The sequence below is a fragment of the Zootoca vivipara genome, chromosome 6 (genome assembly GCF_963506605.1).
Source record: "Zootoca vivipara chromosome 6, rZooViv1.1, whole genome shotgun sequence".
Taxonomy (NCBI): domain Eukaryota; kingdom Metazoa; phylum Chordata; class Lepidosauria; order Squamata; family Lacertidae; genus Zootoca; species Zootoca vivipara.
In genome coordinates, this window is record NC_083281.1 from 79,981,472 (window position 1) to 80,088,931 (window position 107,460).

At 41.9% G+C, this 107,460-nt stretch overlaps 1 protein-coding gene across 5 annotated transcripts; it reads left to right on the forward strand.

Annotated features, from left to right (window-relative positions):
* The first annotated feature begins 31,299 nt into the window (after positions 1 to 31,299).
* Positions 31,300 to 103,789, forward strand: GNB1 (G protein subunit beta 1). Of its 5 annotated transcripts, XM_035121158.2 has the most exons (12): positions 31,300 to 32,088; positions 49,539 to 49,574; positions 78,791 to 78,898; positions 84,215 to 84,253; positions 87,340 to 87,446; positions 88,944 to 89,007; positions 92,921 to 93,083; positions 95,706 to 95,772; positions 96,909 to 97,110; positions 97,721 to 97,937; positions 101,207 to 101,319; positions 101,789 to 103,789. In XM_035121158.2, exons 3-11 carry the CDS (start codon positions 78,842 to 78,844, stop codon positions 101,311 to 101,313), a joined length of 1,023 nt encoding a protein of 340 aa, XP_034977049.1. In that variant the 5' UTR covers positions 31,300 to 32,088; positions 49,539 to 49,574; positions 78,791 to 78,841; the 3' UTR covers positions 101,314 to 101,319; positions 101,789 to 103,789. The 5 variants fall into 5 exon arrangements, with proteins under 5 accessions (XP_034977049.1, XP_034977050.1, XP_034977048.1 ...); XM_035121159.2 differs by lacking the exon at positions 49,539 to 49,574 and having other exon boundaries at positions 101,784 to 103,789; XM_035121157.2 differs by lacking the exon at positions 49,539 to 49,574.
* The last annotated feature ends 3,671 nt before the right edge of the window (positions 103,790 to 107,460 follow it).

The window sequence follows — 107,460 nt, forward strand, 5'->3', positions numbered from 1 at the left end:
ACTTTTTAAAACTAGGGTCAGGATCGTGTCCTTTAACACTCCTCTCCACTTTCCTGTAGAAAAAAAACATCTGAGGGTATCGCCACTCCCGCTGATTTCAGCTCCCAGGTGGAAGACTGTGTACCTTGGCATCCCATGAATGAGTTTTTTTATTTCATTGAAGGCTGAGAAAACAGAAACTGTTTTGGAAAGGGAAGCGCTGAAGGTAATTGTTGCTACAGCAACACATCACCTGCGTGGTTTGCAACAATTATAATAAATATGATTGATTGTTCTTTAGAGAAAGGTGCATGGGATATCAGATCCCTGCTTGAGAAAGCACTAGGTTTATTAAAAAGAAATCCAGGCAGATATTAGTAATAATAGGCATACTCTTTCACTGCTATCAAGGGAACTTTGAAGTTCTGGATTTTGATTGGACTTTCCCCATTAACTGTAATCACCCAATGCTTTGAAAGCACTGCTGGCAAAAAGGAGGAGTTTAAATGAGGGTGGGCCTTTTTGGTGGTGGTGGGAATATAATCCTCTTTCAGTAATGGGATGCAAAATGGGCTGAATGGCTCATCCTTTCAGAATGAGCCAGATATCCAACCAGGCAACATTGCTGCCACTATGAATTGGCTTTGTGATGTCATTGCATGCCCAAATCTGATTGGCTACATAGCACCGTATCACATTTAATCCATCAGGGGGAGCCTTTGGCCTTCCAAATGTTGCCGAGCCGCCACTCCCATAATCATTGGCCAGGTTTGCTAGGGCTGATGGGAGTTGTAGTCGAACAATATCTGGAGGGCTAAAGGTTTCCCACACCTACACTATGCGATCTCTGATTGGTTGGGATCGCATTCTCAGGGGCAAGACAATCAACAGACCCAAGTTAGATCATGACCATTGATTTCAATGAGTCTACTCTTGGTAGCACTTAATTAGATACAACCACATGTTTTTGGACCCCATTCAATATTGAAGCCCGGAAGTTGAATATGAAGCTGCTACATGCACACCCACCCCTGAATAGCTGCACTGGTGAAAAGTCTTCTATCAGTCCCTCTGGTTGCAAACACAGTGCTCCCGTGCCAGCAGAAACAGTGCCAAATCTGTGCCACTAAGCATTAAAATAATAAGCAAAAAGCACACACACACACACACACACCCCAAACCCCACTCTCTCAAACAAGCAGTCCAGAAAGGAATAAGCATGCTTTGGGTCTTCAGCCATCTCAGAATGTTGGAGAGAATGAATTTGTCTCCTTGAGCCTCATACAGATTATATAGCACCCTGGAGAAGGAGGTGGATGGATGGACAGAAGAACTCTTGTTATGGGTGAAGATTTAGAGACCCTCCAGATGCCCTTTTTATGGTGGGTTCACGATGATTTGTAGTAATGGTGGTATCAAGGTGGTTATACAGTATCCTTGCTTCCAAAACACTGTGCGCCCGCCTGCCAAGTTTTTGGGTAGACATAGTGCTGCATTTCCAATCATGCTGTGTGACCTGTTGAAATCCTGTAACTTTTCATGCCACAAATGCTCCAGTTTATTTTTTAGTTTGTTGCTTGCTACAGTGCAATAATTGCCCCTGCAGACGGCAAACATTAGGGAAGTATCGCTAATAAGCGGGGGGAAGGGGGATGAGTGGCCCTGTATAAATCCACCACTAATACCTTATTGCTGCATAATACACCCTGCCCACCCCCACCCCAAAATCCCACCGTGTAAAACAGCAATACTTTGTTACTGGCCTGATTTGAGGAGAACATTTGAATAATATATAAAAAGTGTTGTTGTTGTTGTTGTTGTTTGTTGTTTTTGCTCCATCAAATTTTAAAATATCTATTTAGTCCTACATTTGGGAGATTTGCCTATACAGTACAGTAAAAGCAAATAATCAAAAGCTAGATAACTTCCTCTGAGAAGCTCAGGTTTTCTGGTGATGGTATCTAGAGGTCTACCACAGACGTTCCATTTAGCAAAGGCTGTCAAATAGACATTGAGAGACCTTTTACGTGAGCTTGGTTAACACTTAGATAGAACATCGAAAGGCATTAAAGGAAGGGGTCCTGTTCAACCCTCTAAAGATCTTTTGCTAACCTCCCTAAACGTACTGCAAAGTCCACTACTTTGGATGAACCCAAGTTGTGGGAAAGGAAGAGGGAAAATGTCCCTCTATCCCCATTTCACTTGTTCAGTGCAACAGGAAACCACCACTTAGGAACAGAAGAAGCTGCCTTATACTGTCAGAACATTCTATCCATTTAGCTCAGTATCAGTATTGCCTACACTGGCGAGCAGCAGCTCTTCAGGATTTCAGGCGGGAAGTCTCTCCCAATACTACCTGGAGACGCCAGGGGTTGAACCTGAGACCTTTTGCATGCCATGCGGATGCTCTACCACTGATGCTCTACCCACATAGGAAGCTGCCTTAAGCTGAATCAAACCATTGGTCCGTCTAACTCTGTACTGTCCACACTGACTGGCAGCATCCAGAGGACATTCCCAGCCCTATTTGAAGATGCTGGGAATTGAACCAGCATGCAGAGCAGGTGCTCTAACCACTGAGCCACAAACGCTCCCCAGTTCTGAAAGCATAATTCAAGTTCATTCAAAGTTGCAGTAATTCAAGGTAAAAGGAGACTCACCATTTTCTTGGTCTTTTCGAACTGCTTTGAGAAGATGAGTTTGCTGGTGGAGGAGCTGAGCAGGAGGACAGGGCATGAAGTCACTCCCTTTTACAGCTAGAGAAAAAGTGCTCAGCACTCAGGACCCAGGGGGATGAGCCTCTTGGCAACCTTTTATGGAAGTAAAGGTGGAGGGAGCCCTATTTCTGGAGGGATCTTCCCTCTCAACAGCACCTGCTGCTGCATCCCAGAGGCCCCTTGGCTACAAGGCAACTTCTATGGCTATTTTGTGTGGTCACAATGGCAAGAAAGAAAAGACCATTTTGTTCATTCAAAAATGTCTCCCCTGCTTCACATTCTCTCTCTCTCTCTCTGAGTTGTTTGTAAAAGCATTTATATGAATAATAAGGCAGAGGCGGGGTGTGTGTGTGTGTGTGTGTGTGTGTGTGTGTGTGTGTGTGTTTAGCTTTTGTTTTAACAAAGAGTGGTGGAAGGACTGCAACAGTTCCCTGCTCCCAATGAGCTTACAAATGTAAATTGGGTAGGAGGAAGAAGACTCAGAACAGTGGAACAGACTCTCTCTTTCCTTGAAGGATTTTAAGCAGAGGCTGGATGGCCATCTGGCATGGATGCTATAGTTGAGATTCCTGCATTGCAGGGGGTTGGACTAGATGACTCTTGGGGTCCCTTCCAGCTCTACGTGTCAATGATTTTATGCTATACTACTGTGTTCAAGAGTCATTCCCCAACTCTTCATATATGAGCTGTGTTTTGGATTGTGATGTTAAGCTGCAGTCCTCAGCGTGCTTACCTAGAAGTAAGCTCCATTGGACTCAACGGGAGTTTACATCTGAGCAGATTTCTCCAGGATTGCATTATTTGCTTCATAAAGTTTGCCCCCCTCCCAATGACATTCTGGCGACATGGAAATAAGTGAGTGGAAGCACTCTCACTGCTTCTAAAGGCTCTTTTTAGGACAAAGAGGGTTGTTGTTGTTTTTTAAAAAACCATACATTTCAAAGAATGGAGCAAGAAAATAGTTACAGCTGCAGGGGAATGAGAAAGAGAGCAAAAGGAGATCCTTTCCTTCCAATTTGTAATTATTTCCCTTCTGGACTTTTTTCACCAAAGCATTAAGCACTTTGCTCCTGATTGCAAAGTTTTATCTGGTGTGGTTACTTCTGAAAAACAGAACAAAACATATCTTAGTAGTGAGGCAAGGATGGGAAACCTTAGGCCTTGTGACTGTCCCCAGACAACCAGCCCTCCTCCATATCCTCCTTGCATGTTTTTGCCTGGCTGGAATGTGTCCTTGAACTCTGATCATGCCTCTTGCTTGCCTGGAAGGAGGACAGAGAGAGGGTTGTGAGTGTGTGTGCAGGAACCAGCCTACCATACCAAGTCCATCTAGGGCCACGTGGCTCTTGGAAGGTTGCCCACAAGGGAACATGGCCCTAGAGCTGAAAAAGCTCCCCCACTATTGCTATAAATGATTGCTTACAAGCCAAGGTGCAGGCAGCGAAGCAGTGTAGAACAAGGCATGCAAGTCCTGTCTGGGAAAGGTTTGTAGTCAAAGTCTAATGAATGAATATTGAGAAAGGGAGGAAAGAGCAGAGCTAATCTCCCCTTATGTGGGGCCAATGGCCTGGTCCAGTTGTGATGTACCTATTCCAGCCTCTAGTTGTGTGTTTCTGGCAGCAGCAGTGGTTTTCCAAGATGGGGTGCTCCTCCGATTGGGGTTCTCCACAGTGGTTGCTGGAATAGGGCAGGGTAAGGTGTGTGAGAACGTTGCACATAGCAGTTCCTAGAGTGCCAGGTTGTACACAATGATCACCAAACAAACTCCATTTGTATGTGATCAACACAGAGATCAACTGCATATTCTTTAAGGTGTGTTGAAAAACTGGTTTGACTCTGAGGCGCAATTCCCCCAGCCAGCCAGCCCGTCTGTCTCCCGACCCCTGTTTTTCCTCCCTCCAAGCAAAGTGTCCAGCCTCTGCTGGCACTCTTAATGAGTTATGCCCCTGGCGGCATTTCCCGTAAGGGAGCAAATAGCAGCTCTGATTAGCCAGAACAGAGCCTAGCATGATTGCCAGAGCGCATTAGAGAGTAATTGTACAAATGTGCCATAACATCTCTAATGCGGAGATTAAGAGAACGGTTTGGAGAGCAGAAGGCCATGAAGTAGCAGCGGCTGAGAAGGAGAGCAGAACTGCCGTAGAAATCGGGGCACTGGAAGAGCGGTTGGTTTGAGATTTCAGCATTTAGCAATGCCAAGTATTCCTAGATCCTGGAGAACATTTACAATAGCTTGCATCAATGTGTTTGTTTATTTTTATACCATATGCACCCCACTTTTCATTCCAAGATGGCACACACACTTCTCCCTCTCTCCATTTTATCCTCACAACAACCCTGTGAGGCTAATTCTTGTTTTGTCTCTGCCCTGCTGAGTGCTACAACACTGAGCCTGAGGAAGGTGTCAGCCAGGGCCACCCCTTGGGCAGCTTGCAAGAAAGAAGGCAGGCAGGCAGGTGGGAGCTGGCTCAGGGCTGAGGCCAATGCCCCCTTCACCCTATTCTGAAGCCATCAAGTTGGTGGCCATCACAGCCTCTCTTGGGTGTGAATTCATAGTTTAACTATATGCTGTCCCTGTATCTGTCCTGAATCTTCCAACATTCTGCTTTGCTGGATGACCCTGATTTCTAGTCCCTCCACAGCTTGCATAATCCTGCACACCTCTGCCATGTCCCCTCTTCCCCACCACAACTTTAAGCATGCAGATAACACCCTCTGACTGTGTGTGTGTGTTGATTGCCCTACATTTGTTGCAGAACCCAATAGGGGAAAGCATCTTTCTTGCAAGGAAATAGGATGATACGGTTGCAAGCAGAGCACCTGTTGTTGTCCCTAAAGGCTTTAATCAGCACCACCAGCACCATGCCAGGTGGACAGCAGTCCCAAGAGCAAAGGCTCTCCAAGTTGGGCATGCCATATAAGGGAGCGGTCAGAGGTCAAGCATATTTTGAACACTGTCAAAGGAACTGGAAGCTACTAGCTATGGAAAGCCACTACGTTTACTCCTGCTGCTGGGCCTGGGAGGGGAAATACTGCTGAGGAGGCCAACTTGGGTGGCGGGGGGGGGGGGGAGAGATGTTACCAGCTTCATGGGGTCACATTTGCTCAGAGGAACCTGGTGCCTTGGATCGGCTGATATTTTAAATGAAACTTCAGTCTCCACAGCCCTAAATGCTGCTGACTATGGAGTGAGACAAGTCTGTTTATTGAACATTTGTCACGATTCGTTAGAACAAAGTTTGAGATGAGGTTAGGTGGTGTTGGCTATCAATTGAGCATACATTCTAATCTAGAGCATCCCAGGCATCCTTTTCAGTTGTGCATTCATGACTATTTGTGCTCATGGTGGTGTTGGGGTGGTTATATGTGATCTGGCTTTCCGTAGTGTTTGCAAAAATTTCCAGGGTGCATGTTTTCCAATCGGTGCATATCCCATCATTTCTTGCTGAAGCCCTGTAATTTTAATTACCATAAATGTTCCATTTGTTGGGTTGTTTTGTCCTGCTTTTGTTGTGCTGAGTTGCCCCCAGACAGTGATGGCGCCGTAACATTGGGGTAGCATCACAGAATAATGCTTAATGGTGTGTGAATGGTCCAGCATAATTCCACCATTAATGCACTATTAGTGTGTGAACTGCACCTTGCATAATACAGCTGTTTAAAAGCACCAGTTTGTAGTGGGCCCTCTGATTTATGGGGAGGTTAAATTACATTGTGGGAAGCAAATGTTGCTCCCCCTTTTCCAAGCATTTCCCCATTGCTGTTATTATCCCAAAGAATTCAATTTGCAGATTGGCAGGTAGTGAGATTGTTGTGCAAGAGCTCCAAAATCATCTTTGATTGTGCTCCCTGATGCTGTTATGTCATTAAATCTGACCTCCGAAGCAGTGATAGTCTGGAAGCTCACATATAATATTTTCACTATGATATGCATTTTCAAGCAGTTTACCCTGCTTTTCAGGGGCATAAATTATATGTCAGGTTCAGACTGTGTGTGGACTACATAGAAATAAGCAAGATCTCAGTGTGCATTGAATGTAGAATATAATGTTGCGTGTATGCAGCTGTCTTTTTCAGAATGTGCTGGAAGCAGGTATTCCAGTGATCTAGGACCAAGGAATGATCTACCGTTTTATTTTTAAAAGGAATTCGAGAAAAACAGGGATGAGCCCAATCTGAGCCAGCCTCCTACTTTCCTGGTCTCACACACACATAGTCCATTTCTTCTGAGACACTGCAGTCACAACCCGGCCAGAGAACATGGAGTAACAGTGTGAAAGCTTTCCAACTATATTCTCTGATTCATTAGTCGCCTGCCTTGCAGTGATGCAAAAGCAAATAGGTTGCTCCCCCCCCCCTTTCTGCTAGAGCTGCACCTACCCATTAGCCAGAGAGGGATTTGCGGTGTGTGTGTGATTTGATTCAGCATGCATTTAAAGGCAAATCTACTCAATTCACATTTTCTGGAACAATCTGAAAATCGAAATGTAGCCATCCTTCGAAATCTAGGCTCCCCTGAATTTTGCAGGGCTGTTCTCCAACCACATGTCTGTGAAAATGCAGGGTAAAGTGTGTAGAAAAATGCATGCATTGGTGAAAATAAGATACACAACAACAACTACACTGTATTAAGGGTGATTGTGTTGCAAAATTGCGTATATATTAAAGGAAATGGCATAAGACAAAACAATGGATACACTTAGAGAGAGACACAATTGAGAATATCAGCACCACAGCATACCCATTCTTCCCAAACAAACTAAGAAGGATCCCCACAACACTTAATAGGTACACACAAACCATGTTCAAAGCATGGAAAACAGAAACGGACAAACTAACCCCAACCACATCCCCACTACTCCCCCTGGTCTACCATCCATTATTCCACCAGGCAGCACAAAACATCCAAACTAAAACTTGGCAAACCAAAGGCCTATATCGCCTAACAGACTTCTATAAAAATAACATACCTCTGACAACACGAGAAATACAGGATAAACTAGAAGACACCCAAATACCCTGGTTAGCACAACACCAATTACATGCCCTCTTAAACAAGCCAGTAATAAAATCAGCAGCAACAAGACCCCTGACACCTTTTGAAAACCTCCTTCTAACGACAAAGGGTCACGGCAAAGGGATGGTATCTGCAATATATAAAATACTGCACCAAAATTCCACAAACTCAGACGCAATAAAAAAACAATGGGAAGAAGATATAGGCTATGAAATCAACCCCACTCAATGGACCAGAATGTGGTCTAAACCCCCATTTAAATCCATATCAGCAAAAAGGAAAGAACTCACTCTGAAAACCATCTACAGGTGGTACCTAACACCACGAAAACTAGCACTAATACGCCCAGGAACCTCATCAAAATGCTGGAGAGGATGCACATCAACAGGCACATATTTCCACATGTGGTGGGAATGCCCCAAAGCCCAACAATTCTGGAGAACAACCGTAAGAGAAGTAGGTAAAATAACCCAACAAACATTAGAACTTACCCCAGAACTGGCCTTGCTAAACATCTTCCAGGACAATAATGCCCACCTACATCACAAAGAACTCATAACCCACTTACTCTCAGCTACCAGAAACACCATAACCAGACACTGGAAAGACCTGGCAGGAGTAAACATAGACCAATGGTACCAGACGGTATGGGAAATAGCCCTATTAGAAAAATTAACCAATAAGTTGAAATTGACACGGGGTCAAATAGAAGAAGACGGCTTCACCCCAGTATGGTTCCCCTTTATCACATACACAGCGCAACACGACAACGACAGAAATCCACCAACAGCATACAAATCAATATGGCTAACCTGACCCGCCCACCCTACTCACATAAAACAGACCACCACAGCCAACCACAAAAGAAAACTATATCCTAGGCCAACCCCAACAACTCTCACCATCAAAGGAAAACAAATGCACAACAAAGAACCTGCACAACCAATGCTGACAACCCCCCCCAACACACTTTAAGTAAACTAGAAACATTGTCACACTACCCCCACCCCCTTCCCTTATCTACCGTTCTCCCCCTTTTCCTCCCCAATGTCTCAACAATTGAAACTGATCTGTAAAAATGCTATGAGAGACACTGCCCATGTCTTTGTAAACTGAGAAAACCTTTAATAAAAATAAATTAAAAAAAAAAAAGAAATGGCATACAATGGGGAGCTTTGCATAAAAATGCTGGCAAATTTTCTTGATGGCTTTTGTCGTTGTTTAAAAGTTGGGGTTTCCAAAGCCATGCACTTTATTTACCATCTTTGGACTATATATGCAATCATAACCAGGCACTTGAGTTCACAGCTGGTAGTTCCTGCAACAGAGCTTTGCCGTGTGGTCCTGTTCTGACCAGTCAGCCTTGCCTTCCGCTAACATCCTCCAGTGTATTGCCCTTCTCACCTCCTAGTTGCAATGGCTATGTTTCTCTCCCTCCATTGTTGGTTGCAGTATGCCTCTGAATGCCAGATGCTGGGAATCACAGGTGGGGGAACAGTTGATGTTGCACTCAGGTCCTCCTTGTGGGTTTTCCTATGGAAATCTAGTTGGCTGCTGAGAGCAGGATGCTGGACTAGATTAGATGGGCCTTTGGCCTGATACAGCAGCCAGACTTTTCTTCTGTTTTTTCCCATCTCTCTTCCCAGCAGGCAGGCTATGCATGCACTTGGGACACCAAAATGAAAAAAATTGAGAATTTTTTGAAAGAATTTGATTTAAAAAAAAAAACACTGAAGTAGTCAACATGGGGGAAATTAGAACTTGGTTAGACTTCTTACATTCCACTCCAAACTCTCTCTCCCCGTTTTTGTTATTTATTTATTTATTTATTTATTTATTTATTTATTTATACCCTGCCCATCTGGCTGGGTTTCCCAGCCACTCTGGGTGGCTTCCAACAAATACCAAAATACATTAAAATATCACAGATTAAAAACTTCCCTAAACAGGGCTGCCTTTAGGTGTTTTCTAAATGTCAGGTAGTCGTTTATCTCCTTGACCTCTGATGTTTTTGTTCTTTTATTCCTTATCCCCACCAAAACCGTGTGTGTGTCTCCCTTACTAATGTAAATTGAAGTAATGCAAGGAAATCGGGTCTCGTCATGTGTTGTACATGACACACATGCATGCCCATTTCAGCATACATCTAAGTTTTGGTTTAGTACTACTTTTATTTTGAATTATACAGTATATTGGGGGGCTATCATAGGTGCCATCTCATGCTGAAGATTGTGGGTGCCTGCACCAAAGGGCTTCAACTTTGCCTATTGACTTTGGGGGGGGCAGCCCTCACAAATATATTATTGTGGGTGCTGAAGCACCCGTGACCCCCTGGAGTTGGCTCCAGTGGGGGCTATAATAGTTTCAGTGCCCAGGGACTGGAAAGGTCTTAATCAGCATTGAATATTAGAATCTGTGGCCTTCTCAGCTGAATCTCTTTCTCTTGCAACTAGCCTTTTAAGCAGAGATCTTTCCCAGCCTGCATCTTTTTAGATATTTAGATACTTATAAATTGTTCTAGTCATTGCTGCGTTTGCCACCCTGGGCTCCTTTGGGGAGGAAGGGCAGGATATAAATAAATAATGGTGGGTGGTGTTTTTAAATTGCAGTCAATTGTCCCACCCACTTGTGCTCCTCGCTTCGCCTAGTGCTGGCATGTGGCCCTTGGCAGGTTGTTAAGAAGGGCCAGTGGCCCATGGGATGAAACAGGCTCCCTCCCCACCCTGTTCTAGCTGAGGATGCCAGGGATTGAAACTGGAAGATTCTGTATGCAAAGGGCAGGCTCTGCCAATGAGCTGCTGCTGCTCCCAAGTCGTGCATTAGCATTTCCTTGTGTGCATTTAGAAGTACATGCAAGAGAGACCTCTTGGTCCCTCCCCATTAAAATGGATCTCTCGGAGACCTGCAGGAGAAGGTTGAAAGCTGAGTGCTACTCTCAATTCATTATTTTTGGAAAGATAATGCCCTATATCTCACCCAAGAGATAAAATAGGATCAGTGATTTGGCTGAGACAGAGTCACATAAGAATGCAAGTAGAGCTTAGTTGCTGAAACAAGCCAAAAACCTCCTTGTAGGCTAACATCATCTGAAGAGATCTACAGCAAACCTTTTTAGAACTAAAATATCCACCTGATGAAGTTAAACAACAGATCAACAGAGCCAGACAGATACCTAGAGAGAACCTGCTGCAAGACAGACCCAAAAAAGAAAATAACAGAACACCACTAGTCATCACATACAGCTCCCAAGCTAAAACAGTACAACGCATCATCAGAGATCTACAGCCTCTCCTGGACAATGACAGCTCCCTTTCTCAAGCTCTGGGAGGAAGACCTTTCATTGCCTACAGACAGCCACCCAATCTTAAACAACTCCTCACCCACAATAATACAACCACCAGACTTAACATGGACACTGGTACCAGAGCCTGCAATAAACCCAGATGCCAACTTTGCTGCCACATACACCCAGACAACACCATTACTGGCCCCAACAACATCCAACATACCATCTCAGGACTATTTAATTGCTCATCCTCTAACATTGTGTATGCCATCAAATGCCAACAGTGCCCTTCAGCTCTCTATATTGGACAAACAGGCCAAACCCTACGCCAAAGGATAAATGGACATAAATCTGACATCAGGAACCAGAAGACAGAAAAACCAGTAGGAGAACACTTCAATCTCCCAGGACATTCTATACAAGATCTCAAAGTAGCTGTCTTACTACAAAAGAATTTCAGAAATAGACTGGAAAGAGAAGTTGCTGAATTGCAACTTATCACCAAGCTCAAAACCATGGAGGGACCTGGTTTGAACAGAGATATCGGATTCTTATCTCATTATACATGATAAGCGATCTTCAGCCATCTCAACCCTTGCTTTTTCATGCAATCCATTTGCAGTCGTTTGCAGTCATCAACAGCTATCAGTCAGTCAATCACCCATTTCCACCACCCTTCTGAGTGATCCCCCCCTCCCCATCCCCACCCCTCCCCACCCCTTCTCTACATAAGTGCCTGGAAACTTCCATTTCACTGTATCTGAAGAAGTGTGCATGCACACGAAAGCTCATACCAAAATAAAAACTTAGTTGGTCTTTAAGGTGCTACTGAAGGAATTTTTTTTATTTTACTTCGATCCAGACCAACACGGCTACCTACCTGTAACCATCATCTGAAGGGCCACAGGTTCCCTGGTTCACTGTCTAGGGAGATATGCCAGCCTGCAGTTGTGCTGTACTCCACACAGGACAGGCTAGTATAAGTGAGGATGGGTCCTACTTTTAGCCTCAGCAGATCCCGACAGATGCTCAGAAAGCATGCAAGAGATATTTCCTTTCCACTTACCCCACACTGCTCATATCTTTCCCCCCAGAAATGTGAGAGCCAGGTAGAGGCAAGTGCAAACAGTTTGTAAGAAAACAAAAAGAGGCTGTCTGCTGCATCAGGCTGAATGCCCATTGTGTCCAACAACTGGCTCTCCCAGTGGCCGATCAGATGTCCCAATGATAAGTCCACAAGCAGGACCTGAGCACAAAAGCAGCTCCCCCTGTCTGTGACTGCCAGTGACCTAGTATTCAGAGGCATATTGCTTCTGACAGTGGAGGGAGAAAACCTAGCCATTGTGGCTAGTAGCCAATGATAGCCTTCTCCTATATGAATTTGCCTGGCCCTCATTTAAAGTCATTGAAGAGGCAGCACCAGTCCTGAGAAACGGGACTATCCTTGGAAAATTCAAATGACCCTTGAGGCACATACATCTCCTGCCCTTTCCTTTCCCAAAATTTGGTGGGGTTTTTTTTTGGGGGGGGGGTTGTTTGTGCTTGGCAACATACATGAACATTCCTTTAAATTATCTTGAACCAAGGAGGAATACCATTATTGCTTTTCAGTATGATGTCAGAAATAGAAACTGCTAAGCACTGGAGTGTGTTTGTGTGTGTGTGTGTGTGAGAGAGAGAGAGCACTTGCCCACTCTTGGTCTGGTTTGTTGCATTACATTTGCTCTTGTGAGCTGGTGTTATTTGGCTCCTGCAGTTTATTTTAATTGCTTTGGAGACCCAGCCTCCGGCTCAGCTCTCTAGCTGCCTGCTGCTAGCAAACGCTCCTCCAAACCCCAAGCATCCCCCAGCTGTACTTTCGCTTGCCAAGAGAGGTGTCTGAATAAAATTGTGTTGTGTGCGGAGAAGTGGGTGATGCGTGTACACACAGAAATGCACGCCCCCTACTCGCTGGCTGGCTAAAAATAGCTCTCTCTTGCACATAGATTTTCTGCTGCTCTAGGTTCCACTCCTCTCTCCTGGTTTCAGCTAGTTGGAGATGTGGGCGCTCGTAAGGGCTTTTTAAGAAGGATTGAGATGCAAGCGCTTTCCAAATGCACTGGAGAAGCACCGTCCCCTCCCCAAATGTGCTGCCGCATCTCCAGGTGTGTTATGTGTCTTATAACAAGAAAAAAATCTGAATCACATAGGAGGTTGCCTGACAAAGTCAGACAATTGCTCCATCTAGCATTGTTTTGTCTACATGGACTGGCAACGGCTTTCCAGAGTTTTTCAGAAGGGGGACATTCCCAGCCCTGCTAGGGATTGAACCCGGAACCTTCTGCATGCCAAGCACATGCTCTACCACAGTGCTACAGGCCTTCGCCTTAACACATGAAGATGTCTTGTACTGAGCTGGTCCATTGGTCCAGTATTGTCTGCACTGAGTGGCAGGGTTTTTCAGGCAGAGGGCATTCCCAGCCCTGCCCGGAGATTCCAGGAATTGTACCTGGGACTTCCTGCATGCAAGGCAGATGCTCTACCAACTATAGCCCTTCCCAGAACTAATTCCCTAGCACAGGGTGGTGGGCTCCCCAATCACTGGAGTTCTTCACACACAGCCTAGGAATTCATCTGTTTCCTGCATCAAGCCAGGGTTTGCTTTACCCATTTTTGTTCTGCTTGTTTGTTGTGTTGTACTTTTGGTTGTTGGTTTTAGTCTTCTCTATGTGACCTTTTGTTTCCCTTTTTACCTTGAAGGGTGGGATATGCATAACCATCCAATTGTGCAAACAAATCCTTTACGTGCTACTCTTGCTGTGTCGTTAATCTTCCACAAGATGGCACCCAGAGGTACCGAGTTTACCACCCTGGATTTAATGAAGGATGTAAATTCCAACTACAACAGAGAATGTTCCGTCTCCAGATGATGCTCATTCCCTTCTCCAACTTGAGGAAATCAATGTGATAGGATGACTAGGACTTCTATAACCCAGATAGCTAGTATTCTAATAATTAGATCACTTAACCAGGTGAGTCTCTCAGCACCTCAAAATTTATTGTTCATTGGATAGACCTCTCTGAGAGGAGAGGAAATTCCCTTCCCCCAGATTCTGAACTGGGAGCAGCGGCTCAGACCTTTTTTGAGAGAAAGAAGGCTAAATCGGCTCACAAATCACTCTTTTCTTGATATTTCCTTGCAGTTTGTGCAATCCAAGGCCATTCAATGGTGCCACAGTGCCTGGCTGTTTAAATTATTTGCACTCTCATCAGAGAGGTGGGCTCTCCTGGTGAGAGTCACCAGGCCGTTCTTGGAGATATAAAGGCTCGGTTAAAAATTTGGCCTTATTAGAACAACTTCTGCCTTCCCTAGGAGCTCTCCTAACTCCTGAAGAGCTGGCCCTCTGTTACTGGTATTCTGCTACTTGATGAGTTCTGCTTTTTAAAGCTTTGTACTGTTTCAAACGCCAGTATATACTAATACTGGGTTGTATCAAAGGTTAATTCTACTCAGATTGAAAGTGGTGGACATGTTTAACTTAGGTTTATTAATTTCTATGGATATACTTTGACTAGAACCTAGTTGGGGTACAACCCACTGTTATTTCTTGCTGTTGTGCCCAGGGGCATCTAGCTGGCCACTGTGAGAAGGGAATGCTGGACTAGATGCAGCAGCCAAGATATTCTTATGAGTAATAGAGAGGGAGGGTTGTTGCCTTCATGCCCTGCCTGTAGTCTTCCTGCAGCCATCTGATTGGCCACTGTGAGGACAGGAGTCTGGACTTGGTGGGACTTTGGTCCCAGCGGCTTTTTAACATCTATATGCAGCCGCTGGGAGAGATCATCAGGGGGTTTGGCCTGCGTGTCCATCAGTATGCTGATGATACCCAGCTCTACCTCTCTTTTAAATCAGAACCAGTGAAGGTGGTGAAGGTCCTGTGTGAGTGCTTGGAGGCGGTTGGAGGATGGATGGCGGCTAACAGATTGAGATTGAATCCTGACAAGAAAGAAGTACTGTTTGTGGGGGACAGGAGGCAGGCGGGTGTGGAGGACTCCCTGGTCCTGAATGGGGTAACTGTGCCCCTGAAAGACCAGGTGCGCAGCCTGGGAGTCATTTTAGACTCACAGCTGTCCATGGAGGTATAAATAATATATTATTATTATTATTATTATTATTATTATTATTATTATTATTATTATTATCCTGCAGACCCCTATGGCTGCGAATGTATCTTGTCCGGAATTCTGGGGAGTCACTGTCAGCCAGTGTAGACAATACTGAGAAGGATGGAGCAATAGCCTGAGTCAGTGCAGGTCTGCTTGCTATGTTACTAAAGTGCCCTGTGGCATAATGGTGCCACTCCTGGAGATTTTAAAATCTTGCACAAAGCTTCCTTTTCCCCTTTGCTGGCTTGAAAGGGATCTTTATGTTGCTATGTCTCTGCTAGCTTTTAGGGGGACTTCTCTTATGCTTGTTTTATATTTGCTTATAACTGGTTTTATTGTTTTAAATTTATTGTATTAAAATATATATGTATTAGTGAGCCACCCAGGTGTATATAAATGCAAGAAATAAATAAATGCAAGAAATAAACAACCCTCTGTAACGTAAACAACACCTTTGGGAATCCTTCCTATCCCATCTTTGGGTCTGATGCAGTTGGGGGGGGGACGACCACATTTGCGCAGAGTGCAGCAGAATAATATAAGACTGCCATGTGCAGCCGCCTCCAGGGAATGTGGCATTGAGGGAGGGGGGAATAATAAATCATACTGTTTATTTTTAGAAATGCTGCTGGTAAGCTGTTGGGCATTGCTGCCTATGCAGGATTTCCTATGCACTCACACATCCCTCCATTGCACCACTTAGTTCATCATTGCGTCATCTTGCAACAGTCATTCTTTGGCATGCCCGAGTATTAAGTGATGCTGGCTGGGTGTGCTTGCTTGCTCAGGTCCCTGTGGTGGGAGAACTGGCTAGAAGAAGCTGGCAAGAGGAGGCAGTGGCGCATGGGGTGTGTGTCTGTGAGTGTACACGGCAGGAGCAAAAGACGCAACTTTAGCTCTCCTCTTAATTCCAAAAAAGCTAAAATAAAATCAGAATCAAATGGATAGATCCTGCATGAGATGTGCTACAGGGGCAAGCCCCGTGTCTTATGGTCACCTTCTATTGCATTTAACTTTGCTGTAAAGATTTATTCAGCGTTGTGTCTTTTATCATGTTCCTCTGCTAGTGCATGTCCGAGAAACTAAAGTGAGGGATGGTGGTCCTGTTAGGTGATTTTTAGACTTTGGGTGTAACAGTCTTCTGGGGGGGCTTTTGGGATGGCAATGTGTCATACTTCTGAATTTAATGATCTAACGGAGACTTCCTCTTTACATGGTAATGTATATTCCTTCACTCCATCCAAAAAAGCCAGCCCACTCATTCTGTTGAGTAGACCCCTGGATAACTGCTCCAAAGACCGGTCTTGACAGTGCAGCTTGCAAGGAAGGTGGAATTCACAGGGAGGGGAGGGTGTAACACCTCTACCCACTTGTTATTCCCGTAAAAAACCAAGCTGCTTCCCATCAGCTGGTGTTATAAGCACATGTTTGCAGCTTCTGATGGAGGAAATTGCAGCAGGTGGAGAAGAGTTTAAGGACGCATCCTCAAGAGATCAAATTGTGTTGACACATAAAGAAAGCCCTGAACAACTTGAAACGAGGATACCTTGAGGACTACCTGTTTCCTTATATCCCAGGTTGATCAATGAGAGCACCTGGATGGGCACCATTTGCTGCAGAAACCTGACTAGCCCCAACCAGTTGGTGGTGCCAGATCCATGCTTTAACTTTCAGGGATCTCTTGAAGACTTTGTTATGCCAACAAGTTTCTGCAGTTGTTTAGAATTTTCTTGAGTATCCAATCCAGCCATTTTAATTATATATATATATATATATATATATATATATATATATATATATGTTTTAAAAAATGTTTTTATAGTGTTGTCCACTGCCCTGATGTTTTATGAGAGGGTGGCATATAAATAGTGTTAATAAAAATAAATGGTGGCATCTGTGGGGAGTCTAGCTCTCAATCCAATAGGGCCAGAGGTGAATAACACAGTCTAGGGCAGGCAAGACTTGGGGTTATAGCCAAACCTATTCCTACTAAGAATTAATATTGACAGGCATGACTAACTTGGGTCAACAGGTCTACTCTGAGAAGGACTTAGTTGGAGACAACCCTGAAATTCCACATGCAAGAAGCTACAGGCTTATGGGATCTTCTTTCCTTTCCTCTGGCACAGGCACAGGCATAGGCATAGGCAAACTCGGCCCTCCAGATGTTTTGGGACTACAATTCCCACCATCCCTGACCACTGGTCCTGTTAGCTAGGGATCATGGGAGTTGTAGGCCAAAAACATCTGGAGGGCCGAGTTTGCCTATGCCTGCTCTAGCATCTCAAGGTCCACTAACCCATAGGTCTTCAATCAGTGGGTCACGAGGCTACACCAGGTGGGTTGCAAGGTCACACCAGATGGGTCTCAGCAAAGTTAGCATGTGCAACTTTTATGTAAACCCTGTGCCCTTTCTGGTCATTTTCCTCATCTGGTGATGCATTTCCTCCTGTGTGGTGATGCATAAGTGGACACCCGATGCACATTTCCTGCCCAAAGACATCTTTTCCAGCTGCTTCTCCTTCTAGAGCCTGAGTCTCTCCACTTAATTCCATTAAGCTTTCCCCTCTTTTTAATGATAAACTCCTAAGAAAAAAACCACCAATATTTACAACCCTTAATTCTTTACAATCTCCTCCCACGTGGCCAGGTGCTTGTTTATATTTGTGGGATTTATACCCCACCAACCATACCTGCAGCCATACCTGCCTATGCCCCCTATTGAACCCTTCAAAGGAGTGTGTTGAGGTCAGGATCAGAGACAACCTATGTTCACTCAGTGACTCCTCCACTAAGCCATAAGAACCTACTGGATCAGGCCAAAGGCCCATTTGGTCCTGCAATCTCATCTCACAGTGGCCAACCAGATGACTCAATGGGAAATTCACAAGCAGGACCTGAGTGCAACAGCAACTCTCCCCACTTGTTATCCACAGCAAACTGGTATTTGGAGACATCCTGCCTCCAACAGTAGAGGTAGAACATAACTATTGGGCTGTCTCCAGTGTTAGTCATACTCAGAGTAAACCCATTGAAAGTGATAGGCAGGACTCACTTAGTACCATTAGTTTCAATGGGTTTAGTCTAAGACTTAGTTGCAAGCAGCCCACCATAGCTTAGTAGCCGCAGCAATGCTTCCAAACACCAGTTGCTGGAGACCACAGGAGGGGAGCGTGCCTGGTGCTCAGATCCTCCTTGAGTTTCCTACAGGCATCTGGTTGTCCATTGTGAGAACATGATGTTGGATTAGATGGGCCATTGGCTTGATCCAGCAGGGCTCTTCTTATGTTCTTGGCCATAGGTGGTCTCAATCGATGGTTGCCTCCAACTAAGTTTCACCCAGAGTAGACCCATGGAAGTTAATGGACCTAAGTTAGCAATGTCCATTAATTTCAATGGCTCTACTTTCTGTAGAACTAACACTGTATACAACCCAGAGTTTTTTATGCTGGTATTCGGTACCCAAAACCACATCAATGCATTTATCACTGCTGGATATAACAGAATGACTAACATCTAATGAGCACATTTATGGACATCTGTTCTCCAAATTCATAAAATGAAGGAAACTGGCCAGCTATTTTTAAAATGCAATGGTGGAAGGGGTTGCAAGTATGCGAATTAATGTAACCAAGAAACCACAGTGAGATCCACAGGGTAGCAGATCCTTGATCTCCATTTCTTTTTCTTTCCTAAATTGGGTTGAAAGCAATGAAAAGCATTAGGAAGGAGATGAAAGCTTTTACGGGACTACTTAACACATAGAATTTAAAAACAAATAAACAATAAATAAGGGGGGAGGGGGAAAGCATGTCTTCCGCCCTTGCCATTTATGCATCCATGCCACCCACTCACGCAAAGAGACATAATAAATCACACACCTGCATGCGCAAGGCCCCACTGAGCATGCTCCTGCTGCTAGGGCCTACTAAATAATAAATAGTGTGACACAAGCGATAGCAAATGTCAGGGAGCTCTGCCGTGCCTCGGCACAGATCTGCCAGCTACTGCTTCTTGGCGGTTGGGAGATGCACAACAGGACAGGCCCCACTTCTGTGGGATCACCATAAATATGTCCCACAGAATACTTGGACAGGCAGAAAGGCAAATTCCTGGATTTTCAGCTGTCTACAGATAACATAACATCAGGAGAGCCTCCTGGATCAAGCCAAAGGCCCATCTAGTCCAGCATCCCATAAGGAAATGGCCAACAGTGTTGCCTACAGGAAACTCATAAGTAGGACCTGAGTGCAACAACAACTCTCTCCAACTACAATTCCCAGCAACCAGCATTCAGAGTCCAACAACATCCGGAGGTCCAAACCTTCCCCACTGTTGCAGGGTAACAATTTTTGGCTGGCCCACAGCCCTCCAGCTAGGAGCCGTTTGGCCCCAACAAATGGCTACTAACACTGGTGGCTATCTTCTACCTTCACTGTTGGCAACAGTAATGCTTCTGAATACCCGTTGCTGGAAACTGCAGGAAGGGAGAGTGCTGTTGCACTCAAGCCATGCTTGAGTGGCCACCTGATTCACTTATTTTGATGTTGCATTTTTATCCTGTAACCCACCTTGGAACCTTGTGGTGAATGGCACACAAGAAATCTTATAAGAGGAAATATGTCTCTGAATGTCAGTTGTTGGGAATCACAAGTGGGCTGAGTGCTCAGGTCCTGCTTTTGGGCTTTCTCTAATAGGCATCTGGTTGGCCACTGTGAGAACAGGATGCCAGATGACATGGGCCTTTGACTTGAAGGTGCCACAGGGTTCTGTCTTGGGCCCAGTCTTATTCAACATCTTTATCAATGACTCTGATGATGGGCTTGAGGGCATCCTGAGCAAGTTTGCAGATGACACCTAATTGGGAGGGGTGGCTAATACCCCAGAGGACAGGATCACACTTCAAAATGACCTTAACAGATTAGACAACTGGGCCAAAGCAAACAAGATTAATTTTAATAAGGAGAAATGTAAAATACTACACTTGGGCAAAAACTAATAATGAAAGGCACAAATACAGGATGGGAGACACCTGACTTGAGAGCAGTACATGTGAAAAGGATCTAGGAGTCTTGTTAGACCACAAACTTGACATGAGTCAGCAGTGTGATGCAGCAGCTAAAAAAGCCACTGCAATTCTGGGCTGCATCAATAGGAGTATAGCATCTAGATCAAGGGAAGTAATAGTACCACTGTATTCTGCTCTGGTCAGACCTCACCTGGAGTACTGTGTCCAGTTCTGGTCACCACAGTTCAAGAAGGATACTGACAAGCTGGAACGTGTCCAGAAGAAGGCAACCAAAATGGTCAAAGGCCTGGAAACAATGCCTTATGAGGAACAGCTTAGGGAGCTGGGTAAGAGAAGGTTAAGGGGTGATATGATATGATGTTCAAATATATAAAAGGGTATCATATAGAGGAGGGAGAAAGGTTGTTTTCTGCTGCTCCAGAGAAGCGGACACGGAGCAATGGATTCAAACTACAAGAAAGAAGATTCCACCTAAACATTAGGAAGAAATTCTTGACAGTAAGAGCTGTTTGGCAGTGGAATTTGCTACCAAGGAGTATGGTGGAGTCTCCTTCTTTAAGCAGAGGCTTGACAGGCATATGTCAAGAATGCTTTGATGGTGTCTCCTGCTTGACAGGGGGTTGGACTGGATGGCCCTTGTGGTCTCTTCCAACTCTATGATTCTATGATCCAGTAAGGCTCTCCTTATGTTCTTAGGTTTGCACTACTGAAAATGCCTCCTGTCTGAAATCCTACAGAGTCAGCGCAAGTCAGTGTGGACAATACTTGGTGGACCACTGGTTTGGCTCAGTATAGGGCATCTTTCTGTGTTCAGGATCTAGTAAGCTCCTCTGCTTAGAAATGACAACATTTCAATTCTTTCTTGTGCTTTCCCCATAATTAGTAGTAAATGAACAGTAAGCAATAGTGATACCAGTAGAATAATAATTGAAATTTGGTGCTGGTACTACTAAAAGAGTATGTAGCTATGAGGCATGCAAATGGCAGAGGCCAACAATCCACTGAGTTGTGTTTGCTGATGTGATATTAATGGAATGCAAATCCTGCTGCCTGGCACCAGCACTGGGGGGGGGGGGGAACTACCAAAGACACAATAAGTCTCTATGTTCTCCTTGATTTGCATGATGCACAGCCAGTCATGCTTCTAAATGGCTTGGTCTAATGCTACTGGGGCAACATGTTAGCTCAGTCATTGCACTTTTTAACACCTGAATCATGGGATAGCCCACCTGATTCACACTAGTGCAAGTAGATAAATAGGTACTGCTGTGGCAGGAAGGTAAACAGTGTTTCCATGTGCTCTGGTTTCCGTCACAGTGTTCCGTTGCACCAGAAGTGGTTTAGTTATGCTGGCCACATGACCCGGAAAGCTGTCTGTGGACAAACACCGGCTCCCTTGGCCTGAAAGCAAGATGAGCGCCACAACCCCATAGTTGCCTTTGACTGGACTTAACTGTCCAGGGGTCCTTTACCTTTTACCTTTTTTATGATATGCATTAAAGCTCTTCATTTGCAAGTTTTGCCCATCTGTCTAATAAGGGTGGCCACCGCTACACTGATGTAGTAAGCTATCCAGAAAGGTTTTGTTATGAGGTGGCATATAAATAAAGTAAATTAGCTGTACAAGATATGGTCTCCTTCACCACCATATTTGCTTGAGGAAAAAATCATAGGGTGGGTGGGTGCTTTTAAGAAGATGCCTTTACACAAGGACCAGACACTATATAGGCTTACTTGCAAATGATATTGTTTCAGGATTGCAACGAACAATGTGCAGTTGGGAATTAACAAATCTGTCCATTTCAGTTTCTCAATGCCCCAGTATTAAATTCAGTTATTCAGGTCTTTGCAGCAAACCCCAAAAAATCCTCATGAAAATTCATCAACATCCTAGTGTGAAATTCTCAACAAATATACACATTTGGGTACAAAGCTGTGACACTTTTGCAAGCAACATTCCCTAATACAATGCACAGAAGTTGCAAATCAAATTTATTCACCTTTATATCCAATTGTTTTTATATTTTATATTTTCACTTGTACTGTGTTTTGATGCATCTCCCTCGCCCATGCTGTGCACACTGCCTTTCTTGGACAGTAAGATGATAAAAAACGAAGGATCAGAGCTGGCCTGATCCTCTGTGAACAAAGTGAAAATATTGGCTGAGCAATAAATAGCAAGGAGAATGTGTAATTAACTTCAGGAGATGGGTTGATAAAACATGCTCATTGCTCTTTCTCAGAAAATGGCGTGCCTTCCTAAGGAGGACCCTGTGAAGTAGGTTAGGCAGTGGCTTAACTAAGGTCATCCAGTGTGCTTCATAGCTGAATAGGGACATGGGTGGCACTGTGGTCTAAACCACTACCAAGCCTCTTGGGCTTGCCAATCGAAAGGTCGTCAGTTCCAATCCCTGCAACGGAGTGAGCTCCCGTTGTTCTGTCCCAGCTCCTGCCAACCTAGCAGTTTGAAAACACGCCAGTGCAAGTAGATATAGGTACTGTTGTGGCAGGAAGGTAAGCGGCGTTTCCGTGCGCTCTGGTTTCCATCACAGTGTTCTGTTGTGCCAGAAGCGTTCTGTTGTGCCAGAAGCTGGCCACATGACCCAGAAAGCTGTCTGTGGACAAACACTGGCTCCTTTGGCCTGAAAGCAAGATGACCGCCACAACCCCAGTCACCTTTGACTGGCCTTAACTGTCCAGGGGTCCTTTACCTTTACCTCATAGCTGAGTGGAGATTTGAAGAATCCTTCTAAAGTCCACCACTAGCCACCACATAATTCTGTACATGCATTTTAGCGTATGTGCAAGTTTGCTTTTTTTTTTTACTAGGTCCAAAGCAAATAAATTAGGGTGTTTTAAAAGCCAAAAACATTCATCCATAGGCATCTGTGTATAATAGCCATCATTATCTTAGAAGGGCTTTTTTGTGTGTGTATGAGGAAAAGGATAGTGCTTGGCATCTGCTTTATTTATGTTGCGAGGCATCTGCTTTATTTATGTTGCAGAGCAAGTTTTGATCTTAGTATAATGACACCTGAATTAATGCGATAAAGGGTAAAATCTATGAGACTGAAGAAGTGAAGAATTTGAAAAATAGGATGTTTTAAAGACAGCCGATTTTTAAAGCAGGGCTGTGTGTGCAAAAAAGAGATTTGCCTCATGGTATAAGACATTAAAATAGACAAGAGGCAGTTCATAAGAACATAGGAAGCTGCCTAACATTGTGTCAGACCATTGGTCCATCTAGCTCAGCATTGTCTACACTGACTGGCAGTAGCTCTCTGGGGTTTCAAATGGGTCTTTTCCAGTCCTACCTGAAGATGCAAGGGGATGAACCTGAGACCTTCTGCATTCCAAGTAACCAGTGAGCTATGGCCTGTTGGATCAGACCAAAGTCCTATCTATTCTAGTGTCCTGTTTTCACTGTGGCCAACCAGCTGCCCCAATGGGAAGCCTGAAAGCAGGACCTGAGTGTAGCAGTGCTCTTCCCATTTGTGACTTCCAACAACTGGAGTTCAGGGGCCTAAGGCATCGGACAGTAGACAGAGAGAAAACAGGCATCCTGGCTAGAAGCCACTGATGGCTATATCCATATTTATTTGTCCAACCCCCTTTTAAAGCCATCCAAGTTGATGGTCATTGCTACATCTTGCAGTAGTGAATTCCATAGGTTAATCATGTGTGGTGTGAAGAAATACTTTCTTTACTCTTTCAACATTTCTGTTTCGTTTGGTTAATCAGATTTTTAGTACTATGAGGTTGTGGGGGTTTCTTTTGGTGGGGGGATCTCTCTATTCACTTTTTCCATGCATGATTTTATAACCATGATGTCCCTACCCACCTTCTAAAAGCCATCTCAGCTAAGTGGGCCCCATGTATAATTTAATGGCAAAACTCTGCATCTCTGCTATTTAAAGGTTACTCCTCTCCAAAGTGGAGAATAGCTACCCCAATACATGAACTATTTGTTTAACTTCTTAAAAAAAAACATACAACACTTTTACATTTGGTGCCTCAATCTAAACGTTCCTCTCCCCTAATAAGTGATCGTTTTAATGACTCCCACAGGAGTCTTGCTCAAGCTTTTTGGCTAATGATCTTGCTTCACCATGCAGCTGTTTCGTTGCCTGATCCATGGAGTGGAAGCTTAGAAGAAGTTTTTGCTCCATGTATGCTCTGTTGCATGGAAACATCCATTTTACAAGTTCATTTGTGAAGTAACAGGTGCTGACTCGAGAGGCTGAACAGGGTTCCCTTGTTGACGAGAAGCTGGGCCTGTGCTGTAATTGGATCCTGGAGGACGAGGAGAGTGTGCAGAACATCTCATGCTGTTTGGGAGCATGGCCAGGGTGTGTATGTGTATGTGTGGAGACACGCTCCCTTGAACAAAAACAAAGCTGAAACAAAGGTGTCACAGGCTGCTGCTGGAATAGCCTCAAAATATACAATATACTTTTAAAGGATATTTCTGAGGAGAGTTGGGAAAGGTTCAGGAAAGGGCAACAAAAATTATCAAGGTGATGTAGCAATACCCCTATGGGGAAAGGTTGCAGCCTTTGTGATTTTTTTTTAGTTTAAAAGCAAGCAAGTAAGAAGTGACATAATAGAAGTATATAACGTTATGCATGGCAAGGGGTAGGTAGATAGAAAAAAGTTTTCCTTTCTCTCTCCTAACACTATAACTTTGGAGATCCAGTGAAGCTGAAGGCTGGAAGCTTCAGGACAGATAAAATAAAGGACTCTGTCACACAACACATACCGGTAGTCAAATTATGGGACTCATTCCCACAGGAGACAGTGATGGCCACAAAGTTGGATTGCTTTAAAATATAATTAGACAAATTCATGGAGGATAAGGGTATCAATAGTTAATAACCTTGATTACCAGGTTTTACTGCTACAGTCAGAGGCGAGTGTTTCTTAATACCAGTTGCTGGAAACCACAGGAGGGGACAGTGCTCTTTTGCTTGAATCCTGCTTGAGGGTTTCCCATAGGCCTCTGGTTGCCACTATGGGAACAGGATATTGGACTCGATAGTCCATTGGCCTGATCCAGCAGACTCTTCTTAGGCACTTACGCATACTCAGTTCAGTAACAGCACAGCAGCAGTTTCATGCAAAGGCTTTTAAGTTGCAAAGAAAAAGCATTGTCCTCAAGGGAAAGATACATCACTGTAATTTAGCCCACAGCAGTGGTGACTGGTGCCCATTGGAACTGGTGAGGAGGAAGGCAGGGAGACCAACAGCAGGCGGAGCCAGAGCCATTGACAGGTGAAGCCAACCATTTCTGCTTTCTCCCCTTCCTCTTCCTCCCTGCTGGTTTCTACAAGGGCATCACTGAGAATGAGGAGGAGAAAGATGACTGCCAGTTTCACCCCCTCTGTTGGTTGGAAGAAAGAAGGTAGGTAGGAAGGAGGGAGGGAACTGAGGTCAGGCTGAGGTTGGTGGGGCAGTGACCCATTTGCTCCAATGGACTAGTCTTCATTGGCCCACAACCTGAAGGTAAAAATGTCTCCATCCCTCACAAAAGATGCAGCTGACTTGACAAGTGTCTTGTGTCTCAATATCAGAGATGGGGGAACCTGAGGACTTCCAGAAGTTGTTATAAAAATTGGCAGTGGGGTATGAAAAAGGGGTGTGGACAATTATGGGAACTGTAGTTTGGTTTAGGTGTTGTGCAAGGTAAACTATAATTCATAGGGTTCTTTGAAGGAGGGAGACATGACATGTTAGAAATGTGCTTTAAATGTATGGTGTGGATATGACTAAAATTATGGGGATTCAGGTGCCTTTCAGCTTCTTCAAAATATTCCATTACACTCAGAAGCTCTTTCTCTGCACATCAGCTCTGAAGAACGTCTCATGATCATGATTGTTGCTAATCTCTTAAATTCTCTATTTTCAGAAGGTGTTTAAAATAACCCCTTTGTTGCATAAGAAACAGTCAAGCTGAAAGTGGTGTGTGTGTGTGTGTGTAGACTTTAAGAATGTAACTAGGGAGACTGAATTACTTACTCCCACCTTTTTTCTTCCTCCTGTGCTAGCTGAATATTGTTTAATGGCTGAGAATTAGGCTTTTAATTTTTTTGTTTTTGTTTTTTAGAAACCCTAAAGTGCTAAGGATGTGCGCTCTACAATCTGCCTTCTGAGCCCTTGCAGTTTTATTCAGTTTTGCCCAAAAGCAGGAGTTTATGGATTGTTTAGAAAGCGTAGTGCATGCCAGTGCTGAAAAGAGCTGGTTCCTTGCCCTGGAGCATGTAATACTTTCTTTCATAACCTTTTCCACTTAAGATGCTTCCATACTAGATGCTTACTGTGGGAATTGCAATTTGCTCACCCAGATTTCATGGGGAATCTACATTATGATGTCATCATCAAATGACTGTTTTCCTTAGTGTCTACCCCGTCCCCCATCCCATGTTGCTTCCTGTCTTTTTCAGAAAATGTAAGGGGGGGGGGACAGAACAGTAATGCAATCTCCAGTGATATGGATCCCCTTAGTACTACCCTTGCATCTTTTTAGAAGAAACATGACTTCAACCGGCTGGGCAGGGCTGGCCCAAATACATTTAGGCACCTGAGGCAGAACCCAAAATGGCACCCCACTCCCCACCAGGGAAGATCTATATCAGGAACAAAGCGGGAAGGAACATCAAAATCATGACCTGCTACCCCAGTGGATCCTGCCGCCTGAGACAGTTGCCTCACCTTGCCTCATGGATGGGCCAGCCCTGGATGTGGCCACATATCTGTTGGTTCACAAGCGTTACATATGATGGGGATAATTTTGATGCTGTTCACATTAAAAGGTGAACCTAATGTGCCCCATATGAAGCAATACAAGAACTGAAACACAGCTGTCATTTGAAACTTGCACTTTTCCAGATTTTGCAGTGAGCACAAAAATGCATGCAAGGAGGTACAATGTGCATATAAATGTATTAGTCAAAATAACCTACTAAATGCATTATATATGGGGGAACTGTTTTGTAAAAATGGATATATTAGGCAAAATTGCATACAAAAATGCATGGTAGGGGAAATGCTGATGATGAACCTTCACAAATATTTTCTTAAATTGCATACTGATGTGGAAATGTGGAGAACTGAACTACTGGAAAAAAAAGAAACTGAAACATTTGCCCAGTGGCAGATTTTGGGCTTGCAAATTTCTGCGGCGCCAAAATCCCCCCGCCTCTCACCTTCCGTTCGAAGTCATTATTGCGGCACCCCCTTGGCTTAGTGTCCATTGCAGGTGAACTGGTTGTGCTCCCCTAAACCCGCCTCTGATTCACCCATCCCTAACTTGGATCTGGAGTGGCGAACAAAAGGGCTCCTTACATTTAAGGAAATGACTAAGAGTCATCAATGCTGATGCAGGCAGACATTTCCAACCCCTGTATAAAATCCTCTTGTACATACTGTACTACATACAATTAACCAGGAAGCAACATGGGGCTACTTCCTGGAGTATTTAAAAAAATAAAATGCTTTTCTGCCTGGCAGAAAACTTCAATTTGTTACTTAAGAATGAAAGCAGCCCTCTGATCACCTTCTAAGTGTAGTATCTACATTTACCCCTGGAAATCCCCCCATATGGATTTTTTAAGGTTTTCCCCAAAAAATCTGCATGGAATCAGGATGGGACAGACTTCTTTTGTACGTATGCAGGCATGGATAAAAATCAACTGAGGGTGTTCATCAATTCCTAGCACTGGTGCCCCATCTCTTGGTTAGACCTTGTAGTCTTTTGATATATGAGGTCTAGCATTTATTTTCTCCTACAATACTGTTCACTTTTGATATTAGTCCTTCCAATTTACTCAGTTACTCATAGTCAATAAGTGCTTTCTAGTAAAGGTAAAGGGACCCCTGACCGTTAGGTCCAGCCACGGATGACTCTAGGGTTATGGCGCTCATCTCCCTTTACTGGCCGAGGGAGCCGGCATACAGCTTCCGGGTCATGTGGCCAGCATGACAAAGCCGCTTCTGGCGAATCAGAGCAACACACGGAAATGCCATTTACCTTTCCGCAGGAGCGGTATCTATTTATCTACTTGCACTTTGACGTGCTTTCGAACTGCTAGGTTGGCAGGAACTGGGACTGAGCAACAGGAGCTCACACTGTCGCGGGGATTCAAATCGCCGACCTTCTGATCGGCAAGCCCTAGGCTCTGTGGTTTAACCCACAGCACCACCCGCGTCCCTGTGCTTTCTAGTAGTGAGTCCCAAAATATCTGAAAGACAACTTCCTTTCCTACAGATACTCTCAGGTGGCAGAGGGGGCTCTCTTACAGGCTGGGGCCTCCCACCTTGCAGTCTATTACATTTAAAATACCCTGTTGAAAAACACAGCTTCAGCTTTAAAATAGAATCATTTTTCCCTGTATACAGACTTACAGCCTGCTCCATCTTGGAAGATCTGAGGAATAGAACATAGGAAGCTGCCTTATACTGAGTCAGAGCATTGATCCATCTAGCTCAGTCCTGTCTACATTGACTGGCAACAGCTCTCTGGGGTTTCAGGCAGGGCTCTCTCCAGGGTAACAGTGCAGTAAAATCAAATACAGAGTCCATTTCATTTCACCAAGAGGTGAGGTTGGGATTAAATTTATTTTAAAGAGGTTACCAATTGACATCAAAAACCCAAACTATACCAGCTTAATTTCCTCAAAAATAACTTACAGGACTTCTGCAAGATACTCAGAATTAGTCATATATGGCTGCTTGCTTCCTTGCTGCATTTCAGCTTCCCCAAATGGCGGGATGTGTTTTTTCACACAAAATCATCTATCAATAATTGATGTCATCATTATGGTTGCTTCTGAGACACAAAAAGATCCAGACTTGTCCAGATGTAGCACCACCGAACGAGAGGGGATGGGAAGATAAGCAATCCATTCTTTTTGGATTTGGGGGAGCTATTAATAATTCAACTTCGCTATTCATAACTTTTTATTATAAGGTGACTCATTTAAAATAAACAGCAACCAGATAAAGAATTATTTTGTACTGTTCTCAAGATTTCATTATCAACATGCGACTGAAGAAAGCTTATGTTATGACCCATGGCAGTGGGGCTAGATTCTCTTCTCAATAATTGTTAATTGCTCACTGATTTTATTTTAGTTTTGAATTTGGCACTTAGCTAATGCTGAAAATTATTATCCTTCCCACCCCACAATAAATGTAGAGAAGATTTATTTGAGTACAAGATCACAGCCTCACCTTTTAATCTTGCATTTTGTTTTGATCTCTTGGCTGTATATATTCTTACTGAACTCAAACCATTCTTAGCCATGCTTAGAGTGGAGTAGAGGGCAGCGGTGTCAACAATGTTTTCTGAGTCTACTACAATGTTTGTGGATTATTCCTCTACAACCTACTTGCAAAAGAAGACAGACTTGCATAAGATTTGCATATGTTTTGTTCCTGTACAAATCAGGGGCACAAACTGTATTCTCATATTAGAAGAGGCTTTCATAATATTCTACCTGTGACACAGTTGTTAAAGGCACAAGATCCCCATTTCCCCATAGTGCCAATCCTAAACTAAAGCCAGGGCAACTATTCTAACATACAGTACCCCAAAGTAAATCCCATTAAGCGCAAAGAGATGTACTTTTAAGTAGATATGCATAGCATTGTACTGTAAGTGAACTGTATACAGTGGGTTCTTAATGAGTGTTTGGCTTTAGGTTCTGCACAACAAGAGACATGCCTAAGACTCGGCAAAGTTTGTATTTGCTATTGGGAATTCTTTAACATCCACCTGAACTTAATGTATAGTAATCCTGGTTGCTAGGTGAAAAGGAAGGACACTCTATAGAGATTTTAGAAAATAACAAATAGATGTCTAGAAAATGACATAGACTAGAAAACGATGTGGAAAAAATAGATAGCAGCTCTTCATGACCTTGGTGTCCAAACAATTCACTCATCAATTCCACCTCTCATTTACTCATTGGCTAAAAGTACGGAAAGGTGGAAGCAGGCAGGCTGGGTCATCTCACTAAAATCACTCCAAAGGTTAGCTGCATATTTTGCTTCATAACTTTCTTTTTAAGAGGACTAGAGACTTGGGATTTTGTTTTAAACTAAAGTGCAACGTCTGGGGGCCCTGTTGGCTGTGGGGCCAGGTACAGCACTCTCAGAACGCCTGCTAATGGGTATAAGCATAACTAAATTTGGATTCAACCCAGCATATATTTAAAACTTTTTTAAAAAATCAAATAATCTGACAACCTGCTTAAAACCCCTTAAAACAACACCTCACATAGCTTGGTTTTCGGATTGAGGGCGGACCAAAAGGAGCAAGAACCAGTTATATTTGGAATCGCCGTTACGTGACTTTTAACTTTTACTACAATAACTTTCTTATTCATAACAAAACAAAAAAATCTCCTCACACAAACGACTCCCCTCCCCCAAAAAGAAACGAATCCCCTCACGTAGCCTGGTTTTGTCTGTGAGAAAGGTTGTAAGTATACAGTACAGGGAACCCAAAATGTAGGGTTGCCCTATTTTGAAGAACAAAAAGAAAAAAGAAAAAGAGGGCGCTATGACGGCCATTCAAAGCAAATAAAGGCAATTTGCCTCAAATTTTACCCCGAGAAAAAAAGAGAGGACGTGTCCTGGAGAAAGAGGACAACATGGCAACCCTACTAAGACCACCCATGTTGCCTTCCTTCACCACCACGAAGGGGCTCCTTTTAACTCCCCCCCTTCCTTTCTAATCATGACGTTTTTATTTATTGGAAAAGACTAATATAATAAAATCGCCTCACACGCAGCAGCCTGTGAGAAAGGCCGGCGGTGGGCTTGATCCAAAAGGAGAAAAGGACCCCAAAGCAACGTGAAGTGACTTATTTTAACTTTGATAATATTATTTTTGATTTTTTTTGTTTATTAAAAAAAATCACCTCAAACTGCCTGGTTTTCAGTTCCAGGAAGGAGACGGCACGAGGCGGGGGGGGGGGCCGTCGAGGAGCAAAAAAAGAGAGAACCCAGGCAGGCCAAACGGCCGTGCTCGGGGTTTCCCAGCCGGGCCGCAAGGGCGGGGAAGCGAGCGAGCGGGAGGCAGAGAGAGAGAGAGAGAGAGAGAGAGAGGCAGAGAGAGAAGGGAGGAAGGAAGGAAGGAAGCAAGCAAGCAAGCAAGCAAGCGGGGAGTTGCCGCCTACCCTCGCCTGCCGCGCCCAACCCAGCCAGCCGAGACTCCGCTGCTTTCCCTATGGCCGCGAGCGGGAGCTGAGTGGCGGAGCCCACACCCACCCACAATAGCTTTTTTTTAAAAAAAACAAAAAACCGAGGACCGCGAAGAGAAAGAAAGAAAAACCGAGAGGAGGAAACGACCTCCCACACGTAACAAAACCTGCCCGCCCGAGCGACTCCCTCAGGGGACCCCTTGCCCGCCCGCCCGCCTCCTCTTGATTCGACGTTCCTGTTGGTGGTGCAGCCGCCGCCCTCCCTCTTCCCTCTCTCTCTCTCTCTCTCTCCCCCTCCCCCTCCTTGGTGCGTTTCTTCGGGAGGAAACGGAGCGGCTGCCAGGCGCAGCGCGGGACGGACGGCGGCGGTGACGAGGCGACGGCGGCGGCGACAGCAGCAGCAGCAGGGGCTTCCTCCTCCCCCCTCCCGGTTTATTTCTCTTTCTGTGTCCCCCCTCCACCCCTCCCCCGGTTTCCTCCTCTTCCTCTTCCTCCTCCTCTCTGCTTCCTCCCTCGACGCTGCCTCCTGCCCCGCTGGCTGGACTGACGGACTGAATTGACTGGGAGGAGGAGGAAGGAGGAGAACCGGCGCCTCTCGGCGGGGGTCTTGCGAGGGGGTCGCCCGCCCGGCAGGGAGGGAGAAGGAGAGGAGGGCGTATTGGCTGGGGGCGGCGGCGGCGGCCGTGGATGAGCAACGACCGTCGAGGAAGGTGAGAGAAAGAGAGAAGAAAGCATAATATGTAGTATTATTGGAGGGGGGTGTTTCGAAATCTCCCTCGCAGGGATCCTAATCTCGTCCCCCCACCCCACCCTTTACAGCTTTGCTTGCCGTCCTTATTACGGACCCAGCTCGTATATTCACCCTGAAAAAACAGGCCTTGTTCGCCCCGTTCTTATAAATACCAACAAAACCCCCGAACCCCATGACAGCCCCTGTTCACATCCCCACCCTGAAAAACAGGCCTTACTGATCCGATCCTGGGCGGGTTCATACTCTTCCCACCCACCCCGCAAAAAACCAGGCCTTCGGTTAATCCTGAAAAATCGGGAGACCTTGTTCATCTCCCGAAGCCTAAAATCAGGCCTTATTCATCCCATCTTTTTTAAAAAACCAACCACCTCCCAATCGCTGATCTTGCATGCAGCCCCATCAAATCGCTCCCCGGAGACCCTATTCAACCCCCGCCCCATTACGATCTCTCCAGGTCCTGTTAAGTCACCTTAAACCCTTGTCTTTTAACCAGTATTTTCTAAACTCTCAACATCAGCCAATCTTGTTTCTCTCCCCACGGCCCTGTTTTTTAGGTGCTTCCTAACCCCCTTTCTTCCTCTGCCACCCCCGCAGAAGCCTCCATTTCGCTCCCTTTTAAAATCATTTTCTCCCCCCACCTTAAAATACTCTATCCTCACTTCTCCCATCTAGATACCTACCCCCCCCCATATCATCTCCTTTTCTGAAAAAAAAAATTGTTGGCAAAAAAGGAAAAAATTCAGTGTTTGTTATTGGGGACGGAGGAACCCTTTAATCCCCAAGCCTGGGTCCCTCCTGTTTTAGCCAAATCATGGTTCTCTTCCTTTTCTAGCCTTCTAAAAAGAGCAATGCAAAAACTAAGAGTACTGAACTGATCAATTCCCCCCATATTTTCTCTTTCCTTTCACCTCATACACTTTCATCTCCTTCCTACTTCATGACTTAAATCTTGCTCCTTTCTGCCCCACTTCTTTCTTTCACCCCTCTGTTTTTACCTCTCCCCGCAGAATTTCCCTCTCCCAGCTGCTTTTGACTGCCCTTCCCTATTACAGCTACTTCTGCTTTCCCCTCCCTTTTTAATACTCTCCCTTGCTGTTTCAAATCCTTTCCCTATCTACTCCCCTCCATTTTGCACTCTTTTCTCTCTCTCTCTCTCTCCCCTTCCCTATCCTGTCCTCTCCCCCCATCCTACAATGCCATCCTTCCTGACTAGGCGAGGTGCCCTGCCCTTTTTTGTTAGGGCTGCTGACACAGGAAATCAAGAAATAACCATTTCGGTTTTTTTGCTTTCATTGTCTCCATCACTGTCCCACCCATCTCAGAACATCAGGGAGGGGGAGTGTTTTTCTGTAGCAGCTGGCCAGAGATAGGAAAAGGGTGTGTGTGTGGGGGGGTGTTGTTGTTGAAGAACTGATTCTTTTCTGCATGCGTTGAGGCTAGAATTGGGGGAGGGGGAGGGGAAGGAGGCAAGCTAGTCCACAGAGGATGCTTGGGAGAAAATCTCAAGAGAGTGCTGTTTGTGTGTGGCTGGTACTGTAATGGTGGAAAATTGATTGGAGGAGAGGAAAACAGGGTGAGATTGCTTTAGGCAACCCCTGGCCAAGGAGAAGGCTAAGAAAATGGAATCTTGGTGGTTTTCTTCTTCCTACGGTAGGAAATGGTTTGGAGGCGGGGAGAGAATAAGAAATGCTTCTACTTTCACTGTCATAGCAGAGAGATTTATCTGCTGTTTTTTTAGTTGCCTTTCTGCTTTAATAGGTGTTGTATAATTTTGCCATTAATGTCTGCTCAGGGTAGACGTTGGCTGCTGGAGAACTAGGGAACATGCAAATATGATTTTTGTGTTTTTGTTTTTTTTTAAAAAAAAGCAATTTAAGGAAAATTGCTTTTGTAGTAAAAGGTTTTTTTTAAAATAACTAGTTGAATTTCTAAAACCACATAAGGGAAATGCTTGTGGAGGCTATTGTGTGACTTTAAATAATAAATTAATCCAGAGGATAAGGAAGGATTTTATTTTTTAAATAATGTGTCAAGAAGAATATTAGAATGATATAGAGGTTATCAATTTGTCACTGTGATGAAGAACTAAAAATTTAACGAATGTGATTTTTTGTCATGATTGCCTTAGCAAAACCACTTATTCGAACACATTTTATGCAAGATATATATATTTTAGGCACTTTAAACAAGGCAAATGCTGTTTCCTTAAAAAAAAATGAAAGCTTGGAAATGGGGAAAGCTGCTTCTCCCACCACCTATCCATGTGGATCTGGATGTGGTGAAAGAATAATACAGTACCAAAAATTGAAAGGAGGCTGCTGTCACCATTTATGTACATAGTCTGAGGAGAGGTTTGTTGCACATTTTGAAGCTTTCCTTCTAAGCACAGGCTTGTAAATAAAGACAAACTGTTTCTGCTGGTTTTGTGAAATGCATGTTAGAAAACAAGAGATGAAGATGAGATCTTAATTAATCTTATATATTAAGCATTCTCTCTCTTGTAATTTTGGGAAGAGGGGATTGAATAGGTCAATTGTTTTAGTGGTTGCAGATTATGGAGGGTGTGCTTGTTCTCTCCCTCCCCCCCATTTTTTTCTGGGAATGAATGGATCTTTTTGTGCTGGGCCCGGTAACTGCAACAAGATGGCGTTTGCATGAAGGCAACTCTTCGTTTTCAACTAAACACAGCTTCACCAAACCAAATCATGTTTAAATTCCTCTTCTGACTTTGATAAGCCTTTTTTTTTAATTAACAGATTTGTTTTGCTGGGGCTAGGGGATTGGCAGATGTTCTAGGTTTTTAATCTTTTGATGCTTTTCAGTCTCCAAATAAAGCTGGGTGGGTGGAGTAAATAGTTTTATTGAAATTTTTACATAGTGGCATAAATACATGGGATAAAGTGATGGGATCATTTTAACTTCTCAAAGCCTCCTCATAAGAGTTTAACACTCTTTCCCCCCTAGAATGTTGCCACCAATTTTCTTCTACAGAGGGCTTACATAAATCTTATACAAGCATTATTTGTAGAACTGTGTAATCTGTCAGTGTGATCACATGTGACCTCTTTGTGATGGAAAGGAAATGCAGTTCTGCTCCTTTGCAAAAAATATGACAGCTTCTGCAACAGTATTTGACCTGAAATTCTTCAGTGAAATATATATATATATATAAAAGGGGCATGAAGCAGAAGTTTGCTTGATCAGTAGAACATTTTCCCTAGTCTTTTATATTTTTATACAAGTTTTTACATATTTTTAAGTACTTACTGGAGTAGGTTGTACAATTGAATGAGATTTTAAAAGTTGGTAACATTCTTCATTAAAAAACCAATAGCTAATATTAATTCACATTCCAACTGGGTTAAAGTGCAGTGCTGCAGACTTCAAACTGACCCAAAGCAGATTAATTTGGAAGTGAGCAGAACATATTTCACAATACAGTGTGCATGTTTGGAATTGTACCTGCTTTTGCAGAAACATTTGGAATTACACTATTTGGATGTCAGATGGCATCAAATTATTGTTTATTGCTTTAAAATAATACTATCAAATTTTATTAGTTTAATTTTTTATCTTGCATCTGAAAAGTCACCAGGGCAGTCTAGATGACATTTATTTATTTAGTACACATATCTTGCAATTAGTAAAATGCAAAGTATATCTTGAGTTTAAAAGTAACCCCCAACTCTTTATTATGGGTTTTAATTTATCAGTGTTCTTTGCATTTGGCATCGGGTTTCTTTTTCTGGGGAGTTGGGTCTGTTTTGTGTTTCTGCTTTGGTACAGTACATTGTAGTTGAGGCCCACATAAAGAATAGATAATTTGGATAAATGCGTAAGATATTGATCGACAGTTACTTGTCAGTATTGTATTTTCATGTGCACACCACAGGGAAAATTTTGATCATGTTTTATATTTTCCTTTCTTTGCCCTTTTCTCTATGAGCAGGTGTTAAAATTACCTAAGGGCCTGTGTTCACTAGGGTTTATCCCTATTTATTCCTTGCAGCTTCTAGGTCAATGTGGAAGTAGGCATTCTGTCATGATACTTTATGTGTCTGGCATTGAGAAACTCATTGTTAATCCACTTACTTGGAAAAGTTTGAACTTGGAAGTTAACCATATCATTGTATGGGGACACTGGTGGATGTTACAATACCTAGGCATTATGTCTGGTGGGAGATGGATGGATGAGGAAGTCTGAAATATGTTCTATTAAACTAAATTAAAAGCATAAGTTAGAGGTGGCTTGGCCTCTTTTGCAGATGAAAACTAACAACAAACAAGGCTTTAGTATAAGGATGTCAATTTCTGTTGTATCTTTAACAGCTAAGCATAGTGACCGGTCATAATAGTGGTTATGTAGCCAGCAAATAAATGCTGTACGTTTTGAGTAGATTGATTAACAGAAACACACATTACTGTTTTGGCTTTTTGGTCATCCTTTCTGCGAATCAGCCCTGCACATAGCTTGCATTTTGTGTGCAATAAGCTTCTTGAAGTTCCAGGAAGTAAAGTTAGGTCATTAAAAGAGCCACTGACTGTTCTAGGAGGCATTGCTGTGATTTCTCAACCACAGTTTGGAGTCAGAGCACTTTTTCTTCAGGTGAAGATTGTATCTAGTCTATGATCTAGAAATGAATTTTAAAATGTGCATTACATATTAAGTTGATTCTACAACCTCACATAATGCTGATATAATCCAACTGGTACTAATTAAAGAGTATGACTGAATAAAATATATTTTGCTATTAACAGGACTTTCAGTGGAATAATCACACTTCTGCTAAAAATGAATGTAGCTTTTGCTTTCTGTATTTTGCTTCCTGCAATTGGCTCAAGTTTCAGTCCCTGGATTGGATTAAATTCTTACTGTCCATGGATTTTGGCTTTGCATTAGTGGATTGGTAATTGATATTCTCAATTTTAATATCCAGATGTAGCCATATGGCATTCCGTATTGTTTGAGATTGCCATTAACACGAGCTTGATAGAAGAAAGAAGGGAATGAATAATTTTGTGTAGATGGCAGATTTGGCACTGAATAAAAATCCTTAGTGCTGTCATCTTCTTTCCCCTTGCCCTCAGCAGGCATAATAGGAAAAGGAGAGTTTCTAGGATAATTGGTCATTTTGAAAGTATCAGTCATTGAGAAATGGCTAAAGATTGGTTGCTTTTAAACCAAATAGTCAATTACTGTATATTTGGAGCCTAGAATGGCAGTCATTACAAATGCAAGTGACAGGGTCGCATCCCAGAAGGCTTATAGGCAAAGGCAGAACTAAGATGACGACAAAGGGCAGGAGGAGGGAGGTTTCTGACACTGTAGAATAAGTGCAGGCTCTGATGGTTTATGAAAGCTTTTGTTCGGAAAATGTGCATTGTAAGGTAAAAATTTAAAGGCATTGATGATAAAGAGCAGGAAGCTATACCAGTCATAAGGAGTAGTAGAGAAAAAAGGGAGCTGATACCAGATGAGAATATGTAATGGGGAGTGAAGGTTGAGCGGTACTGATTCAATAAGAAGATGGTCTCTCAGCAGTGTTTGTTTGTTTGTTTATTTATTAAAGCAATAAAATTCATATATTGTTTGATTGTAAAAACCAAAAGCAGTTTCCAAACTTTGGATACATCGTTTATTAAATGTTGGAGCAGAATCCTACAGAGTTGATGAGAAATAATGCATCTCTTAAATACATATTTGAGATATTTCAGAGGAGTTGTGTGTTTAGATGCCTGCATTTTAAAATTTGGAAACTCTGGACAATGTTTGTATCCATTACTTCCATGTTTTGCTTTGTTTTTGTTTTAAATATAGCAGTGGAAGTCATTCATATTGGGACTGAGGAATTGGAGTTAATCCCACCCACAATTTTTCTGGTTGCTCCACATCCATTTGCTGTGTAGTACATGCTTTGCTGTCTTGGGCCAAAAGCAGTTTTGGGAGGTATATTTTAACTAGGAAAAAGGGAGAGAAGGGTTAAAGCACCGTAAAGGTAAAGGGGCCCCTGACCATCAGGTCCAGTCGTGTCCGACTCTGGGGTTGCGGCGCTCATCTCGCTCTATAGGCCGAGGGAGCCGGCGTTTGTCCGCAGACAGCTTCCGGGTCATGTGGCCAGCATGACAAAGCTGCTTCTGGCGAACCAGAGCAGCGCACGGAAACGCCGTTTACCTTCCCGCCGGACCGGTCCCTATTTATCTACTTGAACTTTGATGTGCTTTGGAACTGCTAGGTTGGCAGGAGCTGGGACCGAGCAACGGGCGCTCACCCCGTTGCAGGGATTCGAACCGCCGACCTTCTGATCAGCAAGCCCTAGACTCTGTGCTTTAATCCACAGCGCCACAGCTGCATTCACCATTTTTTAAAAAACGGGAAGATCTTAGTGTCATTTAGTTGTATCCATAGTCTCTTTCCACACCAGAGTTTTCTTTGCCATCTTTAAGGCTTACTTCGTTTTATTATGTCAGGAAGATACTTTATCAAATGCACAGATGGTGAAGGGGGCACACACACTTTATATTTATCATTTCCACAACTATAGCATTTAGAAACTAAGGGAATACTTTTATCTTTCTGAGAACCTTTTGTGTGTTTATCTGTATTTTGTTTCTGTAAGTACTGTTTACCATATGGATTTTACAATAGTTTAAATTTGAAAATATGTGTTATATTTATCTTCTTTACCTCACTCTCACCTTCCTGCCACATAGCAATAAAAAATGCCAATTGGCACCATCTTTTTAAATTATCTATGGGGATTTGGAAAATTGTGTGAATGTAGTGCTAATATATTAGTGGGAAAGGTTAAATGAAATGTGTAACTTCATAAATTCACTACAGATTTTCTGCTTCAATCTTATTGCTTCTTGTATATACCGTACTTGCTAGTAAGAAAAAATAGGCTAACCTGAGGCAAGTGGAAGATCCTTTACCAAAGATCACGCCCATGAATTGATATAATTCATGTGTAAAACCTCATCTGATACTCATCTCTTACATCTTTAAAAGTGAATTATGCTGATATGTTCTCTTACAAGTGAGATGCATTAAAAAACTGTTTCATATCTTTTCATCTAAGAACAGGAAGGGATTCTCTAACTTAACAACTCTAAAGCTGTGGTTCACCTAAGTGTGAGTTTTCAGGAGTCTTGAAGGCATGATTTACTTCTCAGTTTGTAGTTTGGTAGGACCTTGAAAGAGTGGTACAGTGGAACCTCGGTTTATGAACATCTCGGTTTACGAATTTTCGGTTTCTGAACGCTGCGGACCCATCTGGAACGGATTAATCCACTTTCCATTACTTCCAATGGGAAAGTTCGCTTCAGTTTATGAATGCTTCAGTTTAAGTACTCCGCGGACCGTCTGGAACAGATTAATCCACTTTCCATTACTTTCAGTGGGAGAGTTCGCTTCAGTTTATGAACAGACTTCCGGAACCAATTGTGTTCATAAACCGAGGTACCACTGTATATGCATTCTCCACAGCATTAAGATCTAAATGCAAGCTCTTGGTCTTTTAAGAATGGTGGTTGATGGTGTTATAAACAAAGTGAGCTGTGGCAAAATTCTCATTTTTCTGATGAGGATATGCCTTAGGCCCACTCTCCTATTATACACAAGCAGGCTGTCACTTTTTAATTCAGTAGTTCAGTTTTTTAGGAGTCATTCTTGTTTGAGGGCAAAGGCATCTCTCAGGTGCAGCTTAAAGTTGGGCAAGAGCCGTTAAGCTGCCTGTCAAGAAGCCAGAGAGTGATACCTTCCAAAATCTAATTTTGTGTTCAGAGTGGTGTTTCTGGATATGTGAGTAGGTTCAACACTTCTGGATGTTGAAATTGAGGAGTCTCTTGTGGCAAACTTTGATACTCCCTACTTTAAACAAAAAAAAGTGTACTTAGCTTTATGTATACCCTAATGAAATAACAGTGTAGTGTATAGGTTTGGTGCTTAGGTTCTTGTATTAAATTAGGAGCACATTAGCGAGAGGTGAAATGTATAAGACTTATTAGGTGACTTAAAACCTGTGTTTTGCCATGACTGCTAATTTGAATAGAATTGCCAAAATTTATGAAAATCTACATAAGCTTTCCATGATTCTTTCACTATCTTTTTGAAGTATCAAAGATACTTTCATAAGAGGAAGGTCATTTAGAATATTGACACATAAAGGAATGGTAAGGGATGTGAGCTTTTGTCTAGTAATGACATTTTTTCCCCTGAGAGAAGAATTTTAACTTTGTCTTCTAATTACAAGTTAGCTACTTCAAAGGCTCATTTAAATGGCCTGAAGTAATTTTCAACGCATTCCTGAAATTACTTGTGTTTTTGCCCCTTTGGATGCCTGTGGGAATGCTAAAATTAACTGATCTTTCTTTTACAGCCCTGCCTCCAAGTACACCTTTCTTCTTATTGTTTGCCATTACAGTAGACCCACAACATCCACACATTTAACTTGTGTGCATTCAGCTTTATGTGTGTGGGGATTTTAAAAACAAACAAACTTGGAATAGGGGGTGGTGTTCCATGAAAAATGACTGGCAATTTCACCTGCCAATGAACCCCATGTGTTTTGGCTTTAGGTGCGATTTCCTGAATGCAGCCCCTGTGTAATTTGAGGCCTTATTTTATTGAAATGTCAGGGGGACTGGGGAGGTGATAAATGTAATGTGTTTTAGAAACCTAGGAAACTGATATATACTGAGTCAAAACATTAATCCATCTAGCTCAGTATTGTCTACTTGGACTGGCAGTAGTCAAACATCTTTCAGACAGGAGTCTTTCCCAGCTCTATTGGAAGATGCCAGGAGCTGATTGTGATACTTTTTGTATGTGTTCTATCTACTGCATTGAGCCATGACCTTTGTCTTAATATTATAGCAGATCCAAATGTTTGCTGCATAGTGTTTTAAAAGCAGACTAAAAAGAACTTCATATATATGAGAGATACCAGTAGTGTGAGCTGTTTTTAATTTAAGGCTTTTAACATAAACCTCAACCTGCAATGGCTCCTCTTTGCAAGTTTCATTATTTTAATGATTTGATGTAAAATTCTGACCTTATTTTTCTGAGCTGTTTCCATGTGAATAGAATATTGCAATGGCATATTTTGCTGCATTTAAGAAAAGCATCTCCTTGAGCATAAAAAGCACATGTTTAAAGTTCATGAAAAAGTATGGTTAGTGCTCTATGAATACATCTCTAGAAGTGTTTGTATACTTTTGGACTGGACTCAATGATGTTTTGATTTGCTAAGTTGATCTGCAAAATTTTACCAGGTGATAGCTTGTTCTGTGAGAGGATGAAAAGCTCTCTCCCTGTATGCAGCTCTCAAGGTTTTGTAAGTAATGTAATTGGTAATGGTGTGAGCTGAAAAGATACCTGTTCATTGATGAGGTGATACTTGACTTCACTAAGTGGCTTCAGATAAGCAACCATCTGCCTTAGCCCCTCACATCTGTATATTATTGTTGTTGGCATCCATCGGTCTTGAGAGACAATGGAGTGTGCCTCCAGTGGTGAAGTCTTAACTGCAGTGGTAGGTGTACCAAAGTGACCTCCCATGGGCACAAACCTGGGCAGTATGTTTGGAGGTCCTGGGCTGCCCAGACAACTACACACACACCCCGGTCTCACTGATGTGGTCCAAAGGAAAGCAGAGCAATATGTTTGGCACCAGCTTGGCTGCAGGAGTTGCCAGAAGGAGGTATACAAGGTGCTATCCAACCGTCTTAGAGATTCCACTCTGGAGAGTAGCCAATGGGTCTCAAACCCTCAGTGAATTACGACTTCCCCTGCATGCGAAGACAGGCTGCAGCAGATTAAGTGGATGAGACCAGTACTGGATCCAACAGCAAAGAAGGCAGTTTATGCAGGTCCTGTAGAGGAAAGTAAGGGGCAGATGGGGCTCATCAGCCTGGGAATGTAGCCCATCTAGGAGGAGGAAAACCCTGAAACTAAATCTCTGCTGCCTTGCAGTACATTTTTGGGAGAAGAAAAGGCTAAGAAGTAAACCCAACCATTGGTTGTCGAGCTTAATCTGTTCCAGCAGTCCATTCGACTCCCGGAACGGTTTGAAAATCAAGGCACAGCTTCTGATTGGCTGCAGGAGCTTCCTGCACTCGATCGGAAGCCACGTTGGACGTTCAGCTTCCAAAAAACATTCACAAACTGGAACACTCACTTCTGGGTTTGCGGTGTTTGGGGGCCAAAACGTCCAAGTACCAAGACGTTTGACAACCAAGGTACGACTGTATAATACTGGATTGTTATTAAATATTGATACATTAAAAGAATTTTAAGTGTGGGCTCCTTGTTGCAGTTGGAGCTTAGAGGCGAGTCCTGAATCTGGCCAATTGAAGACTATTGTTTTAATGATGGCATGATGAAGATATACGAATTGATAACTGCTGACCAGAGGTGCTTGATCAAAGATCAGCCATTTGTTTAATGTTTATAGGTAATCATGCAGTCCTAGGTTTTATGTGCACTGCAGGTTACTAAGTCCTAGGTTTATTATGGCTGGCACATAGCCTGACCAATCAGTATGTTGAAATCTTATTATTTCTAATTGGTCCCAGTTGCTTTTGAAAACTAGGTAGATTGTGTTAACTCCCACCTTTTAACAACAGACTTAGCTGTTACTTTCATAAATCACTTGAACTAATGACAGCAGTTCTGCATGAGGTGGCAATTGGTGTTCTTATTTAAACACTTATAAAGTTTGTTGCTGTCACAACTATATCTTTTTGGAAAGGAGTGTAGTGGCTCTCTAAATTTAATACACACTATTGCTTCAAAGATTTCAGTTTGATCATAAGTTTCATCTTCCCTAGATTCACACAAATTCTGGCAACAAATAAGCAAGTATACAAATACAGAAAGTGTTTGAAATTCACCAGGTACATTTTGTACCTTACTATTGGCCACTTACAACCACTTGAAGATGCCCATGTGCTAGGATGGCACCTGATGTCTCCACCATCTGGAGGTGTATGTCTGGAGATCCTTGGATCTTGACTGTTTTCATACACTAGCAACACATCCTGTAGAATTCTGTCCATTGTATTTTATCTGCACAATCAGAATGGATTTCAAGAACCAAAAAGTTCCAGGTGGCGAAAAAGTCACCTGGCCCCAAAATGGCAACTAGGCATTCCATTTTGGCAACCGTTTGGCGACTCTGGTTTAAGGAGCCATTCGGTATCTAGCTTATATATCTGCATTTCTAACACTGCATACATACTGATGCTTGGTTGAGATCCTACAAGAAAGAAATGGCTGGCAAGGGTGGGAGCTCAAAGGAGCCCAACAAGCTTAAAAGCTATGCAGGAATCCAGCAGCTGCAAAACTACAGTATCAAGGATGGCCCCACTGACTCATGAAGATGGATGGAGTTTGACAAATGCATGGTTCTGTAACCTTGCTTTTGGCAGAAACAGTAGGTTTGGTCTACGATGTAGTCTCCTACGGCAAACAAAGTGGAATAGGAATTTTACCTTGCTTAGGTAATTGTGACAAAATGAACCATGAGCCATAATTGGTGATTGTCAAACACTAGCTAGAGCGTTTAATAGGATACAGTTTTATGTTTAATGCAAATGTATTTCCCATATGATTTCGTGAGATTTGTTAGTTTTCCCATACAATTTCCCCTTCCCACCCCACCCCATATCCATTGAAATGGTTCAAACAATTGTCCTCAGCCACGGGCACGTCTTTAATTTCCACCGAATGTTTTTTGTTCTAGTAGTTATTATCCATTGAAGATAGGGTTCCATCTGGTCCTTATCATAGTGAAAATCTAACCAGTTGGAAGGAGATAATTCAATGTATGTAAAAAAAATTGTAAAAAATGCAAATGTATTGAAATTGGAAATGCTGTTCACCTTAGGACACATAAGTAATTTTACATTAATAACCAATTTGCTCTCTTTCAGTTTTGTGCCTGTCTGAATTGCACTTAACCCAATGTTGTAATCTTGTTTTGAACATTTGTTTCTGAAAGATGCTTGGCATCCACTCAGGATTTGTGCAGCCCAAGTGAGTGTGAGACTGTAATGAGAAGTTAGCCAGTCTCTTGAGCATGGAACTCTTTGAGTTCTGAAAGGCAATAATATCTAGCACTAGGCTTTCACCCAGCCTCAAGGAGCTAATGCAGGGGAAATGCAGTACTAGGCAGTGCATTGCATATCTAGATGCTTTGCAACCCCCCTGTAGTCAGCAATTCCTTCATACTATACAAGAGAGGTGGGGGGGCAGGCGGAGAGTAATGATTATCTTGCGGTGGGTGTTGATCTGTCTCCCCTAACTGCAGACATGCAGCCTACGACAGATTACTGCATCAAGGGAATGCAGCCCTTAACAGTAAAAAGATTCCCTCATCCCTGATAATAAACACTTCAGAAATGATGATTGCATATAATGGTTCTGTCTGCTAGAGAGATCTTTGTGCTAGAAGATGAACCTTTAGTAACGGGGTTTCTTGGAATCTTAGTGAAGATGTAGGTCTAGGAGTGTAGTGCAATGTCTGTAATAGGAGCATTTAGCATTGTGTGGATCAAAATTTGAAGGCTGCTTTCTATTCCAAGAATTCTTGGGTGTCAGGGAAGAATTACATAGTATATAGTATATTAAAGTGATAGAATGCCAGTCAAAATATAGTTGCCCCAAATGCAGCAGTCAGAAATAAGAGAAGTTACTAGCTTTTCATAGAAGCATCATAAGATTTCTTGCTTGGGGTGACTTGACTAGGCAGAGGTTTTTAAACTGTGATTGCCAACCTGGCACCCAGAAATCTCCACATAGCCACAATTGGACCCATACCAGTAGCAAAACACACCTCACCCCTGGGGAATTTTGAACACTGGTTGGTCTCAACCAGGAATTGGAATAGTGGTACAAGGGTGATAATTGCTGAGCTGGCCTAGAAGATCCTCTGCTCCTCCAGCTCCCAGGAATCAGAAAGGCGCAGGTCTTCACAACTGAGCACTGGGAAGAAGCTTAGTTTAAATCAGGAAATGGTTGTTTCCATCTCTGTTACTAGGGGGTGAGGGAAGTGCCAGGTGTTGGGTTGTGTTCAATGTTAGCCCTGCTCAAAGTCGTCCTGTTGGAATTTTGGTGCATTAATGTATTTCAAGTTGTTAATCAAAGAAGAAATGTCATTAGCCTGGTTACTTGGAAGAGATAAGGAACAGAGAAAAGATGCATACAAGCATCTTAAAAACTGCTCTGTTACTTTGGCCTGTATTTAAGTATAAGGTAGGATTCTTAGTTCTGTGTGAGGATTTCCTTGAGTTTTAAGTAGCTCTGAACCTTTAGAGCAGGTGTGGTGAGCCTGTGAACCTTTATGCTGTTGGACTCTTTAATTTCCATCTGCTTGAGCCAGTTCATAGCAATTAGAGTCCAGCAGCACCTGAAGGGCCACAGGTTCCCCTACCCCTGCCTTAGGAAAGAACCACAATGGTTATCCTTTTATATGGAGAAAGCTATATAGAACACCCCGTCACTTGAACATGTTAAGCATGTTTGCCTGTGATTTTGTGGTGTAGTCTGTGACTAGAACAGCATGAATCTGTTGGACTGGGATGATATGTAAAGAAGCAAGCAGGGTTTTGCACATACTTAAATTACTGCTGACCAGTACTTGGTTCTAATGCTATCACTGTAGACAAATGGATTTTATTGTTATAGGTATTTTTAAAAATGTTGCTTTTCCAAGCAAAGCTCATAAAAGACACAGCAATAAAAAGTACAAGTATTTTTAAAATCCATTATTAGGAAAACACTCAGAACTGCAGTAGTGTAACAGTGCACCATCACTCATCTGGTGACTGGGACAAAACGTTACCTAGGGAAAGCCAATCAACTAAAATGTCTAAGACTTTCAGAAAAGCCTGACATGTACCTACACACTATATCTCTACTGGGAGGGAGATCTAAAGATGTGGTCATGCATCTCAAAGAAGTTGGATGTGGATACACCAAGAATACCTCTGCATGATCTCACTGCATGAGAAGGATGGTACAGGTGTAGGCGGTCATCTAGTAGTTCAATCCCAAATCATTAGGGTTTCAAGGTTAACACCAGCAGCCCAGTTTGAGCACTGGTATCCAGCATAGCTGGTATATTACAGTGGACTGTCATATACCCATCAGGACTTGAACCTGCTGAAGTTTCAAGACAGTCATTAACAGTAGTCCTACAGAGTACATTACAGTTGTCTATCTGGAGCATGGATTCCTGTTTGTCCTCCCCAGAAGGGGCTGCATTTAACATACCATTAAAAATGATAAAACATACTCCTAGCCACTGATGTTACCTGGACTTCCCCAGTCAGTGCCAAATCCTAGAGCACTCCCAAACTGTAGTATTTTAGAGGGAGTGCTACCCCATCTATCATCAGTTGTAGCCTAGTTGTAGCCCTTCCATAGTGAGGGAATCTCCCACCCCAACATCACCTTTGTCTTGTCTCAGTTTAACCTCAGCTTGTTTACCCATATCCATTTGAGAACCATCTGGGCACTAGTTTAGAATTACAGCAGCCCTCCCTGACATTAGGATATGAAAAAGAAAGTTAACACTGCATGCCATAAGCCTACAGGTGTCATTGTAGCCTAAATATTTGAAGCATGGAACACAATATAGAACCTTGTGGTACCCAATAAACTAGAGACTAGTAGTATTTGTCCAGTGTCAGAGGATCTAAATTAGGCTTATTAAGATATTAAGTTGCTTATTAAGATATCCATGATCCCTAGCTAACAGGACCAGTGGTCGGGGAAGATGGGAATTGTAGTCCAAAACATCTGGAGGGCCGAAGTTTGGGGATACCTGCCTTATCCTGTGTATGCTGTACATTGGACTTGAAGAAGGAATTTTCTGAACTGCATTGTACCCCTAATAAGCTATATTTCTTGCACTTAGAGGCCCCCGTCCCTTATCTTGCCTTTCAGCAGTGCAATCCTAGTTTTGTGGTGGCTTTACTGCAGTACTAAATCAGTCATTCCTAATCAAAATATTGATTCACCTAGAAACCTTTCAAGTATATATATGAATGAACACAAAAACGCTTTAACTTTTTCAGAGCGCAATAAACCAATTATTTTTTTAACAGCATTTCCTAGGTGCTTAGAGCCATCTTAAGAGAGAGAGTGTATGTATGTGTGTATAAAATAAACACAGGTTTTCTGCATCACAGGAAAGCGAGCAGTTGGAAACGCCTGCTCTAAACAGGAAGTGACTTACACAGTTTGCCAGATGTGAGACTACAAGCTGGAAAGTCTTTGTTACTTTGTGTTTTGGTTGAAAGGAGGGGAGGGGAACTCCTCTAACTTTTGAGGGTGGGTCAGCTGTATTTGTCACATCATTTTTGCCCCTTAAAGATACCTCTCATGTTCATTTGAGAACATTGCCAGTTGGTGTAGGCAGTGTAGAGGTACCGTATATGGAACAATGGTCTAACCCAGTGATGGCGAACCTATGACACACACGCAGAGCCCTCACTGCTGGCATGGCCAATCGGGCTGTTGTTGTTGTTGTCCCCCTCCCCTTTGTTCTCCCACTCTTCTCTGCTAGAGCTTGTCTCTGCTGTTACAGAGATTGGTTTTTTAACCCTTTCTGTGCTGTTTTTTTCTGGCGCTTTGGCAGACTATGATTGGGTGTAACAGCGTTCGTTTTTTAACCCGTTCTGTGCTGAGTTTTTTTGGCGCTTTGGCAGACTATGTCGGTGCTGCATGTTAGTTCCAGCGAAGGTATTATTCATCATTTATTTCTGTTCTCTTCCCCCCAAAAAAGCGCAGCAGCTTTGGGGCACATCCCCCCCCAAAAGCAAAGCAACTTTTGCACCCCCCCAAAAAACCTCCCAAACTTTGGTCAGCAACTCCCCCCAAAAAGCTCAACAACTCTGGGCACTTTATGATAAATAAGGGGTTTTTGGTTTGGTTAAATTAGTTTTTGGTTTATTAAATACAATTATATATTACAATTATACATTTTTGTTATTTGAACTATAAATATCGCGAAATTAAGGTTTTTTTCTCGAAGAGACACACCACCCGAGTTATGCTCGTTTTTTTGGCGAATTTTGACACACCAAGCTCAAAAGGTTGCCCATCACTGGTCTAGCCCTTTTAAAGACATGTTTATGTAAATAGCTAGGAATTTATGTGAACTATGCCAACCCTGTTGCTCAGGATGGGTAGTGAAAGCAGCACCCCAACAGAATGAACCAGAAGAAAAAAAATTCTTAACCTTTCCCCATTCAAACAGTCTTTGCCATCTCAATATCCCCCAACCATTGTATGAGTACAGACCTCTCTCTGGCATGAAAAGGACGTGGAAAGTGCCAAAGAAATCAAAGGAATCTTGCTTCCATGTCATGACACCCTTTACAACTGCAGCCAGCATCAATTCTGATGACGACTGGAAATTAATCTTCAACCAGAAATGCAATGGGTTGTATTTATTGTTAGTCCTACTCAAAATAGACCATTGAAGTTAATAGACATGACTAGCTAAGGCACATAAATTTTGATGGATCTACTCTATGGTATAATTTTGTTGGATATGAAACAATATCTTACACACACACACACACACACACACACACACCAAGTTGCATTTGAATTGCTAATGTTGTTAATGGCAGTACCTTGGTTCTCAAACACCTTGGTTCCCAAACACCAAAAACCTGGAAGTAAGTGTTCCGGTTTTCAAACGTTTTTTAGAAGCCAAATGTCCGATGCAGCTGTCGGCTATTGTTTCCGGGGGGCCTGGACCAATCAGAAGCCGCGCCTTGGTTTTCAAACATTTCGGAACAGATTTCCAGAACAGATTAAGTTTGAGAACCAAGGTACCACTGTATTTTGCACTTTTGGTTTTGCTATTTATTTGCATTTTTGTTTTTGAGGCTTTTTCGGTTAATTTGTTTTTGTGACTGTGTGGAACCCAGTTCAGCTGATTGATTGATTGTGTGACTGTGGAAATGGATAAAAGCCCCCCCCCCAAATGATGACTATACTGTCTTATTTATTTTATAGTACAGTACATTGATTATTGTTTTCATTTTATGGATCAAGGGTCTTGTTAGAGAGTAACATTCATGTTAAAAGTCTGGAATGGATTAATCCGTTTTGCATTACTTACCAACTGCAGAACATTCAACAATGGTGGCCTGGGCAAGGGGGTGGGGCCGGGAAGGGAGCTAGCATCCCTTATCTCCCTCCCCAATCTCTTGCAATCAGCTGCTGAGCGGGTTCCTTTCTACACCCTTTCCCTCTTGTTAGCCTTTAGCTCTTTCTTTCTTTTTCTTTTTTTAAAAAAGCACAATCTGCCTTTCACCCCTGGGCAATTCGGCTTTAGGGACCATGCATTCGCTGCAAAAGACACACAGACATTTCCTCTTACTTTTTAGGAAGAAAAAAGTGCGTCTTATGGAGCAAAAAATACGGTAAGTGAAAGAAAGCTGGCTAACCATGGTTGTTGTAAACTAAGACCTTCAATTAATGCAGAATGCTAATTTGAGATTCTTTGAAAGTGAAACTAAACTTGGCAGAAGTTCTGACCATGTGAGCTCAGCTACACTTTGATTAGAATCAATTATCTATGTAATGCTAAACTGTGGTTTAGTTAACATGCTAACTGGGATAGTATATTAGCCTAATCTCTTAAAATGTTAGGTTAATTATGATGTATCTGTAATGCAGGCTGCCCTTACTCGATTTTAAACAAGTTAAAGTATGCCACCTCTTAACATGCTGTAATAAGCCTCTATTAAGTTAAATAGAGGCTCCTCACATGAGACAGCTAGTAAATAAACATGTCAAAATTTTCAGGCACAGCAGCTGTATGAAAGATCTGTCCTCTACAAACAGTTTAACTGTTGCCTCAAATTGTGTCCTTTGTGCCTGTGTTCTTTTGTGTTTGCATGTTCTGCATAGGGATGGTGGATAAATTAGTTCAGTCTGCATTTTAAAATGAACTGACCTCATTCATCAACCCTCGGTTTATATGTATTGGAAATAATTTATAAGTTGGATTGTTAACTTCCCTGAATGTTTTGCAGTGCTCCTTTGATTTTTAAATATGTACTGCGGGGGCATACAAAAATACATTTTTGTGCAGGAAATTATAGCTTCAAAACTGAGCTCAATATATCTTAAAATGACAACCTCAGTATAAAAGTCAGCTTTAAACTCTTTGTGCCCACCCCTCACTTCCAAATCTCACTCGCCACCATAGCTGCCAAGTTATCCCTTTTTTAAAGGGATTTTCCCTTATGCTGAATAGGCTTCCTCGCGAGAAAAGGGAAAACTTGGCAGCTATGCTCCCCACCCCAGTATCTACTGTGGTTGTATATAGAACATAGAATGTCTCAAGACAGTCTTCTAAACGTGGCAGTACACAATTTTCTGCACTCTGGTAATCCTAGGGAAGAGGGGATAATTATAATCCAGGTGTTATTTATGTTCTGATGCCAGTGGCCCATCTACTCTATCATCCTGTTCTCCCAGTGTCTGGACAGATGCTTATGGGAAGTCCAAAAGCAGGACCTCAGCACAGCAGTGCTTTACCCACCTGTGATTTGATTTGATATTCAAAGACAAACTGCCTCATGCTGTGGAGAGTAAAACCTGTCGTGACTAGCAACCATTGATGGCCTTATCTTCCATGAATTTGTCTAATCCTCTGTTAAAGCCATCCAAGCTGGAGGCCTTCACTGCCTCTATTTAAAGAGCATTTGACAGCCTACCTTTTTTCCTGTTCAAACTGTTTCTTTTTTCAAAATTACAAAGCATACCCATTATCCCCTGTCACTCCCTTCCCCCAACATTATATCATATTATAGCCAGCAACATATAATTGATGAAGCTATAATTAGGCTACTTATGAAGATCTGGATTATTTTACACTTATTAGTGGGCTGCAGTTTATTGTTGTAATGAAAATGCTCCTTCAGAAGGCACTGAGTGCACATCATTTTGTCCTTGTGGATGGAGAGCACATGTTTTCCAGTAACGATAATTTCCTAGATCCAATCTTGATCCATTGTGAGCACAACTGTTTGTAGGTTAGCATTTATAAACCTTAAAACAGCCCAAACTCTTATGTTGGATGTTTGGTACTATTCTCTCTGGAATAGAGCTATAATGGAGGAATTTATGCACAGTTTGAGATTTTGACAAGACTAAAACCTCCAGAAACTTTTAATGTGATTTGGCATTATTTTATAACATATACAGCAGTACTCTCATTTTCAAGGCAACCCTTGTCCCAAACCTGGCAAATATGGAACTATACTTGATAATCTGATAACGAAAGTCTTTACATGGACTTCATTGCTTTAATCCATGTGCAACTGTACTCATTATATGTGCCTATTTCATAGGGTTCACCTGTTAGAATTGTTCTCTGTGTTTTATATACAGTACATTATAAAATGAAATAAAAAATTCAAAAACTATGTTTATAAACCTTAACTGAGATGATCATTACCGGTAATAGAAATGCTTCTTTTAAGTGTGCCTTAAGGAAACAGCAAAGTGAAATGACTGTGGATGTTTAATCCTGAAACATACGGAATAGAGAGCAAGAGCTTGATAATTAGTGTCATATGTGTGTGACATTGGACTGGGTCACATGTTACTTTAATCCACAGTTAAGCTTAACAATGGGCGCATGGAGTACAATGGTAACTGCTTTGCTCCTCTTGGTCCTGCCATGAGCTAAGCTATGGTTTGGCTCGGTGTTCAGGTGCATTTTGCTACTGAAGTGGGTCCAGTTGCGACCACATGGAGATCTCTGGATGCCAGGTTGGCGACTGACATCTCCATCTGGCTGGCCCCTCCAGCTTTCTTAAACAGGTAAGCAGAAGAGCTTATTTATTGCATTAATAACCCAACCTTTTTCATCAAGGAGTACATAGTTCAACCTCCTCCTTACAACAACCTTATGATCTCTCTCAGGTCCTAAGTCTGACACTAACCACTATAGCACACTGGCTTCCTGTACTTTTCCTGTGAGGCAGTTATATAAATAAAGTAGGTAAATAAATATGGGGAAGGGAAAATGTCACTTAGAGAAGAATCTGAAATATTTTCCTTGAAGCTTGAATTTGTGATTTAAGGAGTCATTTGTCAATTAGCTTATATTTCTGAGTTTCTAACACTGGTTTGGCTTAGTGTTACATCCGAACCAGGACTCGTGGTTTGGCTTCCTAAAACCACAAGCAGTAAGGAAAGAACAAACCTTGGTTCCAGGTTGTGGTTTGTTTGGATAGAGAAAAACCAAACCATGGTGTAGTACAGGCATCCCCAAACTTCGGCCCTCCAGATGTTTTGGACTACAATTCCCATTATCCCTGACCACTGGTCCTCTTAGCTAGGGATCATGGGAGTTGTAGGCAAAAACATCTGGAGGGCCGCAGTTTGGGGATGCCTGGCGTAGTAGTTCCTAGTGCACAAGGGGAAGGAGAGCAGAGTCTGTGATTTTACTCCATGTACCGGCATGTTGTATATTTACCTTTATGTCATAGTGAAGCTAGCTGTGGTTTAAAGTGATGTGTAAACCAGGCCATTTTGTTGTCCTGCAGAGCTGCTAAAAATAGATAATTGTATGTTTTGTGCCTGCACATGCAGTGCTAGGACTCTATTCTGGTACAGAATTCATATTCCTGAGAATCTGCTTCAATTAGAAAAACACAGACTTTTCTCTCTTTTCAGCCATTATTGGCCGCCCAGTGAGGTTTCAAAATGTGTGGAGTCGGGAAACTTGAATACCAAAGGGAGAAGTTTAAAGTTGGAATAGCTCCATTTCCTGTAACTAGATCCGTTTCCTTTGTCATCATCCTAGTTCCTTCTTCTCCATTCCATTTTCATTGCACGTGTTTCACCCTTGCCCTGTAGTAAGCTTCTCCTGGCCAATATAATTGAAATCCTTTGATTTTTTAAATTTTAATATGCTGTTTCCTGCATGAATCTTTTAGGGTAGGATGGAGATTGGTAAATTATTTAGTTGAATGTCATGTATATGTTTATATAATTTGGGATTCACAGATTTGGTTTCTTTAGTATGAAATACATTTATCTGGGGGAGAGGAAACAGCATACTTAGCCTTAGCTGTAAAGATCTCAATGTAGCAAGGTTTTTTTGTGGTTATAGTTAGGTTCCCCCTGTTGAATCTTTCCAAATGTAAGCTCTGGAGCAGAAACACAGAACCTCTGCCCTGAGACTGGGAAGGAAGCCTCCCAGCAGATGTCAAGGCAATAAGAGACTATTTTACTTTTAGAAGACAACTGAAGGCGGCCCTTTTTAGGGAAGTTTTTAATGTTTCATGCTATACTGTTTTTAATATTTGGTTGGAAGCCGCACAGAGTGGCTGAGGAAACCCAGCCAGATGGGCGGGGTATAAATAATAAATTATTATTATTATTATTATTCACTAGCTTTGCAGTAAGGATACTATAGAAACCAAATCTACTTGCACCGTCTTGCTTTTCTCTATCCTCCCATGCATGTTTTTCCAGGCACAGAAAATGTGGCATGAGTGCTTCACTCAGGAAGCACTTGGTGCGCCTTCTATTCCCTCCCTCCAACTTCAGAGCTTAGACGGTAAAGTTGCAGGGAGCTACCCAACCGTAGTCCCTTTGGGTTAATTGTCACCAGAGCACTTTGCCATCTTTCTCCCACTGGCTGTGTCTCTGACACTGATGAGATGAGGCAGCGGCCAGACACCTCCATGCTCCACCATGTTTCCTAGCTGTGAAATACTTCAGCGCGTACAGGCAGCTTCCAGCCTCCGCATCTTCTATCTGCCAGAAGCACAGAGAGGATGGCTACAGCTGTGCACAAGGTTGCATCTTGTTTACAGCTTTGCATCTAAAAGCTCAACAACTTGGTTGGCCCTCACGCATGTTCACTTCATCAAATCTGGCCCTCTTTGAAAAAAAGTTTTGGCACCCCTGGTTTTAAAGGCAGGCAGGAAGAGTGAAACCCATTGTGTAGCTTTCTGTGGTGGTTGTTTTTATAGAAGGCTGTATTCTGAGACAGACTTGGAGTGTGCTTTTCTCCCTTCCAGGAAATAGAGAGAGACTATCTTAGCACATCTTTTTATTGTCTGATCTTGAGATGTATGTGGGCAGATGCTTAAACACCACAGGTGACCAGGCAAATGGGTATTTGCAAGTCAAGTTTACATGTTGTAAGTGTACAAGTTAAGAAATTTCCCCCTCAAGTCAGGGTTATTTATATACATTATATCTTACCTTTTTCCAAAGAACTCAAGGTGACTTACATGGTTCTCCTGCTGCAACTACCTGGTGAAGTAGAATTATGGAATCATTTGAGTTGGAAGGGATACCCAAGGGTCGTCAAGTCCAACCCCATGCAATGCAGGAATCTCAGCTCAGCTATAGCATCCATGACAGATGGCTATCCAACCTCTGCTTAAAAACCTCCAATGAGGGAGAGTCCACAACCTCTTGAGAGTCTGTTCCACTGAAACAGCTCTTACCATCAGAAAGTTCTTCCTGATGTTAAGTAAGTTAGGCTACTTCATGGTGACTAGCCCAAGGTTACCCTGTGAGCTTCATGACTGAGTGGAAATTTGAATTTTGATCTTCCAGGTCCTAGTCCAGCACTTGAACTGGTAGGTTGCAAGTACATTACATATAACAACATTTATACATACAAAGAATTGTATGTTCTGTAAAATGATACACATCAAGGCAACCTGCAATGGAAGGCATTGTGTAGAACTAATTCATAGACTTGCTACAAAAATGTTTGAAAAGGTTTCACTAGATTAGCCTACCCAGTTCACTACACCTAACAAAGACTTTGCATTTAATTCCAGAACGCTGCTACAAAATGGCCGAAGTAAATGTTTTTTGCAAATGAAAACTGTTCTTTGCTTTGTTCCAAAAATGGTGTGTATTTCAGCACAAAATAGTACACGTTTACTTTACATTTACGTTGAATTATGAGTGACACTGCTTTCTCGAACATAGCTGGAGTCAGGTAGTTGATCTAAGCAGTTTACAACAGATTGTTTCTACTTGTTTGATTTCTTTTAAATGCATAGTGTTTTTAGTTGTTTTTAATGGAGAGAAGAAGTGCACTGCTACTGGAATTTGCTTTCTAAGCTTTGCTGAACCATCAGCTTGGCGATTCAGCTGATTGACACGAGGAGACTTTAAACATATGTTAGCTTTGTACCAGATACCGCTGTATTTAGCCTTCTGTAAGTCCAAGTGTTTTCGACGGTTTGTGTATAGTTGGATACCATAACCATAATCTTGAGAGAATTTGTTGGTCATTTCTTTAAATCAAAATACAAGGTGAGACATCTTTCCTGAGAAATCTTTTCCAAATTTCCGCATTCACATGTAACACAAAGGCAAAATGTGTTGTGTACTCCCATTCCACTTCTCCCTTCATCCCACCAGGAGCAACAAACCACAAGTCTTGATTTAGCATAGTACAGTATCTAAAGAGACACAATGCAAAGCTTAAGGTTTGTTCTTGGCTTCCCAATCATGGTTTGTTTGAAGAAAAAACAAACCACAAGTACTGGTTCAGACATTCTACTAAGTCAGGACTTGTGGTTTGTTGATGCTTGCTAGACAAAGGGAGGAATGTAACATAGGTGCTCAGGTTGTGTGCCCAACAAGCAACTTATGCTTTAAACAAACTAAATAACTTGGCTTAGTGTTTTCTGCAAATTTGGCAAGCATCATCTGTCTACACGATCTGGTTCGTCATTCCATGATTACATATACATATATGCTGTATATTTTATGCTGTGAACTTCCTTATGATTTTCTGATAAAGGGTGGTATATAAATTTAATAAATAATAATGTTCTGTGTCCTATCCCTCAATACCCTTTTGAGATTGCTAACTTTGCTTTTCCCCAAGGCTTTGATAGAGTGTGATGATGTTGTTTTGATCTTAGTGTGCTGCCAAAGCTTTCTGCTGCTGTTATGCTGGGAGTGGGTGGGTTGTTTTGTGGTGTGTGTTTATGGATTGCATGTGCTTTTGTGTGAATTTATTGATATGATAATGTATTTTTACGTATTTTTAATGGCTTGTAGAAAACTAAGCTGTACTCAGAGTAGACTCTTTGAAAAAAATGACCCTTAGTCATGTGCTTCAATTTCAATGTGCCTTGTCTAGGTATAGCACTAGATAACAACCTTGTGTTTTAAAATATGTAGGAAGTGATTTGGAGACCTTGTATAACAAGCAACCAATAAGTCATCACTACTACTGCTGCTATTAAATTAAATCTTGTCCTTACAGCAGCTGTGAATTCCAACCTTATAACAAACCTGTAAAAGAAGCCTTTATTTGAGTCTTTCTAAGTGGCCAACTGACTAGCACCACTAAGCCTCTTGTCTCTTGTCAGCCTTGCCTCTCTTTTCTTCTTCAGGAGGAAATCTAGATTGCAGGTTCTTTGGGGCAAGGGCTTGTGGTGTTTTGCTTGTAGTATTTTGTAAATTACACAGGGTCAAGTGCCTGAGGCAAAAGGGCAAGATTGGAATTTTACCTGTTTCTAAGAATATATTGTTTCTTTTAAAGAGCTCTGCAAGGGCATGCATAGAATGTGGTCTGCCAGCAGACTGGTGGTTGCTTTCCAGAGGACCCATCTAGTGCCTGCTGATCACTGGGATCTCTGTTGTCAAATTCTGGGTCAGATGCAGCTTGGTGTGCTCCATGTATGCACTTAATACATTCTTAAGGAAGAATGTGTACTTGGGATTGTTAAATGCAGGTCAGTTCTGCTTTAACTGTTGAGATCCTCCTGAATGTGTTCTTTTGTTTTGAAAATTTAACGTGGACAATTTTTTTAAAAAGCAGGCTATGCAAGATAGAAGTCGGCCTGTCCTTGCACTAAGTAATTTTTTCTAGCATATTTTCTTGTTTCTCTATGCATTATATACTTGATATTACATGTCTAAGCTCAAGATGTTGAAAACTCTTGTTTGCTTTCTAAAAGCTATAATGGTAATCCCTTTCTGAAAATTTGTTTAGAAATGCAAAGAAAATCTGAACTGCATCATGTGCTGGCTTCTGTGAGTTAACAAACAGAACTTGGATGTGGTCTGAATTTGTGTGCAGCTTTAGGGTGTGGCTTCCTTTCTGTTCGGATTCCTTTCCAGCTTTCATTAGTAATCATGAGCATTTCTTTTTATTTCATGCAGGCTTCCTTCCTCTGGCTCTTAAAAAAAGCTGGTTACCCTGCAACAGTGTTTGGGGGGGGGATTTTTTGCAACAATAAATGGGTTAGTGAAGGCTTGAAGTTTGTGTTAATCAAATGCTTAGTCATCTCCTTGTGTTCAAAATAGTACTATTTTATCCCTCTTCTCTGGTTTCTCTTCTCTCTCCCACCCAATTCTCTGCTTACCAATCTAGGTGTAATGTTGCTATGTGGTATACCAGCCAGTAAAATTATTTGTACATCATAAACAAGCTAAATATGAGACAGGTGCAACAGTTGACAGATCACAGTTTTATAGATATTCAACCATAATATTTTATAGAAATTGTAGGGTACTAACAGCAATAGTTAAATCTCTTTCTTCAGAAAAATACTAAAAGTTGATGTGCTGTAGTTCCTAAGATTATCAACTAGGAGGTCCCCAAATTCAGATTTCACCCCAGCTGTAAACTGACTATGTGGCTTAAAGCAAGTTGCTGTCTCTCAGCCCCTCTCCACCAACATATTAGGTGATATTACCGTATTAGCCTCCCTTATAGGATTACTAAGCTAATATGTGTAGCCTTTTAAACACTGTCAATGTACTATAAAAATGGCTTCATTCAGAGAGAGAAATATTACTTCAGACTAGCCACCATTCAAATTCTAGCTTCTGTACACTTGACTTAACAGTGCTAACCCACAGTCTTGACTAAAGAGCTCAGGCAAATGCCATCATGGTTTTACTGCCCTTCCCCAGTACACATCACCCCACTGAAACGTCTCTGTCTATTCTTATCCAATTACTTTCCCTAAAAGGCACCTTACCTTCTTTCTTGCTGACCTTCCATTAACAATAAAAACTGGTCATTATAGCATTTTACATACTATACTGTGTGTCATAAGAAGACAGTTACCTAAGAGGACTTATTAACATGGATTTTACTGCTACCTGGTGAATGGGAATCATTATTATTGTTAATAACAATACATTTTATTTTATTTTATTTTATTTATACCCCACCCATCTGGGCAGCTTCCAGCAAAATATAAAAACATAATAAAATGTCAAACATTAATAACTTCCTGATACAGGACTGCCTTCAGATATCTTCTAAAAGGAATCCACCTTGATTTCCCTACCTAGATGGGAAAGCAGAATATAAATATGGCATTAAAAACCTGACCTGTAAAAGAGAGAAAAGTTAAAAGCAGAATACCTAGTTAGAACTGAAAGCTTGCACATCAACTGCATAAAATGTTTTGACTTGTTTTTAACTTATTTTTCTCTCTGTCAGTGGTAAACAGGACTCAGGCATTCTGATTTAATTGGTAATCTTGCTCGCTGGAGGGTTGTATGTTGTTGACAAGGGAAGCTCCTGAGACTTGAGTCATTAAAAGAGAACTTCGTACTCAAGAAAATATTTTTAATGTATATATAGCATTTGTCCTTTATCCTTATGTATTGTATTCATATAACTGTACCTTATGCAATAATGTTTGGGAAAGTGGTAAAGTGGGTCTGAAATTTTGGGCAAAGCCAGCATGTAAGTCACTTAAAACCAGTTGTGTTTTGTGCAGCTGGTGCTTCTTCCCAGCCTGTGCAGCTGGGGAGTTCCCTAAGGGACAAGCCTTGGTGCAGCATGATATCAACAGAGGCATGGCTTATTGCAGTCCCCAGCTGCCTTCCTACAGCATTTATGCAACAGGTTGCAGTGTGTCGGTAGCAACTATCACCTTATATGGGTGAAGCATCAACACTGATCGTGTGACCACATGTAATGTCATGTGAATACTGAGTTGAGTATTTGAGAACTTTTGCTTCTAAATCGTATTCTTACACTTCACCTGAGTGAGTTCACCTAATTTTGAGGTTTGCATAATATTCATTTGATCTGCTGGCAACTTACTATGAGTGAGAAAGCAAGGTAGACTATTTAAGTTCCTACCCACAACTTACAACAGAGTTACCTAACATTTTCTTAAGACTCAAAATCCACACGTTTTCAGGCAGTGTTACTAAAAATACTTACTCCTTTCTAACTGTTTGCCAAATTTAAGAGAAAACATTTATACAGCCCATTCCTTGCACAGGTTTAATGCCTTTGCTGTGCAACCTTGTTTGCTCATCTCTTCTCCCCTGTACCCCAAATATATCAAGAGACCAGTTGAGCCACAACTACTGTTAACGGTAAGAGTTAGTCTATGATAAATTGCCTAACTAGGTGGCTGTGTCAATACTGTATGCTTATTATCTGGGAATGTGACATCTTAACCTTTCATGGGGAAGCACTATACTTTCTGAGCAGGTGTAATGAGTTTTTCTACCAGTGATGGGCTGGGAGAAAACATTGGTCCAAGTAACAACACCATCACCAGTTAGCTCAGTTGGTTAGAGCGTGGTGCAGATAATGCCAAGGTTGCATCGCCTGTTTGATCCCTATATGGGCCACCTGCATATTCCTGCGTAGCAGGGGGTTGGACCAGATGGGCCTCAGAGGATTCCCTTCCAACTCTACAATTCCGTTATTCTAACATTGGCACCATGAGACATTTGAACAGCCTGCTAATTACATTCAGTTTTTAGTGCAATGAACTTTACGGCTAGCTTTAATATATTTGTTCAGTGTTCCTCCGTTCAACATACTGTACTTTCTGTTCAGTAGTTGTAAAATTGCACTGTACACATACTTGGGGTTCCCATTAACTGTCCTCTTTCAAAATGGCTGCTGTTCCTCATTGGTCTCAGTGAAATAATGAAACTATCTTAATGTGGCAATTTCTCAGGATGCCAAGAAGATGTTCCACATTTTTAGACTGGTGGCAGTTTAGCTGATGTTCACAGTATGCTTATGTGACACATCACAGGTGTGTGTTCCAGTGCAGCATGCATTGACAAACATATCTGCTTAAGTGGCTTTTGCAGGTACTGTTTTGATATGTCATATCTCTTTTTGATATTCTGAAAAGTGCAGAAAAGTACAGGACTGTCTGCGTCTTTTACACTGTGACATGTGGGTGTGTGGGGGTTAGCAAGACTGGATATATTTTATCTAGCTGTATCTTTCCAGTTTCAAGTGGAGAGTGGCAGGTACTGTGTGGAATGCTTGACACAGGGACAAGTACTTCATCCAGCATTGGTTTAGGTAACTGAGTTGCACTCATGCTGTGTACAAAATCTTGAAATTAAAGCATTAGCCATCTGCTTGTTAGACTTATCTTTCTTGATCTGTAGTTTCTATTTTTAACATAATAGATAATATAATAGAAGGCAAATATTTTATGTAGAAAGTGATGATTGGCCCGACTAACCTTTGCCCTATCTATCTGCTTTCTGTCTGCAGCAATATCTGTAGCTACAGAAGGCACTGTACAGTTTTCTGTGCTTTCTTAATGGGTGCAGAGCTGCTATGTATTCTTCTCTTCTCCAAAATGACACTTAATCTTTCAAACTCATAGCTTTCTGTGAAGGCATGTGCAGCAAGCTGCCTTTAAATGTACATTCTCTCACTTGCCAAAAGGGGGTTAACTTAACCCGTGAAAGGCTGAAAGGGAAGCCTGCTTCATGTACCCAATATAGGGAGTGCTGTGCAAGCCCAAATGAATCAGTAGTTTGGACTATTTCTCCAAGTTTGGACTATTTCTCCTTGTTTTTCAAACTGCTCTTACGGTACTTGCCTTGGGTTGCTGGCTTTGCCATTACAACTTTGATCCATCCTTCCCTAAGATATTAGCCAGTGATAGCCAGAGGGAACCCCATCATCCCGGTGACAATAGACAACCACTGCCAAGGCTATCTTTATAACCAGTATTTTTAAAAACTGCAACTCATTGTAGTAGTCTAGTTCACAGAACGCACAAAGCGAACAATGGCTTACTGGCAGCCACTTTGCTCCCTGGTCCTTTTGCTGCACTGAGCTAAGTCAGAGTTTGGCTTACCATGCTGTCTAAAACCAGACTCCTAGTTAAGCTCTTCTCTCACTATCCATGTGTTATAGCCAATAATCAACTTTGACTTTATGTCACGGTTAGTAAAATGAGAGCTTAACCACAGCATGCTAGGCCAAACCTGGCTTAGCTCAGTGTGGTGCAGAAGTGAAAAAGATGGTGGGGGAGGAGCAAAATTATGTTAAGTTCCTCTCTGGGAGCTTGCATGTTTGCACAATCTGAGGAAGGCATAGTTTAGCTTAATTTAACTTAACTGTGGTGTTCAAATCTGGTCACTGTGGAGGATGACTGGTGTTTTGCGAGTTTTATTACCTCTAACTAGCTTAGATAAGTTAAACGAATAAAATCTTTTTCAACTGGATTTTGCTTGCAAGTGAAATCTGAATCAAAATTGGGCATTTGGAGTTCTCGCCTACATGTTAATACCCATGGTGCCCTTCTAACTTGCAGCTGCTTCATCAAATCGCTCGTGTTGGAACACTTGGCACAAACTAGTAATTTGGAGAACTGGAATGTACGCAGCAGGGCCTTTCAACATGATCAGAAAAAGCAAAGTAATTAAAAAGTACTTCTTTGTGCAAAGACAACCATTCTGTAGGTTGAAAAATATCTTCATAGTTCTATAATAACTCTTCAGAAAATGCCTTCGTTTTTATTAGTATTCAGTTACAAAGTGAAGGTAAAAGCTATTGAAACCAGACATATTTTTCCAGAGGAGAATATGGAGAATACTCCATAAGTGAAGAGATGTTGAACCTCACAACTATCAATGAACTTACTTTGAAATGGCAATCAACATGTATTGAACATGAAATGTATTGTTGTGTTGTCACATTCCTACTAAGAAAAATTTAATAATCCTAGGTATAACCATTTACTGTGAGACGTTCTCCCTCTGGTCAGAGAGCAGCCTCTCTTTGGAATGTTCTCCCTCACTTGACTGCTGTCAGCAGTTGGAATATTTATTTATTTGAAACATTTGGATGTTTTAACCCCCCCCCCATGACACCCAGAGGACATTTTCTATTAGCTGTCTAATGAGTTTAGTTAGTAACTAAAACAATACAGCTTTTCATATATAATATATAATAAATAAATACAACCTCCTAAAGTGATTTACAGGTTTTAACAAACATTTATAACGAAACAAGATTGTAGTAAATTAAACCTCAGAAAAGCCGGGTGAATTTTAAAAAAGGTTTTGCTTTAGGTCTGGAAGAGCCAGCTTTTGTTAAGCTACTTTGTGTGGCACATTTGCAAGTACTGTATATTCCTGCGTATAAGACTACTTTTTAACCCAGGATAATCTTCTCAAAATTCAGGGGCCGTCTTATACGCCGGGTCGTGCTTCTTATATGGCGAGTATATCCCAAACTCTATATTTTAACTGGAAAAGTTGGGGGTCGTCTTATATGCCCAGTCGTCTTATACGTCGGAATATATGGTAGTTGTTTACAAGCATGTCTTAACACTATTACATACTGTATGTGGAATTAGGACATATTTTGCTCTTTAAATTCCATATGCTGTGCCCTTCTGGGCTGAGAGATGACATAGAAACCTGTTTTGTTTTTTGTTTTACCTTTGTCGGCATCACTGTGTTTAGAAATTCTTTTAACGTAATAGCATCCTGTCAAGCATATTTGAGATGCACAGATTAAATTAGAGAAGGGCAGTAGAGGTCTTCAAAGTTACATGGCTGTAATGCAGCAGTTATAGTGAACACAGTTCAGAGTTTTCTCTTGTCAGTGTGCACTCAAGGATCTTGGCCTTCCATTGTCAGTGGTGAGGACCACAAATTCTGCATTTGCTTGCTATCCTGCCATGGTTTGTGGCCATTGTTGAGCCTCCTTAGAAGTATTCACAGCAGGGTTGGGGTTTTGCCTCTCACTTTGTACTATGGTTTGAAGATTGACAAAAGCAGCAAGAGATCATCCCCCAAATTCTCTTTTAAGTTTTGTGAAAGACTTGGAAAAGGAAAACTGATGCTCCCAGCTCAAGTGACTCTGAGTTCATTGAAATGCAGAGACTCTGGAAAGGTGTCTGTCTCTTTATGCTGAGCATTGGAAGAGTGGTCACATATAGGGTTGTGGCCAATGCCAGTCCTACTCAGAGTTAAGCCGTTGAAATCATTAATTATGGCATAACTAACATATGGGACCCAGGTGGCGCTGTGGGTTAAACCACAGAGTCTAGGGCTTGCTGATCAGAAGGTCGGCGGTTCGAATCCCTGCAATGGGGTGAGCTCCTGTTGCTTGGTCCCAGCTCCTGCCCACCTAGCAGTTCGAAAGCACATCAAAGTGCAAGTAGATAAATAGGGACCGCTCTGGCGGGAAAGTAAACGGCGTTTCCGTGCGCTGCTCCGGTTCGCCAGAAGCAGCTTTGTCATGCTGGCCACATGACCCGTAAGCTGTGTGCGGACAAACGCTGGCTCCCTCGGCCTATAGAGCGAGATGAGCGCCACAACCCCAGAGTCGGACACGACTGGACCTGATGGTCAGGGGCCCCTTTACCTTTATCTAACATAGGTTTGTTGCTTTCAGTTGCTACCCTGAGTAGAATTTAGTTGGATACAACTCATGGTCAGCGTTGGTGGCCATATTTTTGGACCAGCAACTTACTGCAGAGATGTTAATAGACTCTCCCATCTGCCTCGGACAGTATGGTCAATAGTCAAATGATGGGAACTGTAGGCCAGCAATATCTGGAGGGGCACAGGTACCCCACCTCACCTTACCATGTCACACTCCATATATCCTGGTAGGAAAATCTAGAGCAGGCACATCCAACTTCCAAGAGACTGCAATATACTCCCACTGTAAAAAAAAAACTGGCAGTGATCTACCCATTAGATTGCCCAAAGTTGTTGAGCTTCTTTTTTTGGGGGGGGGTAATCAGGGTCTCGTGGTCAACCGGTAGATCGTGGTCGACCTGTTGGACATCCCTGACCTAGAGTTTTGCCTTTATTCTTTTTGCTGCTGCTACGTACTTGTTCACATTCTTATTATTAAGGTACATGCTTTACTGTAATCCATCCTCCACCCTCTTAACAGCTTTTAATGCTGTTCTCTGCCAGAGCTTCCAAAGAAGACTTTGTGTTCATCCCTGTCACTGATTGATCCTATAAATAACATTATGGAGACTTCAACTTCAACTGTGGTTTCTGTTTCCCCCTTTCTATTTTGCTAGACCTAATCTGGGGAAATCACTATGTTTCAGTACAAAGTTCGTGTCAATGCTTCAACAATCTCAGGACTTGTTCAGATAGTCATTTAATGTGGGCTAATGAACACTTAGGATAGCCTCTTTCATTTAGGTTTAGAAGCAAGTAACTGTGATTTTCTGCACAGACTTCCATAAGTTTACTAACCCAAGTGTGAGCTCTTAGTAAACAGCACACATGGTATCCTCTACAGATGAGAGAAGGTCCTGCCTGTTTCCTGAGTACAGTATTCTGCATACCAGGCTACATGGAGAGGGGATTGGTGGCAACCATAAATAATGACTGGCTAGAAATCCAAACCAACATTGGTGTTACTCATGGGAAAAAGTCACCCAGCATCACATACCATATCACTGATGAGCTGTGTTTGGCCTGGTAGGAACTGAAGTGGTTGTCCTTTGAGGACAGGTTACACAGTTTGGGGCTCTTTAGATGAGAAAAAAGTTGAGTAAGGGGGACCATGACAGAGGCTTATAAAGCTATGCATGATGTGGAAAAAGTAGATAGAGAGAGGTTCTTCTTCCTCATAATACTGGAACCTGGGTCATCCAATGAAGCTAGATGTTGGGAGATTCAAGACAGGCAAAAGAAGAGGCTTCACACAGCACATAGTTAAACCTATGGCATGTGCTACCACAAATTGTGTGATAGATGCCAACTAAGATGTTTTTAAAAAGAATGAGATTAATTCCTGGAAGATGTATTTGATGGCTGTATGCTGCCTCTAGGATCAGAGGCAAAGCAGTATGTCTTTGAACAATGGGAATATGATGAGGAGAGTGCTAACATGGCCATGTCCTGCTTGCTGTCTTCCCATAGGAATTTGGTTGACCACTGTAGGAAACAGGATGCTAGACTAGATAGATAGGCCTTTGGTCTCATCCAGCAGGTTTTCTCCTATGTTCTTCTTATCGCTTCACTTGCCCTGTTCTTGCTATTAGGCCGTTTGTTTCCTATTCTGTCTGTGTGAATAGACTGAAACTCTTTTAACTGTGTCTTGTGTTACAGTTTTGTTCTATAAAGTACCTAGAACACTTGGCACTAAGTAAATACAAGGCAGTAGTCTTAGCAAAAATAGTAACCAGGAACTGGTTGAGGCAGAATGGAGAAGAAACAGGTGGGGAGAGTGTCAGGAATAAAGTATTAATGGTGACCACAAACAGAGGAACCCGGCACATTAGGTTCCTACTCTATTCCAGACAGAGGCACTGACAGATGGGATATTTATAGATACAGATATAGTGTGTATCTATGCCCTTCATTTCTTTTAACTTGCTTTGGAATCATGGAAAATGAGAAAATAGCTCTTATGTTGCCACCCCAACTTCCATATTTAGAGAAAACATATTCTTCTAAGAGCAATGTTAAAATTACAGGCCTAGCTCTGGAGAACCAGAACAGCTTCTTGGGATTTCAAGTGCTGCAGGCACTTTTAAATTAGAACTTTGCTTATTCTATTTTGTACCTTGAGAGAGCTTTCTTCAGGGAAAGCAAGTCACTGTATTATTTAAAAGTAGGGATTTCCCCAATTTTCATACAGAAATTTGCATTCTGAAGCCTAACCTTTTGCCAAGCAAATAATTAATTTATTCCTCCAAAATGTATCCTATTTCTTCACTGCTTCTTTTCCCATCTTTGGCAATGTCATTTTTACAAGTGAGATCCTTGCCGGGGGGGGGGTCTCATCATCAGCCTAATGGCATATAGCAAACAGGGTGGCATGGCATGCAGGGGCGTGCCCAGGATCAAAACTAGGGGGGGGGGAGCCATGCTCTTTCAGGGGGGGTTCAAGGCACGGGAGGGGAGGGGCCACGAATTGGAAATGTGGGCGGGGCTACAGGGCCAGCGGGCCTGCCAACACCGCGGCGGCTGCAGCGGCCACCTTGTGCTTCTGGGGCTGGCGGCGGCTACCCTGCTCGGCTGGAGAGGACGGGAGACAGTGCCATCCTTCCTATTGGCCTGACTTCTGTGGTGCGCCAGGCCGCCCACCCAGCAGGGGGCGCATCAAGGGGGCATACAGAGCCGCCTGTGCCTCCACCCCGCTCCTTTTCTGCTGGGCTGTCGAGCGAAAGAGACGCGGCTCCCCGCATTGGCTGCTGCTGCTGCTCTCGCTCAAGGGCGGTGGCAGCCGGCGGACAGAAGCAGAGGCGCCCCCACAGGGGACGGGACGGGACATCTGGCTGCCGGTATCTTCTCTGCCGGACTGCTCTCGGCTCCTGCCATGCTCGGGCCACGCAGACGGAGCTCTCCCCTCTTGCTTGCTTGCTCTCCAGCCTTTTGTGTGTCGCGGCGGCAAGAGCGGGGTCTGCCTCCCCCGGCAGCCGTCCGAGCCGAGCTGAGCCATGGGCTGCATGTCAAGCGAGCAGCAGGAGCAGTAGCCGCCCCCCTCTTCCTCACCTTTGAAGGAGGGCCGGTGGGGCGAGACCAAACAGCAGTCTGCCCCCTGCCCAGGAAGCCCAACTCCGGCAGGAGAGCTCCGGCCCTCAGCTCCAACGGCTGCGCCTGCGGGAAACCTGTGCCCGGGCGAGGCTGGGCCAGGCCTGTCCCCTCGCTTCCCCCTGCGGTTCCCTAATGCCTCCCCGCCCCTCACTAAAGCAGCTGGGGGGAGCCTAGCTTGGGCAGAGGGAGAGGCAAAGCCGCCGCTTCCCGCCCACAGAGGCGTTGCTTGGGGCGAAGCAGCAGCGCGTCCTACCGTGGGGCCTGAGGAGCAAGAAGGAGAGACTCCCCGCTGGCCCCTCAGCGCTGCCCGGCCGCTTCCCCTTTTCTGCTTCTAGGGGGGGCAGCTGCCCCCCCTGGGTACACCCATGGTGGCATGTTATGCTAGGGGTGCATGGTCGGGTAATACTGCAAAATTTGTTTCAAACCAGTCAAATGTTACCTTGTGTACAAACTCTGGTTGCGGTGAAATTGCACTGTATGAATGCCATGCTATGTATTTAAAAGCATGGATTAAAACAAGTGAAATTTTGAGAAGGAATGCAAAAAAGAAAGACAAACATGTTTTATATGAAGAAGAAATAAAACACCACAAGGAGGGAGTTACTGTTTCAAATCTTGCCTCTGCTATAGACTCACTTCATGGCCTTTAGGGTTCATGCATTCTTTCTTTCTCTGTCTTAAGAATGATATACTGTATGTACAGTGGTACCTCGACTTACGGACGACTCAACAACCGAATATTTCGACTTACGAATGGGGGTAATGGCCACGCGCTTACGGATGTATCGACATCCGGAAAAAAAACTGTGGCGGTTTTAGGTAGGGATTTTTCGACGTACAAATTTTAAGGTAGGGTTGCTTCGACTTGCGAATTTTTCCGTTTTCAATGCATTCCTATGGGAAATCGCGTTTCCAATGCTGTTTTTCGACTTACGGATTTTTCGACTTACGAAGGTGCCTTCAGAACGGATTAAATTCGTAAGTCGAGGCACCACTGTATAATAATACTGGCTTCTATTATTTGATGAGCTTTCACCACTTGAAAGTGTTGTGTAAATGCTGATAATCCCCATTTTTCAAATACAACTGAAGGTGGATTTGTCTTGACATTCTACATATATTTGCTTGTCCTACAGATGCAACAGATGCTGTGTCTTAATAAATTTTTATTGTTGCATTTATATCCCACTTTCAAGGTGCTCATGCTGGCATACCTATAAGGTAGGCTAGGCGACTGGCCCAAGGTGACTCAGTGAGTTTCATGGGTGAGCAGGGATTTGAGCCTTGTTCTCCCACGTCCTGGTACAACACTATAATCACTGCACCACACTGGCTCTTCAGAAGGGTGGAAACTAGCTCATTGCTTCTGTCCTGTCACTAATAGACCTCTCCCAATTGTCTTGTAAGAACAATTGTAAGAACTGACTTTTATTTGTATTTTTAACAACAACTGCAACAATATTTTTTTCTAACAGAGCCTAAAGTGGTTAAGAGGAATTTAAAACAAGCAGCGTCAAGAAACTAGTACAATAACATTGGGTTGGAGATTACTAAAAAAAAATGAGGAAAACAAAGTACGATAAATGGGAATGTAGAAGCTTTGCAATACCCACAGTTTGATCTGGTAAACCAGGCTACACTGTTATCTGGATAACAGCCAGCTGTGCAGATGGCTGCTGGTGTAAGTACCGTCTCCAAATCCTTCAATCTTCTGTCTCCAGAAAAAGATATGACAAAGCTGAAACCATGAATTTGTAGAGAAGTGCAAAGACGACAGTTTCCAAGACGAATCTTAATTCGGTAACAAGGTATTGCTCTTTATTCCAGTTGTCTCCTTGTTACCCAGAAAGTAGGAGGAACATGTTTAACTGACCCACATTAGTAACTTTGCTTGTGTTTAAGCAGCCAGTAAAAGAGGAGCTTTTGTCTCTCTCTTAAAAAAAGAAAGAAAAAGCCAATCCATAATTAATTTCAGGGGAACTATGTTCATATTTCCATTGTGTTCTCCAACACCTGATATAGTATACATTTTTTTAAAGAAAAGTGGTTGAAATAAAATAATTTCAAGTATTTAATTCCTTTGTATTGAAAAGTACCCAATGAGGTACCCTGTAGTCATCTCCTATATAGAAATAACATTAGCATTGCCTGATAAATCAATCAATAGTATAAGCTCTGTTAGTTTCTCCCTTCTCCATTTTATGATGCATGGGCCTATGTGTATCTGAGGGAGAAAGCACAATAACTGTCATTTGCATAATGAGTTAAGAATCTAATCTTCTTGTCCTGGCCTAAGTCATTGCCTATTTCTAGGTTCTAATGGTGTTTTGCCCCAAAACTTGAACAATAGTTGAATACTAAGTCCTTAGGATTTGGTTACCATTCAATAACTGGTTAGATATTGCCAATTAAATAAATACAAATTATTACCTTACCGCATCTGGAGACGTTTTACCTGCTTCTTCATGGTGTGTGAAAGGTCAGCAACATGACCTTTATGTGTTATGCTTTTGATTTTAGCCGCTTTGAGCCCGGTTTTGGCCGGGGAGGGTGGGGTATCAATAAAAATTATTATTATTATTAACATAGACAATTGTGGCTGGCTTTCTGTCATTCTATGGTGATTGTTGCTTCATCCCTCGTTGCTGACCTGCTCGGCTGTGGAGTGAAACCCATCCCTCTATGCAGTTCTGTAGTGTTGTATTGCTTCCTGGTTCTTTCTTTAGGGAAGTACTTGCAGTCTTAAAAGCTTTTTCATATTGATTATGGTACTTCAAAGAGTAGATCCTTAGATACAATGGCTGGTTTTTAAAAAGAAGATGGTGTTCCTTTTACTTCTGTGAAGTCATCTATTGCGACATGCTGTTGCTTAGATTACCCATGTGTGTTTTGCACTCAGCACAGTCAATTTTTTAAAAATTGGTGCATGCTCATGCCTGCAGGCATGCAGTTCCAAAAGGAAATGAGGTCCATCACTAGCAGGCTAATGTAGCCCCACATCATCTTCTCCATATTCTTTATGGATAAATATAGATCATATTATGTTCAATAATTGAAAATTTATGTTGGTATGTTTTTGTAAGGTGTGAATGTGTATGCATCACAAAGCTTTAATGTATTATGCCTGGATACAGATACAGCTGAAAACCTTTGCAATGTAATTTAAGCAAAATTAACCTGTATTTGTAGGAAACTACAAACAGTACAATTAAAATAAAAATGTAAAATAAACATTCAAAAACAATCACATACCCTCACAGCTAATAATTTCAAGGTTGCCAGGAATGGTTCCTTCAGCTATCAAATGCCTGATTAAACGGGAATGTTTTAAACTTCTTCCTGAATAATAATGACAGTCACACCTCACCAGGGAAAACAATTCACAAATGGGGAAATGCCACAGAGACAGCACCAAACTGGGCAGTTGGTAATCTCTGTTGGGGCAACTGACTCTTGTATTATTTGACAGTAATTGTGTGTCCTTGCTTGCACTCCGTGCTTTGCAATATAACCATAACCACCTTTCAGAACCTTTGCCCTGTATTTGCAGCATTTCTGGTGCCTGTTTACTTTAATTTCAAATGAAATTTGTAATTGTTTGAGCCTGTTTCTCTGGCTTCCAGGAAAAAAACCAAGAAAAACTGTTGAGTCACATAAATATGGGTCAGATAACATTAATATTCACATAATATTGTTAGCTGCAAATAAACAGTTTTGCATAATTCTTCTATAATAATTAACATTTATGATTACAGTACATTTATCTCTGTTCTCTTAATTCTTCAAATACTTGGTTGCTGTTTTACAAAATTAATTTGACCTGTCAGATTATTTATCAGATTGCTAATCCTTACCCCCTTTCCACCCTAAATCTTTGGAGCTTCATAAGAGAAAGAGACAGTTGTTGTTAAATCTGGGGGGAGACACATTGACATATTTTGAGAGATGTGATTATTAAAGTGTAGCAGGTCAATGGGAAAAAGCTTACCAGGTAGCCATGTTCTTGAATTTATTTAGTCTCTGCAGATTATCAGTTTGAAATTTAAAATACTGATGATTCAGGTTTATTTTTCTTGCAGTAGTTGCGTATTTGGTTGTAGAAGTAGACTTTCCATTATACTGAGATCAAAAGTAAGTTGGAAAAGTTTTAGTGTTGAATAATACAGCACTCTGAACATGCTCTTATGATATTTGTCTCTGGATTTAGTTAGAGTATATTAACAATACTTCTAAAAAGGATCCCTTTGTTGTATTCTTTGTGAAGACTACTTTATCCTGAATGCCAGGAATCTGTTTATTGTGAAGTGTTGCTGTCTGTGGTCCCAAGATTGGCTTCAAATCTCACATTGACCAGAGAACTTAATTTAATTTTTAATTTGATTTACAGTCATGCCTCGGTTTGAGAACGCTCCAGTTTGAGTACTTTCGGTTTAAGTACTCTGTGGACCTGGAAGTGTTTACTTCCGGCTTCCGTGGTGCACGCACGCACAGAAGCGATCTGCATGGTTCACGCATGTGCAGAAGCGCTCCGTGCACGCGCGGAAATGGCACTTGGTTCAAGTACTTTTCGGGGAGTGAATGGCTCCCCGGAACGAATTGAGTACCACTGTATTAGATTTATACACCGCACTTCATCATAAGATCTCAGGGCGGTTCACCTAGCCTCCTCAATATCCCTGAGGGTCTGCACCTCCTCCTGAGCCCCAGTCTCACCTTGGAGGAAGCTGTCAAGACGCTATGCCCTGGGGCTCTGGCTTCATCCGAGAGCCCCTGTCCCAATCTACCGGGCTCTCTGCTGACCCCTGGTGGTCCCCAACAGTAATTAAAAACAAAACAGCAAAACAGTAGCTTTTGCCTTGGTTGGTTAGTATATTTGGGTGTTTCTGGTGCTGTTAAATCTGCGCTTTCTTACGTTTTGTTTTAAACTATTAACTCAAGACACCCTAAACCTTAGAAAATCAATTAATAAATGCCTTTCATGATACTTCCTTGGTTATATTCAGCACAAAAGACAACATATTCCCTCTCTTAAGCAAGTCTGCAAGTCCTGGGATTTGTTCAAATACGTATGACAGTGTGGTGGAAGAATACCGTAGAATGAGCAAGTGACTCTGCTTTTCATTGCCAATACCCATGTTTTGTAAGTTCCCAGGGCCCAACCATCACCTTACAGAGGGGATATGTGCACATTACTTTCTTTTCTGTTTGGGAATGAGCCAGCATGCAGTGAAAATTAAACAAGAGTCACTTGTACATTCTGCCTTCTTGTCCCATGTTGTAACTTGCAGACAATCCTTAAAATCAGTTAGGTTGTGCTACACACAGGAAATTTTATATTATATTACTATATATTATTTCAATTTATATCACACCATGTGTGTGTATCACACAATGTGATATTAACAGTAATATGAAAAAAGAAGTGTTGATTAAACCAGTCAAAAACACTAAACATTGACCCCCTTAAAAATAAGTAAACATGACCTGTATATTTTCTTAAAAACCAAGGCCCATTTAAAAGTAATTTCCTAATTGAAAGCAAGATAGATTTACTCTTTAGGTCTGCTGTCAGAAATTCTGCCTGAGGCTCAGAAGGCAAAGAATACAGATAATTGAAAATTAATGTCACAACTGTGCATAATAAGAATCATTTATATATTGGTGATCATACATATCTGTTTAAATGTGGCAAGTTTCAGCCTACAATTGGTGCTGTTGTGCTTAAGCAACATTCCTCTTCCATTGGCCATGTGTCTTGGACCTCTAAAATAATCTAAGGTTTTCCTTCAGCAAACAATATTGTAAAAATTGGAATGTGATGGCCACCCAATCAGGAATACTTTAGAAAAGGGTTAGGCAAATTCAAGGAGCACGAAGCTGTCAATGGCTACTAGCCACAATGGCTGTGTTCTACCTCCACTGTCAAAGGCAGTATGTCTCTGAATACCAGTTTCTGGGAAGCACAGGTGGGAAGAAAGCTATTGCACTCAGTCCTGCTTTCAGGCTTCCCATAGGCATCTCTGAGGCCGCTTTTAAGAATAAGCTCCTGGACTAGATGGACCATTGGCTGCCCTTATGTAAATTGCAAGTGAGTCCCCTCACCTAGCTGAATGTTTATTGTTAAACAAGAGCACTGGTGCTGCTTATCCCTAATGCAGTCGTACCTTGGAAGTCTAACAGCTTAGTTCCTGAATGTTTAGGCTCCCAAACGTCGCAAACCTGAAGTGACTGTTCCGGTTTGGGAACTATTTTTGGAAGCTGAACGTACGATGGGACTTCCGTGCCTTCTGATAGGCTGCAGGAACTTCCTTCAGCCAATCAGAAGCCACACTTTGGTTTTCAAACATTTTAAAAGCAAAACGGACTTCTGGAACGGATTCCGTTCCACTTCCAAGGTACAACTGTATTTGAATAAAAGTTACTTTGTTACAAAATTTTAACATCTCTATGAGATTCTCATATCTACCCCTACTCCATTCAAGCTTGCACCTTTGCTTTAATCATGCCATCCATGTTTGTTTGTTTGTTTTTATCTCATCCTTCCAACTCACAACTTAAAAATGTTATACTTTAAGTACTTGTACTTTAAGTTGTACTTTCACATTCTGAAAGAGTGCAGGCTGTGTATCAGTTTTGATGTTGTTGTTGTTTAGTCGTTTAGTCGTGTCCGACTCTTCGTGACCCCATGGACCATAGCACGCCAGGCACTCCTGTCTTGCACTGCCTCCCGCAGTTTGGTCAAACTCATGTTCGTAGCTTCGAGAACACTGTCCAACCATCTTGTCCTCTGTCGTCCCCTTCTCCTAGTGCCCTCAGTCTTTCCCAACATCAGGGTCTTTTCCAAGGATTCTTCTCTTCTCATGAGATGGCCAAAGTATTGGAGCCTCAGCTTCACGATCTATCCTTCCAGGGAGCACTCAGGGCTGATTTCCTTAAGAATGGATAGGTTTGATCTTCTTGCAGTCCATGGGACTCTCAAGAGCAGGCATGTCAAACCTGCGGCCCTCCAGATGTTTTGGCCTACAACTCCCATGATCCCTAGCTAGCAGGACCAGTGGTTGGGGAAGATGGGAATTGTAGTCCAAAACATCTGGAGGGCCGCAGGTTTGACATGCCTGCTCAAGAGTCTCCTCCAGCACCATAATTCAAAAGCATCAATTCTTCGGCGATCAGCCTCCTTTATGGTCCAGCTCTCACTTCCATACATCACTACTGGGAAAACCATAGCTTTAACTATACGGACCTTTGTCGGCAAGGTGATGTCTCTGCTTTTTAATATGCTGTCTAGGTTTGTCATTGCTTTTCTCCCAAGAAGCAGGCGTCTTTTAATTTCGTGACTGCTGTCACCATCTGCAGTGATCAAGGAGCCCAAGAAAGTAAAATCTCTCACTGCCTCCATTTCTTCCCCTTCTATTTGCCAGGAGGTGATGGGACCAGTGGCCATGATCTTGGTTTTTTTGATGTTGAGCTTCAGACCATATTTTGCGCTCTCCTCTTTCACCCTCATTAAAAGGTTCTTTAATTCCTCCTCGCTTTCTGCCATCAAGGTTGTGTCATCTGCATATCTGAGGTTGTTGATATTTCTTCCAGCAATCTTAATTCCGGCTTGGGATTCATCTAGTCCAGCCTTTCGCATGATGAATTCTGCATATAAGTTAAATAAGCAGGGAGACAATATACAACCTTGTCGTACTCCTTTCCCAATTTTGAACCAATCAGTTTTGATAAGAGGATTTAAATTGGACAGCAGGTTAGACATGTTTATAGTAATCAGATGACGTTGCATGGAAGAGTATTTTCTAAGTATGTTATCCATGATACCCAATCATCTTTTTAATGTGACTGGTGGTGTATGATAGTTATAAGTAGCATATAACCCCCACCTCAATAAATATAAGTAATGGAACAATGGTTTCAGACACTCTTTTGCATATATAGTGCTAGCAAAAATCCCCATCATTTTAAAGATAAAATATGTGTGGAGGAAGGTATTTATGTTGCAGGCATTCTAGCATTTAGACAAAAGATAAAATTTTAAAATAATACTGTAACATGACCCTTAACATTAATAATGTTAACGACACACTTTGTACAACAGTGCCAGATTCAGCACTAGTCTCTCATAGGAATGAATGGCAGTCTGTCACTCTTATAGGAGAAAGAAAAGGTTTTGCACTCAGAGGCACCATTGGAGTTGGAACAAAACTTGCACCTCACCATTGGTTACTCCAGGAATCAAGTTGCCTCTTTCTGCTTTTTGATCCTTTTGCTTGGCCTTGATGTGAGTGATAGAATGTTGGGAGATTGTTGACTGAAGGATTGTTTGAATTTATAGGCAAGTGGGACCTGCAACCATTTTATAATTCCTGTTCAGGGTTCCAGTCAGCTATTCCTTCACCCTGTGATCTTCTCTTCCTTCTGATTTACTTTTCAGGCTGATGCTCATTGTGTGGCTACTGACTGTGTTAAGTCCTCATCAGGCTGTTCTTTAAACGCTTAGGCCCTTTAGGTTTTGTGCTGTCTTGAAAATATGAGGAAGATGAGAATACTGGCCCATTTCAACTTGCAAGCACTTTGACTCATGTCATCCTGACCTCATTTAGGCAGAAAGTGATTATTAGTTGATTACGTAGTTTGCTTTAAGCACCCTTGGGATAAAATGAATCTGGGGTTTTCTGCACCAGCAATAAAGAACTTGTGCAGAAAGTGAACATCATATTTCAGTGTTGGGGCAGTAGAGTAAGATTCCCCCCGTCCTTTCCAACAAGCTTTGATAGAATTGGGGAGACCAATGGGTTTGGCAGGGCAAGGCATTGGGGTACTTGCTGCCTGGGCCAGAAAGGACAACAGGTATGCTATGACAGCTGTCTCCTGCCATGTGAGACACTGAACCAGTTCCAATAGGACTTCAGCACTGCTTTTAGTACAGGGCACGAGGAATGTGGTGCTTATAGCAGCTGCTTCTCTTGGACTTAAAGAACCAGAAGAGCTAGCAGCAGCAAATAAGGAGGAAATGATATGTGTTTGCCACAGTAGTATATTACATTAGGTTGGGACCACATGCTCAGTGTGGTTGCCTCGCAAATCAGTAGCTCATGACTCCTAAATAGGGGAACTTCATCACTCCCAGCCACCCCCAAAGTGGCAGGATTTCTGAGACAGACTCTCCTCTACTGAAGGAATTTTTTTATTTTTCTCCTCTAAAGAGATGAGGATAGCGATAGGTGTTAAAATGTAGGTTTCACCTTAACTGGATTTGAATGAGTAGTTAAGCTCAGACAAGAGATTATTAAGGCTTAACAATGACACTGCTACCAGAAGACAGGCAGTTCAGCCCTGTGTTCATGTGGAAATTGTACCATTAGCTTCTGAAATTCACAGGACTGGGGAGGTTTACAGGCTCTGTGTCTTGTAAGTATATTTTGGGCATTTTTTGAGAATGTATTGTTAATACTTGGGAAATTAGAATAGTAACTAGAAGCTGGTAGTTCTTTAGACCTAAGCAGAATTTCATATAAAGTGAATGTCCTCAAAGTAGAATATTCTCTTAATTTCATGGCTAGGGTTTGTTGGGGTTCATAGATGAATTGTCTCACCAGCAGCCAGCCCTCAGAAGTGATGCTTTCAAAGTTTGCAATCTCTAATCTTACAACTTCAAAGTTGTGATATCAATACAGCACAACGTTTGACTGTAAAATATGTTTTAAGTACTGCTAAGACCATTCACTTTGCTTGTTCAGGGTTGTTGTTTTTTATGTAGCTTTCTGTTCAAGTGAGGCTATTGGAAAAGTCAGATATATTTGCCCCAACTCTTTCCCCCACATACAGCACAGGGGAAAAGGGATGTCACCTAAGTACAGAAACGGGCAATTTTAAACAGCAGGAGAGGGTCCATGAAGGACTAACTTTGAAAATTATGTTCCTGGCCGTAGAGTGGCGGTGGGGAAATCAGTGGGTTGACTAGCTGGGAAGAAGAACGTAAGGCTGTGGTAGGCAGATGATGAGGCAGAAATAACATGTTGGGGAAGAAGTAGCAGGAGCAGAGGTTGTGGGTACACTGACTCAATCCTATGTGCATTGAATTCCAAGGTTGTCTTGGAATTAATTTTTTTTAAAAAAGTTGTGGTTCTGCAGTGTAAAGGGGATTTCGGCCCATAACATCACTAGTGTGTTTGTAGCTACCTCAAAATAATTATTGTTGTTCACATGCACACACCCCAATCATTTAATATTTATTTAATGTATAGACTGCCCTTCATCCAAAGATCTCAGGACGGTTAACAACATTAAAATACAGGATAAAAGCACAAAATATAGTTACCATGTTGTGTGTGATGCATTTCAATCACAGGTTTGCTGCTACATCATACCCACTTCTGGCACAAAGTCTCTTACCCCACATTGCTCTGACACAGTTTATACAGTATTTTTGTGAGAGACTACAGTGCACTCCTCTTAAGTCCCCTTTGTCAGAAGCAGATATTAGTTAATTTGATAATAAATCAAAATTTCAGTTTTCACTTTTTTGCAATCCCTTAAAGGAGGGTAGAACACATCCTAATTTCCAGATATCCTGATTCCCAGTTCCTGTACTTTAATGGAAGTGAACTTATAAAATTAACTATTCCTACCACACACAATGGTAGAACACAAATTCTTACTATGTAATGTAAACTGCTTAGGGATTTGGCATATTTAACTGTATATAAATATTATTGATGGTGATTATAGGGCAAAACCATGCAAACTCTGTTTTTTCTATACTTGCTTTAGATGCTGAACTGAGATATCTTACTTAATCAAGATGGTTAAAACTGCTATTTTAATAACAAATGCCACTTCTGATGAAATATTTGAATATTAGAATTGGCTCTGTGAACTTAAATTTCTTCTATTTATTTGTGAAACAGCAAACTTTTAGCAGTAAGTTAAGGGAGAGAGTAAGCTGTAAGTTTGCTGTAAGTTTGCTGTAAGTTTAGCAGTAAGTTGAGAGAGGCAAATGTGTGTGTTCCACAATTCCACGAGGGTGCAGAAGGCTTGCAGAATACGTTGGATGCAGAAATTGGCTTCCAGTGGATTCCAGAAAAGCAGTTATCTTCCCTGTAGTTGCAAATATGTTTATAAACAGCCTTCCCCAAACGGGCGACTTCCTAGCTGTTTTGGACTACCAATTTCCATCGGCCGTAGCCATCATGGCCAGTGGCTCAGATGACAAAAATTGTAGTCTAGAACATCTGCAGGGGATCAGGTTGGGGAAGACTAGTTGGTATCTGGTTGTCTTGGGAGGCAATGGAAGAGTATTGAAGGCTGATCTAGAAAATGTATGAAGCAAGTCTTTTGAAATTTAGAACCAGAGGAAATGATGAACATTTCAAGTAGAAAGTGGTAGAGCTTCCATGTCATGCACCATTCCTTGTCCTTCCCCATGAATATGAAAACCAGAATAACTTATGCAAATTATGAGAAACATGCAGATTGGCATGATTTACATAGTCTGTAGGGCAGAGCTTTACTTAGCATAGAATTTTGATTACCTTGGATCCACGTGTGTTTAAGTTTAATGCGGAGTGCATACTCCACCCTAGCTATGACCTAAAGTTACATAAACAGCTTTAAGTAACGTAGATGAAGGCTGCACGTATTTGGGCCTACTTCTGAATAAACATGCATATGACTGCACTTTGTAAGGATACTTACGTTAAGCTAATTTTTTAATGCGCTCTTGGTATTTGCTTTTATTTATGTTTATTTTATGTATATTAGCTTAATTGTAAATAACATACCGTGGTTACTTAAAATGCTTTTCTTTTTTAAAAAAGGTTCAGTTGACTTCAAATTGTTTTTACTTTTCTCCCAGATTTTTGAGCATCTGAGAGGTGTTGTAGAAGCACACCTTTAGTACGGGAAGATGAGTGAACTTGACCAGTTACGCCAGGAGGCGGAGCAACTGAAAAACCAAATCAGAGTAAGTATTATAGACTAAACATCTTGCCTTTCTCACCTGTTCTGGATGTTTGGGTGCGTTCGTTCTCTCTCAAATTAATCTGTGTGGTAGGGGGGATTTTAAAAACAACTTACTTGTTTTATTTGAAAGAGCTGCTATTTTAAAATAAAGACCTTTTTTTTATATAAAAAGATTTCCAGGCCACATCTCAGCTGAAGCGTCCCAGGTGATTAACAAAACAAATAAATGTATAATAAAGCAATTTAAGCAACATTAAGAACAAATATAACCATAAAACACATAAAGATGACACTTAAAACTGCTCTTTATGGTGGTACATTTTCAGTGTCTGTCATGTTGCCATTTGGCATTAACTGCTTATGCTTACCCATCTCAAAGTGCTACTTTACTGTGCTATAGTATGGCATAAATTTCTAAACTTGCTTGTTAGCTTTCAGTGAAGGAAAAAAGCATGTGACATGCACATTGACTTATAGTCTTGAGACTTAAAGCCTAATACTATTCATTTCAGAGGCTAGTATAATCTGGCTTCTTTCTATGTAAAAGAAGAGGGACTACACAGAAACCCTCCAGACTACAGCCACCTTCTAAAAATAGAAGCAACTAGCCAGTTCTTCAGCTCCAGGTTTCTACTAACTTATTCGTAAGATTCATCCATTACACCGTCCACTTTCTTCATCTTCAGTTTCCCTTTATGGTTTCTAGGTAAGAATCATGCAGGCGCAGTAGGAGCCGCAGCTGGCAGAAGTTCCCTGCCAGGGTTGAAACTCCCCTTAGCAAACCTGTGCCATCTTGGCTTCCTTCTTTTTCCGATATAGAAGTTGGACTACACACTTCTTTCCCTAAGCAACAGAACATTTCAGGCCATCATATCAACTCAGCAAATCAGTGTCAAAATAACTTAGCCACCACATATAAAAATAATGGTGTTGCACAGTTGCTTGAACCATTCTGTTTCAAAATGCACAGAAATATGATTTGGGGAATATAACATATTTATTCCAGAAAATAAAGTTTTGCTTGTTCCTCCTTGGCATTTCTTTCTGAGGAAAGCAACTATGAGACTGAGCTGTATGCTACAAAACCCGAGGCTCATTTCTCATCTCTGCCATCAGCTTAGGCAAGCTGCTGTCAACACAGTTTCTAGTCATTTATTGTGATATACTGACTGATCTTAGTATGGTGGTTATTGAGGTAACATATGTGGAAGCACATATGTGCTATATAATTGCTATCATTTGCTTCTCTGTGGACAAATAACTCCATCATGTTGGAAAAAGTTCTTAAGTAGTAGAAGGCAGAGATTGAATTTCATTTTCATTTTTCCTGCAAACCCTTTATTTTACTTATTGCAATGTGATAATTTTCATATGCTGTGCTTCAATTCTGGCACTCAATAAGACCTTAATTAAGACCTTTTTACTGTTGCCTTTTCTAAAGACAATTTTGATGATCTCATTCAGTATCCCTTATGCACTTTTTGAGATTCTACTGTTTTTATTTCTCTCTTTACATGGCTTTGTGAGGGCTTGGCCTTGAAAAGTGATTAATAAATAACTTATTTATTTTTAAAACTTATTTATTAGTCATTTTTCAGGGCCGAACCTTCACAAAGCCCTCCAGAAGTTTGAAAAAAGTATTACTTTCAGTCAAGGCACATCAAGCTTATTTACATGAAAAAGAAACTATTTCTTTCCTTCTGGTTGAAAGCTTACACAAATAATAAAAGCAGATCATTCTGTTGACCTGGCGCACAAGTTTTAGGTCACATATACCTAAGTTGGATGCATAGTATATGCTGTTTTGCTTAAAACTGAGGCAATCTCATTTTAGGTTGAGAGAGAGAGTGTATGTATAGTATATGTCGATAACCAGTAGAGCTACATTAAATACACTATTAAACACAGAATTTAAACAATGTATGCATAATTTTGTACAGGTATATTGTGAAACAAGACTTTTGACAGCCACAATAGTGTAAATAACATACAACTTCTGACCAAACACACTTTGTGTAAACAAAAGTAGTCAGGGGTTTTACAAAACTGGATTTAAGCTCTTGAAACTGACTGTGGTGAACAAGAAATCAAGAAAAGCATAATTAGCCCCACTTTGACCCCTCCACTGGAATGACTCCAAAAGGGAGATGGCACCAAAGACTTTCCAGACCTGCTTTTCATGTTCATTTGTCTATGTGTGCATTAAAGGTGGGATTACACACTGAATGCTGAGTTCATTGTGTTTACTTTTATACTCTACTTTCTCCTGAAGGTTCAGTTATATGTAGTTCAGTTCTCGGTCGAGTGATTAAGAGCAGAACACTGCTTACCTGCTTAGGAAATCCTATTATGAGTTGTGCTGTGTGTGTGTGCCTTGGAGGTTAACTCGAGCAGATTACCAAAGCTCTGAAATAGCTTCCTACCAGTAATATATACGGGCAGGGATCTATTATGCTGCACATAGATGTACACCTAGTTCCATGATTTGCAATGAGAAGTAGTTGGATAATTGAGGCAGACTAAGTTTAAATGTACTTCTTGCCTAATTTGGAACAGTTTTCAATAGAAGTAATAGTAGAGGAGCAGAAGTTCTCTTTTGTTCTGGGCAGTGTGATGTATGGATGGGTGTCTTAGAAGTATCCAAGATTTTGAAAATGGACTTCCCATATATGAATGTAGCACCCCATTGCATAACATTGGCAACAAATTGCTATCATTAGAATCCTTTGAGTATGTTTATTACATATTTTTTATGTTAATTGCAAGCTGCATTTTAGGCGGCTGCTTTTTTTTTTTTTAAAGAGCTCCTCAAACCCTTAATGAAGATGCTCATTAGGACTGTTTTCTTAAACTATGAGCTAGACCTTGAGTATTTTCTCAAAAGCAGCCTGCATATTCATTGGGCAGGGTTCACCTAATGTGGCCTGTCAGTGGAACCTCTGCCTTTCCTTTTCCTCCCCTGCCCCATACCTCTGAAATTGGCTGGAGGATGGGTGGGAGAAACTCTGAAACCGTGGAGAAGGGAAGGGGAGATTGTTCCATCTGGCAAGCTGAAAAAGCTTTTGCAAATGGAACATTTGTAATAGCGTGACATGGAATTCCACCCATTGTATCATCCCTCCCCCACATCCTTCCTAAACTAAATAAAATAGCTTAATGTTAAATATATCAGTATAAAAGACTGTTGTGGGACAACTCACAAATTATCTAGCCATTGTATACACAACTAGTTAAAGAAATTAATATCCATGTCTTTCTGCCTTCATTAATTCTAAATTTCTTTAAACAAAAATGAAAGGTTTTGGCTTCAGCAAGGAGACTTTCTGTATCTTGCTTTCCTGTGTGGCTCTCTTGTTTAAAATAAGAACAAATACACTGCACAGCATGAGGTGTATTGAGAAGCTACAATACAGCAAACATTTCTGAGGCTTTCCCCCACTCTTCTTATTATTATTGAGAAGAGCTATCTAACCTAACTGTTGACACACATTATAGTGAACTATGCAAACCCCACTGAACTTAGGAATTTGTGAAAGGGCATACTTGCTGGTGCACTGGAAACTTGCTGTAGATTGTGTTCATTATCTCTGTGCAGTCTTGCTGGTCAATTACACTCCCTAACTGGTAGTCTCTCCCTCTACTCCCAGCTGTTTATGTCACATGTGTCCCTACATGACCCAGTTTGAATCTGAGCACTTGATAATTTCCTGTGTCACACACAACATGAGAGTGGCATTAAAACCTGGAGGCTTTCTATATTTTACTCCTCTCCAACAGGCTGCAGCAGAGGGAGAGATGGGGTTGGGGGACACTTCACCGCCATGGCTGTGAGATCAGTAGAACTAAAGCCACTTCTATTCCTTTCCCTCAACCGTTTCCATTCTAAGTAACTTGAAATTAGTGCCTGGCTTCACTTATTTATTTTTCTCTTCTGTGTTGTCTATTAGATTGTAAGCCTGCAGGCAGGGACTGTCTTGTATTGAATATTTGTGCCGTGCTTTGTAAATTTCAAGTGCTTTAAAAATAATTATGATGAATAAACTTGTTAAACAAGTCTTTCTACTTGGCATTTACATGGCTGCAGTGAGAGTGGGAAAGAAAAGATTCGAAGCAGCTGATTTTGAGGAGCCTTGGGGGAAAGCACCATATCTTGACCCCCTGCTCCTCCTGTCTGTAATAAATAAATAAAAATGAAGTTTCTCCTACTTCACATGATTTTTGTAAGGATATATGTGGCGAGAATTCTCAGGTGTATTTCACAATAGTACTGTACTTCTAGTTCATTTATTTGAAAATAGTTTTATGGTGATTGGCTGCAGTATCGCTGTAAGGTAGGGTTGGAGGATCTACAGCCAGTTAAGCTATGCATGATTTTTAGGGGGAGATGTGGCTCTATCAGAATGGCTCCCTACACTGCCACCCCTGGAAAATCCCTGTTCTGGTGTGCCCCATTAGGCTTAGGAAAACAGGTCCAGTTCCTGAAATGCTGCCTTTTTTCTAAGCCATTTGCTGAAGAAAGGGAGATAAGGGAAGGAATAAAAAAGAGATAAGAGGAAGGGAAGTTTAAATGACTGTGTGTGAGTGGGAATTGAATGGGTTAATGGAGGGGGTGGGATGGACGAGCTCACCACCAGCATGCAACCCCCAGAGATTTACCCGCAAGGGTAATTAATGTTCAGGCTGAAACAGGTTCTCAACCCCTGTTGTAAAGCATCTCAACTTCGTGACTGATGTATTGATGGATACATCACTTGCTGCCTGATCCTTTAGTCAGTTAAGAGGTACTACTAGTTTTAAATCTCTGTTAGCTGCTTTAAAGTCAGTGATGGAGTTCTCCAGTGACTTTAATTGGCTACTTACAGCAGCTAGATACTATTTTGAAGGCTGATTATGTATATGTACTATTTGTATAAATGTGAGCAGTACAGCTTTATGTACTCAGCTGGTTTGAATCTGTGCCCATAGAAAGGGGTTTCATAAAGAAAAAATAATTATCCTACTTAGCTTTATGAGATCTTAGTGTTTATTTTGTCACCCTGATTTTACTTCCACAGTCAAAGCAACTTTGTACAGTGAAGTTTGATAGAGAGTGTGAGAGAGATGTACATCCAAATTTACAATAATTTATTTTCTAAATTACTTGCGGATTATAAGATCCTCCTTTGAGACGCATGTACTGGGTCATCCCAGTTTCTTCATTTTTTCAGCACCTTGTGAAATCTATTCATACAAGTAGATAGTAGCTTAGGATCAAGTAAGTCATATCAATGAGCACATTCCATTTTTCTGACACTCTCTTAATTCTCCCTTTTTTCAGGATGCTAGGAAAGCATGTGCTGATGCTACGCTGGCCCAGGTAGGTGGATGCTCAATGAACATGTCATCAAAAGTATATTGGCGTTATCAAACTTTTTTTTTTTTACAAAACAAACAACCCAAAAATTGCTTATATCAAGAACAAAGCTGAGGTATTTCAACTTGGTTTAATAGGAATGCTTTCTTTGAAAGGTTGCTGTATGATCACCATTTCGGTTTTCTTGGCAGCAGATGCCAGGAATAACGCTTCTCTAAATCATCCTCATTTATCGCTGTCACCTGTCTGATTTATATGTAATGCTCTCAATCCTATAACTGCATCACATTCTCAGTCTCATTCCCTTTGTGCTTTCTCCTGGTTGACCTAAAACATGGCTGAGGCTTACATTAGTGCAAGCTTTAACCCTGCTTATTGCTAACTTGGTGTATGCACAGGGTTGAAGCTTGTTTCAAAACTGATTTGACTGTAAACCCTGGTTAGCAATCATACGGAAGATTCATGCCGGGGAGGGTGGTTGGAGTCCTGCAGCCTCCCCTTTTTAATCTGTGGTGCTTAAGGAGTTGCATCCAGTTCACAGATGCTGTCCCAAAATGCCTGTTGCATGTGACGATGGACCAACAACTATTGCCTTGAAGTGCTTTTTCTATTCAGCATCAGAGGGTGTGTAAAACAGAAGACATCCAGAAAGGTAGTTGTGTTGGTCCATTGCAACAAAAGCAACGAAGAGCCTTTCAGCACCTTCTTGCTTATGCTGGGCTTTGTCCTTTAGATGTAGCCTTCAGTATGTCTAATGTTATAAGCATTGCTTGGCCATCTGTTGCCTTTCCCAGCATTAAGTTTGTTAGTCTTCAGATTTTTGAACAAGAGGTCAAAAAATCAAAGTACATTAGACCTCTTGCAGCCAGTGGGGCAAGCTACCCACACATAAAACGGAGCCAGCAACAACTAATGTTCCCAATTTGAATTCGGCTTCCTATTGCTTGTCCTGCTGAAGCTTTTTGGTCAGAACCTGAAGTTAAATGACATTATTATTATGATTATTCAAATTAACCTTAAGGTCCCAGGGTGGGTTACAACAATTAAAACATAACTTTATTATTAAACCACATTTGCACAATGTAAAAAACAGTTAAAAACAACTTTTAAAATAAAATAATGGTGTGTGAGTCGAGATGCCCGATATTTGCTTCCACTGCTAATGTTGACTCAAAGTGATGTGAACTGCAAGACATTCTTTTTAGCACAATTTATAGGGGATCATTCATGTTTGACAGAGTTGCCAAAAATGCTGAATGAACAGTTCCAGTATTTTCCATATGCTGTAACGTAGACTATGGGGACAGGGAGGGAGCTTCTAAGAACCTGACATACAGGCAATTATGAAGGAATTCTAAATCCGGAAAGCGGCCTGTACCCTACTAAGCTGCCTTGACAGATTTCAAGAGGAAGCAGGAATTCTTTGCCTGTGTCCTTTGGCTAAATAATTGTGTTACATGGAGACAGAACAAATATGCAGACATTTTTTTTAAAGTGGGCTGTGCTACAAACTTTTCTGGCTTCACTGCAGTATGCTACAGAGAAGGCTTAAATTTAATTGGCCACAGTACAGGGAAATGAAGGTATTTATCTCCCTTTTACTAGTGTTTTCCTAGAAGATATGATTATTTTAGACAAGAAAGAATACTCAAAGATACTCTAAAAGCTGTAGCAGGGTTTTTAAAACCCTTATGGTAGTCTTTCCCAACATGGTGCTCTCCAGATGTTTTGGGCTGCAGCTATCATCACCCACAGGCATCATGAGCAATTGTCAGGAATGATTGTCAGCTCAAGGGTACCAGATTGGGGAAGGCTGCCTTATGGCATGAAGTCAGAGGTCACTTCCATCAAGATGCATGAAATGATAGCCTCCATTGCTAGGCAGAAGTGTGAATGTATGGCTAATACACAAAACCAAAATAATATGGTTCCAGAAAAAGGGATGATGAAAGAACACCCACAATGTCTGTCATTTCTGGGGATGTTTAAATATCTGCCCTTGACAAAAGCTGATTCAGTCAAGCTAACATAAAGGCCCTGCGTTGGACTGGAATTATTAATTTTGAAATACAGTGGTACCTTGAGTTACAAACGCCTCAGGTTACAAACGCTTCAGGTTACAAACTCCACTAACCTGGAAGAGTTACCTCAAGTTGAGAACTTTGTCCCAGGATGAGAATGGAAATTGTGTGCCACCGGCGGCGCAGCAGCAAGAGGCCCCATTAGCGAAAGCACGCCTCTAGTTAAGAACAGTTTCAGGTTAAGAATGGACCTCCAGAACGAATTAAATTTGTAACTAGAGGTACCACTGTATAAGTGACCCTGTTATCTGTTGTATTTAAACCATAGAAGTCGGAGCAGATTTTATTTACAGCTGACTTAAATGTTTTGTTTTTCAATGTCCCTTAATCTGGTTTGAATATTACGATAAATATATTGCTCACTTGAATTATACAAGAGTTCCAAGTCAGTACCAATAGATGTGATTTTGCTATGTAAGAGCTGGAACAATCTGGATTTATAACAGTCCTTAAGTAAGTCAGAAAGCAGACAGTGAAAAATGAAAAAATTCCTTCAGTAGCACCTTAAAGACCAACTAAGTTTTTATTTTGGTATGAGCTTTCGTGTGAAAATAGTGAAAAATGATGCAGTGGAAATGCCATGTGAGTACTTTTCTGCTTTTTTTTTGAAAAAAAAAACACCTGCAAGTTGTCCTTCAGTTATGTGATAATTCTGAGGTGGGGAATCTCTGCCTTTCTCTATGTTGCTGGCTCCCAATTTCCATCAGCCCTGTCCGGTATAACCAATAGTCAGGTGATGGGATGTTGTCCAGCAGCATCCAGAGGTTCCCAGGTTGCCCACCTCTGATAAATTATGCTTATACTAGAAGTTTGAAACGAGAAGCTTGTTTGGGAAGAAGCAGTAGTAAACACCTTTCAAAGCAGCTAGTAAGGTGTTTTGGTCAAGTTCTTTGGTGCAACAGGGAAAGAAATTCAAGAAGAGAGAGTAGTTTCAGTTAATGCTTCTTCAGTCAGGAAATGCTTTTGCAGCTGACAGTTATAAATATGTACAATTAACCTCCCGTTTAGATCACAGCCAACATTGATCCAGTGGGTCGTATTCAGATGCGCACTAGAAGAACACTGCGGGGACACTTGGCTAAAATTTATGCAATGCACTGGGGCACTGATTCCAGGTGAGTTCCTGCGCTGCAGAAGCACCATCTTGAGTTGGTCACAGCCTCTCAGCCTAATGATTGTGAGGATAAAATGGAGGGGGGGGGGAGGTATGCTACTTTGAGCCCCTTAGAGGAAAGGTGGGATAAAAATGTATAAATATATGACTGGTCCTTGCTTGAAGGAATTAAAAAAGCAGACTGTAGACAGGAGGGGGGAGAGGAAATAAACTAGTGGCGGGAGAGTGAAATGAGGAAGGCAAAGATAACAAGGGATAACTAAGTCCAGAGATTGCAGTTGCAACAGCAACATGTGTGTGTATATCTGACTGCCAGTTTCTACTTTCCAACAGCCCTGGCAGACCTAAAATATAACATTGGCATTTTTGAGATTCCCACTTGAAGATGTCACTTTTACCCCCAAAATGTGTTTGTTTTTACCCAAGACATAGATGTACATTTTACACAGCTGTACAAGGGATAGATGTACATTTTACATAGGCAAGGTTCTAAAGGGCCATATGTTTGCCTAGCAGGAGAGATTTCCCACTAGCACCACCACTTAGTCGTGTGTTTAAAAGTACACACAGTTACTTCATAGGGAATTTCATAATTCTCTTGCCCTACTCTAGTACCAAAGGAATTGAGCAACACTGAAAACTAATAACATTTGTTCATCTGTGCCGACAGCAAAACTGAAACCCATTTTCATATGTTGGTTTCTCCTTGCGTGGAAAAAAATACAGATAGAAAATGCCTTATGGCTGCTATAAAATTATTTTAAAATAATATTTCTGAAGCTCTCACACTTCTAAATATTCAGGGATCCAAAGCTGGCAGTCAGCAGGGTGAATATGTGTTTGTCATGGACTGACTGCCAGAGCGCAATCAATGCTCTCATAATTTTCCTTTTAAATTAAATATTTGTATATAGTGGATTTGTCTGCTCATAGTTAATAGTGATTAAATCAGCAGAAGCTGATGGGGGGAGAGGGCTTTAATCTAATGAAAGCAATCTTATTAATTCACTTGAGCTTGTTTGTTCAAGTTAAATAATCTGCACTACTCTTAAGCACCTTACAGAACCCTAGATCTTTCCTTAAGAATAGAAAAGAGCTGGGAAGATGGTACATTAGAGGAAGTATGTCACTTCCAGTTGAATTCTGCCTGTTGCTTCCATTAATCCAGTTTCGTAGGATACTGTTATATTGGAAACATTCACAATGAGAGCCAGTTCAGTCCATTGATCAGTGGGCGACCTTGTTTGAAATATTTACTCCATCATGGGCTCCCTGGATGACTTTGGGCAGATCCCGCTGTCTCAATTTCTCAATATGTAAAAAGGACTTTAAATGGCAGCTTTAGATGATAACGGCAGTAAAGCATTTTGCATATCAAAATATACTGTTGAATTGATTAAGACTAATGTATTCCAATGTAAATTGTCTTCCTGCACTTCTGATGTATGCTTAGTTTACATTTAACTTTTTATCTCTTTTCCCTAACCTGCGCTTCCAGGCTTCTTGTTAGTGCATCACAGGATGGCAAGCTTATCATTTGGGACAGCTACACCACAAACAAGGTGAGAGCAATTAATAAGGTTCAGTGACTTAATTCCAACTTTGCTAAGGGAGGAAAAGCAAACTAAAGGAAGCACACTAATAAAACAAATCCTTCAGATTGTGTATTTTTGTTCGTCTTTTGTTTTATTCTCTGAAAGAAGGATCTGATGGAGGGGCAAATATAGAACAATTATAGACTAAAGTAATAGCTCGGGGTCCTGCCTACCCTCCCCCCCCGCTTTGGGAGATGATAAGAAAGAAGCTAAGTAGCAGATTTGTTTTCTTAGAGATATAAGCTGTGTGGGGCAAAGAATAGCTTCTGTGGTTCTGGCCTTTATAGTGAAAACTGATGGGGATACTCAAGATAATCCTTGGCATCCTGGGTGCAGTTGCATGTGACATGGATCTCGATTATAACAGGCTTAACACCTTTAACAGTGGTTAAACACTAAGTGATTTTGCATTTAATTATGTGGGTACTGAAAGGAGAAAGCAAGCACTATAGTGATTTATGAACTGAAAAGTATAACTACCGGTAGGCAAGAACAGAAAGTTGGACTTAACCATGAAGTGATGTTCTCATCAGCAGGCAATGGAGCTGACAAATGGAAGAAGGCAAGGCCGAACCAGGGGGATGGGGTGGAATTGTTATGACCTTCCTGGAGATGAAAAGCATTCCAGTTACAGGAATTAACTTCAGCATAGAAATTGCTTATGAATTAAAAAGAAAGAAAGAAAATCATTAACAAAAAATAGTTGTCAACAATTTAATAGTAGTTATGAAGAAAAAATAGAGGGGCAGGAAAGAGAAATCCAACAGTGTACCTAGGAGTTAATGGGGGAAGTTGCATAGGTGAAATGCACAATGGATGAATCTGTCTGCTCCACACCCAGCTTCCCATTCTTGGGAAGTGGAGGAATAGACAGCAAAGAGGCCGTCCAATATGTCATTTCAAGACCATGAACCTCAAAACAAAGAGAAATGAATAACTATTTATAGCACCTGTTATAGGGCCCATATATGGAGGGGATAATTCAGCATGACCAAACTTGATGACCTTTGAATGTCATTTGAGGATGGAGATTGACCTGTTGACCGCTTTGTGACTTTGTCCCAAGGCATATTTGGTAGCCTTTCTGCACATGAAAAAAGGCTGTTACACCCATGTGTATCCACACCTGTGCATAATAAGTTAGCCAATGTGTTCCCTAACCCCTATATTGATTATGCTTCTGGGGATTTCTTCCTTGCTCACCAATGCAATCATACCTCGGTTTAAGTACTGCTCGGTTTGAGTATTTTCAGTTTAAGTACTCCGCGGACCTGTCTGGAACGGATTAATCCACTTTCCATTACTTTCAATGGGAAAGTTCGCTTCAGGTTAAGTACGGACTTTCGGAACCAATTACACTTATACCTCGGGTTAAGTACGCTTCAGGTTGAGTACTCCGCGGACCCGTCTGGAACAGATTATTCCACTTTCCATTACTTTCAGTGGGAAAGTTCACTTCAGGTTAAGTACAGACTTCCGGAACCAATTGTGTTTGTAAACCGAGGCACCACTTTATTGGCAAATTAAGAGCCTGAGGTCCTGAGTACGTCTAATGTAGACCCTCGGGTGCTAGGTGAAAACTGTATATACTGTTCCTCATTCCTTGGTGAACACAGTAAGGGTGGAAATGGTCTCCGGATACTGTCAGATTCATCTTTGTTTTTTTCTGGCATAGGGTGTGGCTTCAACCTAACAGTGAATTTAACTATATTGGACTGGGGAATCACTGTCCCTACATTTAACTTGACCTCATTGGCTGCTAAAGTGTAGGCAATAAAAATATTGGCATCTAAGCTTACATTTGTCATCGGGGGCAAAAACCTTAGTCAAATTCTCTAAATGCAGAAACATACATTTTGATGAGGTGCGCATACCAGGAGTTCATTGGGTCAAAGGATTGAAAACCTGAGCAATGGGCATCCAATTCCACCTTAATGCTTAAGGATTAGGGGCTCATGAGATTTTAAGTAGAAAAAGCTTTACCTTTAGTTGTATCTACAACTTTTGGAACCAAAATGCCAGAAATTAGGCCATTCACTAGGGAGACCATTCAAAATTCCTAATGGTTTGCATGAGGCAGTACTTATTTAAGCTGTCACTATATAGAAGAGCTAACCAACTCCGTGCTATTGCCCTTGCAAATGATAGAGCAACCACTTTATCACTAGTAACCTATTGGCATCTGTGGGCAATAGTTAGCAGCAGATACCATTTTATGAATTTCTGGGGCACTGCAGAATGTCATGGAGTGTTTCTAAGGAATGCACCTCACATTAATTGGTCTACAATAACTTACTACAGTCACTTACAGCAGATCAGAACCCCTATGTTTACAGTGAAAAGATGGGGGGAGAAATTACCCTGTGGCTATGATTGTAATAAGGTAACTAATCTGCATTACAGTGGTACTTTTCACCATATTTCTGTTGCAGTGGGCAGGGAGGGGAGAAGAAATTAACACTTGCTCCCCCATATTCTATATTTGCTCATGCCGTCCACATGCTTCAAGACAGTATTATGAGAGTCAAGAGACTATGCAGTTCCCCAGGATTTGTCCTCCCGTGTGATCAAGCATAATTGCATACCTCCAAGAAGATCAAATGTTCTGAGATGGAAAACTTACCAGAGTCCTTCTGTCAAATTACAGGCTATTGTCCTATTTATCTCTCACCCCCTTGCTCCCCCAGCCCCACCCAAAAAGGATAAGGAGACTTTTGTCAGTAAAGGGTATTAATCAAATCCAGGAAATTGGATGACAGTTCTGCAATAACCAGAATGTAGTTTTAGATTTGTATTTTTATAAGTCTTTGGCTGGATTACACATACGAAGTCATGTATAAATATATCTCTAGCAACACCGCTGTAGCTAAGCAGTCTTGCACTTGTGCTGGATGTGATGGTGGTCCTAACAAAGAAGATGCCCGTTAAAAACGTGTCCTCTTCCAGTGATGTGGTTATGAACAACCACTTTGAGCCATTTCATTGGCTGTCAGGGAGGGGATATATTCTTTGGTGATTAAATAGCTGTATTTATAGTAATGAAGCATCACACCTATTGCAGTGACATGCTCAACTAACATGTGCTGGGTCTTGATTTTTTTCATCTTTTAATCCCTAAAAGAGAAAATGTTTTTTAAAAAAATTCAAGGGCTTTATTTCATAGTAAATCTCAGGGGCACACAAATAAATGCAGCACCCCTGGCTCATGGAGCTTAGAAGCATGAAAGATGGGCAGGTTTTGATGAGAAAAGGTAGAATTAAGCCGAGTTGGAAAAGCTTAGAATTGAAATGCGGAGATGTTACCGTTGTTGAAAGCAAAATAAATTTCAAATGCAGACTATGATAATATGTAGTTGGGGTTGGGAAAAAAAGCACAGAAGCCTGGGCTTCTGAAAATGTGATATTGACGGCTGGGAATGGGAAATTTTTCAATAATGGATGCAGGCTCTAAAAATAGGCCTTGGCTAGACAATTTGAAACCATCCTCAAATCCTCTTTGCAACCACCGTGTGAACTCTGGGACTTGGGACTCTGTTTCTTGTAAACTTAATCTACTGCATGTAGCTATTAAAAATGTTTTTAAGGATGTTCTGCACATGTTGGAAGGCAGTTTACAAATTGACAAGTAATATATATTCTGGAGCATGTAACCTTTTGCACAGTTCTACTTTTATTTCAAAGAGGTTTCTACAGGAGAATTTTCTGGTGGGTTCTCCCTCCACCCCAAAGTCAGATCTGTTTCTCCCCCACTCCACTGCATTTAACTGTTAGCAAAGGAAAAGAAATCTACAGTCTGGGTTGGCCAGCTTTCTTTACCTCTTGATAATGGGCAAGGAACCTAACAAAATGGCAGCTTTACCCCCTCTTTTTTCCATTCTAGGTCCATGCTATTCCCCTGCGTTCATCCTGGGTAATGACCTGCGCATATGCTCCATCTGGAAACTATGTGGCCTGCGGTGGTCTTGATAACATTTGTTCCATTTACAACCTGAAAACACGTGAAGGCAATGTACGTGTAAGCCGTGAACTGGCTGGCCATACAGGTGAGTGTGTTTTTGCTTCAGTTAGCTCTACAACATGCCTTCAACATGTCTTTTTAAACAGTGTCCCCACCCGCCCCCATGGCATCTGTTGAAAGACTGGCTTACACCTTGCTTGTGCGTGACACGTGGGTTTCACCAACCTAGTGATATTTATTTCTGCCACCTTTCCCCTCCCCACATTTTCATCTTAAAAAACAAAAGCACAAAAGCTAGGGGACAAATTTAGCAATAAATCCATAGTTTTACAGGCAGTTATGTTAATAAAAACATTAATGGTTTCCCTTGTCTTCTGTAAATCTTGTTGTCTAGACAATCCTCCCCAAACTGGTCTTTAAAAAAAAGCAAACACTGCCAAATACAACACTGTATAAACTAAAAATAATCTTTATGTAGCAAACATTATGATAGGTGTTTAAGCATTTTGTTTCCTTATTTTCCAGTACCATGGTCAGGTTCCTTTATTTAATAGATTAAAATCCTGATGTATTCTCTTCTAAAGACTGAGCATCTGTTTCACTTGTTCAAAGTTCCAGATATATTATTGGAACTTTTGTCAGGCTTTGGTTGGTCTGTGCTGCTATATGCCCACTTTTCCACTATGAGCTACCGGTAAATGGTTTGTGTGCCAGCTAACTGGCATGACTACCTCCAGGGAATCCTGAGTGCTGTAATTTGTTGAGAGGTCTGAGAATTCTGTGTTGAAGATGCCTACTCCACCCTCAAACTACAGTTCCCAGGATTCCCTGGAAAGGGGAATAATTGTGTAGCTGCTTCATGGTGTTGTAGATAGTCATCTGGACAGCAGAGGGAGGGATATAGCAAAAGAGCTAGTCTCTTAGATATGCTGAGTCCTCTGGTGTTGATGTATTGCCTGTGTGGATTTTGGAACTGAGGGCAAGTTTCCTGCCTTTACTTAGACACTGGTGCTCCTTGGTGTACTTTTATGCTAATGGGCATCATATGTAACATTCAGTGAAGCCCCCACAAAGTTTCAGTTGGCTCCTGAAATCCGTAGTAATACATCAGATGAGCTGCAGAAAAGTGGCTCAGGAGGAATTCCATCTTGCAAGGTTATAGATTCCTGCCCCCGCCACCTCTCCCAGAGCTATGTCACATTTTTACGCTGTCTTTTGTTTCTGTAAAAGAACAAAATCTCAAGGTGCAGCCAAGCGCAGAGGCCTCTTCCTCCAGAGGTTGCCAGCTTGGCTCCGGAAAAACCTTTAACAGTTCTTAAGAGGAAACCTCAGGCGGGCTCTGTGTCTTGCTGGCTTTTCACCGCTGCAAGGCTTTACTGATACAGGCTAAAGGGAGCTCTCTGAAAACTGTTCACAGAGGGGAACTAAGGTTACTCGGCAATGAATAGTTATTTATAATCCAGCAAAGCCAAAGTGTTCAGAACTCTCAGTTTAATGTAATGAATAACAAATGCCGCATTCAAACTGGTGTTTGTGGTGCATTTCTTGCATTGTCTTTTAGCTGGTTCATAGGAACTCTGTTCTATTATAGGTACCTAGAAGCAGTTAAAACTGATTCTTGGCAGTTTTGATAACGCAGGCAAATCATGTTCACAAGAAAAGCTCTTGGTAGGAGGCAAAAGAGAAAAAGAGTGAATAGCTGTTGTGATGGGATTTTTGTTTCGTTTGATCAACCTTTTTTTGAGCATAAGGAGAGGACACCTGATAGGCCTGTACTTCTGGTGAACTGCTGTTTGACAAAGCACTAAGCTACTTTCTAAAGCAGCCGGAGCCTTTGCAGTCTGGAATTATGGTCTCTGCTGAATTGGTCTGTCCATATAACTAGTTTATTATAAACACAGTTCAAGGAGCTTGGAGTGAGGGCAAAGTAGCCAGTCATGTTAGTAACAGCTATGGGACCAGGCCTCAGAAGTTGATGTGTTTAATCTGTGATTCTAAGAAGCAATACTGTGATGTAGAGCAGGAAAAAGTTCAGAAAAGAGAAACCAAAATGATCAAGGGTCTGGAGCAACTCCCCTGTGAGAAAAGGTTACAACATAGTGGGGGCTTTTTAGCTTAGAAAAAAGAAAGTATGGCAGGGCATGATAGAGATGTGTAAAATTATGCACGGTGTGAGAAAAGTAAATGCACTTATTCGCAGAGCATGTAATTTAAGCTATGAAATTCACTCCCCCTGGAGGCAATGGTGGCTGCTAACTTGAATGATTTTGACAGAAGATTAGGCAAATTCGTGGAAGATAAGGCTATCAGTGAATGCGATCCAGAATGGTTATGTTCTATCTCAAGAATTTGAGTCAGTATGCTCCTGAATACCAGTTGCTGGGAATTGTAAGTGGTGAGAGTGCTGGTGTGCTCAGCTCCCTGCTTGTGGGCATCTTGTTGGCCAGTGTCAGAGGTGTTGAATTAGTTGGGCCTTTGGCCCGATCCAGCAGGGATTTTCTTATGTTCTTATAATACTTTACTGTGTGAAAGCTTTTCCTGAAATTTGTTTAAGATGCTTGGGATCCCTTGGCCCTGGCCTATATCTTTGTCTTGCTGTTGAAGAAAATAAGGTGGAAGTTAACAAAAACAGTGGGTGTGAGATGCAAAAAGGAATTATCCATATTTAATCACATTTCTTCCTTTTTTAATCCTCTTCCTGCTGCAGGTTACTTGTCATGTTGCCGTTTTGTGGATGATAATCAAATTGTTACCAGCTCTGGAGATACTACTTGGTAAGGCGCACACCAATAGTGTTACTGTAGAGATTGGCTTATATCCTAAACAAACTTAGGGAGCGCCTTGTCTCTAGTGTCTGCTCCCTGCTTTGCTCGCTTTCAACTAGCAAGGAGATTTAATAAGAATTGATCTTTAGGACTTGCCAGTCTGAGAACAGGACAACTTAAGCATACCTCTCCTTCACATTGATGCTATTCCTGTTTGCATGTGCAAATGTGGCATACACATTTAATGTTAGGATAGATTCAGAAAACTGAAGTTAAAAAAAACCCACAAGTCTTTTGTCACTTTAAGAGCTTTGTAGACTAGAGTCAATATTTTTACTGCTATACCCATACAATCTTCACCTAGGTGGGTGCTCCAGCTGTCAATAAAACATATTTGTTTTGTTTGTGTGGGGGTTGTGTTCCAGGACATTGAGTGTGATGGCGGAGCATGTATAAGCTCGCCCCTGCCCCCATTTCCTGCCACTTCTGGGTTCGCGGCGATGCGGGAGTGCACAATTGTGCATGCCTTGAATGTACGCAAAATGGTCGCTACCTGTCTGTAGTTTCTTAGGGCTCTTAATTCCTTTGAGAAAGAGAGCTCTAACTGCAAAGAAAATGAGTCTCTCATATGGAAAAAGTCTACTTGCCTGTGTGTTAAGAATGTTTTCATTGGATCTTCAAAAGGTGGCAGATTCACTGTTTTATTTTTTTATTGTAAACTTCCCACAGATCTTCATGTTACCCCTCTGTCTGTTATATGTTCATCTGAGAGTGTACTTCCTAGTATAGTTCTGCACCCTGAAGAGCCTCTTTTTTCCCAAGAGGATTTTTTTTTAAATGGAAGAGCACTCCTGTCATGTGTGTCCTCACCTTTAATCTGTAGTGGTATGCCTACCACTTCAGTGCAAACAAGGCCAAAGTGAACCACGATTTTAGACAAACCACAGCGTCTCGATCTTATTTTCCCTAGTGTTATTTCCTAGTATTGCTTTTCTTTTCCTTTCCTAGATTCCTGTTACTGAGTTAATAATATGTAAACAAACAAACAATTGGAACACTCTAAAGCACTATATAAACGCTTGCTTGTTTTCCTATGATGGTCACCCTTTTCATTTTGGATTCTCCTTAAACCTTTTCTCCGCCAGCGCCCTTTGGGACATAGAAACAGGCCAGCAAACAACCACATTTACTGGTCATACCGGAGATGTTATGAGTCTGTCCCTCGCTCCTGATTCCAAATGTTTTGTTTCTGGTGCCTGTGATGCCTCTGCAAAGCTGTGGGATGTCCGAGAAGGGATGTGCCGGCAAACCTTCACTGGCCATGAATCAGACATCAATGCCATCTGTGTACGTAAGAACTTTATGGGGAGGAGATGGGATTTTGACAGTGTGTCTTCATGCATAGCAGGTGGCTGGCAGTTACTATGGACATCTTCTTAGTAAACTGTCTTTTTTATTAATTTGTAAAATACTATTCCAGAATTGATTATAAAAAACAATTATTTTATTCCATGAGTGGTATTCAGCTAATTTCCACTTGCCCAGCAGAACATCACCCCCTTGCTTGCTCTCCCTGTGCATGCCCTGTGTCCTCCCCACATTTGCTCCAAAGGTCTTGGGGGAACCCCTAGAAGAGAAATAGCGGGGAGGAGAGTGGGGAAGTTCTATTGCACAAGTAGAAATTCTTACTGACAGACTGCATTACTATCCAGCTATGCAGGATACAACCCCATATTTCCATATGAAAAATGAACACATCCTTCTTATTATATTAAATTGCTCCTATAAATAACTCAGCCCAAATATTTACATATATCTGCCCATTATTCTGGTATTGGAAAATCACTAGATCTTCTTGATGGAACTTGAAACAGCTTCCCAGCTGTTGTTGAAGCCTCTTCCAGACTAGATCATCTATCCTGTGTGTTACATCCGTGTTTCTCTTTTTTCTCTAAAGTTCTTCCCAAATGGCAATGCGTTTGCCACAGGCTCTGATGATGCCACATGCCGGCTCTTTGATCTCCGTGCTGACCAAGAGCTGATGGTTTATTCCCACGACAACATAATTTGTGGCATCACCTCTGTAGCTTTCTCCAAGAGCGGCCGTCTCCTCCTAGCTGGCTATGATGACTTCAACTGCAATGTGTGGGACACACTCAAAGCTGACAGAGCAGGTAATGCTTCTAGTGTCATTTGGACTACAAATAGGGACTGGGCAAAGAAATGTGTGTGGTTATGGAACAAGCAGGGTGCTTGAACAAAAGAGGGTGAAGTAAGCAACAAGATGGAGAAAAAAGAATAGAGAACTGAGGCAGTGCACAATTGTTGAGTGGAAGTGGGGGGAATCAAATCCATGATCCCCGACTTCGGACACTTGCCGATTTTAAAAATTATTATTATTATTAAACTAACATTCACCCTGGGCAGGTCACACCATTATGACACAATATTTAAAACTGTTTAAAACAAGTTAACAATCACAAAAATAACGTGGGTCCTAAAAATACCTCAAGGGTGAAAAGCCAGGGTCAAAAGGTGTGTCTTCAACATTCACCAGAAACTGTATAATGAAGGTGTTGGACACATCTCTGTGGAGAGGAAGTTACACAACTTAGGGGCTGCCACAGAAAATGTCCTCTGCTGGGCTTGGACCACCACCACCACCCAAGCCTCTGAGGGCAGAGGAACAATCAAGAGGGCTCCTTTTGCTGCTCTTAGCACCTAAGAGGGTCTGTGGGGAAGGAGGGAGTCTTTCAGGTATTGGGGCCCAAGTCATTCAGAGCTTTAAACACTGGTGGACCCAGAAACAAACTGGCAAATAGTGCAGCTGTTTTAAAATAGGTTATATGCAATCTAAACGGAACCCTAGCAGAAATTTGGCTGCTATTGAAGGTTCCAAGTTGTTTTCAAGGGCAGCCCCATGTAGAACTTACTGCAATTTTAGTCAGATTAGCTTCCCCCCCCCCCGCGGCATCAAAAACCAAAAGTTAAGACAGCCACTCCCCTCTGGTAATTTGAGTGCTAACCTGGGGCACCATAGGCTAGCGAAGGCATGACAGTGGTAAAAATAACCTGAAGCCAAGCTACACAATCAGCAAAATAATATGGTTCAAATCTTGCTGAATCACATCAGATGGTAGCCGTGGGAATCCATATAAAACCATATTGTACTTACTCAACCTGTCTATTCTGGGCAGGTAATGAATGATCCAGATAAGATACAGAAATAGCCTAAATTCTACAAAACACACCTGAAGCCCATATTCACTGCTGATCACTAATTGCTTTGATGTTGTATTTCTAAAAAGCTTTACATTCCTTTCAAATGCAGCACTTGGGATTGAATATATAAATTCCCATACATGGGCTTCAGTTGCATAATCAATCATTTTCAAACATTTTGGTAACTTGTCTGGTTGGAGAAGGCAAGGAAAGAAGAGATCAGAAAGTGAGCGCGGGGGAATAAAGCACACACTTTGGACGTCAGAGAGCGAAAGGATGAGTGTGTGTGTTCACGTGCATGTTCCATATTGCGGCTAACAAAATGGAAGTGGTCCACCCGTGCTCCAAAGAACTAGCACCTGTGCGACATTAATGTTTTGACATTACCTCATGATGATTCATATGAAGAATTGGTAGTTCTGCTACATAGAAATACTTAACTGATGTTTAATATTCCTCTGGGTATTCACGCTGTGAGTTTTTTTGCTTGTTTGTTTGTAAGGTACCAGTAACTCTCAGTTAATGATTTGTAGCTGCTGATTTTTATGAACTTAAAATCCTGCCCTCAGCAAAACGCTCCCTCTCTTAATAGAATTTATTTTCTGTTCCTGCCCTTAAACATTGTTTCCAGAGCTTCCACTGTTCATGTACCTTAACTTGACACTTTCTCTCCCCCCCCCCCTTTTGGTATTTACTAATTATAATGGGGGGATCTGTAGTGTAGCCCCAGAAACCACACCCTCCCACAACAGAGGAGCCAGTATTTGTCTGCTTGATATTACTGTTCCAAGAAGAGAAGAAATGTGGAAGAACCTGGCAATTTCTTTAAAATAAAGCTGCCTCTTTACTCTGCTACATCATAACAGAGCAGCCCTTCCAGCAGCTGGTCGTTGCTAGCTCTTTAGTTTCTTGAGTGAGCTTAAACTAATACATACTTTGTCCTCAGTCATAAATACCCTGTTCATTTTGACAATTATCGGCACCAAAATAGCTGCCATTTGGAGCTGGTTTCTGTGTGGCAGCATGTACAGTGGAACCTCTATTTGCGACCATAATCCGTTCTGGAGGTCGAAACGGGTCGCTGGGAGAGGTGTCGTTGTGTGCAGGCACTGGTGGCGATTGCCTGCTTCTGCGCATGTGCGATCAGCGATTGCCCACTTCTGCACATGCGCGAACGGCAACAAATTCGCCGGTTACTTCCAGGTTTGCCACGGTCACGACTTGGAATGACTGTAAGAAGAGGTGGTGGTAAGTAGAGGTTCGACTGTATTCTCCAACATGCCGTTGGTCTCCAGGCTTTGGCTATCTCTCCTAATGTGTAGGATTCTGGTGCTTGAGGCTTGGATGCTGCTGACTCAGACTTCCTTGAGGTTTCTGTAGCTGCCCTTTTATGCCTTGTGCAGACGGCTTCACTCTCTGGTTTTTTTAGTGTGACAACTGGCTTGGAACCATGATGGGCTGCAATTTGTTTGTAATTGCTTGCTTCAACTGAAAGCTCCAGAACAGGGGTCCCCAGACTACGGCCCGGGGGCCGGATGCAGCCCAATTGGCCTGCCAATCCGGCCCGAGACGACTGCCGCCCTGTCTTACGGCGCTGCGCGGCAGCGCTCTTCCGGGTCGGGAAAAAAGCGTCGAAAATCCTTTGTGCGCATGCGTATGGGCCTCTCCCGACCCGGAAGAGGTCATTTCTGGTGCACTTCCGGGTCGGGGGAGGCCCATACGCATGCGCACAACGGATTTTCGGCGCTTTTTCCACCCTGGAAACGCGCCGCCGCGCCCCCCCGTCCTCCGGCCCGCCGCGCGATCGGCGCGGTGGGAACCGGCCCAAACGCCGGTAAGTCTGGGGACCCCTGCTCCAGAACATCTCTGATTCAGTTCCTGTGTACAAGAGTTTCTGCATAGTATGGGCAGCACTTGATGTGCAAGGAGATATGCTTGTCCAAAGCTTTCTGCTTTCACTCAGTTTCACTCAGAGAGGTTTGTACATCTGGGGCATATCCATGTGCATAAAGAACCTCCAGACTGGAGCAGCTGAGTAAACCTGTTGAACATCACTGTCATTGAAAGTTGCTTTCTCCCAATTACCAAAGAGCAACTTAAATCCTGGGAGCCAAGTAACAGGCTCCACTTGAACATTTTTTTGTTTTGCATATTTCTCTTGGATGTTGGAACATGCAGAATCTGAAACTCTTTTGCTTTTGTTTCTCTGTTCAATTTCTAGGCGTCCTAGCTGGCCATGATAACCGTGTCAGTTGCTTAGGTGTAACTGATGATGGCATGGCGGTGGCAACAGGATCATGGGATAGCTTCCTCAAGATCTGGAACTAAAGTCTGGTAGGTACTTTTTTTAAAAAAAAGATATTTTTTGGGGGGGTCCAACATACTCTCTCCCCACCCCACCCCTTTCTCTCACACATGGAGGCTGTCCCCTCTTTCTAGGCTTCTATGATTGGGATGTGTTGTTCATGAAGCTCATTGGCTTATGATTAAAATTATTTAATCCAGAGTACCTAACACAGATTAAATGTCCTTGTTAATGTAAATCGGGGCCTCTCTTAACATGCTGAGTTGATGCTTGAGAGAATTCCAAGTAGTGTTTATTTACACTGTGTTGTATTATGTGAAACTAGCTTGTGATAGGAAATGAATAGGGTAATAGATTTAATACTTGGAAAAAAAATGTATGAATGCAAGGTCCAGGTTGGTTTTAAAATAATTTGGAAGAGAGGGAAAGGATTAGCATTAGAAGTTACTGATGATGATCATTAACAAAACCTTTTGTATGTGTTCTGTGTCAGAATAGCAGTGGACTCCACGCTGACTGGAAGACTTTTCCAACGGTTGAAAATTTAAAATAATGTATCCAATCCAACCATACTAACTTGGACACCCCCCCTTGCCTCCCCCCTCCCATCTTACCCAGCCACCAAAGGGCAAGATCTTTCACGTCTCCTACTGCTGAAATGAAGAGCACAATTATCTCTAAAAGAAGAATTTCTGTGGTTATATACAAAATAGAAAAAGAAGTAAAATTGTGCATTCCTTTTGGGACCACCTTTCGTCTAGAAAACTAAAGGAAAAAAACACACTTTGTTTAAGCATGTCCAGACAAAAAGAGAAAAAAAATCATTGTGAAGCAGACAACTTTTAACTTTCACTGTAGTTTAAAGATTGCAAACCATTGATTTGGTTTTACTGACTTTATGAGTTGGGGGTGGGAGGGCCTTGTTTTATCTCACTTTCAAACTTTGAAGTCGTGTTTGTAGCAGGGTTGATATCTACTTTTTGTCCATATTTCCATTTCTTTTTTTTCCCTTTCGTGCAATTTGATTTTATGGTCAATTGTTGAGCCAAGCCAAGACAAGGGAGTCCAAACCCAGATACCTCTGGGATTGTTAATGCTGTAAATTTAGTCCCTGAAGTCTTTTTATTATTATTATTATTATTATTATTATTTCTGTCTTAGTGTCACAAATTGTTGCACAAATACTGCATATATAGGATAATGTTAAGATAACCAAGCACACGCTGTACATGGTATTGAATGTTTTTTTAAAATCACCTTTTATGGGTAACAAAATGCAAAATCTAGTTTTTTCCACCCCACCTCACATGTTATTACTCTCTTATTTTGGCATAGTATGGATTTCTTATGCCCACTTGGAAGGTGCTTCATAGCCTAACACTACCCCATAATCTCAATAAACAAACACGATTCTGTGGATTTGGGCTTTTTCTGGGGGGGGGGGAGGTGTTGAAAAGAGAAACCTGTTCAGCGCTTGGCTATTCCATCAATTCTTTGTGTATGAAACAATGTACAAATTAATGTTTTTGGAAATAATGATCTTTAAAGAACTTTCTAAGTTACACAAGAACAATGGAAAGAGAGAAAATTTGTTTTGGTTTGCCATATTGGGTTGGATTACTCTTTAGAATCGCATGCTGTAGAAATGCTCAAGTGCATATGAGACTAATGTGTCCTTATGTGTTTTCTTTCAAGAAATAACCTGTTTTTTGTTTGTTTTTTATTTGGGAAAAAAGCTGTAACCATTGCTGATCTCATTTACTGTTGCTACTCTGTGCATTAAAACAAAAGGATGAAAAGTACTGAGCTATGCACATTCTGGAGTAGTGTGATAGATAAATCACTATTCTTAATTTGAAAGGAAAAGGAAAAAAAAACCCCGACCACCTATTTTAAACAATCACTGTAGATTTGATTCTAGGGTGTGGAAGGGAGGGGAATAACATGCTTTTAAATTCTAACAGCCTGTTGACTTTAGTCAAAGGAACCCTTTTTATCAGGTTAGATTTTCCTTCCCCCTAACAAGCAACCATTCCTGGCTTTGTGTTTTGAAAATGAAAGAAAAATACAAAAAAACGAAATAGCGTTTTGGGCAGCAAATTACTCTGTCTAACGTTGTTCCTCTCTTTTTCACTGTACTGGAATTCTCCCCCCACCCCTTTGCTACAGCAATGGCTTTTATCCATTTTGGGGTGTGTCTCTTCCTCTCCCCACCCTCCCTCTGGCAACACTCTGTACAAAATGTGCTGTAATTGTGCGTTTTTAGGCCTGGATTTGGCATTTCAAAAAAAGAAAAAATGAAGAAAAAACCCCCTCTTCTTCCCCTGCGCCCTCCCCCCTTTATGGAACTATTCTCAGTAGAGCTTTCTCCACACCCTTGTATCCTTCACCTTTTGTATTTAATTTTAAAGTCAGTGTACTTCAAGAAAGCTGGATGCAAGATAGATACTATATTAAAATGTACTGTTATTTAAGATGTAATAAAGCAGTTTGACATGAGTTGTCTTGGGCCGCTTGTTTTTCTCTCCCAAGTTGGAACTGAGATCATAATGGTTCCAAAATGGCAGCCAACCTTATTATTGTATATTGCCCTCAACTCTTACAAGCAGGAATCAAAACTGCAACTTCAAATTAACTAAGAAATCCCCACATCCGGAGCTGGGATGGAATATTCCTCAGGTCATATGAACTGTTGACCTGAATTGGAATGTGAGGAGGTGGTAGCTTGGTCTTCTAGAACATGGTTTATTGCCTAGAGCATTGTCATCCCTCTGCTTCAGAAGGGAAGGGGATGGGGTAATGCTATTTGCTTAGAGAATGTCTTTTGGATCCCCTCCAACCTCAGTTTTATCAATTTATATGCAATATCTATGCCTGTTACCCGCCTTATGCCCTTTCCGTTAACTTAGGATAGTCACTTTCTCAACCCCCTTCAAAAAAAACCCACAACTTGCTACAACAGTAAGACCTGCAATAACTCCAGCATAAAGACAGAATAGAAAAATGTAAAGTCACCCCAGAGATGCACTCCATTGTCTTCTGAGGCAGATTGATGCAGATGAAAAAGAGGCCTGAAATGTCCCACCAACTGAAGGAAGCCACAGATAATTAAAAACCCAAGCTGTGGCTGAAAAGAAATGTTTTTGCCTGGCACCTAATGATGGTACCAGGAGAGCCTCCCTGGGGGGATATTTCTTCCAGTGGGGAGCCACCTCTGAAAAGTCCTGTTCTCATGTTGCCACCCACTGGACCTCTCCTGGAAGGGGCACACGGAGAAGGGCCTCAGATGACAAATGCAGGGCCCGCATTGGCTCATATGGGAAGAGGCATCCCTTGAGGTATTGGTGTCTTGAACCACTTAAAGCTTTATGGGTCAAAAGTGGCACTTTGGAGTTGGGTCTGGAAATTAGCTGGTAGCCAGTGCAGTCAGGCTAGGGTGGGGGTTATGTGCTCAGACTATCTTGCTCCTGTGAGCAACCTGGCTGCACCACCACCTGTAAACCACTAAGTAGGAATGGAACCATCACTAGCCAGGTTTTTTACAGGACTTTTACCCTGCTAATTTACTGAAATGACTCTGAGTGCCCCAGTATTAGTAGTAGGTTTTTTAAAAAACAAAGGTGGGTAACCTCAGGGACAGGCCACCCCCCTCACCAGCCCTACTTTGCATCCTCTAATGTTTATGCCTGGCTGGCGTGTGCCTCTGATCTTTGACAATGCCTCTTGCTTGCCTGGATAGAGGAGAGAGAAGGGTGTGTACAGAAACTGGCCTACTGTACAAAGGTAGCACTTAAAATGATTGATCCATACACCACTGGCATCTGGCCCCTCTAAAAGATTTCCCAGGCAAGAATGCACCCCTCTGAAACTTAGGGTTGTATCAGTGTAATGTAATGTAGACCCATCAATATTAGCAGCTAAGTTAGTCATGGCCATTCATTTCAGTAGGTCTGCTTTGAATAGGACTGAAGGTAGGCTCCGACCCTTAAATTCAGGTTGGCTAGAAATGTGCACACATTTCACCTTGCGTGTTGAAGAAAGCAGAAATCCCTTTTATGAAAAATTAATTGTGTTGAGAAGGGGTGTTGAGCCTTAAAAACACTGAATGTGGTGGAGCTCTTGGTGGTGGTAACGGTGCCCAATGGTTTCAAAACAAAAGCGCCGCTTCTTCCCTTAATTATTCATCAGTCATTTGCTTTAGATTAGTGCTGCCTGACACGGTTGACCCTCGAAGGCGATTACCTGGGGAGCTGGAAGTGGAGAGCAAAGAATCTGTTTAATGCAACAAATCTGTAAATGGCACCATCTGCTCTGGCTGCCCCTTGGAAAATTATGGGTTTTCAACCCTCCCACGGGCCCACAGCCTCCACTTTCCCCTCCACAAACTGCATTTCAGTGTCAGAAGATGTTAAGAACGGCTCTTAAGGAATAGCAATTTGAATCTGCCTGATGTGGGGAAGGGGACATGGTTTGGTGTTGGGGCACCTGCTTTCCCCACAGAAGGCTTTAAATCTAACTCTTGGCAACCAAAGACAAAAAATGGCCCATTTCTGCTTGGGGATCTTAAAAGATACGGTCAGAGTAGAAAACGATGGGCAATGCTCCTCTAAGAGAGGGAGCATAGCTCAATGGTAGAGTGCCACCCCTCCATGCCGATGGTACAAGGTTCAATCCTTGGGATCTATAATTGAACAGGAGATGAGAAAGACGTTCTGCCAAAGGCATTCAAGGCTGATCCATTTAGGCAATTGGGACACTGCCAACCCCAGCCAGTACTACTGCCTTAGTCTCTTGAGTTCCCCTTGCAGAACTCAGCAGGGAGAGGATGGGGACTAAACTAAAATGGGTTGGCTTTGTCATTGTGTCTAGCTCCCACACCCTATTTCTGGGCCTCCTTGCCTTCTACTCTAACCAGTCCAAATACGCAATAGGCAGCACTGCCTCAAGTCAACAGTTTTACTGGGCTAGAAAAACACATTTGTAACCCAGCCCCTACGAAGAAGAGCATACATCAAATAATCTTAACAAGGAAGCTGTCAAAAGGCAAATGTGCTACTACGTACGATTCCAGCGATCTATCAAGAATTTAAAATGTTACAAATTTAGTTGCTACTTTCCAGTTGGTTGGTTTCCCAGCCCCCAACCTGCAGAGAAATCAATCCTTCTGGAAACCAATTAAAGCACCGTAGTGAACCTGGGAGACAAGTTCGAATAAGAAAACACGTAACTCCATTATTAAAGAGGGATGACTCAGACCAGCAAAACGTCAGCCACACGCACCTCCCCACTCCCTCTTCTTGCCCTCTTGAATGTTTTGCTGCTGAGTTTTGGGCATTGATTTCCCATGAGAGATATGCCCCCTACTGAAAAGACTTCTCAAGAAGCTGCAGAGGTTGGATTGAGCATCCTGCTCCTTAAAGTGTCTCCCAGAGACCTACTTTATTAATACCAGACTGGGCAAAGGAAAGGGCATCCGAAAGGTATGGTCAATGCAGGTTATGTGATGAACGTTCAGGGTTGCATCGAGCTAACTTGGGGCTGCCGCTCAGTGGTAGGGCATCTGCTTTTCATGCAGGAAAACCCTGGAATATTGCCACCGGTCAGTGTAGACAATGCTGTGCTAAATGCCCTAATGATTCAGTGCATTGGCAGCTTCCTGTGTTTCTAACTTCTACTTACAGTAGTAAAGGTAAAGGTAAAGGGACCCCTGACCATTAGGTCCAGTTGTGACCGACTCTGGGGTTGCGTGCTCATCTCGCATTATTGGCCGAGGGAGCCGGCGTATAGCTTCCAGGTCATGTGGCTAGCATGACAAAGCCGCTTCTGGCAAACCAGAGCAGCACATGGAAACGCCGTTTACCTTCCCGCTGTAGCGGTTCCTATTTATCTACTTGCATTTTGACGTGCTTTTGAACTGCTAGGTTGGCAGGAGCTGGGACCAAGCAACGGGATCTCACCCCGTCACAGGGATTCGAACCGCCGACCTTCTGATCAGCAAGCCCTAGGCTCTGTGGTTTAACCTCAGCGCCACCTGGGTCCCTAACTTACAGTAGTAGACCCACTGAAATCAGTGGACATAAGTTAGTTATGCCCATTAATTTCAATGTGCCTATTTTGAGTACAACTAGCATTAGAAACAACACTCGCTGCTTAACTATGTTTTTTATTAT

Bases quoted from the DNA above. Each gene is read 5' to 3' on its own strand.
- GNB1 (XM_035121158.2), top strand. From the start codon at position 78,842: ATGAGTGAACTTGACCAGTTACGCCAGGAGGCGGAGCAACTGAAAAAC. The intron at 78,899-84,214 runs GTAAGTATTATA...CCCTTTTTTCAG, and splicing joins AACTGAAAAACCAAATCAGA to GATGCTAGGAAAGCATGTGC. The intron at 93,084-95,705 runs GTGAGTGTGTTT...TTCCTGCTGCAG, and splicing joins TGAACTGGCTGGCCATACAG to GTTACTTGTCATGTTGCCGT.